The sequence below is a fragment of the Hemitrygon akajei genome, unplaced genomic scaffold (genome assembly GCF_048418815.1).
Source record: "Hemitrygon akajei unplaced genomic scaffold, sHemAka1.3 Scf000057, whole genome shotgun sequence".
Taxonomy (NCBI): domain Eukaryota; kingdom Metazoa; phylum Chordata; class Chondrichthyes; order Myliobatiformes; family Dasyatidae; genus Hemitrygon; species Hemitrygon akajei.
Genome location: NW_027331943.1, coordinates 3,991,014 through 4,135,192, shown reverse-complemented (window position 1 = coordinate 4,135,192; position 144,179 = coordinate 3,991,014). Strand labels below are relative to the sequence as shown.

General features: G+C 45.4%; 4 protein-coding genes across 10 annotated transcripts; 1 reads left to right on the top strand and 3 right to left on the bottom strand.

The window, feature by feature from the left end:
- Positions 1-5,193: 5,193 nt before the first annotated feature.
- On the bottom strand, positions 5,194-16,764 carry LOC140721537 (uncharacterized; the record flags this gene model as incomplete). Its single annotated transcript, XM_073036349.1, has 4 exons — positions 16,623-16,764; positions 11,278-11,443; positions 7,401-8,375; positions 5,194-6,298 (listed from the first exon to the last, which is right to left on the bottom strand). Coding segments are annotated over exons 3-4 (1,671 nt in total), but the record flags the coding sequence as incomplete, so codon positions are not given.
- Positions 16,765-56,908: 40,144 nt separating this feature from the next.
- LOC140721567 (NACHT, LRR and PYD domains-containing protein 3-like) lies at positions 56,909-104,872 on the bottom strand. Of its 6 annotated transcripts, none has more exons than XM_073036395.1 (13): positions 104,714-104,872; positions 94,985-95,153; positions 84,401-84,497; positions 80,398-81,228; positions 79,665-79,831; positions 70,124-70,295; positions 69,961-70,026; positions 60,363-62,100; positions 58,785-58,871; positions 58,459-58,629; positions 58,133-58,303; positions 57,810-57,977; positions 56,909-57,674 (listed from the first exon to the last, which is right to left on the bottom strand). In XM_073036395.1, the coding sequence occupies exons 3-13, from the start codon at positions 84,408-84,410 to the stop codon at positions 57,587-57,589; spliced, it is 3,669 nt and encodes a 1,222-aa protein (XP_072892496.1). In that variant the 5' UTR covers positions 84,411-84,497; positions 94,985-95,153; positions 104,714-104,872; the 3' UTR covers positions 56,909-57,586. The 6 variants fall into 6 exon arrangements, with proteins under 6 accessions (XP_072892496.1, XP_072892497.1, XP_072892499.1 ...); XM_073036396.1 differs by having other exon boundaries at positions 94,985-95,149; XM_073036398.1 differs by lacking the exon at positions 80,398-81,228.
- Positions 104,873-110,913: 6,041 nt separating this feature from the next.
- Positions 110,914-117,017, bottom strand: LOC140721506 (uncharacterized). The gene is made up of 2 exons (XM_073036324.1): positions 116,959-117,017; positions 110,914-114,303 (listed from the first exon to the last, which is right to left on the bottom strand). The coding sequence occupies exon 2, from the start codon at positions 113,889-113,891 to the stop codon at positions 112,560-112,562; it is 1,332 nt and encodes a 443-aa protein (XP_072892425.1). The 5' UTR covers positions 113,892-114,303; positions 116,959-117,017; the 3' UTR covers positions 110,914-112,559.
- A 6,488-nt stretch (positions 117,018-123,505) lies between these two features.
- LOC140721574 (uncharacterized) lies at positions 123,506-132,842 on the top strand. Of its 2 annotated transcripts, none has more exons than XM_073036404.1 (3): positions 123,506-123,629; positions 124,594-124,761; positions 130,651-132,842. In XM_073036404.1, exon 3 carries the CDS (start codon positions 131,054-131,056, stop codon positions 132,446-132,448), a length of 1,395 nt encoding a protein of 464 aa, XP_072892505.1. In that variant the 5' UTR covers positions 123,506-123,629; positions 124,594-124,761; positions 130,651-131,053; the 3' UTR covers positions 132,449-132,842. The 2 variants fall into 2 exon arrangements, with proteins under 2 accessions (XP_072892505.1, XP_072892507.1); XM_073036406.1 differs by having other exon boundaries at positions 123,583-123,629; positions 124,598-124,761.
- The last annotated feature ends 11,337 nt before the right edge of the window (positions 132,843-144,179 follow it).

The following is a 144,179-nucleotide window of genomic DNA, read 5'->3' as shown; positions in this document are numbered from 1 at the left end:
ATAGTCAAAGTAAGAATTATAAAGCTCAATCATTTAATCACATATTGTGTACCGTTTTGTATTTCAGGGTACTGATTTGTTACAGGGGACACAACACACAGCACCCACCCAAACAAGATTTCTTAAGTTTGGCTGGGCTGCGGGTCTATCACCCCCTATATTAAACTGAGAGCCAAAGCGAGAGTTACATAAGGTTAGATTAAAGGACACTGAGGCTGTCTACAAGAAGGGTCAGAGCTGTCTCTATTTCCTGAGGAGACTGAGGTCCTTTAACATCTGCCGGATGATGATGAGGATGTGGTGCCCAGTGCTATCATGTTTGCTGTTGTGTGCTGGGGCAGCAGGCTGAGGGTAGCAGACACCAACAGAAACAACAAACTCATTCGTAAGGCCAGTGATGTTGTGGGGGTGGAACTGGACTCTCTGACGGTGGTGTCTGAAAAGAGGATGCTGTCCAGGTTGCATGCCATCTTGGACAATGTCTCCCATCCACTCCATAAAGTACTGGTTAGGCATAGGAGTACATTCAGCCAGAGACTCATTCCACCGAGATGTAACACTGAGCGTCATAGGAAGTCATTCCTGCCTGTGGCCATCAAACTTTACAACTCCTCCCTCGGAGTGTCAGACACCCTGAGCCAATAGGCTGGTCCTGGACTGGTTTCCACTTACCCCTAGACATTGATAGAGCTTGTTTCTTATTATTGATTATTATTCCTACACTTCTATGTTTATTATTGCTAACCTGTTTTATATATGTATTTGCATGATTGATACTGTTTTGCTTATTTTACTAATAAACACCTTTAGCTAAAGTGATAGATTTCCCTTATCTGATCTGGTTGTGTGAGAAACCAGAAATACAGGCAGCAGAAACGGATGTTGACGAGTTTCTGTTAAATCCGGACCCTGTGGGTTTAAAGAAGGCTAAAAAGACTGAGTTGTGGGAAATGGTGGAGTCCTTGGAATTCAAGGAGGTTAAGAAAGGGATGATGATGGCAGAGATACAACGTAAGATAGCTGAACATTATGTCACGATGCAGATATTCAAGGCGGAGTTGTTAGAACACTTTCCTGTAGGGAAAAAGTGGCCGTGAACCAGAACTGGCCTAGAGATAAGTGGGTGGTGTTGTTACAAAGTGTACTTAAAGGGAAGGCTTAAGGAGTATATGCTGCGTTGTCTGCGGAGGTTGCAGAGGATTATGAGGAAGCAAAACTGGCTATCCTTCGGGCCTATGAGCTGGTACCCGAAGCGTATAGACAAAAGTTCAGGGAGTTAAGGAAGCAGTGGAATCAGACGTTCACAGAGTTTGCCTACGAGAAGTGTGTGTACTTTGACCGCTGGTGCGCTGCAGAAGGGGTTGAGGAGGATTTCTACCGCATACGAAAGTTGATCCTGATCGAAGAATTAAAAGGTTGTGTTCCGGATAATGTCCGGACATACCTGAACGAGAAGAAGAATAAGTCCATATCAGAATCTGCCAAGCTAGCAGATGAATACGCCTTAACCCATAAAATGAAATTTTCCCCAAATAAGTGCTACCACAGGAGTAGTAGGGATGGTAGAGAAAGCCTACCGGGTAATTCTGAGACTAAGCCGGGGTCTACCGGAAAAGACAAGGAGGAAAAGCAGTCTGGCAGGAGGTCTCCTAGTTTTGTGTGTTATAAATGTGGGAAATCTGGCCACATAGCATGTAAGTGCTTTGCTCCGAAGAAGGAGACGGGGAAAGGAAAGGCGGCCGCGCCGACGAGCTGTGTTAAGCCGGTTGAAATGCCGTTAAAAGAGGAGGAGCTAAACCGAGTTCAGGAGGGATGTGAGAAATTCTCTTCAACTGGGTTGGTATCTGTGAGTGAGGGGTCACCCCCAGTACCAATAAGAATCTGGAGAGACACTGGGGCTTTTTAGTCCTTAATCCTAAGCAGAGCATTGGAATTCAGTAGTGAGACAGATACTAGTGACGAGAACGTGATAGAGGGGATTGGAAGGGAACTGAGGCCATACCGTTGCATGAAGTATTTCTGAAAAGTGACCTGATATCTGGACCAGTCACGATAGGGGTACGGTCTGCACTCCTGATACCCGATGTAGATGTCTTACTCGGGAATGACCTGGCCGGGGCGGGGGGGGGGGGGGGGGGGTGTTCTCTGCAGTTCAGCTCATGAGCAAGCCTGCCAGGACTGAGGACCCGCTCATAGTTTCTGAATTTCATCCCGCAGGTGCAGTCACCAGAAGGATGTCGAGGAAAGCTGTTAAGACAACTGCTGATTTAGCTGAGTCCAACCTTGATTTAGCAGAGATGTTTTACCAGCCCTGTACCAGGAGAGGTTGGAGGATGGCAAAACGGAGAATAGTGGGGCTAAGGGAAGTAAGGGTAACAAAGCCGAGTTAGTGTTGTCAAGGAACAGAATTTTGAAATTAGCCCGTAAGATACCCCTGGGTGGACATTTTGGAGTGAGGAGGGAATTTATGGAGGCACAGAGCCAAGATGAGGAACAGATGTGGCAGTTAGAAGGTCCAGGGTTGGACACGGATGATCTGTCTGGCTTGACAGAGCTGGTTGTAGTTGAAGAATTTAAGTGTGTTCCCGATAATGCAAAGGCTTTCCGAGATGAAAAGGATGCCTCTACCTTGAGGGAGTCTGCTGGGTTAGCAGACGAGGTTGTTTTAACCCGCAAGGTTGAGTTTACTCCAGATGGGAGTTGCCCAGAGAGTAACTGGGAGGATCAGGGGAACTTGGAATTTGAAACTGGGACTGGTATTGAAAGCCTAGAAGAGGCAGACGTCCCATTTGCCTGTGTTCGGGTTGTGAAGGTACCTGTGGATTCACAGGGTATTGAACCTTGTGTGGAGACTCAGGAAAGGTCTGAGGTGTCTGATTTGGTTAAAAAGCAATGCAATCCTTTTGGGTCAGATGGACTTGGTTCAGTGAAGAAAGGGTTAAACTTGGCACCAGTAGAAAGTGAGGATTCTCAGTCACTTGTGTTAAAAGTTAGTGATGAGATAAAAGCTGGTGAGATGGATGTTATTGAAGATACTGAGGGAAAAAGTGTTACTGGACTTTTGAATAAAGTAAATGTAAAGTCAGGTTTGGTTCCAGGACTGTTATGCAAAGGGAAGGGACTGTTAACTAAACAATGGTTTGTTAACAAGGTGTTTGTTTTGAAATTTAAGGATAAACAACTTGGTGATGTTGCTCAAGTATGTGATTTGGAGAGGCAGAACTTGAAGTGTTGTTTTGGCCCAGAGAGACCATCTGCTAGTGTCATTAAGGAAACTAATCAAATTAAAGATCCTGAAGATAAAATTAATGACCTGCTTAAAATTAATGAGTGGTGTGGAAGTTCAGAAAATGGGCTTAGTTTAGAAAACATTGGTGATAAGCTTTGTTTTTCTGGATGAAGCTTGTGAAAGTTAAAGATGATATCATAGTAGGTTGACTGAAAGTTAAGTTTAGAAGTAAAATAGAGATTACTATTTGCACAAACTTCTGTAATGTACTACATTATAATCACACATGTATTGGTTCACTCTTTGTGATATACACCTAAGCTAAGAATTAACTCCACTGTAGAAAAAGAATTACTGTCACTTATCCTGGCATTACAGCATTTTGAGGTCTACATTTGTCCAGCACAGAAACCAGTGATAGTTTATACTGATCACAACCCCTTGGTATTTTTGACAAAAATGAAGAATAAAAATAGACGGTTATTAAGTTGGAGTCTGTTGTTACAAGAATTTGATATTAAAATACAACATGTAAAGGGAAATGATAATGTAATTGCTGATTGTTTATCTAGGTGTTAATTTGAAAGTATATCTGTGTTATCCTTGTAGTTAAAAACCACTTCTGTATTAGATTAGACTCTGTAATGTGCTTTACTAGTTAATCTTCACCCCGGTGAAAATTCTTTGAAGGGTGGGGGTGTTCTGTGTGCTGAACAGACCAGATGGAAATGGGGTCCAGAGCTGACCCTTCCCCCCCCCCCACCTTTGAGGACTATGCTGCTAATGAGAGAGAGAGAGAGAGAGAGAGAGAGAGAGAGAGAGAGAGAGAGAGATGAAGAACAGAGGTAGAGACATCTGCTACAGATTAGAGAGAGAGAGACGACTGATTTATGTATTATGGCTTCTTCACTGATGGAAAGGTAAACAAAACCTTTTGCTGCAGGGACACTTCTTTCCTCGTTAACATTCCTGAGGAGACATCAGGAGTGGCCTAGTTTGATGGACATAGACATATTGAGTTGATGGATGGCTGATACCCTGTCAGTGGGGATAAAAGACGGGTCTGGGGAGACACTCCTCAGACACAGCAGTGGTCACTGAAAGAGTGTTGTGCACCCACAGGAGGGTGGGAGCTTAGAGGACCGAATCAGGAGATCGGTCACAAAAGCTCACAGTGTGACGGCAGGGCTGGTGGGGGCTTGTGTGTGTGTCCACTCATGCCAGAGTGACGAGTCCACCACTGAAGAACAGTCCAGCTGAGAACGGAGGGGTCATAATCGAATGACCACAACGGTACAATGGCACAAGAAGACAACAGAAGGTTTGCCTGCTGCAGCTGCCCAATCTCATGCTCGCTCTCGCTCTCTCTCTCCCTCTCCAACAATTGCAGCACAGCAACGGTACCTCAGCATGGACGAACTGAACTGAACTTTATATTCTCTTACGACTATTCATTTACCCCTAGACATTCATAGAGCTTGTTTATTATTATTGATTATTATTCCTAGACTTCTATGTTTATTATTGCTAACCTGTTTTATATGTATATTTGCATTATTGTTACTGTTTTGCTTATTTTACTAACAAACACCTTTAGTTAAAGTACCACCAGACTCCAACGTATCCTTCCATTTCTGCTGGTCTGTTAACCCAGTTACGGGGTACATAACAGCATAATTTACTTAGTATTATTTAATTATTTATGGTTTCATATTGCTATATTTCCTATTCTTGGTTGGTGCGACTGTAATGAAACCCAATTTCCCTCGGGAACAATAAAGTATGTTTGTGTCTGATTACTGAGTGAATTGCTAACCACATTCACAGCAGGTGAACGGACACTCCCCGGTAAGAACTCAATGATGCACACTTGGTTGATTTGGCTGAGAAAATCTTTTCCCGAAGTCTGAGCAGGTGATCAGCTTCAACCCAGTGTGAACTCGCTGATGTACCTTCAGTTTAGATGACTGAGTGAATCCCTTCCCACAGTCTGAGCAGGTGAACGGCCGCTCCTCGGTATGAATTCGCTGGTGTGCCAGTAGGTCGGATGACCGAGTGAATCCCTTCCCACAGTCTGAACAGGTGAATGGCCGCTCCCCGGTGTGAATTCGTTGGTGTGCCAGTAGGTCGGATGACCGAGTGAATCCCTTCCCACAGTCTGAGCAGGTGAATGGCCTCTCTACAGTGTGAATTCTCTGATGTACCTTCAGTTGAGATGATTCAGTGAATCCCTTCCCACAGACTGAGCAGGTGAATAGCCACTCACCAGTGTGAACTGACTGGTGTCTCAGTAACTGAGATGACCGAGTGAATCCCTTCCTACAGACTAAGCAAGTGTACAGCCTCTCCCCAGTGTGAACTGACTGGTGTACCTTCAGCTGGGATGAGCAAATGAATCCCTTCCCACAGTCTGAGCAGATGAAAGGCCTTTCTCCAGTGTGAACTCTCTGATGTACCTTCATTTGGGATGACCAAGTGAATCTCTTCCCACAGTCTGAGCAGGTGAATGGCCTCTCCCCGGTGTGAACTCGCTGATGTACCTTCAGTTGGGGTGAGCAAGTGAATCCCTTCCCACAGTCTGAGCAGGTGAATGGCCGCTCCCCAGTGTGAATTCGCTGGTGTGCCACTAGGTTAGATGACCGAGTGAATCCCTTCCCACAGTCTGAGCAGGTGAATGGCCTCTCCCCGGTGTGAACTCGCTGATGTACCTTCAGTTGGGATGACCGAGTGAATCTCTTCCCACAGTTCGAGCAGGTGAATGGCCGCTCGCCGGTGTGAACTCGCCGGTGTGCCATTAGGGCGGATGACTGAGTGAATCCCTTCTCACAGTCTGAGCAGGTGAATGGCCTTTCGCCAGTGTGAACTGACTGGTGTGTGAGTAGGTCGGATGACTGAGTGAATCCCTTTCCACAGTCTGAGCAAGTGAATGGTCTCTCTCCAGTGTGAACTCTCTGATGTACCTTCAGTTGGGATGACCGAGTGAATCCCTTCCCACAGTCTGAGCAGGTGAATGGCCGTTCCCCGGTGTGAACTCGCTGGTGAGCCATTAGGTTAGATGACAAAATGAATCTTTCCCCACAAATTCAGCAGATGACCAGCTTCTGCCCAGTGTGATCTGACTAGTGTGTCACAGGTGGGAAGACGACTGAATCCCTTCTCACAAACAGAACAGGTTAACGGCCTTGTCCCAGTGTGAACTTGCTGATGTACCTTCAGTTGAAATGACCGAGTGAATCCCTCCCCACAGTCTGAGCAGGAAGGATAATCGAGTGAATCCCTTGCTCCACTTCTTAAATATCAAAAGAGGCAGCAAAACGTGTGTGTTGTGTTAAACATTCCCGTAGACGAATTCCTTGTCATTTTTAAACTGTAAAAAGATTTACAAAATCCATCAATTGGTTTAGAACAACTTTTCAGCTGAGATCACTTGAGTTGTCAAGGTGTGATCTGACATCACACTGTTACAGTGAAGTTCAACCCAATTTGGAGAGAGAAATGACCTTCTAACTGGGCACAGTGCTGGTATCTGGAATGACCATCAAACTCTCTGATGTTCTTCCTGTCTCTATAAGAATGGGGCATTTCTGCCATCTCCAATCTGTGACCTGGCTCAGTTTGACTCTCTCCATTGGTATTATTCCCTGTTCCCACTGAGCTGCATGGGTGCTGGCCCCACAGTAACTGAAACACTCTCACACAAATAGCCGGCAGAGCATTCCAAACACCCACCACTCTCTGTGTGAAAAACTTACCCCTGACATCAACTCGGTATCTATTTCCAAGCACCTTAAAACTATGTCCCCTCGTGTTAGCCATTTCAGCCCTGGGAATAAACCTCTGGCTGTCCACACGATCAATACCCCTCATCATCTTATACACTTAAAAATGCTCTAAACATAAAGAATGAAATTATACATTGCTTTGAGTACTTGTAAGAAGTATACAACATTATAAGGGTAAAGATAGGGTAAATGGAAGGAGGATTTTCCACTGAGGTTGGGTGCAATGATAACCAGAAGTCATAGGTAAGTGGAGAAGGTGAAAATTTAATGGGTGGTGTGCCACTAGGTTAGATGACCGAGTGAATCCCTTCCCACAGTCTGAGCTGGTGAACGGCCTCTCCCCAGTGTGAACTCGCTGATGTACCTTCAGATGAGATGACTGAGTGAACCCCTTCCCACAGTCTGAGCAGGTGAATGGCCTCTCTCCAGTGTGAACTCGCTGATGTACCTTCAGATGAGATGACAGAGTGAACCCCTTCCCACAGACAGAGCAGGTGAACGGCCTCTCCCCGGTGTGAACTCGCTGATGTACCTTCAGTTCAGATGACCGAGTGAATCCCTTCCCACAGTCTGAGCAGGTGAACGGCCTCTCGCCAGTGTGAACTCGCTGATGTACCTTCAGTACAGATGACTGAGTGAATCCCTTCCCACAGTCTGAGCAGGTGAACGGCCTCTCTCCAGTGTGAACTCGCTGATGTTTCTTCAGATTAGATGACTGAGTGAACCCCTTCCCACAGTCTGAGCAGGTGAATGGCCTCTCCCCGGTGTGAACTCGCTGATGTTTCTTCAGATTAGATGACTGAGTGAACCCCTTCCCACAGTCTGAGCAGGTGAACGGCCGCTCCGCGGTGTGAACTCGCTGGTGAGCCATTAGGTGAGATGACTGAGTGAACCCCTTCCCACAGTCTGAGCAGGTGAACGGCCGCTCCACGGTGTGAACTCGCTGGTGAGCCATTAGGTCATATGACCGAGTGAATCCTTCCCCACAAATTCAGCAGATGACCAGCCTCTGCCCAGTGTGAACTGACTGGTGTGTCCACAGGTGGAAAGACCGACTGAATCCCTTCCCACACACAGGATAGGTGAATGGCCTTGCCCCAGTGTCAACTTGGTGATGTCCCTTCAGATGAAATGTCCAACTGTATCTATTCCCACTGTCTGAGCAGATGAATGGGTTCCCCACCTGTTTGAAATGACGGGCGTGCCAGTCGGTCAGATGATCGAGTAAATCCCTCCCCACAGTCTGAGCAGGAAGGATGATTGTGTGAATCTCTTGCTCCTCTTCTTAAGTATCTGGACAGAGACAGCAAAACTGGTGTGTTGTGTTCGGGATTCCCGTAGACAAATTCCTTGTCATTTTTAACCTGTAAAAAGATTTACAAAATCCATCAATGGGTGTAGGACAACATTTCAGATGAGATCACTTGAGTTGTCAAGGTGTGATCTGACATCACACTGTTAAAGTGAGGTTGAACCCAAGTTGGTGAGAGAAATCATCTCCTGACTGGGCACAGTGCTGGTATCTGGAATGATCATCAAACTGTCTGATGTTCTTCCTGTCTCTCTAAGAATGGGGCATTTCTGCCATCGCCAATTTGTGACTTGGCTCAGTTTGACTCTCTCCATTGGTATTATTCCCTGTTCCCACTGAGCTGCCTGGCCCCACAGTAACTGAAACACTCTCACCGAAAAAGCCGGCAGTGCATTCCATGCACCCACCAGTCTCTGTGTAGAAAACTTACCCGACATCCCCTTGGTATCTATTTCCAAGCACCTGAAAACTCTGCTCCCTCGTGTTAGACATTTCAGCCCTGGGAAAAATCCTCTGGCTATCCACACGATCAATACTCCTCATCATCTTATACACCTAAAAAGGTTCTAAACATAAACACGGAAATTATACATTGCTTTGAGAATTTGTCAGACGTATACAAAATGATGAGGGAGAAGATTGGGTAAATAAATACAAGCAGCTTTTTCCACTGAGGTTGGGTGGGATGACAACCAGAGGTCAGGGGTAAGTGGGGAAGGTGAAAATTTAATGGGAACATGTGGAAAAGCTCTTTACTGAAACGGCTGTGAGAGTGTGGAATGAGATGCCAGCTCGGTTTCACCATTTAAAAGAAGTTTGGATGGGAGGCTGGATGGTAGGGGTATGGATGGCGATGGTCTTGGTGCAGGTAGTTGCACATCTTAAATGTTTTTTCAGCATTGACTAGATGGGCCAAATAGCCTCTTTCTGTACTGAACTTCTCCATGTTTCTATGTCAGAGAAGCTGGCCCAACTTGTTTGGAAGGGAAAAGGTAGGAGTGACAATGGAGCAGCAATGGCTGGAGTTTCTGGGAGCAATTCGGAAGCTGAGTGATCGATGCATCCCAAAAAAGTGGAAGCATTGGACAGGCAGGGGGACACAACCGTGGCTGAAATGAGAAGCCAAAGACAACATAAAAGCCAAAGAGAGGGGAAACAAAAGAGCAAACACTATTTTGAAGCTTTTAGAACCTAACAGAAGACAACTAAAAAAAACTCAGATGAACGCAGGACGTGGAATTATGATATTGTAGTCATTAATGAGTCTTGGCAGCACCCAACAGTCTGAGGCATTTAGAGGAACAAAATATCTGGGGCCTCAATATTTCCTGAAAGTCAAGGTTTCTGCACTGGTTACGTTTCAACTGTTACGTTGTTAGGCACATACAAACTCTACACCCTCAAAATTTCACTTTTCAAGGCTTCCCACTTACCAAGTACTCCTTTGCCAGGAAACAGCCTGTCCCAAACCACACTTGTCAGATCCTTCCTGATACCATCAAAATTGACCTTTCTCCAATTTAGAATCTCAACCCATGGTCCAGACCTCTCTTTTTCCATCTTTATTTTGAATTTCATGGCATTATGATCACTAATTTCTGTCACCAGCCCTGATCATTTCCTAACAACTTATTGCACACTTCTACGTCAGGAATTTTACATACTTATTAAGGGCACATTTGAGAAACTCTACCCCATCTACCCCTTTTACACTATTCGAGTCCCAGTCAATACAGGTAGTCCCTGAGTTACAAACGTCTGACTTACGAACAACTTGTACTTACGAACCGAGGAAGGAGAACGCAGTCCGCCATTTTAAGTCATTGCCATTGACACTGTGTTGAGTGTTTAACTTTGTATTGGGCTTAAATTTTTCTTAGTAAGATTTACCCTGACCCCACATCCCCACCTCCCGCCATTCCTGTCAGCTGGTGGCGCAGTCAGCTCAGCACCGGGCTAGAGAACGGAGGTTCCCGAGTTTGTTTTAGTGACAGACTGCTCCCGTGCCGGGTTGATGTCGATCCAGTGACTCCCGTACCCTCCATGCAGGGTTGCTGTTGAGATCGCAACTCGAACTCGTAAAAAAAAACACTGCCACCTCCAGTTTAAATTCCCACACAGAATATTCTGGAGGATCAAATACCCAAACCAGCACAGCCCCCTCTTGTCCCATTTAACCTGTCTCAGTGCGGTGCAGTTTAGGACACGGGGAATTTATTGCTGCAGTTCTTAGGACCCAGTGGAGCTCGGGAGCTGGCGCAGGTCGGCACCCACCGCCTGCAGTGTTTCTGTTCCATTGACAGGAAGCGATCGCATTGGAAAATAAGGTGTGAATAATAAAGCGTTTGGAAAGAGGTGAAATGCCATCCATCATTGGAAAAGTGTTAGGCTACAGTCGGTCAACTATTGTAACAAATCTAAATGATAATGGATAAATTGAGAATAATGGAGCATGTGAAAGTCCCTGCCATGATGAAAGCCACAATTATTACTAAGCAACATGATAGTTTAATTATTGGAATACTTACATTTCTTAAGTGTTTTATATGCATAGAAAAGTAAAATATATACTAAGACAAATGTTTGACTAACTGACGCTAAATAATACCGGATGTACTTGTTCCGAGATACGTACAAATCTGTCTTAAAGACGGACTCAGGAATGGAACTCATATGTAACCCGGGGACTGCCTGTATATGGAAAGTTAAAATCACTTACTGAATCAACTTTTGTTTCTCGGCATGGTCTGCAATCACTCTACAAATTTGTTCCTCTAAATCCCTAAGACTGTTGGGTGTAAACAAGTTCCAATAATGTCTACAATATCATATTTCCACACCCTGAGCTCAACTGGATTTCCTACGATGCTTCTTGCATTGTGACATACACAGCTCAGCACATTCATCGTACCATGCTCAACCATGACTTCAATGTTTGACTAAATTAGACTCACCAAACTTTCTCCTGACTGAGTCAATGGAAATTCTGAGTCAGAAGGGTTCTCTCCAGTTGATGCTCTCAGTCCTCGGGGTGGTTCACTTGTTGCTGTTCCCGTCTTCAGCTGTGGTTTGCTTCCAGTTGGGGTATTTCTTCCAATAAACCTCTCACTGCAGGTCTAACTTTAACCAGAGAGATAATAAAGCACATTAACAATAAAAAGGAGAACCAAACATTTCTGCTTCATGTTACTAAGATCAAAACTCACTGAAAGTTAAAAGTTGAATGCAGATATAATGATCTCAGTAAACAATCTTTTATTGTCCGTCACATGTCACAAAATGATATGGGATAAGGAGCCATCATTCAGTCAGGAACAGAATTAGATGATTCAATCCATCTGGTCTGCCCCACCATTCAACCATGGTTGATTTTTATTCCAACACAATATTCCTGCCTTCCTCCTGTAACCCTGCAGCTACTTAGCAATCTGGAATTTATTAATCTCTGTCATAAATATACCCGAATGGCAGCCTCAACCAACCTCTGCTGCAACAAACTCCACAGATCAGACATCTTTTGGACAACACGTTTTTTCTCAGTTTTAAAGTTTCTCAACTTTATTCTGAGATTGTGCTCTCATATCACAGACTCTCTGTCTAATGGAAACCACCTCTCCATGTCCACTGTAACCAGGCTTTTCAGCATTTGGTAGGTTTACTTAACCATACATCCCTCCACCGTCCCTCTGAACTCCATTGACCATAGGTCCAGAACCATCAAATGCTCCTCACACATAAATTCAATCATTCCTGAGATTATTCATGTGAACCTTGTTAGCAACTATTGTACTGAACACATTTCCAGGAAAAACAGACAAATTGCTACCAGGTTAATTTATAGGGAAAGTTGTGCTTTCTTCACTGTTGTACCAGCACAGAACGAGCCATTTCCATTCCCAGGTTAAATCAGGTCAATTTCAGGAAATATCAACCAGTCCAGGGTGAATGTAATAAAAAGAAGCTGCAATTACCAGAAATGCTCAGCAGGTAAGGAACAGCTGTGGGGAGAGGAACAAACATTACAATTCAGGTTAATAACGTTTCGTCAGAATGACTTCAAACGTTTTCAGTTTTTAGTGCAGATCTCCCGCAACTTGAGATTCTGCTTGACTTGCACTGAGTGGCCAACAGGTGACAGTGAGAGGGGGGATTTCTAAACACAGTTTGAACACCAAACTTGCAGGTTTATTTTTACTGTTGTAAACACAGAAAAGCTCATTTACTCATAGCCACTCCTCAGATTAGTAATCAATGCTTCCAAAGGAACTCCAGAAACAAACATCTGATCCTACAACAGAAGTACTCGCTCAACACCTCATAAGCCCAAGCAGCTCGATTCCTGGGCCCAGTTTACCTGGATCAAAAACTGTGATATCCCAGGACCCAACCTCACATAGTCACACCGCTGAATCTGCTGCTCACCGACCATGAGAGTTTCACACATCATCCCTGAATCTCACACTGGGTAGTGCAATCCGGGATTTCCCCACCACCAATGTGCAGCTGCTCGAAATTTCTGCTTCATTGCAGAAGGACGACCATCCAGCCCCACCCGTAGAAGCACTAACCGCAGTCAAAGCCATCACAGGACTAGAGTCCAAGCACCAACTCTCACAGTACTCTTTGCTGACTGTAATATGATGAAGTGTGTCAGCCCGTCACTGTTCATAAACTAGCACCTCCACACCAATGCACAACAGAACTGGTACCTGATGACCCTCTGCCATTCCAGCTAACAAAAAGTGATTTTGGAAATAACTCAGTGAGGTCAAAGGTGTAAAAGAATAGTTCACAATGAAGACTATGGTTAGAAGGATTGCTGATATATATCACTGAAAAGGTGAGATACAGGGTGGACCAAGGTTGACCCAGATAGTTGATGCATATCACTGAAGCTGGGGGGGGAAGAGACTGGACAGAGGTTGAACAAGATGGGCAGGGAATGAGCAGATGGAACCAGATATCAAGGACAATCACTGATGGTTCTCCAGCAATATGCAGATACTGAATTAATGGTACATACTACTGTATAAAGGATTCTAAAATGACAAAGTTAGAACAAACAGTAAGAACTTTGCCAGATATATTTTGATCCTCACCATATTTTTATCAACAAGCTTTCCATCCGGACACTTCATGCTTTTTATGGTAACTACTCTACCCATGACAGTGAGGATCTGCAGAGACATTTGGATCCAGATCAGCACATCACAGCAACCACTCTACCCCTAGACTTCCCAGTCCCTTGGTAAAGCAGGCAATGAAATCAAAGATCCCCACAACCTGCGACGTTCTCCTTTCTCAGACACCCCAGTCTGGGAGAATACACAACAGCCACAAAGCTCACGGACAAATGTGAGGAGCCTCAGGAAGCGAGGTGACTTGGGGAAAGTTAACGAAACTCAGTGGCCAACATCAGATTTCCCCAACACAACATGTGATCTTGCATCACAAACCGGAGGGCGGGAGAGTTCTGCAGGAAAAAGCCTTATGTGACCTGTCCGTGGGTCACCCATTTCAACTCTGCAGAAATAAGACAGCCTGGGCACCTGGTTTGGATCGTTCAATGCAGATTAAGTGAAGTCGACACATTTCTGACGAGCCCAGATAATCGGAAAATAAATGAGTAATTGGTCCTCAGTTCGGAGCTCACAGCCAACATCGGATCTCCCCTCTCGGGATCGGTCTCAATACTCACCGATGGGAAAGCGATATCATTGGCCCACAGACTGTGATCCAACCCCTGGCTCCCCGACCCAGGAGGCGAGGACACCTTCCCCGATCCCACAGACAATCCACTTCAGCACTGAGCGGAAAGGAAAACACCGCTGAGCATGTGAGCATGAGCGAAGGGATTGTTACATCGGCGGTTAAATGGGAGGGGCAAATGGGATCACGTGACTGGTGGAATCTCCCACCCCAGGCAGAGAGTCCAGCTACCCACCACTTCTGTGGAAAGAGACAACCTTGCCACTTACATCTCCTCTCACCTTAAATGTATTAGACATTTAAACCCCCAGGAAAAATATACCATCTGTCCACTCAGATTCAGTTTTATTATCACTGGCGTGCGTCATGAAATTTGTTAATTTTGCAGCAGCAGTTCAATGCAATACATAATATAGAAGAAAAAAATAAAATAATAAAAATAAATAACTAAATCAATTACAGTATACATATATCTGGGACCATTGCTCGTCGTGATTTTTATAAAATGACCTGGATGAGGAAGTGAAGGGATGTGTTAGTAAATTTGCTGATGACACAAAGCTTGGGGGTGTTGTGGATAGTGTGGAGGGTGTTAGAGGTTACAGCGGGACATTGAAAGAATGCAAAACTGGGCCGAGAGGTCGCAATTGGAGTTCAACCCGGATAAGTTTGAAGTTGTTCATTTTGTTTGGTCAAACATGATGGCAGAATATAGCATTAATGATAAGACTCATGGCAGTGTGGAGGATCAGCGGGATCTTGGGGTCCGAGTCCATAGGACACTCAAAGCTGCTACGCAGGTTGACTCTAATGGTTAAGATGACGTATGGTGCATTGACCTTTATTAATTGTGGGAATGCGTTTAGAAGTGAAAGGTAATGTTGCAGCTATACAGGACCCTGGTCACATGCCACTGTGCTCAATTCTGGTCGCCTTACTACAGGAAGAATGTGGAAACCTTAGAAAGAATGCAGAGGAGGTTTACAAGGATATTGCCTGGATTGGGGAGCATGCCATATGAGAATAGGTGGACTGAACTCGGCCTTTTCTCCTTGGAGTGATGGAGGATAAGAGGTGACCTGATCGAGGTGTATAAGATTATGAGAGGCATAGGTCGTGTTCAAGGTTTCAATGTCCATTTGGAAATCAGATGGCAGAGGGGAAGAATCTGTTTCTGAATCACTGAGTGTGTGCCTTCAGGCTTCTGTACCTCGCTATCTGATGGTAACATTGAGAAAAGGGCAGCCCTGGGTGCCGGAGTTCCTGAACAATGGACGCTGCCTTTTGAGACACTGCTTCTAATCCTCTGGTAATCTTATAAACATCTATCCAGTCTCACCCCAGAGAAAACAACACAAGATTGTCCAGCCTCTCGTTATAGCTCATGCCCTCTAATCCAGGCAGTGTCCTGGTAAACTTCTTCTGCGCCCTTTCCAAAGCCCCGACATCCTTCCGAGAATGGGGGCGACCAGAACTGTATGAAACCCTCCAGATGTGGGCTAACTAGTTTTATAAAGCTGCAACACAATTTCCCGACTTTTGAACTCAATGCTTCAACTGATAAAGACAACCATGCCATTTGCCTTCTTAACCACCCGATCAATCTGTGCAGTCTCTTTCTTGGAACGATGAACTTGGAGTCTAAGATCCCTCAGACAGGATGAAGAGGTCAATACTCCCCAATGCCATTAGGCTTTACAATTCAACCGCCAGGACTTAAGAACTTTTTAAAAAGCTATTATTAAGGCTTTTTGAGATAGTGATTTAGATGCATATCAATTTTTTTACTGAGTTAAGTATTGTATGTAATTAGTTTTGCTACAACAAGTGTATGGGACATTGGAAAAAAAAGTTGAATTTCCCCATGGGGATGAATAAAGTATCTATCTATCTATCTATCTATCTATCATCAACACTGTTCAGGGTTTTGCATTTAACAGTGTACTGTCGCATACATTCGACCTACCGATCTGCCAAGATGATCATCACTAATCAAATCTCACTGAGATTTCTCAGGTCCTGTTGAATTTATTGCCAAGTGCACAAGTACGGGAAGGTACAGGTACAGAGAAACACTGACTTGTGGCAGCATCACAGGCAAGTACATTCAGATAACACACGGAACACAAATTATACATTTCTCTGTCAGTAACAATACAGAACCATGTTTTACTTCATCCTGCTAATAGGACCAGAACAACAGGGGCTGAGCGCCGGCTCATCTCAGACGGTTCGGTGTGAAGGTCTCACAACCCGGACCGACCCCGGCAGATTCTGTGAAGGAAGCGAGGCGAGGCCACCAGTTCGGAAAAGTTCATCCCCTCCCCTTTCAGGTTTCACCGATCACCTTGTGTTTCTCTCTCCCTCCCCACCCCCACCTTTTATTCTCCAGTCCTGCCGAAGGGTTTCGGCCGGTAATATCGACTGTACTCTTTTCCTGGATTCTGCCCGGCCTGCTGAGTTCCTCCAGCATTTTGTGCGCGTTGCTCGCATTTCCAGCATCTGCAGATTTTCTCTTGTTTGAGTTCGGGAAAGTTAACTCACCACCCAACGTCAGACCTCCCCACTCGGGACCGGCTTCAATACTCACCGAAGGGAAATTGTTGCTGCTGCCCCGCAGAGAATAATCCGCCTCCGGCTCCCCGTCCAAGGGGGCGAGAACCCCCTCCCGATCCCGATCTCACCGCCGTCCCGCTTTCACAAAGAACGAAAAAACAACGCTGCTGTTCCCGGGAATGTGAGCATGCGCAATGTGCTTATTGCGTCACGGGCGTTGGGCGGAGCCTCGGAAAATGCTGCCGACCCACCGCCGCATTTCCCAAATTATTTCATTATTTCCCTATATTATTTCCATATTTACACCAGACACGTATTTAGTTTTCCCCTCCATATCTTCCCCGATCCCTTTCCCTCCAGCCCCAGGTCACAGAGTTCTCAGCGTTATAATTTCGATTCCCATCCCATCCCGACACACAATTCAGACCCACACAGGAAATGTGCAGGTTTCAGTTAAATCAGTCTATGTTTATAAACACTTAATTATTAGCCCAGCCGTTAAACCGATAAAGCTCGAGCACAGCAGCACGTCGGTGACGTAACACACCGCGTCCGTCAGGGCAGATCCCGGTGTGGGGAGCCCATATGTGACGTCAGGCGAGTGGGGAGGGGGGAGCTGTGTGACGTCACCTGTGGGGGAGAGCTCATATTTAAAAGCACCTTAATGGATTTTTCGGTGGGACAACAACATTAATCACGGGTTTCATCACTGAATCCAGTGTTGTGAGATGTAAAGTCCCCTGTTATGTGTCCGGCTGTGCCGTGTTGTTGGTGGAGTGGGCAGCGTGGTGTTTGTCTCGATTCGGGTCACAAAACCAGAATTGCCAGCGGGGTCCACACACAGTGCATTAGTCAACAGAAAACCTCTCGTCCCTGCAGTCTTTGTCTCCCTGTAACTCAACACCCTGACAGTGTGGACCACAGATACCCCTTCCTCTCAGAGTCAGGGAATCACTCGGACAGCTGATCGCTGAGAGGAATTATATTTATTGGTCATTAAAGTTCGCACAGATTCGTTTGGACGGATTTGATGTGGAGTTCGGGCTGTCACAGTGAAAGGGCCGGACGGCCGAACTCTCTCCGTTGTCCAAGCATCCTTCCAGGTGAGGCGACACTTCACCTGTGAATCTTCCGGGGTCGCCCGTTGTGTCCGCTGCTCCCGATGCGGCCGCCTCGACACTGGTGACACCGGCTCCTCCACAGTTGTGCGGAGTAGGAGTGTTTTTTTTTGGGGGGGGGCGGTGGATGATATTGTTCCCTTTAGTCGGGGGAGGTGGGAGGTGTGGGTGGGGTTGCTGTTGTGAGAAAGTGGGATAGTCGGACGTTCCGTGACCTGGGTCAAATAAAGTTGTGAACGGGGAGGATCTGCTCCGTTGTATCGGACGCTCGCGTGTCCTTTCAGGAAGCAGCAATTCTCTCTTCAAATGAATTGCTGTTTAATCTTGCTGTTAACATTGTGTTTGTTACAAAGCCCCAGTGTCTGGAAGAGCTGTCACCGTCATGGGCTGTTGGTGCAGATTGGGATGGCGGTGGGGTGTCAGTGACCTCTGTATCAGAGAACAACACGGGTTTCTACCTCCTCCTGTGAGATATAAATGTCCTCACAGTGGATTCGGATCAGCTGGCATAGCTGGAGTTTGCAAAGGGAAAGGGAATAGGGAAGGGGCTGAGGAGAGAGAGTTTTAATCAGCAAACCATCATCCGGGGTGGAGGGGTACAGGAACTGTCTGATAGATCGTTTTAGAGTAATTGTATTTTCATATAATCTCACAGACGGTGACTGAGGAAGAGGCTTGTTGAGGGAGGATACTCGGAGGTGAGCAGGTCAGACACGTTATCAGGAGAGTGACAGTGATGTGATTTCCTGTGTCACGGGTACAGACAGTCGTCTCAAGTGAGGAGTTTGTGTGGAGATGCAGCTTCCCTGGAGGTGGAGGAAAGAGGACACACCAACAGGTGGAACCAGCTGTGGGAAGACATGGTTTGTCAGGTATGACGTCGAGCTGAATGTACCATAACCTTCAGACTGAATCAGAAAACCATTCTGAGGGTATTTGAAATGTCAGAAGCAGAGGAGATGTGATCCCATGTCTCCATCAGACCCTCAGTGAGATGGTTCCAGTTATAACGTGCAGGGATGAAAGCACAGTGTTTGGGGTCTGATTTAATCACTGATTCTGACACAGTGAGAGGGTTAGTTTTGCTGTAAGGCAGCAACATTAATGGAAGAAACTTCATCAATTGCCAATTGTTCAGCAAAAGTGATCAATTTGTATGTTACCTTGACAGAAACTGATGCTCACAGTGGTGACAAAGGGGTGCAGTCTGGTTTATTTCAGGTTGGAGAGGGATGTAGAGATTTAAAATCAATGCCTTGCGGTGTCCCTATCGTTAATTGAGCATGTCCAGAGTGTTTGATCACACAGCACGGAAACAGGCCTTTGGCCGGCCATACCTGTTCTGACCATCCACTCACTGTCTACACTGGTCCCATTTATCAGCACTTGGTTCATAGCCGACTGTATCTCGGCAGTTTCAATGCTCATCCACTTCGTAAATGTTGTGAAGGGACCTGCCTCCACCACCACCTCGGGCAGTGTGTTCCAGATTTCAGCTACCCTCTACGTGAAAAATCTCCTCCTCAGATCCCTCTAAACCTCTTCATCCTCTGCTTAAATCCATGCCCTCTGATCTGTGACACCTCTGTCCCAGGATCGGGGCCGATATGGGCATCAGTGAGGCCTTTGATAAGGTTCACATGGTAAGTTGCTGTGGAAAGTCAGATCACACGGGATCCAGGGAGAGCTGGCTCACTGGATGCACAGTTGTCTTGATGGTAGGAAGCAGAGAACGATGGTGGGAGGCTGTTTATTGGACTCCAGGCCTAGGCCCAGTGAGGTTCCCCAGGGTCACACCCCATTGCTCACATTATTCATTGATGTTTAATGATATTTCCATTTGCACAGTTTGTTGAATTCTATGCTCCACTTGATCTTTCATTGATCCTGTTACTATTCTATAGACTTGCTAAGTGTTCCTGTAGGAAAAACTATCTCAGGGTTGCATGTGGTGACATATCTGTACCCTGCTAATAACATTTACTTTTAATATCAACCATTGCTACTTGTCATCTAGATCAATAATTTGGTTGAGAATGTACAGGGTATGCAGAGTAGGTTTGCCGCAAGTTCAAACAATTACTTTTTCTGAAAGATATTAAGTATAACCTCTCCGCTCTGTTTCACTCTCCGCGCTTGACCACCCCTCCCCATTACTTTCTTCCCTCTCTGCCCCGTCCTCCCTCTCACGCTGACATTGGACATACGTTCAGGGTGAAAGGGAATTATTTTCTGGGAACCTGAAGGGGAATTCTTCACTCATGTTGGTGAGAGTGTGGAATGAGCTGCCAGTGGAAGTGGAGGATGTGGGTTTGATTGAGACACTCAAGAGGAATTTGGGTGAGGACGTGGATGGGAGGTGTATGGAGGCTCTGGTGCAGGTAGCTGGAACCAGGCAGTAACAACAAAAACGGGTCGGCATGGACAAGAAGGGCTGAAAGAATGCAGAAAAAATTACGCGGCTATTGCCTGGACTGAATGTTTTTAATTAAAAAGAAAGGTTACATATGTTAGCACTTTATTCCCGAGCGGGTAGGGACCGAGGGGAGATTTCACAGAGGTGTACAATTCATGGCCCAATGCCATTAGGCTTTACAATTCTACCGCCAGGACTTAAGAACTTTTTAAAAGCTATTATTAATGCTTTTTGAGATAGTGATTTAGATGCATATCATATTTTTTTTACTGAGTTAAGTATTGTATGTAAGTAGTTTTGCTACAACAAGTGTATGGGACATTGGAAAAAAAGTTGAATTTCCCCATGGGGATGAATAAAGTATCTATCTATCTATCTATCTAACACTATGAGGCGGATGGAGAGTGTAAATGCCAGCGGGCTTTCTCCACTGATGTTCGGTGAGAATACAACTGGAGATCATGGGCGAATGGTGAAGCGTGAAAAGTTTAATGGAAACATGAGGTGAAACTTCTTCACCCAGAGGGTGGTCAGAGGGTAGACAGTGTCGCCAACGCAAACAGTGATTGAGATTCCGATGCCAATGTTTACGAAATGATTGGATAAGTACTGGGATATGGATGGCCACGGTCCGGGTTCAGACGATGGCAGTAGGCAGTTTAAGTAATTCCTCAGTGGCCTGACGGGTTGAAGACCCTGTTTCTGTGCAGTGGATCCCTATCGGTGTCTGACTGTATGTCTGGGTTAGAACTTCAGTGTGTCGCAGCACCAACCAATCTATAAAGTCGTTGATACTGTCCTTGAATGGTTATAGCATGAGAAGATGGAAACTTTGGAAATTTTTTATTTTGTATTCCCCAATTGCCTACGATGGTTTTCAAGGAAGACAAGTGTCAGCCCAGATATTTGCTTTGCCTTCGCTGCGTTTTCAGTTTGTGTAGATTTGTATGTTTCATTTATTCTTGATTTCAGAGGGAGACACGGATTCCACACCGGCCATGTGGATTCAGGGTTAAATGGATCGAAATATGAGTGTATCTACACCCGATGCAATAAAACCACGATTCAGAGGTAAATTGGCATTCAGATAAATTGGTGTGTACCTGAATTGGGAATTTGGAATTGACATTTTGGAAGGCTGGTTCTTTTAATAAGCGCCAGAAGCTGCTGCTGAACACTTTGAAATGCTGGTTTTAAGTTCTAGGGCTTCACTGGAAATCAGGTTGTAAAGTCATTGTAGCATTTGCCCTGTAATATGTAAATGACAGGTCAGTTTAGAAAACGCGCAGGTGCAGTCAATCGCTCAGCGATTTGTTTATATCGTCAGCCCTAATTCCATTAATTATCCAGGTGTTGCTGTGTGATCAGATTAAATCGATTATTTCCTCAGCCCTATTTCTTGGAGCACTGTAACTGCGGACTCGCAATAGAGTTGTAAAGTGTACCGAAGTTTCGACTCTCCATGCGGAACACGGCTGTCCTTTGTCTTCCAGCCAGAATTCACTCTGTCTACCACATCATCTGCTTTCGTTTAGGAAGCCAACTCTGAATCAACGCAGTCAGGTTTCCCTCGATCCCATGCCTTCTGACTTTCTGAATGAGTCTACTATGGGGAGCTGATGAAAAGCCTGAGCATAATTAATGCCCCCACATCGACTGTTCTAATTCCTCTATTTGATTTATTTTCACTTTTTCAAATAACTCAATCTGGCTAATAAAGGACAACATGCCATGTTGTTTCTCCTTAACCAGACTACGTTTCTCCAAATACACATAAATTCCTTCTTCAATTATCCTCTCCAGTAGTTTACCCACTACTGCTGTAAGACTGCCTGCTTATAATTAAAAGAAATATCCCTTTTATCTTTCGTCAACAAATGAATAACATTTTCCACTCTCCAATCATCTAGTTCTACTTCCGTGGCCAGCGAAGACACAAATATCCTGTCCAAAAGTGCAGCAATATCTTTGCTCGCCTTCCAAAATTACCTGGACTATATCCCTTTCGGCACGGGGAATCATCTATCATAATGTTTTCCAAGTTTCCGGCGCATCCTCTTTCTCAGCGTCGGCAGGTTCTGGCATTTCTGTATTTTGACGCTGTGTTCACATTGACCTATGTATTCAGTGAGGAGCTTCACCGCCTCCTTGGACTCCAGACACAAGTTTTCCTCTTTTACATCTGATCTGCCCACACTCTCTCTAGTCATCTTTCTGTTCTTCACTTATCTTAGTGCATTTCTACTCCCCTTCTAACTTTGAAGTCCATTGTTAAATTCATTTTCTATCTACATTGTTACTCGCCCTAAGCCAATCTGATCCTTTCTTCCTGAACCTTAAGTATCTTTCTTTCTTCCTCTTGACAAGCTGTTCCAATTTCTTGTCAGCAAGGGTTACTTTCCGCTATCGTCCTTTCCCTGCCTCAATGAGACAAGCTGTTACTGAACCTCATGTAAGTGTTTCCTGAACAATCTCCACATATGTGTTGTGCATTTCCCTGAGTACATCATTTTCCTATTTACCTTCCCAAGTTCCTGCCAGGTAGCCCGATATATCGCAATTAAATAATTCCATGCTCTCTGGTCCGATCCCTGTGCAGGGTGGATGTCGGGGAGTTCTTCCTCTCGTTCTGAAATGCTGACCCGCGGAGAGATCTGTCACCTGATCCGTTTCCTTTTCTAATATCAGATACCGTATGGACTGTTCTCAAGTCCGCCTGTCTTCATATAGTGACATGAATACTTCCAGCACACAACTGAGGATTTCTGTCATAACCAAACCTTTTACCCTGGGGATGTGCCAAAGAATATTAGGGAATTTTGAGTTGCCCTTGCCAATAACATGACACATGTCCACGTTCCGCTTCCCGATCGGTACCTCACTTTTTCAGTCGCCGTTTTTATTTTTGTCCAACCTGTGGGCAGCTGTATAGAATACTCCAAACAGAGAGATCGCGTCCTTCATGTTTCTGTGTTCGTCGCACAGTCTATCAACAAACGAACGCTCCACGATGTCCTCCCTTTCTGCAGCTGCGATACTATCCCTGGTTTCCCATCGCACTCCCTTTACACTCTGTTACCTGACCCTGTCCATTTTGAAACACCTAAAACTCGGAAAGCCCTGAAGCCATCCCTGCCCTGTTGTCACATTTCAGTGGCCATTGACATTGTCAATTTATAATTTCCTGTCAGACACATATCATGTTCAGATGTTCGCGCAACCAGCGTTTATTTAAGTACGCAAAATTAGTCTATGTACATTAGCGAATCTTATGTACCTTTCACAGACAGGCGAGTGTCTGTGATAGATTGTAACATAATTCAACCAATCTAACAATCACGGTAGCAGCATTGAGCGTTTGTATTGCTACCGACCTGAACTGTATCACGTCAGCAATCTTCCGCCAATTCTCCAATTCCCGGATGACCAGGCATATGAATGTTTGAATTTATGACATACTTGCCAAGCCTGTTCATTGTAAAACGGCTTTATTTGCAAACTCCGCTGAATTGCCATTAGACACGGGCGTTATCTACACAGATGGCCATTTAATGTAAACACACACTTCATTCCATTCCTCAGCTCCTCTCTGAATTTCCTCTGTGTCAGTGTATAGATACAAGTATTGGTGCACATGCTGAGAAATTGTAACATGAACCCAAATTGTTGGAGGATAAATACCGGGGAACTCAAATATCTGTCCTCGTAAAAATAGTTTTGCACTTGCCATTTTAGAGAACGGGCTACATGGGGCATCCAAAATAATATGAAATTAGCCGATATAGAAAACAGCAAAATCATCGATTTTCTGCGTTTTTCCACCTCGGCATCTTTCTGATTGTCGCTGCTGTGCCGAAGCTTTCTGCGGACTCTATTTGCCACAACGATATGCCTTCCGGTTAACCCGTTAAACACCAGGATTAAGCCGATTGGTATCAATGGTGTTAAAATACGGTCCAGTAATTCGTATCCTTTCCACACGGGTGAAGTGGCGTATTCATATGTGGTGGTGCACCGCCACGGCGTGTTGTCAATGATGACGTAAGGTTCAAGGGCAAAGTATAACGGGACACTTCTCCAGCAGCTCACTATAACCACCGTCACCATAACCACCGTTGCTGTTCTCTCGGTGCAGTATCGGTCCCGCAGCTTTTCGCAACATATTGCGATGAAGCGATCGAAGGTAAAACTGACCGTAAACCAAACAGAACAGTCCGACATTACAACCCGAAATACAAGTGTCAGTGCGCACACGGGAGTGATGAGCAGGGTTCTGGAATAAATGTAGATATTGTTGGTCTGTTCCATTAAAGCAGCAACGATAACCACCATCAGATCCGCTGTTGCCATTCCAACCAGGTAACGGGTGATGCATTTGGAGAGTCCGCATTTTCCCCGAGAGAGGATCACAATCGCCGTTAAATTAACTGCAAGAAGTTTGAAAAGAGATTAGAGATATGGTCATCTCCCTGCATGCCCCCATTCTACCGCTGGTATGCAGGGTTGGGTCTTGGAAGTGGAAAGCGGGAGTCTGCGTCGCTGCACTCCGGCTGGGCAGGTTCGAGCAAAGAATCTGAGTTCCATGGCTCACGTACCGGTGAACGGACGATCGTCCCAGTAAACAACACCATTTCCATTACTAGAGGTGAAAGAGCTGAAGGGATTGTTTGCAGCCGTGACAAAGTGGAATCAAAAGATACAAAACACAATTTATCATTTACAGACCCGCGTGTCGGAAATAGACTGGACAGTTATTTAAATAAGTTGCCACGTTGTTTTAAGCTCGAAGTGTCTGCACTGATAGAAACTCGGACCTAGAAAAGCAGAGACCAGCATCACTTCAGAAAGCCTAGTGAGGTGAAATTATGAAACAATGTCAATATCGGCATATACGTAACTGCCAAAAGAATAAACACTTCGAACAAAGTACGAAAATGAAAATAAAACAATCAGATGCCTGAATCCTCCATTCCGGAAACACGTTTCAGCCGACTGTAGCATCTGTGCTCAGTAACAGTGCGGATACCGCAGCAGAGTAACGACGGCACCATACATAAAATAACCAGCTCCGGCATCTTACCGGCGACACCAACCGCTACAAGTGTGGGATAGAAAATGGCGGCGATGTAGTAAATCGCCGGATATCCCATATTCCGTCAGTTCTACGGAACGTTTCAGCTGCTCAGATGGACTGGTGATCGGTTTAGCAGACTTTTATTAAGGAGAGAGCAATTCCACTGAGGTAATTAGCGTGGCGATCACGTCAGGGACATTAGTGACAACCAACTACACAAATATTTACGTTAAACTATTTTTACTCTCTCAATCCCCTTGTCATGAATTTGACTCCTCAAGGGATTTTGCAATGTAATTACTTTAAAACAAAATATGATGTGCTTTTTTCCCATGTTATTTTCCATGATACCCGGCTTCAGCTATTTAAATGAAGATATATTTTGTCATTGTTGCTTTTAAATCAGGCATTCAGCTTGAAGTCGATTTATCTGGAATATTTGACGGAGCACATTCGCTTCTGAAATTGAGGGGAGTTTGTTCTGGCGGGTGAAATGGAGAACACTTATTTATTAAAAGGGAAATTCCATAATCTTTTCTTTCCTTCGTTCCAGTCATTCCGGACGGTTTGAGTGATAGAAATGACTGACAGCTGACAAGTGTTACAATAAAATACACTGCACATGTTCCTCCAAACACTTTAAAAGATCCACAGCGATATTCCAGAGACCTGTCGTCAAAAAGGAAGAGTGTCCTCGGGAGAGTAGCGAGGGCTGTGGACAGTTTGAAGAACAATGTTTTCTAGGGCCGTTTGGCAGAAACTTGACCTCTGCCAGTGAAGGACTTGACCGCCCCGCACCCGTGACCTGCGATGCAGTCTGTTTAACTTTAAAGGTATTCTCAGACCTGCTACAGTTCTACCACTATTTCTCCATCCATTCTCTGTTTGAACAAATATAGTAAGCAAAATCTATGATCAATCAGCAGGTTCTCAGACTGTTGTATCATTTGCCACGAAGTTGTATATTTCCCCCTCTGATTTACTGTCAGGTATATTGCCTTTCGAGCGTCACTATGAGTATGTGCAGAACAGCGGAAGTGTTCAAGCTCACCTGTCAATCACACTTCCTTCTGCTCCTGCAGGGCACCGCTCCGTACCGATTTTGGTTCTCGTACTGATGAGCGGCCCTCGGCTTATTGGAGAGAGTCTCATCACTCTCTTTCCATTGTGGAGCTCGTACTAATGTGCGGCCCTCGGTTGACTCGAGAAAGTATCACCTCAGCCTTCAAAGTCATCCTTCCAAAGTGAATCACTCCGTAAAGTTCCGGGTTGAACTCCATCTGTAACTTCCCAGCGCTGCTCTGCGTCCTGTCAGTGTCCTGTTGTAAACTCTGACTACCTTCTATACTATCCCTAATTCCACCAAACTCCACATCATTGCAAATACAATAAACCACCCTTCCACTTATTTATTCACATCATTTTAAAGCACAAATATCCTGGGGTCTCAGAACAGATCTCTGCAGGACACCACTGGCACCAGCATCCAGGGAGAAAACGCTCCATCCACAAATACCCTCTGCCTTATGGGGCGTCAGTCCTGAATCCACAAGCCAACTTTCCCAGGATACCAAACCTTCTGAAAGGTCCTGCCGTGGTTAACCGTAAGTATAACCGTCACATCCTCACAGAATTGAACCAGGCTCGTGAGTCATGATCTGCCCCTCACAAAGCCATACTGACTCTCCCAAATTAGGCAATCGTTCACCAAATTCTCGTAAATCCTGTTTCTAAGAAAGTTCTCTGATAATTTGCCCATCACTGAAGTAGGACTCACCGCTTCCCGCAGTCACTCAGGCTTTCTCCCGACCACACAAGAAGACGTATTTAACCTACTGTACTTTTTTTCAGAAGTTCCAGTACATCCTCTCTCTTAACCTCGGTATGTTGTCGCACATCGGACTGTTTAACATCCTCCTCACAAGTATCCCTCTCACTGGTGAATTCTGAACTAAAGTCTTCATTCAGGACCTTTCTTTCTTCCCGCGACCTCAGCGGCTTGGTTCATCTTCTATCCCCGACCGGTCCTACACTCATTCCAGTCATCTTTTTCTTCACATACACCTAGAATGGCTTGGGGTTTTCCTGAAAGCCACTGCACACCTTCTGTAGACGTTTCTAGTTGTCCTAATTCCATTCTTCAGTTTGTCCTCGGCTACTTTGTAAACCTACAGTCATGCCTGATCCTTGCTTTCTAATCCTGAGGTCAGCTTCCTAAAGCTTCTTTCTTCCTCTTGACCAGCTGTATCACATCTCTTGACAACCATGGTTCCTTCACCCTACAGTCCTTCCCCTGTCTGAATGGGGCAAATCTGTCCAGAACCCCATGTAAGTGCAGACTAAAATACCTTCACATTTCCGTTGTGCATTTTCCAGAACAGGACATGTCCGTTCCCGATTTATGCTTTGATATTTCAGCATAATATAATCAGAATTCCACTTACACAGTTAATTACACTGGGGACTGACACGGGGCTATGGGACGGGAGCGGGTAGAGTCATTAATTTGGTTCCTGACACGAGGAAGTGTGCTGAGAGTGGGGCAATGGGATGGGTATGGGGAATGACACGAGGTTGTGGGGACACAGCGGGGCATTGAGATTACTTGGTGACTGACGCGGGCCTGTGTGATTAGTGTATGTAACCCTTTTACGAAAGGAGGGTGCTGGACCCCTTATGATTTGCCTTCCGACACCACTGATCGACAGACGGCGTAATAGCCCCTGTTCTACACACTGTCCTTACACATCTGGAGAAGAAGGATACTAATGTGAGAAATCTATTCTTGGACGACAGTTCAGTATTCAACACCATAATTCCCTACAGGCTCGACAGGAATCTCAGAGATCTCGTCCTTGACCTTGCCTTTCAGATCGCTAGCAGGTAGAAAGGGTGGGCTCCCTCACTTCCACCCCTCTGACTTTCATCACAGGAGCCCCTCAGGGCCATGTACTGAGTCCCCTCCCTTACTCCCTGTATACCCATGACTGCATCGCCACCCACAGCTCCAATCTGTTAATTAAATTTGCCGACGATACTCTATTAATTAGACTAATCTCAAAAAATACCGAAGTGCCCTACAGGGAATTGGTTATCTCTCTGACACAGTGCCGTCAAGTAAAAAAACCTCACTTAATGTCGCAAAAACAAAGGAGCTGGCTGTTGATTACAGGAGGAATGGAGACGGGATAACTCCTATTGACATCAATGGATCTGAGGTTGAGAGGATAAACAGCTTTAAGTTCCTAGCGTCCACATCACCGAGGATCTCACGTGGTCTGTACATACCAGCCGTGAACTGAAAAAGCACAACAGCTCACTTAGAGATTGTAAGCTGTTTTGGGCCGATGATATTAGGAAAAATGGGCTAACATTTGAGTGAGTTTAACAGAGGTTTATGAAAGTGATTCCAGGATTGAATACCTTATCATATGAAGAGAATATGATGGGTGATACAATTTAAACCTACCGAATGTCCTCGATGGGCTGAATGTGGAGGGGCTATGTCCTATGGTGGGAGAGTCTAGGACCAGAGGAGACAATTTCTGAATAGAGGGTCGCCCATTTGCGACATTGATGAGTTTAGCCGGAGAGTGGTAATCTGTGGAATTCGTTGCCACAGGCAGAGTGGAGGCCGAGAACTTGTGATTATTTAAGACAGAGGGCGATAGATTCTTGATTTGTGAGGACTTGAAGGTATACAGGGAGAAAGCCGGAGATTGGGTCTGAGAGGAAAATTGGACCAGCCATTATGAAATGGCGGAGCAGACTCGATAACCTAACTCTGCTCCCACGTCTTTAGTCTTATGTTTAATATCCATCTCTCAGTTGTATTGTATCTGGCTGATCTGGTTCATACACTACCAGCTCTATTGCAACTTTCATAACTTTGCACTGCACTTATCCTGTCAAAAGTTCATGTTTATATCTTTAGAATATAGTTCTACTATTTAATTCATTCTTCTACCTTTGATGATGAAGGAGCGATCGACTCTCTATTCAGGGTTTGTCAACCTCTAATAATTAATATTATATTTCACTTGTTTCTTAGCTCGAGCTGGTATAACTTGAGGTACAGCGGTCGCGAAGCACACTCATTTCTCAGTTTTCTAAGAAATTGTGTGCTCAAATCGCTGGGATGTCTTCTGTGGACGGACATGAGTGGTTCACTTGATCTTCCATACTGACCATTTCTTCATGTTTCTGGATTGTGCTCTCATTTATGTTTAGTATTGTGTATTTTTTATTAGTTTTACACATGCCGGCATGCAGTGCTCAATTCTGGTTTCGTTAAGAAAAGCATATCCTGAGGAGGTTTTTTAATTAACATCCCTCCCCATCTCCCAGTTTCACAGATGAAGTACCTCCTTGTTATTCTTTCTCCCCTGCCTACTACACTTCTTACTCTGACTTATCATCTTCTTTTTTTTTAAAAAAAGCCAATAATTCAAGAGTATCGTGGACAGATGTGAGTATAGATGCCATTACTAATGAGGAAATGTGCTTTGGAATCTGGAACGGCTGGAGGTAGATAAGACTCCTGGACCAGAAGGTGTACACCCCAAGGTTCAGAAAGAGGTAGCTGAAGAGTTTGTGAAGGTATTAGAGTCATGAAACATTACAACGCAGGAAAATGCCATTGGGCCAGTTCTAGACTGTGCCAAACCCTTAATCTGCCTAGTTCCAGCAACCTCTAACGGGACCACAGGCATCCATTCCCTGTCATCCATATACCCATCCAAACATCTCTGAAATGTTGAAAATCGACCGTGCCACTTGCTCTGGCAGCACATTCCACATTCCCACCGCCTCTGAGAGAAGAAATTCCCCGTCATTTTTCTCTTAAAGAATAAGTGATTATCTTTCAAGAGTGTCTCGATTTTGGAAAGCTTCTGGCGAACTAGGAAGTTGCAAATGTCACCCCACACTTTAAGAAGGAAGGGAGGCAGAAGAAAGGAAATTATAGAACAGTTAGTCAGTGGTTGGATTCCATTAAGGATGATTTTTAGGGGTATTTAGCGCAAGCTAAAGTGGGCCAAATTCAGCATGGTTTTCTTCAGGGTATATATTGTCTGACAACTCTCTTGGAATTCTTTGGCAAAATAACAAGCATAATAGACAAAGGAGAGGCCGTGGATGTTTTTCTCTTGGATTTTCAGATGGTTTTAACGACCTGCTGCACATGAGGCTGCCAAACAAGATCACAGCTCATGGTATTACAGGAAAGATACTGACACGGATCGAAGATTGGTTTACCGGCATGAGGCAAAGAGTTAGAACAATGCGAGCCTATTCTGTTTGCTACCGGTAACCAATGGCGTTCCTCTGGAGTCGGTAATGAGATTGTGTCTGTTCATGTTACAGTCAACGATTTGGATGACAGAATTGGTGGTTTGGTGACCGACTTTGCAGTCGCTACGAAGGTAGGTACCGGATAGGCAGCTTAGAGCAAAGTGGGTGTCTGCAGAAGGGCTCAGACCGGTTTGAAGAACAGACAATGAAGTGGCAGATGAAATACAGTGTAGGGACTGCAGTCTGCAGTGAGGTACTCAGGTTCACTCAGCATAATGTTGCACGATCATTATTAGCAAAACACTCTGACACGATACCGGTTTTATTTTGTTACAGAAAAAAATGCCAGTTTGGTACTGCAAGTAAACTGCATTTCCACATTAGTGGATGTGTGCTGACACCCCTCGCTATCTGTAAAAACTGTGACGAGATGCTAAGGTGTATTCAATATGGACTGTGCCTTTAAAAAGAGGGAGTGGTTGTACACCGATTCAGAGAGATCGAGAGAGAGAGCACCGAACAGCTCGTGAGTCGCCATGGTTACGGAAGGGCGTAGCTATGTAATGGACAGCTGGTGTTCAGCATATTTGGGATGTATACAAGGTCAGCTGGCTTTTCAGACCGATACACAGACACACGGAAGACATGGACAGAAATACAAACGAAATAGGCACTGGATGACATTTCAGTTCCCACGGAAGGGTTTTACTCGCAGTGTGGAAAAGGGGGGACCGGTGGAAGGCTATCGGTGTGTTTAACCCTTGCCTGGGTTGATAGCTTCACCGCGTGAAGACGGTAACCTTTTGTGTGGTCACAGCTGGTAAAATTAACAGGACTTCGGAGGACAACGGAAAGATCGACGGCATCGGCTTACTTGGAAAACAAATCACCTCTCGCTCTCTCTCTCTCCTCAATTCTACTCAACTTAATATCACGAACTGAACTGACGTCATTCCTATACCATCGTAAGACTCTATCATTTACCAACTAAGCTTGAAGAAGTTTGGTGTTTTATATTTACACATTTAAATATGCATAATCGAGTAAAGTAAAGTCGTCAAGTCACTTTTATTGTCATTTCGAGCATAACTGCTGGTACGGTACATAGTAAAAATGAGACAATGTTTTTCAGGACCATGGTGTTACATGACACAGCCCAAAAAGTAGACTGAACTACCTAAAAAAAAAACAGTAACAACAACACAGAGAAACTACACTAGATTACAGACCTACACAGGACTGCATAAAGTGCACCAAATAGTGCCTACATTGCAATAAATAATAAACAGGACAATAGGGCAAGGTGTCAGTCCAGGCTTCGGGTATTGAGGAGCCTGATAGCTTGGGGGAAGAAACTGTTACATAGTCTGGTCGTGAGAGCCCGAATGCTTCGGTGCCTTTTCCCAGACCGCAGGAGGGTGAAGAGATTGTATGAGGGGTGCATGAGGCCCTTCATAATGCTGTTTCCTTTGCGGAATCAGCGTGTGGTGTACGTGTCCGTGATGGCGGGAAGAGAGACCCCGATGATCTTCTCAGATGACCTCAATATCCGCTGCAGGGTCTTGCGATCCGAGATGGTGCAATTTCCGAACCAGGCAGTGATGCAGCTGCTCAGGATGCTCTCAATACAACCCCTGTCGAACGTGATGAGGATGGAGGGGGGAGAGTGGGAGATAGTCTTCCCTCAGCCTTCGCAGAAAGTAGAGACACAGCTGGGCTTTCTTTGCTTGGAGTTGGTGTTGAGGTACCAGGTGAAATTTCCGTCAGGTGAACACCAAGAAATGTCGTGCTTTTTACGATCTCTACAGAGGAACCTTCGATGAAGAGTTTGTGAATTCATTAGAGTCATGGAACATGACAACACAGGAAAATGCCATTGGGCCATTCTAGTCTGTTTCAAGCCATTGATCTGCCTAGTTCCAGCAACCTCTAACGGGACAATAGTCATCCATTCCCTCCCATCCATATACCAATCCAAACCTCTCTGAAATGTTGAAAATCGACCCTGCCACTTGCTCTGGCGGCACATTCTACATTGTCACCGCCTCCGAGTGAAGACGTCCACCCTCATGTTTCTCTTAAAGAATGAGTAATCATCTTTCAAAAGTGTCTCGATTTTGGAATGTTTCTGGTGAACTAGGAAGTTGCAAATGTCACCCCACACTTTAAGAAGGAAGGGAGGCAGAAGAAAGGAAATTATAGAACAGTTAGTCTGACCTCAGTGGTTGGAATCCATTAAGGATGATTTTTCGGGGTACTTGGCGCACCCTAAATTAGGCCAAATTCAGCATGGTTTTCTTCAGGGTATATATTGCCTGACAAATCTCTTGGAATTATTTGACAAAATAACAAGCAGAATAGACAAAGGAGAGAAAGTGGATATTTTTCTCCTGGATTTTCAGATGGTTTTTAACGACCTGCTGCACATGAGGCTGCCAAACAAGATCACAACTCATGGTATTACAGGAAAGATACTGGCACGGTTCGAAGATTGGTTTACCGGCATGAGACAAAGAGCTAGAACAATGCGAGCCTATTCTGTTTGCTACCGGTAACCAATGGCGTTCCTCTGGAGTCGGTAATGAGATTGCGTCTGTTCATGTTAAAATCAACGATGTGGATGACAGAGTTGGTGGCTTGGTGACCGACTTTGCAGTCGCTACGAAGGTAGGTGCCTGATAGGCAGCTTAGAGCAAAGTGGGTGTCTGCAGAAGGGCTCAGACCGGTTTGAAGAACAGACAATGAAGTGGCAGATGCAATACAGTGTAGGGACTGCAGTCTGCAGTGAGGTACTCAGGTTCACTCAGCATAATGTTGCACGATCATTATTAGCAAAACACTCTGACACGATACGGGCTTTATTTTGTTACAGACAAAAATGCCAGTTTGGTACTACAAGTAAACTGCATTTCCACATTAGTGGATGTGTGCTGACACCCCTCGCTATCTGTAAAAACTGTGACGAGATGCTAAGGTGTATTCAATATGGACTGTGCCTTTAAAAAGAGGGAGTGGTTGTACACCGATTCAGAGAGATCGAGAGAGAGAGCACCGAACAGCTCGTGAGTCGCCATGGTTACGGAAGGGCGTAGCTATGTAATGGACAGCTGGTGTTCAGCATATTTGGGATGTATACAAGGTCAGCTGGCTTTTCAGACCGATACACAGACACACGGAAGACATGGACAGAAATACAAACGAAATAGGCACTGGATGACCTTTCAGTTCCCACGGAAGGGTTTTACTCGCAGTGTGGAAAAGGGGGGACCGGTGGAAGGCTATCGGTGTGTTTAACCCTTGCCTGGGTTGATAGCTTCACCGCGTGAAGACGGTAACCTTTTGTGTGGTCACAGCTGGTAAAATTAACAGGACTTCGGAGGACAACGGAAAGATCGACGGCATCGGCTTACTTGGAAAACAAATCACCTCTCGCTCTCTCTCTCTCCTCAATTCTACTCAACTTAATATCACGAACTGAACTGACGTCATTCCTATACCATCGTAAGACTCTATCATTTACCAACTAAGCTTGAAGAAGTTTGGTGTTTTATATTTACACATTTAAATATGCATAATCGAGTAAAGTAAAGTCGTCAAGTCACTTTTATTGTCATTTCGAGCATAACTGCTGGTACGGTACATAGTAAAAATGAGACAATGTTTTTCAGGACCATGGTGTTACATGACACAGCCCAAAAAGTAGACTGAACTACCTAAAAAAAAAACAGTAACAACAACACAGAGAAACTACACTAGATTACAGACCTACACAGGACTGCATAAAGTGCACCAAATAGTGCCTACATTGCAATAAATAATAAACAGGACAATAGGGCAAGGTGTCAGTCCAGGCTTCGGGTATTGAGGAGCCTGATAGCTTGGGGGAAGAAACTGTTACATAGTCTGGTCGTGAGAGCCCGAATGCTTCGGTGCCTTTTCCCAGACCGCAGGAGGGTGAAGAGATTGTATGAGGGGTGCATGAGGCCCTTCATAATGCTGTTTCCTTTGCGGAATCAGCGTGTGGTGTACGTGTCCGTGATGGCGGGAAGAGAGACCCCGATGATCTTCTCAGATGACCTCAATATCCGCTGCAGGGTCTTGCGATCCGAGATGGTGCAATTTCCGAACCAGGCAGTGATGCAGCTGCTCAGGATGCTCTCAATACAACCCCTGTCGAACGTGATGAGGATGGAGGGGGGAGAGTGGGAGATAGTCTTCCCTCAGCCTTCGCAGAAAGTAGAGACACAGCTGGGCTTTCTTTGCTTGGAGTTGGTGTTGAGGTACCAGGTGAAATTTCCGTCAGGTGAACACCAAGAAATGTCGTGCTTTTTACGATCTCTACAGAGGAACCTTCGATGAAGAGTTTGTGAATTCATTAGAGTCATGGAACATGACAACACAGGAAAATGCCATTGGGCCATTCTAGTCTGTTTCAAGCCATTGATCTGCCTAGTTCCAGCAACCTCTAACGGGACAATAGTCATCCATTCCCTCCCATCCATATACCCATCCAAACCTCTCTGAAATGTTGAAAATCGACCCTGCCACTTGCTCTGGCGGCACATTCTACATTGTCACCGCCTCCGAGTGAAGACGTCCACCCTCATGTTTCTCTTAAAGAATGAGTAATCATCTTTCAAAAGTGTCTCGATTTTGGAATGTTTCTGGTGAACTAGGAAGTTGCAAATGTCACCCCACACTTTAAGAAGGAAGGGAGGCAGAAGAAAGGAAATTATAGAACAGTTAGTCTGACCTCAGTGGTTGGAATCCATTAAGGATGATTTTTCGGGGTACTTGGCGCACCCTAAATTAGGCCAAATTCAGCATGGTTTTCTTCAGGGTATATATTGCCTGACAAATCTCTTGGAATTATTTGACAAAATAACAAGCAGAATAGACAAAGGAGAGAAAGTGGATATTTTTCTCCTGGATTTTCAGATGGTTTTTAACGACTTGCTGCACATGAGGCTGCCAAACAAGATCACAACTCATGGTATTACAGGAAAGATACTGGCACGGTTCGAAGATTGGTTTACCGGCATGAGACAAAGAGCTAGAACAATGCGAGCCTATTCTGTTTGCTACCGGTAACCAATGGCGTTCCTCTGGAGTCGGTAATGAGATTGCGTCTGTTCATGCTAAAATCAACAATGTGGATGACAGAGTTGGTGGCTTGGTGACCGACTTTGCAGTCGCTACGAAGGTAGGTGCCTGATAGGCAGCTTAGAGCAAAGTGGGTGTCTGCAGAAGGGCTCAGACCGGTTTGAAGAACAGACAATGAAGTGGCAGATGCAATACAGTGTAGGGACTGCAGTCTGCAGTGAGGTACTCAGGTTCACTCAGCATAATGTTGCACGAACATTATTAGCAAAACACTCTGACACGATACGGGCTTTATTTTGTTACAGACAAAAATGCCAGTTTGGTACTACAAGTAAACTGCATTTCCACATTAGTGGATGTGTGCTGACACCCCTCGCTATCTGTAAAAACTGTGACGAGATGCTAAGGTGTATTCAATATGGACTGTGCCTTTAAAAAGAGGGAGTGGTTGTACACCGATTCAGAGAGATCGAGAGAGAGAGCACCGAACACCTCGTGAGTCGCCATGGTTACGGAAGGGCGTAGCTATGCAATGGACAGCTGGTGTTCAGCATATTTGGGATGTATACAAGGTCAGCTGGCTTTTCAGACCGATACACAGACACACGGAAGACATGGACAGAAATACAAACGAAATAGGCACTGGATGACCTTTCAGTTCCCACGGAAGGGTTTTACTCGCAGTGTGGAAAAGGGGGGACCGGTGGAAGGCTATCGGTGTGTTTAACCCTTGCCTGGGTTGATAGCTTCACCGCGTGAAGACGGTAACCTTTTGTGTGGTCACAGCTGGTAAAATTAACAGGACTTCGGAGGACAACGGAAAGATCGACGGCATCGGCTTACTTGGAAAACAAATCACCTCTCGCTCTCTCTCTCTCCTCAATTCTACTCAACTTAATATCACGAACTGAACTGACGTCATTCCTATACCATCGTAAGACTCTATCATTTACCAACTAAGCTTGAAGAAGTTTGGTGTTTTATATTTACACATTTAAATATGCATAATCGAGTAAAGTAAAGTCGTCAAGTCACTTTTATTGTCATTTCGAGCATAACTGCTGGTACGGTACATAGTAAAAATGAGACAATGTTTTTCAGGACCATGGTGTTACATGACACAGCCCAAAAAGTAGACTGAACTACCTAAAAAAAAAACAGTAACAACAACACAGAGAAACTACACTAGATTACAGACCTACACAGGACTGCATAAAGTGCACCAAATAGTGCCTACATTGCAATAAATAATAAACAGGACAATAGGGCAAGGTGTCAGTCCAGGCTTCGGGTATTGAGGAGCCTGATAGCTTGGGGGAAGAAACTGTTACATAGTCTGGTCGTGAGAGCCCGAATGCTTCGGTGCCTTTTCCCAGACCGCAGGAGGGTGAAGAGATTGTATGAGGGGTGCATGAGGCCCTTCATAATGCTGTTTCCTTTGCGGAATCAGCGTGTGGTGTACGTGTCCGTGATGGCGGGAAGAGAGACCCCGATGATCTTCTCAGATGACCTCAATATCCGCTGCAGGGTCTTGCGATCCGAGATGGTGCAATTTCCGAACCAGGCAGTGATGCAGCTGCTCAGGATGCTCTCAATACAACCCCTGTCGAACGTGATGAGGATGGAGGGGGGAGAGTGGGAGATAGTCTTCCCTCAGCCTTCGCAGAAAGTAGAGACACAGCTGGGCTTTCTTTGCTTGGAGTTGGTGTTGAGGTACCAGGTGAAATTTCCGTCAGGTGAACACCAAGAAATGTCGTGCTTTTTACGATCTCTACAGAGGAACCTTCGATGAAGAGTTTGTGAATTCATTAGAGTCATGGAACATGACAACACAGGAAAATGCCATTGGGCCATTCTAGTCTGTTTCAAGCCATTGATCTGCCTAGTTCCAGCAACCTCTAACGGGACAATAGTCATCCATTCCCTCCCATCCATATACCCATCCAAACCTCTCTGAAATGTTGAAAATCGACCCTGCCACTTGCTCTGGCGGCACATTCTACATTGTCACCGCCTCCGAGTGAAGACGTCCACCCTCATGTTTCTCTTAAAGAATGAGTAATCATCTTTCAAAAGTGTCTCGATTTTGGAATGTTTCTGGTGAACTAGGAAGTTGCAAATGTCACCCCACACTTTAAGAAGGAAGGGAGGCAGAAGAAAGGAAATTATAGAACAGTTAGTCTGACCTCAGTGGTTGGAATCCATTAAGGATGATTTTTCGGGGTACTTGGCGCACCCTAAATTAGGCCAAATTCAGCATGGTTTTCTTCAGGGTATATATTGCCTGACAAATCTCTTGGAATTATTTGACAAAATAACAAGCAGAATAGACAAAGGAGAGAAAGTGGATATTTTTCTCCTGGATTTTCAGATGGTTTTTAACGACTTGCTGCACATGAGGCTGCCAAACAAGATCACAACTCATGGTATTACAGGAAAGATACTGGCACGGTTCGAAGATTGGTTTACCGGCATGAGACAAAGAGCTAGAACAATGCGAGCCTATTCTGTTTGCTACCGGTAACCAATGGCGTTCCTCTGGAGTCGGTAATGAGATTGCGTCTGTTCATGCTAAAATCAACAATGTGGATGACAGAGTTGGTGGCTTGGTGACCGACTTTGCAGTCGCTACGAAGGTAGGTGCCTGATAGGCAGCTTAGAGCAAAGTGGGTGTCTGCAGAAGGGCTCAGACCGGTTTGAAGAACAGACAATGAAGTGGCAGATGCAATACAGTGTAGGGACTGCAGTCTGCAGTGAGGTACTCAGGTTCACTCAGCATAATGTTGCACGAACATTATTAGCAAAACACTCTGACACGATACGGGCTTTATTTTGTTACAGACAAAAATGCCAGTTTGGTACTACAAGTAAACTGCATTTCCACATTAGTGGATGTGTGCTGACACCCCTCGCTATCTGTAAAAACTGTGACGAGATGCTAAGGTGTATTCAATATGGACTGTGCCTTTAAAAAGAGGGAGTGGTTGTACACCGATTCAGAGAGATCGAGAGAGAGAGCACCGAACACCTCGTGAGTCGCCATGGTTACGGAAGGGCGTAGCTATGCAATGGACAGCTGGTGTTCAGCATATTTGGGATGTATACAAGGTCAGCTGGCTTTTCAGACCGATACACAGACACACGGAAGACATGGACAGAAATACAAACGAAATAGGCACTGGATGACCTTTCAGTTCCCACGGAAGGGTTTTACTCGCAGTGTGGAAAAGGGGGGACCGGTGGAAAGCTATCGGTGTGTTTAACCCTTGCCTGGGTTGATAGCTTCACCGCGTGAAGATGGTAACCTTTTGTGTGGTCACAGCTGGTAAAATTAACAGGACTTCGGAGGACAACGGAAAGATCGACGGCATCGGCTTACTTGGAAAACAAATCACCTCTCGCTCTCTCTCTCTCTCCTCAATTCTACTCAACTTAATATCACGAACTGAACTGACGTCATTCCTATACCATCGTAAGACTCTATCATTTACCAACTAAGCTTGAAGAAGTTTGGTGTTTTATATTTACACATTTAAATATGCATAATCAAGTAAAGTAAAGTTAGAGCAAAGTGGACGTCTGCAGAATGACACATACAGGTTTGAAGAAAAGACAATGAAGTGGCAGGTGAAATACAGTGTAGGGACTGCGGTCTGCAGTCAGGTACTCAGGTTCACTCAGCATAATGATGCACGAACATTATTAGCAAAACACTCAGACACAATACGGGGTTCATTTTGTTACAGACAAAAATGCCAGTTGGCATGTCACGTACACTGTGACCGGGTTACCGAACCAGCAGAAATTGAATAATACGTTGGAGTCTGGTATTACTGTAACTAATAGTGTTTATTAGTAAACGAAGTAATACAGTACTATAAAATGCAAATATATGAAACAGGATAGCAATGATATATGCAGAAGTGTGGAAATAGGAATCAAAAACCAAGCTCTTTCAAAGTCTAGGAGTCAATGGATAGTCTTACAATGATGCAGAGTTCAGTTCAGTTTAGTTTAGGTCGAGGTAGTTGCTGGTGTACCGTTGGGGGGGGGAGAGAGAGAGAGAGAGAGAGAGAGAGAGGAGAGAGAGAGAGAGAGAGAGAGAGGAGAGAGAGAGAGAGAGAGAGAGAGAGAGAGAGAGAGAGAGAGAGAGAGAGAGAGAGAGAGAGAGAGAGAGAGAGAGAGAGAGAGAGAGACAGAAAGAGGTGATGCAGTTGCCGCCAAACATTACGCTGTCTTGTTGTCCTGTTGTCGTCACCAAATGTGACCCCTCCATCCTAGGCACGACCGTTCTTCAGTGGTAAGCCTGTCACCCAGGCAAGGGTGGACACACACACAAGCCCTCACCTGTCTGCCTTCACACACTGTCAACCTCTGATCGATTCCCCCGGATGGATCCTCCAAGCCCCCACCTCCACCTTTCAGTGTCCCGTGGTGTGTCAGCTTGTGTCTTCGCAGACCTGCTTTTTATCTCCCCTGACGGGGTACCAGTCATCCATCAGCTGGTACCATCCTTGCTGTCTCAATAGGAATCTTACAAGCAGGCAAATAAAGTGTCCTTGGAGCAAAAGTAAATAATCAGCCATGGATCCATAACTTTAAATCTTTGTCTCTCTCTCTGTTTCTCTCTCACACACATCTGCGCTGGGTGCCTCCCGCTCTTCTTCTCTGTCTCTCATTAGCAGCAGAAACAGTGTCCCAAAGCCAGTCGCATACTCCCGAATTTTTAAAGTGATTGTCCACAGACAATATGAGCCCTAGGGATACCTAACAGGTACTACAAGTAAGCTGCATGTCCACATTGGGGGAGAAGTGTGCTGATACCCCTCGCTGTCTGTAAAAACTGTGACGAGATCCTAAAGTGCATTCAATATGGACTGTGCCTTTAAAAAGAGAGAGAGTAGGTGTACACCAATTCAGAGAGAGAGAGAGAGAGAGAGAGAGAGAGAGAGAGAGAGAGATGAGAGAGAGAGAGAGAGAGAGAGAGAGAGAGAGAGAGAGAGAGAGAGAGAGAGAGAGAGAGAGAGAGAGAGAGAGAGAGAGAGAGAGAGAGAGAGAGAGAGAGAGAGAGAGAGAGCACTGAACAGCTCGTGAGTCTCCATTGTTACGGAAGGGCAGAACTATTTAATGGGCAACTGGCTTTATGCATGTTTGGGATATATACAAGTTCAGCTGGCTTTTCAGACAGACACACAGAAGACACGGACAGAAATACAGAAGAAATAGACACTGGATGAGCTTTCAGTGCCCACGAAAGGGTGGGTTTTGCTCGCAGTGTGGAAAAGAGGGGGGGGGGAGTGTGTGGAAGGCTATCGGTGTGTTTATCCCTTGACTGGGTTGATAGACGGTAACTGTAACAGGACTTCGGAGGGCAACGGAAAGATCGACGGCATCGGCTTACTTGGAAAACAAATCACCTCTCTCTGTCTCTCTTTCCTCAATTCTACTCAATATCACAAACTGAACTGACGTCATTCCTATACCATTTAAGACTGCATCATTTACCACCTAAGCTTGGAGAAGCTTGGGGTTTTATATTTACACACTTATATACGCATGAACTCTGCTAACCTGTTTGATTTATCTAGTTTCATATTACTATATTACGTGGATACTAATAAATAGTGATTTGTTTGTAACAGTTTCAGAGAGACATTGATCGGAAGGAGAAGTGGGCTGAAAAGTGGCAGATCCAGTTCAACCCGGAGAAATGTGAATTGTTACACTTTGGAAGGACAACCAACAAGGCAGAGTACAAAGTAAATGTCAGGAAACTTGGTCGTGTGGGGGAGCACAGGGATCTGGGGGTTCATGTCCACACATCACTCAACGTTGCCTCACAGGTGGATAGGTTAGTTAAGAAAGCTTATGACTGTTAGCTTTCATAAGTCGAGGAATAGAGTTTAAGAGTCGTGAGGTATGATGCAGCTCTACAAAACTCTGGTTAGGCCACACTTAGAGTACTGTGTCCAGTTCTGGTCGCCTCACTATAGGAAGGATGTGGAAGCATTGGAAAGGGTACAGAGGAGATTTACCAGGTTGCTACCTGGTTTAGAGAGGATGCATTATTATCAGAGATTAAGGGAGTTAGGGTTTTACTATTTGCAGAGGATGATGAGAAGACACATAATAGAGGTATACAAGATATTAAGGGGGATAGATAGAGTGGACAGCCAGCGCTTCTTCCCCAGGGCATCGATGCTCAATACAAGAGGACATGGCTTTAACGTAAGGGACGGGAAGTTCAAGGGGAATATTAGAGGAAGGTTTTTAACTCAGAGAGTAGTTGGTGCATGGAATGCACTGCCTAAGTCCGTGGTAAAGACAGATACACTAGTCAAACTTAAGAGACTACTAAAAATGAATATGGAGAAATTTAAGGTGGAAGGCAGGGTTTAAGGGTCGGCACAACATTGTGAGCCGATGGGCCTGTACTGTGATGTACTATTCCATGTTCTATATTCTAAAACAAGACTCCAGTGTGTTCCATTTCTGCTGGTTCTTTTACCCAGTTAAGGGGTACGTCACGAAACCGGGGGCTCGTCCGGGATCAAACAAAACTAAGACGACATTCTAAATTTGTTGGGGGCATAATTGAGTAATTAGTGGTTGATATTATAGGAGAATATCTCTTTAAATTTTCTTGAGTGGAAAATCAGCAACAGTGGAGATTGAGGTTGGTAGGTTTCGGTGGAAACATCCCCTGAAGCATTCGATGATGCTAAGAGGGATGTGCTGTTGGGAATCGCTCATTAGTTAATACTTAAGGTGAACACGAGAATGAGGACGTCGATAATACAGTTGTTAATAGAGAAGTATTATATATCCCAGGGAATGTTTGAAGAGGATGTGTGGGAAATGTTATTAGAAGTAAACCTACTGAGGTTCAGGTACAGCTTCGTTTAGAAAGATTAAAGAGGGAGGATAAGAACGTGGCTGAGACCCTTTCTGGTTCAGCTAATTCAGCGGACGAGTTTGCATTAACCCATGAGGTTAAGTTTTTCCTGAATGAGAGCTTCCAAGAGAGTAGCTGGGATAATCAGGGTGAACTGGAATTTTAAACTGGGGCTAGTAATGAAAGCGTAGGAGAGGCAGCTGGCCCGATTACTTGAGTTCAAGTTGTTGAATCACCTGTGAATTCACAGGGTACTGAACCATTGTGTTGAAACTCAGTTAACGTCTGAGGTGTCTGACTCGGTTCAAAAGGAATGCAGTCCTTTTGTGTCAGATAGACTTGGTTCAGTGAATAATGGGTTAACCTTGGTACCAGTGGAAATTGAGGACTCTCAGTCATTTGAGATAGACAGTGTTCTAAAGGTTGGCGATTAGATGAAAACTGGTGAGGTGAATGTTATTGAAGATATTGAGAAGGATGCTGTCTCTGGACTTTTGAATAAAGTACCTGTGAAGTCTGGATTGGTTTCAAGACCATTGACCATGCTGACAGAAACAGCTCTCTCAGGTGCTGAGACAGTACACGTTGATTTGTTTAACAAAGTTTTTGAATTTAAAGATAGACAACTTGGTGATGTTGTTCAATTTTGTGAATTGGAGAGACAGGGTTCGGAGACTTCTCAAAACAAATGGAAGTGTTGTTTTGACCAAGAGAGGCCATCTGCAGGTGTTCTTATGGAAACATATAGAACTAGAGATCTTGGAGATAGAATTAGTGATTTTTTTTTTGAACAAAGGACTTCTTTGGAAGTTTAGCGAATGGGTTTAGTTTACAAAACATGAGTGAGGAGTTAGCTCCTGTGCAGGATGAAATTCAGGCCGTCCTTGAAAGCCCTGTTGGAGCTGATCACGTGATGGTTAAATATTCTGTGGTGAAGTGAAAATGAGAAAATGGGTGATCAAACTCCATTTTGAAGATAACAAGATTTGGTTTTGTAACAAAGTATGTGAAAAGTAAATACAATAACATGGTGGACTGATTGTCTGGATGTTAAGTTTAAGAATGAATTATAAACTAGTATTTTTGCACGCAGTCTGCTACATGTTAGTCAGATATGTATTGCCTCATATTCTGTAATCTACAGTTAGACAAAAATTTTGCTCCTTCATCATTTTTTCTTCCGAACAGGAGGGAGGTGTGACGAGATTCTCAGCGTTATTCAATATGGAATGTGGCTTGAAAAAGAGCGAGAGAGGGTGTACACTGATTCAGAGAGAGAGAGAGAGAGCACCGAACAACTCGTGTGTCTTCATGGTTACGGAAGGGCGGAGCTATATAATGTGCAACTGGCGTTCAGCATGTTTGGGATATATACAAGGTCGGTTGACTTTTCAGACAGACACACAGACACACGGAAGACACGGACAGAAGTACAGAAGGAATAAGCACTGAATGAGCTTTCAGTGTCCAGGAAAGGGTGGGTTTTGCTCGCAGCGTGGAAAAGGGGTGACCGGTGCAATGATATCGGTGTGTTTAACCCTTGACTGGGTTGATAGCTTCACCGGGTGAAGACGGTACCCTTTTGTGCGGTCACAATTGGTAACTTTAACAGGACTTCGGAGGACAACGGAAAGATCGACGGCATCGGCTTACTTGGAAAACAAATCACCACTCTCTCTCTCCTCAATTCTACTCAACTTAATATCTAGAACTGAACTTACGTCATGCCTATGCCACCGTAAGACTGTATAATTTACCACCTAAGCTTGAAGAAGTTTGGGGTTTTATATTTACACACTTATATATGCATAAACTCTGCTAACTTGTTTGATTTATCTGGTTTTATATTACTATATTACGTAGATACTAATAAATAGTATTCTGTTTGTAGCAATACCAGACTCCAGGTGTGTTCCATTTCCGCTGGTTCTTTTAACCCGTTACGGGGTACGTAACCAAACCGTTCCAACACCTACATCACACCGCATTTCTGTAAACCCCTTCGACCCCTACAGCACTCGGCATCTCCACCGAACCTCCATCATCCACCCTGGTGCATTCAGATGACAGCAGACCCGAGAAAGATACAGTCGTGTCAGATTGAATGGCTCATAAAACACTGTTGGCCAGAAGAAGCTACAGTCTGATCAAGGACAGGGGAAGCAGACAAACCAGTTCTCTCTGTTTTGCCCCATTTTGTGGTCTATGAACTGATTCTTGCATTGGAATAATTTAATTAGAGGAACTGAATGTGAACACAGGGAGCTTCAGGTAATCATCTGCTAAACCTGAGACCATTCTCAAACAAGTCGCCATTTGTCGTGTGAAGGGCGTGGACTCTGAACTGATTCTTGACTCTGGGACAATCTAATCAGAGCAATAAACCTGAGACCATGCTCAGTGGAGCCAGCTACTGGTTATGTAAAATGTCAGACATATCAAAGAAGCAATCTGCAGTCTCGTTAGACTCTGTCTGGGTTGCCTCATTTAACTGGTTTGGACCAGTCAGGGTGTAAAGATACGAATACACAAGGCTGGGGTGGGCAGAGCCAGGTACAATATGTTGGTTGTAGCTCCGTACAATGATCAGTAACCAGGTGACCCAGGTTGGTCAGTTGACCTTGAGCCAATGGTTTGGAGATCCAATGGTTCAATTGATGAGGAACAATATAAGATTCCGGAGCTTCAGATATGCAGGGGTGATAACTCTCCAGCGGCCAGAGACCAATCATTGCCGAAAAGTAGGACCACACGGACACGTGGAGATCGGGAACATGAGGATCGGAAGATGATGAGAGGCATTGATCGTATGGATATTCAGAGGCTTTTTCCCAGGACTGAAATGGTTGCCACAAGTGGACACAGGTTGGCGGCGCTGGAGAGCCGGAACAGAAGAGATGTCGGGGTAAGTTTTTTTTTTACTCAGAAAGTGGTGAGGGCGTGGAATGGGCTGTCAGCAACAGTGGTGGAGGCGGATACGATTGGGTCTTTTTAAGCGACTTTAGGATACGGACAGGGAGCTTAGAAAAATAGAGGGCTACATGTCAGCCGAATCATTTCTAAGATAGGGACATGTTCGGAACAACTTTGTATGCTGTAGGTTTTCTATGTTTTCTATGTTTCTATGGAATGCCTTGCCAGTGTAGACCTTTTTTTTTTCTCCCGGATTATACCTTTTCTCTTCATTGACTGTTCATGGAGCGTCAGGGTTTCCAGTAGGGTGCACATAGGAAGATAGTGTGTAAATCTACGTGTTTTTAGTAGAAATAATAAAAGGTACTAGTTGGTAAATACAGATTCTCTGTATCTCTGTGTTTCATTGTTACAAGGGATGATTCTTGTCACAGTGGCGTCCATCATTAACATTGCCCACTAACTGGACGTACCCTCTACACAGTGTTACCATCGGGAAGGAGATACAGAAGCCTGAAAGCTCAGGCTCAGCGATTCAGGAAAAGTTTTTTTTTCCGCTGCCACCTGTATCTCAGTTTTGTTTTCTCTATATTTATCTATCCTGTATTTCATTGTACTGCTACCGTGAAGTTAACAATTTCGCGACGTATGTCTGTGATATTAAATCTTCTTCTGATTCTTTAAATGTACATTTGAAACCTTTGAGTCCGATTCAGATGCAGGGAGGATGTGTTTGATCGAACTACTCTCAATGCGTCGGATATTAAAAAAAAAGAATTTAAAAAAATATTAGGCCTTAAATATCAATACCGACCGCTGGATGATCTCGATAGCTTTGCTTGGAAGGGACTCGCCAAGTATTATGTAATGATGAATTGTCCTCGGTGTTCAGACTACGCCGGTCATGGGGTATGAAGGGAAGTATCTGGACAAACAGGAACATTAGCGGTAGTCAGAATGGGCCAGTGCGTAGTAGGTCATGTCTAACCAATCTTATAGTTACTCGCAATGCTGTTGAAGAAATTTGTCAAGTTTCCGTGTGGGAGGATGCTCCGGAAGGATCAGTCGCTTGTCTTTCACAATGAGGAAGTAAATTGGATTCGCCATTGGGTACGTTGGGGGAAGCTGGAGTGTGGTAATGGATGATTGTCTCTCTGACTGGGGACCTGTCATGAGTGGAGTGCCCAAGGGATCGTTGCTGTGTCCGTTGTTGTTTGTCATATATATCAATGATCTGGATAATAATGTCGTTAACTGGATCAGAAAATTTGCCGATGATACCAACATTACGGGTGTAATTGACAACGAGAAAGACTACCGAAACATGAATCGGGATCTGGACGCAGCTGGAAAAAATGGGTTGAGAAACGGCAGATCGGATAGGACTGGACCCAGGGTTGAGATTTTTGATTGGAGAAAGTCTAACTTTGAGGAAATGAGAAAGCATTTAGAAGGAGAGGATTGGGACAATTTGTTTTATGGGAAGGATGTAATAGAGAAATGGAGGTCATTTAAAGGTGAAATTTTGAGGGTACAGAATATTTATGTTCCTGTTAGGTTGAAAATAAATGTTAAAAGTTTGAGAGCGCCATGGTTTTCAAGGGAGATTGGAAACTTGGTTCGGAAAAAGTGGGAGGTCTACAATAAATATAGACAGCATGGAGTAAATGAGGTGCTCGAGGAATATAAAGGATCTAAAGTGAATCGTAGAAAGAAATTAGAAAAAGCTAAAAGAAGATACGGGATTGCTTTGGCAATTAAGGTGAAAATAAATCCGAAGGGTTTCTAGAGTTATATTAATAGCAAAAGGAGAGTGAGGGATAAAATTGGTCCTTTGGAGAATCAGAGTGGAAAACTATGTGTGGAGCCGAAAGAGATGGGGGAGTTTTTGATCTATTTATTTTCTTCGGTATTCACTCAAGAGAAGGATATTGAATTGAGTAAGGTAAGGAAAACAGGTCGGGAAGTTATGGAATCTATGACGATTAAAGAGGTTGAACTACTGGCTCTTTTAAGGAATATAAAAGTGGATACATCTTTGGGTCCTGACAGGATATTCCCTAGTACCTTGAGGGAGTTTAGTGTAGAAATAGCTGGGACTCTGACGGAAATATTTCAAATGTCATTAGAAACGGGGATGGTGCCTGAGGATCGGCATATTGCTCAGCTGGTTCCATTGTTTAAAAAGGGGTCTAAGAATAAAGCTAGCAATTATAGGCCTGTCAGTTTGACGTCAGTGGTGGATAAATTAATGGAAAGTATTCTTAGAAATGGTATATATAATTATCTGGATAGATAGGGTTTGATTAGGAATAGTCTGTAATGATTTGTGCGTGGAACGTCATGTATAACAAAACTTATTGAATTTTTGAAGAGGTTACGAGGAAAGTGGACGAGGGTAAAGCAGTGGATGTTGTCTATATGGACTTCAGTAAGGCCGTTGACAAAGTTCCGCACGGAATATTAGGAAGGTTTAATCGTTAAGTATTAACATTGAACTAGTAAAATGGATTCAACAGTGGCTAGATGGGAGATGCCAGAGAGTAGTGGTGGATAACTGTTTGTCAGCTTGGAAGCCGGTGACTAGTGGTGTGCCTCAGGGATCTGTATTGGATCCAATGTTGTTTGTCATATACATTAATGATCTGGATGATGGGGTGGTAAATTGGATTAGTAAGTATGCAGATAATACTAAGATAGGTGGCGTTGTGGATAATGAAGTAGGTTTTCAAAGCTTGCAGAGAGATTTAGGCCAGTTAGAAGAGTGGGCTGAAAGATGGCAGATGGAGTTTAATGCTGATAAGTGTGAGGTGCTACATTTTGGTAGGAATAATCCAAAAAGGACATACATGGTAAATGGTAGGGCATTGAAGAATGCAGTAGAACAGATTGATCTAGGAATAATGGTGCATAGTTCCCTGAAGGTGGAATCTCACGTGGATTGGGTGGTGAAGAAAGCTTTTGGTATGCTGGCCTTTATAAATCAGAGCACTGAGTATAGGAGTTGTGAAGTAATGTTAAAATTGTACAAGGCATTGGTAAGGCCGAATATGGAGTATTGTGTACAGTTCTGGTCACCGAATTATAGGAAAGATGTCAACAAAATAGAGAGAGTACAGAGAAGATTTATTAGGATGTTCCCTGGGTTTCGGCACCTAAGTTACAGGGAAAGGTTGAACAAGTTAGGTCTTTATTATTTGGAGCGTAGAAGATTGAGGGGGGACTTGAGAGAGGTATTTAAAATTATGAGGGAGATAGATAGAGTTGATGTGGATAGGCTTTTTCCATTCAGAATAGGGGAGATTCGAACAAGAGGACATGATTTGAGAGATGGGGCAAAAGTTTAGGGGTAACACGAGGGAGTTGGTTCAGAAACAGAGTCAGTGTGTAGTCAGACTCTGAGTAAAGCGAGGCTCACAATGGGACAAAAAATGCCGTCAACAGGATGCTGCAATGTTAAAGGCGGAGAAAATTGAAAAGGGTGAATGCAGGACTAAAGTTGTAAAACTTGAAAGCGCACAGTATATGGAATAAGGTAGATGAACTTGTAGTAGAGTTACAAATCGGGGTGTAAGAAGTTGTGGGCATCACCGAATCGTGGTTGAAAGGAGATGCTAGCTGGGAGCTTAAGTCCAAGGATCCACATTGTATTATATACAGGTAAATTGGGAAAATGAGGTTGGTGCCAGATCCAAACAGGGGGATTTCCGGGATGGAAAATACATGCCAAGCGGGCAATGTTCCGATCATCATGAGCGATTTCAATATACAGGTAGATTGGGAAAATGAGGTTGGTGCCAGATCCAAACAGGGGGATTTCCGGGATGGAAAATACATGCCAAGCGGGCAATGTTCCGATCATCATGAGCGATTTCAATATACAGGTAGATTGGGAAAATGAGGTTGGTGCCAGATCCAAACAGGGGGATTTCCGGGATGGAAAATACATGCCAAGCGGGCAATGTTCCGATCATCATGAGCGATTTCAATATACAGGTAGATTGGGAAAATGAGGTTGGTGCCAGATCCAAACAGGGGGATTTCCGGGATGGAAAATACATGCCAAGCGGGCAATGTTCCGATCATCATGAGCGATTTCAATATACAGGTAGATTGGGAAAATGAGGTTGGTGCCAGATCCAAACAGGGGGAATTTCTGGAATGGAAAATACATGCCAAGCGGGCAATGTTCCGATCATCATGAGCGATTTCAATATACAGGTAGATTGGGAAAATGAGGTTGGTGCCAGATCCAAACAGGGGGAATTTCCGGAATGCCTCCGAGATGGATTTTCGACCAGCTCTGGTTGAGCCCACTGCGGGATCAGCTGTTGTCGATTCGGTGTTGTGCAATGAACGGAAGTCGATTGTGGAACTTAAGGTAAAGGATCCCTTCGGGATAAGTGATCATAACATGGTAGAATTCATCCTGCAGTTTTGTCTTATGGCCTTATACCCCGATAATTTTCAATGGCGTTTCAATTTTCTCTTTTAAGTCAGCACATTGTCGTTTGTTTTTCATTTTGATTTACGGAAGTTGTGTGTGTCTGGAGTGGCTATAAGTTGTTGTCGCTTCTTTATCCGAACGGGCATCATGTATCGGCCGTGTCTGTAATAATGGACCGGTCTTAATATAACTGTAGGACTCCGACTCTCAAACTGGATCAGGTTTTCTGTGTAGTAACGTGCGCTGCCTTTAATGAGTTGGCATTTTAAAGCAAGAACTTGGTCAATGACGCTTACCACCTGATTTCACCTGTATCAGTAATCAAACTGAGTTAATCTGCTGCAGGATCCTGTGCTGCGCTCGGTTGTTTCTCGTGACATTGTCGGCTTGAATCTGTTGTTCATTCTTCTGTATTTTATATTGGTTCAGAGTTCACCACCTTGTGTTACACCGTTCCTGGGAAAAGGTCTCCAACTCTGAGCCAAACCTTCGACGTTTCCTTGTCGACATCGACTCTGTTCAGATCGTGGGGATGTCCTCCACAGAGTGTCATATTCTTCCATTGGTTAACCCTTTCTTACAAAGTGATAATTTTGTCATTTGTTTCTACATTGTGCTTGCAATTAAGTTTAGTAGTGTGGTCTCCATATCAGAATTCCACATGCTCGCGTTGATTTCTAAATCCTGTCTTCCTTGATGAAAAGTTATCTTTCGAAGTTTCGAAACTTACTACGTCTGTTATTCCTCTTCTGCCTCTGTCCGAGGTACCTGTTCTCAAGTGCATGTAGTGTTTTCTAAAAATTTCATTTCAATTGTTATTTTTCTTTATCAGTTTTCCAGATCTGTTTCGAAAAACAAACATAATGTATTTGCGGCCAAACTGTGTGTTGCCTTTGTAATATTTTCACTGTTGAGCTCTTTCTGGCTCATTTTCTTAAGCCCTGAAGTAATTTATTTCCATTTGTCACACTATGATCCAATTCGCTTGCATTTTGATATCCCAGGTGTTTATCTGTTTCATTTCCATCCATCGGGAGTATCGGACCTTGCTGCTCTACTCGCTCTATTGCACCTTTCATTATGTTTAATGTTCTGCGGTTATCCAGTCCAAATGACATGTTTCTCTAGTGTGGGGCAGAATTGAATGATTTTTGTAGTCAACATAACAACATGAAAGCTTTCAGATATTCATTCGGGCTTGATTTAGAATTACAGAATCTATTATCAGTTATCTGTACATATTTTGACACCCTCACGGCATACTTTCTGCTCTGCTGAAATTATATTGTGATTATCTCAGTGAGTGTCGAATAGCTGTGGGATGCATGATGCTACAATTTTATATCCTGTCTTTAAACAGGTAAATTATTATCAATGGTATTACTGCTGCTGCACGTTTTGTTTTCCTTTTGCTCTCAGCTCCGGCTGCTAAAGACAGACAGACAGACAAACTTTATTGATCCCGAGGGAAATTGGGCTTCCTTACAGTCGCACCAACCAAGAATAGTGTAGAAGTATAGCAATAGTAAACCATAAATAAATAAATAATAATAAGTTAATCATGCCAAGTGGAAATAAGTCCAGGACCAGCCTATTGTCTCAGGGTGTCTGACACTCCGAGGGAGGAGTTTTAAAGTTTGTTGGCCACAGGCAGGAATGACTTCCTATGACACTCAGTGTTACATCTCAGTGGAATGAGTCTCTGGCTGAATGTACTCCTGTGCATAACCAGTACATTATGGAGTGGATGGGAGTCATTGCCCAAGATGGCATGCAACTTGGACAGCATCCTCTTTTCAGACACCACCGTCAGAGAGTCCAGTTCCACCCCCACAACATCACTGGCCTTACAAATGTGTTTGTTGATTCTGTTGGTGTCTGCTCCCCTCAGCCTGCTGCCCAGCACACAACAGCAAACATGATTGCACTGGCCACCACATCAGAAACTCCTTCCCGTCCCATTACATCCCCTCCCTTCCCATTCCATGTTCCCCTCCCTCCACGTCCCATTACTCTCCCTCCCTCCCTGTCCCATCACTCCCATTCCCTCCCTGTCGTTTCACTCCTCCTCACACCGTCTTTATCTTCTCCATGTCGGCCTCCTGCTTGTGACAAGTAATTTCGCCCCTCCCCTCTCCGTCCCTTATTGAGTCAGTGACATCGCCACGCTCACCGTCTGATCAGTCCACTCCTCGTCCCGTCACTCCTCTTCCTCCCAAACCCTCACTCCTCCTCCCCAAAACCCACATGTATATGTGTATGTGTGAATATCTGAGATATATACATTAGTTTATTCAATGACAAAATGATTAGAATTAAATCATATATACAACACCCAAGACGATATAAAACACAAAATGCTGCTATTACAATCAATAATACACTCGATCCCGGGATTGTATCCATGAGCACCGCATGTTCCTTCGGCATAGATTCTGTGTGCGACAGTGGCCATTGTAAGTCAGTGTCTCACTCCATCCCTGGCGGCCACATTAACCAAGGATTCGCCCATTTTAAATCAGCGCGTCCCTCCCCTCTCTTGTGCTCACTTCTACCAAAGCCGCCACTCCCTCCCCAGCGGCCATTTCCAGTGAAGCGTCGGCCATTTGAATTCAACGTGTCCTTCACTCCTTCTCTGCCGCTCACTTTAACCAAGGCGTCGCTCCGTCCTTGGTCCCGTTTCAACCCGGCCGAGCGGGGTCTCCTTCAGTCACCACATCGCTCCCTCCTTGGTCCCATTTCAACCCGGCCGAGCGGGGTCTCCTTCCGGCACCACATCTCTCCCTCCTTGGTCCCGTTTCAACCCGGCCGAACGGGGTCTCCTTCAGTCACCACATCTCTCCCTCCTTGGTCCCGTTTCAACCCGGCCGAACGGGTTCTCGTTCAGTCACCACATCTCTCCCTTTGTCTCAACAGAATTAACGATGGTGACGGCCGTTTTCAATCGGCGTCTAGCTCCCCCCCTTCCAGACGCTCACGTTAAACAAGGTATCACAAACCCTAAACTGTCCCGTCAGACATTTTAAGCGAAGCAGCGGCTATTTTATGTCAGAGCGTCACTCTCTTCCAACAGATCATTTTACATCGACCCATTACCCCCTCTCTCTTCTCAATGTGCCACTGTCTTCATTTCGGCCACTTTACCCTATGCGTCTCTCCCTCCTGTTGGCCACTTGAAGTCTGTCCATCACTCTCTCCCTGCCGGCCATTGTAACCAAGGACTCAGGGAATACTTCAGGTCGGGCCGCCACTCCCTCTAATTTGTCACCTCCTGGCGTCCATTTTCTCTCAGTGTATCCCTCCCTCCCTCGTGATTATTTTCAATGTGCGCGTCACCCCCTCCCTGGTGACAGCATTATGTCGGCGCGTCACTCTCTCCCTAGTTATGATTTATATTCTGGCTTTAATCCAGAATCCTATTTTTAATTATCATGTAACTCCCACCCCGTGACAATTTTCAGTCAGTGCGTCATCCCCACCCTGTCGGTCATTTTAACTCTGCCTGTCACTCCCACTCTCTTGTCAGTGTATCACTCCCTCCCTGCCGGCCATGAGGAACAAAGTGACCACGGCCATCTTAATTCCGTCCATCGCCCCCTCCCTGGCGTCCATTGTCACTCAGCCCATCACTTTCTCCCTGGAGACCATTTCAGTCAACCTTTCACTCCCTCCTCAGTGACCATTCTAAACCCTTCTGTCGTTCCCTCCCTATTCACCATTTTCAATCAGGAGCCCCTCGCAGGACAGACACTCTCGACCACCCTCCACTCGATTGCGCAGACTGTTTATCACAAATAATAATTATATCGCAAACAATAGAGACCGATCCGACATCCTCATCTCCGGATCCTTTGTGTCATCACTCCGAGTGTCGTGGTGAGAGGAGGATACAGACACCAGGAAACGTGTGCGGTAATATTCCCGGTGTCGATACAGAGACCCGACGCCGTGCGCGGTAAAACTCTCTGTGTGGAAACAGTGATCGGGAAGCGTGACTGGCAAAATTCCCAGTTTGGGATATGGAGAGCGGGAACCGTTCCCTGTATAACTTCCTGTGTGTTACGTGGACACCGGGAACCAGGCGCAATAAATCACCCGGCATGGGGACACGGAAACGATAAACCTCTCTCACACGCATCCCCCACCCCCCATCTTCAGAAAGGCGTGTGAAGGTCCTTCCGTCCGATCGTATCCGCCGTTTCCGCCAGGAGATGAGCATCATCAGTGTTACAAAGCCGTCAACATCCACACCACCCTCGACTTTCCGTGTAACTAATAAACCCATCGGCGTTCTCGTTAAATTTCGTAAACCCCGCTCCGAGTTCTGTCAAATACAAAATTCAGGCGTCCCCGCCAATTTCCAGGATCCCATTCGCGTTAGAAATGGAAGGGAGATGGTGAGTGTGAATGGGAAGGGCCAGATCCCACTGGGAGATCGGACGACAGGAGTGAATGAGAAGCGGTGCAGATGGTGGGGTAAATGGGAAGAGGCGGGGCCCATTTGGAGTTTGGACGATGCAAGCGAATGGGTAGGGGTGCATCCCGTTAGGAATGTGGATGGATGGAGTGAATGGGAAGGGGTGGTGTCATTGGGAGTGTGTATCTTGGGAATGAATGGGAAATATTGGCATTGGATTGGGATTGTGGTCCGTGGGAGAGGACAGGAAGGGTGGAGTTCCGCTTTGCAAAATTATCCTCAACTTCGATTTCATCCTGGGCGACTTTTCGACCCCTGAAATCAAATGTGATTGTTAACTGCTATGGTTATGATTCCCAACTGTACTCCCTTGCCCGTTTGTTCCCAATCGCACGCTCTCCTGGTCTGTGTACACTGCATCCCATCTCTGTGACCACTTCTACAAATATTCATCTTGTGTGTGTGTGTGTGTGTGTGTGTGTGTGTGTGTGTGTGTGTGTGTGTGTGTGTGTGTGTGTGTGCGTGCTACAGTTCCAAGGTGATACAGAGTATTCCATTGCTCTGTACTAGACATGCAATATCTATATAGTTCCAAGGAACACAATGAGAGTCTCCTCTATAATCTGATTCAACTCGAGGTCTACAAACCTTTTTGTTCCTGTGTCTTACCCCGGGAGTGTGTGATGGGACGGTGTGGGGGGATATTCACTCTGTGTCTGACCCCGGGAGTGTGTGATGGGACGGTGTGGAGGGAGATTCACTCTGTGTCTGACCCTGGGAGGCTGTGATGGGACGGTGTGGGGGGAGATTCACTCTGTGTCTGAACACAGGAGTGTGTGATGGGACGGTGTGGAGGGAGATTCACTCTGTGTCTGACCCTGGGAGTGTGTGATGGGACGGTGTTGAGGGAGATTCACTCTGTGTCTGACCCCGGGAGTGTGTGATGGGACGGTGTGGAGGGAGATTCACTCTGTGTCTGACCCCGGGAGTGTGTGATGGGACGGTGCGGAGGGAGATTCACTCTGTGTCTGACCCCGGGAGTGTGTGATGGGACGGTGTGGAGGGAGATTCACTCTGTGTCTGACCACGGGAGTGTGTGATGGGCCGGTGTGGAGGGAGATTCACTCTGTGTCTGACGCCGAGAGTGTGTGATGGGACGGTGTGGAGGGAGATTCACTCTGTGTCTGACGCCGAGAGTGTGTGATGGGACGGTGTGGAGGGAGATTCACTCTGTGTCTGACCCCGGGAGTGTGTGTGACGTGACGGTCTGGAGGGGGATTCACTCTGAGTCTGACCCCGGGAGTGTGTGATGGGACAGTGTGGAGGGAGATTCACTCTGTGTCTGACGCCGAGAGTGTGTGATGGGACAGTTTGGAGGGAGATTCACTCTGTGTCTGACGCCGAGAGTGTGTGATGGGACAGTGTGGAGGGAGATTCACTCTGTGTCTGACCCCGGGATTGTGTGATGGGACGGTGTGGAGGGAGATTCACTCTGTGTCTGACCCTGGGAGTGTGTGATGGGACGGTGTGGAGGGAGATTCACTCTGTGTCTGACCCCGGGAGTGTGTGATGGGACGGTGCGGAGGGAGATTCACTCTGTGTCTGACCCCGGGAGTGTGTGATGGGACGGTGTGGAGGGAGATTCACTCTGTGTCTGACCACGGGAGTGTGTGATGGGACGGTGTGGAGGGAGATTCACTCTGTGTCTGACGCCGAGAGTGTGTGATGGGACGGTGTGGAGGGAGATTCACTCTGTGTCTGACGCCGAGAGTGTGTGATGGGACGGTGTGGAGGGAGATTCACTCTGTGTCTGACGCCGAGAGTGTGTGATGGGACAGTGTTGAGGGAGATTCACTCTGTGTCTGACGCCGAGAGTGTGTGATGGGACAGTGTGGAGGGAGATTCACTCTGTGTCTGACGCCGAGAGTGTGTGATGGGACAGTGTGGAGGGAGATTCACTCTGTGTCTGACCCCGGGAGTGTGTGATGGGACGGTGTGGAGGGAGATTCACTCTGTGTCTGACCCTGGGAGTGTGTGATGGGACGGTGTGGAGGGAGATTCACTCTGTGTCTGACCACGGGAGTGTGTGATGGGACGGTGTGGAGGGAGATTCACTCTGTGTCTGACGCCGAGAGTGTGTGATGGGACGGTGTTGAGGGAGATTCACTCTGTGTCTGACGCCGAGAGTGTGTGATGGGACAGTGTGGAGGGAGATTCACTCTGTGTCTGACCCCGGGAGTGTGTGATGGGACGGTGTGGAGGGAGATTCACTCTGTGTCTGACCCTGGGAGGCTGTGATGGGACGGTGTGGAGGGAGCTTCACTCTGTGTCTGACCCTGGGAGTCTGATGGAATGATGTGGCTCAACGCCGGTATTCCTTCCGCATCCCTGTCGTACTCGGGACCCAAGTGAAATCACATCTGACATTAAGGTCGATTTTAACTGTCTGCGCAGGCAGTTAGCCATGATGGGGGTAGGGTGGAGATAAGATCCTGGGCACCCAGACTCTGAGACGCTGCTGTACCAGTGTGAGGAGCTCAGACCCATTGTTGCAGTTTACCGGGGGCGGGGGGTGGGGGGGGGGGGGCAGCAGTAAGCCCAGGTCACTGTTTCTCCTTTAATGAGACTCGAGTCCGACACCAGGACAGGAAGTGACAACGGTTTATTGATTTGATCATGACAAATGGAAATTAAACAATGTGTGAGCTGCTGACGTGCGGGAATAAATAAGCTGCTCCCGACTCTCTCACACACAATTAACTGACCGGCGACAACGAGTGACCGGTTGAATCATCAGTCCCGTTTCTCACCGTCACTCTGCATCGGGGAATCGATGATTATAAAATCACACTTCAGGGCCGTGTCCGGGATCTCTGCAGATCCAGGGTCACTGCCGAGGGATTTGTCCATTTAACATCATTATATCGGCCAGGCTGCTGAATGCACCGTCCTCAGCAAAGAGAGCAAATCGATTTGCTCCCCAGATAAACTCACGCCGGGACGCCGGTGTCCCAGAAATAAAACCGCCGTCCACAGGATCTTCATGTCTGTGTATTTCCCCGGCGTGTAACGTGGGGAGTCTCGAACCCGGAAGCAGCGCTACTGGACATGAGGCCGAAATACGTCACTGCGGGGGCACAAACAACCACACAGAGTGCGAGACAGGAGCCAGTTCCGTTAAAACCGTTGGGAATTACACCTGGAGTGTGGCTACTAAAGGTAAGGGCAGGAGTTAAGGGGGAGGGCGGGAGTTAAAGGGGAGGACGGGGTATCAGCCTAAATGTCCCGATCCCGCGGGCGGGGATGTTCACACATTCAGATGTTCACACGGTCACTGTCAGTCCGGGTCTGGGTTCCTGCAAAGATCTCAGTTCCTTCCCCCCAGTCTCACTGAACCGATTCTCCACCAGCCTGAAACAGATGGAAGAATAAAGATGAAATGAATAGATTACACAACAGTGTCAGTATCAGGGACTGGGGTGAATGATTCAACAACACTCACAGACAAATTATTTTATTACATTCAACATTAGCACAAACACTCACCAGATCCACTCCAGACTCGGGAGGGTCAGTATGAGGCGTCGGAGAGCGGGGACAGATCGGTCTGTCAGCGAGTTTGAGGACAGGTCCAGACACATAAGTGATCTGTTTGTACTGAGAGCGGAGACGAGATCCTCAGCACCAGAATCTGTGAGAACGACATTGACCAGCCTGCAGATGAGAGAGAGTGAGGGTGAAGGACACAGAGAGATAGGAGACGGTACAAATCCCCAGTGTTTATCAGTAACACAATTACTGATCACATTAATGTTTAGAGTCAGACACCCAGTGACTGTAAACACAATCTCCCACAGTCTGGTACTTACCATAGTCTCTGTATTTTACACTCTGGGTTCCTCAGAGCCGCAGACACCAGTTTCACTCCTGAATCTCCCAGTTTATTATTACTCAGGTTCAGTTTTGTCAGTGATGGGTTTGTACTGAGAGCGGAGGCGAGATCCTTGGCACCAGAATCTGTGAGACCGACTCTCTCCAGCCTGGAGATGAGAGAGAGTGAGGGTGAAGGACACAGAGAGAGAGGAGACGGTACAAATCCCCAGTGTTTATCAGTAACACAATCACTGAACACATTAATGTTCAGTGTCAGACACCCAGTGACTGTAAACACAATCTCTCACAGTCTGGTACTTACCAAAGTGTCTGTATTTTACACTCCGGGTTCCTCAGAGCCGCAGACACCAGTTTCACTGCTGAACCTCCCAGTTTATCATTATTCACGTCCAGCTCCGTCAGTGATGTGTTTGTATTGAGAGCGGAGGCGAGATCCTCGGCACCAGAATATGTGAGACCGACATTGTTCAGACTGGAGATGAGAGAGAGTGAGGGTGAAGGACACAGAGAGACAGGAGATGGTACAAATCCCCAGTGTTTATCAGTAACACAATTACTGATCACATTAATGTTCAGTGTCAGACACCCAGTGACTGAAAACACAATCTGCCACAGTCTGGTACTTACCCCAGTTTCTGTATTTTACACTCCGGGTTCCTCAGAGCCGCAGACACCAGTTTCACTCCTGAATCTCCCAGTTTATTCTCCCCAAGTCTAAGCACAAACAGACAAATTTATGAACAAAGTGATTCAAACCGTGGGTCTCGGGGAATTTCTCTCACTCAGATATTTCAGGAAACATTAAACCCTTCAGTAAATCACTGATAGGAGTTCCCATCACTGTCAATGTCCCTCACTGCCCATCTCCAGGGTATTCACCGAATGTCAGTAATTTAGTCTGTCGATGTGACCCTGTAAACTCCACATATTCTGTATCATTCCCTGATGGCTAGACAAAATGTTCCTGATGTGAGAGGGTCGCAAGGAGTAGGGTTGAAGTGGAGGAAGTCCCACAGTGAGACAGAATTGTGAATGGGGAAATGTCGAAGGGAAATGACACCACCGGAGGAAGGGGAATGTGGATTTGAGATCTCGCAACAGGAAGGGGGATGAGGAAGGGAGATCCCACAGGAGGATGGGGACGGGAGATCCCACAGGAGGAAGTGGGATGGTTGAAGAGAGATCCCCAGGGGAAAGGGGGATGGGGAAGCGAGATCCCACAGTAGGAAGTGGGATCGGGAAGAGAGATCCCACAGGAGTAAGGGGGATGGGGAAGAGAGATCCCACAGGAGTAAGGGGGATGGGGAAGAGAGATCCCACAGGAGTAAGGGGGATGGGGAAGAGGGATCCCACAGGAGTAAGGGGGATAGGGAAGAAATATCCCACAGGAGGAACTGCGGTGGAGAAGAGAAATTCCACAGCAGGAAGGGAATGGGGAAGTGAGATCCCACAGGAGGAATGGAATGGGGAAGCGATATCACACAGCAGGAAGGGAATGGGGAAGTGAGATCCCACAGGAGGAAGGGAGTTGGGGAAGAGTGTTGCCATATAAGGAAGGGGGATGTGGAAAAGTTGTCCCACAGAAGGGTCAGAGGGGAAAAGATTATCCCACAAGATAGATTGTACGGGATGCAGTAATAGATTGTATCGAAGGGGAGTTATGAACCTAGGATCATAATCGTGACTGGACATGCAGCCATTGTGTCTAGGTATCTGGCAGTGAGCAAAGTCACACAGGTGGACTGACGGTAATAGCCGCACCAATAGGAAGGGCAGGGGAGGACAATCTCACAATGTTATTTCTCTCCTCACTTGGACAGTCTGCTGATGGTCTGTTGTCCCTCACTAGGCAGGGGGTGTGAATCTCTGACCCACCTGCTGCAGTCAATGTCGGTCTGAGTGTCAGCAACAGTGAGAAGGAACATTGTCAATGGATGTGTCACAGGCAGCGAGAAACACGGCCATTTCTGTGGTTTACTACCATTAAACCAATGGCCGTTGTTCACTGATCGGATATAATTTCCAAAATTCGTTCACAAGAAACAAGAACACTTTCCCTTCCTTGGGGAATTACTGACTGATCCCCTGGGCATTTGTCACAATTCTTCACAATCTGATTTACTACAAATTTACCGAAATTCCTTTACATTGAAACAACGCAATGGAACAGTTTCACAGTTCAGAGTGAGAGATAAATCAAGTTACCTCAACTCCTGGCATTTGTGCAGCCCGGGTCCCAGCCGCCGGATTCCTTCACACCGAATGTGGCAGTTCTCCAGGTCAAGGTGTTTTATTGTATCACAGAGTCCGATGACATGAGACAGGACCGCACAGTCAATCGGGGTCAGAGTCATTCCACTGAATGAAAGTGTTTCCACAGATCCCAGAGCGGCCTCAGCCAGTCCACGATTCTGAGACTCAAACAGGTAGTGCAACGTGTTCAGGAGGCTCCTTTTACCAGCTTCACTCTCTGTGTTTCCACTCTGGCGTTTAACCTCCTCCTTCACCCAGTCAATCACCCGGCAGGTTGTTTGATGACGAAACGGACCCAGAAACTCCTCCAGGCCCCGAGCTGTCATTGGGGAGGAGAGACCAGCAACAAAACGGAGAAATACCTCAAACTGCCCATCTGTCGTGTTGTGGGCTTTAGTGAGGAATTTCAGGATATCCCCGGGAGGTGGATTCAGGAATTGTGCGACTGCAGCTACAAACTCTTGGACGGTGAGGTGTGGGAATGTGTACACAACGCTCCGGGCAGAATCCTCTCTCTCCAGAAGCTCCATCAGGAACCCGGACAGGAACTGGGAAGGCTGCAGATTGAACTTGATCAAATCTCCTTCTGAAAACACAATCTTCTTCTCGGACACTCCTCTGAAGGCCATCTGACCAACCCTGAGTAACTCATCACGGGGGTTCTCAATCTCACGGCCGTGGTTTTTCAGGATGTTGTAAATATAGTAGGAGTACAGTTGGGTGATGGTCTTGGGAACTCGCAGTGGGTCCCTGACTCTTCGTGTGAAGAAGGGGCCCAGTGCCAGAGCGAGGATCCAGCAGTAGGAGGGGTTGTAGCTCATGGTGTACAGGATCTCGTTCTCCTTCACGTGTTTGAAAACAGCTTCTGCCACCGTCTGATCTTCAAAATGCCTGATGAAATATTCCTTCCGTTCCTCACCAACAAATCCCAGGATTTCTGCCCAGACACTGATGTCAGCCTTTTCCAATAAATGTAATGCAGTGGGACGGGTGGTCACCAGCACTGAACACCCTGGGAGCAGCTTGCCCTGGACTAAACTGTACACAATGTCAGACACTTCACACCACCACTCGGGATCTGGGCACTGGAGCTTGGGTTCTGTATCTCTCCGAATGTCAGCAAAATCTATTCTGTGCTTGAATTCATCCAAACCATCGAATATAAACAACAATCCCTCTGGGTTCTTCCAGACCTCTCTCAGGATATTCCCAAAGTAAGGATACTGATCTAGAATCAGTTCCTTCAGGTTTATTCGACAGTTAATAGAGTTTAAATCCCGGAATTTGAAAGTGAAGACAAACTGGAATTGTTGGTATATTTTCCCCGTTGCCCAGTCATATACAATCTTTTGTACCATTGTTGTTTTCCCGATCCCCGGGACTCCGGCCACTGCTGCTGAATTCCTATTTTTGGATTTACTTCGGGAAAAACTGCTCTGGAATAACTGATCAGTCTGGATTTTTTCCAGCTCTCCGCGGAGATGTTTCTGTCTCCACTCCTCGTGGTCTCTGCCTCTTGCCAGCAGCTCATGTTCCACCAGTTTCCGATCTCGAACAGTAGAAATGACCGTGAGCTCAGCGTATCGATCAACCAGCTGGAAAACCTTCACCTTCTCCCTCATCAGGATCGTGTTCATTCTCAGTGTTTCAGTTTGTGCCCGCAGAGTCTCCTTGTGTTTCTGTTGAACATCTTCCATGGGAATAGAGAACATTGTCAAAATGTTAAATGGTTCAATGGACAAAGAAATTCCTAAATGCATTCCAATATTCAGAGTTTGAGATTACATAAATTAATTCAATGCTTCCATTGATATTAGGACAGGAAGTACATTTCTGTTCACAGACAACCGAATTAACAGCAATGAATGTCCCAGAAAAATGTCCAATCCTCATATTCTGGTACTCATTTCTTGTGATGGTAAGCTTTCCTCTGATATCCTATTGCAATCCTGACTGCACCCCTGTTACAACATCATTTCACTATATTTAAAGGATTGCTTGCATCATTAACAGATAACGTTAATACTGATCTTGTGTGGAAATACGGAGAGCAGGACACTCTGCATTTTGGCAAGTCTGCACACTGGGGAGTCACAGGTGTCCACTGCTCTTGCATCAAAACAGGAGCAGAATATGCGGGAAATACTCAAGTCGGGCAGCGTCTGGAGGAGAATCACAGTGAAGTTGCAGATCGATAACCCATCGGAACGACAAGAAAGAAAATGGCTAGTTATCAATCGCAGTGATGGAGGATTGGTGGAAAGATGAAATCTCTGTTAATGGAAGAAATTAGAAGAGTCTGCCTCAATGATGTACATTGTGTTTGTGGCAGAGGGTGGTGAAGTCTTGGCCACTGCTACTTATCAGTCTTGCTGTGGGGGTGTAGGGCGCTGTCTTATGAGGCCTCCGTCTGTCAGAGTCCACCATGGATGTCCTGCCCCTGCAAGCCAGGACACTCCGATAAGGAGAGGAAGCTTTTGCCGATGTAGCAAGCTCCCTCTCTCCGTGCATCTGATGAACACAAAGGATCGGGAGAGACTGACACAGCTCTGCACCAGAGGTGTCGCAGGATATGCCACAGTCTGTGTTGAACAGACTGCTTTAGGGGCTCCAGGTCAAGAATTTTCCCTCTGGGTTTACTCTCAATCTCTTCCCCATGAGGGGTGCAGTTGCAAGGTAGTGGAGTTTTGAGATCAGAGTTTTCTTGCTCCTGGGTGAGCTGCCAATCACGGCCAAGGAGCCCCATCTGCCCAAAGCGACTGGCTGTAAGGCACCAGTAACCCGCCTTTGCCCCTTCTCCTTTCGGAAGAAATGCTTCCACTGTGCTTAGTGGCTAAACCACATGTGAAGGCCGGGGGCTGGACTTGGTTGTCAGAGGCTATTTGAGTCACACGCCACTGGGAGCATTTCATAGGTCGTGGCAGCTTATCCCCACTGCCAAGCTCGGGTAAAACAATCTTAAGCAACCAAGGGGCGCTGTATTATTGAAAACAATAAATCAATAAATTGGTTTATTATTGTCACATGCACCACGGTAAAATGGAAAACTTTTCTGCATGCGATCCAAATAGATCATTACATCACAGCGGTGCAATGAGGTTGTAGAAGGAAAAACGGAACAGAATAGTTCAGGGAAACAGTGTTTCAGTTGCCGAGAAAATGCAGTGCAGGGAGACAATAAGGTAGAAGGCCAAGGATCATTGGCAGGTCAGGGTTTTGCTTTGGAGCTATGCTCATAAACTGTAGAATTCAACACCTAAAACCACAGTACTGTGCAGAAGTCTGAGGTGTATATTACGACTGACAACATTCTGTCTTTTATTTTCAAGTTTGCACTTTATCCCGCGGTGATGCAGTTTGTGTTGTTGTTGTTGTTGTTGTTGTTGTTGTTGTTGTTGTTGTTGTTGTTGTTTTTGTTGTTGTTGTTATCTTAGCCTAAACTGGTAAAACTTGAGGTACAGGCATAGCCAAGCGCATTCCTGATTGAATTGATAGGAAATTTCAGACTATTCTCATGGTGTATAATACTGTGTGTTTTTGAAGATTTATACAATTATTCCCGTGTGGGACTAATTTATTAATACTATTGTTTAAAGCCTTTGGGATGATACCAGTTATCAATATTACGATAGGGATAATGAATACCCTGTTCGTGTTCCATAGTCTTTCATTTTCCCCTTTTAATTCAGCATATTTCTGGTGTTTTTCACTAATTCATTTCTGTAAGCTATGTGTGTTTGGAAAGGCTATATATAGTCAAAAAGTTGTTTTTACTTGTTTATCCTTTAAAAGTACATCCGAACGGTTATCATGGATTATCCTATCTGAAATAATGATCAGTCACGGTATGATATGAAGGACTCTAACTCTAAAAGCGGAGCAGGTTTGTACTTATAGTAAGTTTTGGTTTTTTTCATCAGTTGTAGTTTAAGCAAGATTTTTGGGAATGTTGTCCACCACTTGATAGTGCTTGTGCAAGTAATGAGATTCAGTTAAACTACAGCAAGTTCCTGTAACGCGTTGGATTGTTTCTGGTTTCTCCTGTAATTTTCAGCATTTATCGCCGAGGACCTATTGGTCGTTTATTCTGTATTATTGATAACTACGTGTCTCAACAACCTTGTCCTGCATTGTTTCAATTATCTCTTCTGTTTCTGGGAAAAGGTCTCCAACTTTGAGCCAGGCGCTCGACGCTTCCTTGTCGACATCTAGTCGGCTCAGTCATGTGGATGTCTTCCACGGGGAGCCAGATTCTTCCATTGGTTAACATTTTCTACTGTTATGTTAGTTTCTTCATTTTTATGGGTGGTGCTTTCATTTCCGTTCAGTGATGTGTACCCCTTATCAGAATTGCATATGCTTGTATGGAGTGCTGAATCCTCCTTGTGTTGATGAAAATATATCCTTAGAACTAATTGTGGATTTCAGAGAAGGCAGGATGAGGGAACACAACACACAAGTCCTCATCGAGGGATCTGATGTGGAAAGAGTGAGCAATTTCAAATTCCTTGCTGTCAATATCTCCAAGTGTCTAACCTGGACCAAATATATCCATGCAGCTGCAAAGAAGGCACAACAGTGACTATATTTCATCAGGAGTTTCCAACATCACTCGAATATTTCTACAGGTGTAACTTGGAGAGCATTGTAACTGGCTGCATCACCTTCTGGTTCATGGGAACTACTGTACAGGATCGGAGTAAGGCGCACACTCAACGATTCAGGAGCAACTTCTCCTCTGCCATCCAGTTTCTGAATGGACATTGAACCCATCGATAGTGACTCACTAATTTCTTTTTTTATTTCTATTTTTGCACTACTTATTTAATTTAATATTTCATATAATCACACAGACATGCATAGCTATATATGCTCAACTTCCAAGCCTGAAGCCATTTTGCTGCTCAGACAGCTCCACTGGACAGGACACGTGCCTCGCATGGAGAACTCGTTACCGAAAGCAGTACTCTACGGAGAACTCTCCCAAGATAAGAGAGATGGTGGTGCCCCCGCACAAGAGGTACAAGGACCAAATTAAACAGCAGCTCTCTCAGGCAAATATGGAGGTCAACGACTGGCAGCGGCTGATCTACGGCAAAGACAAGAATTTTGAGGAACCCAGAAGAGCGGCTGCTGAAAAGAAGAGGAGATGCAAGAAGGATCCAACTACCCAAACGCCTGAATCCCAGCTACATCAGTGTCCTACTGCTCCTGGGTCTGTAGATCCAGAATTGGCTCCTACTATCACCAACGATCATGCCGTCATCCAGTACCACACACACACACACACACACACACACACACACACACACACACACACACACACACACACACACACACACACACACACACACACACACACACACACACACACACACACACACAAAGGATTTAGGGTATGCTTTCTGGTCATTAATACTTGATGGAACCCTGGAATGGGCATGTCCTGGACCCCCTACAATTCAACTACCGACACAACCGATCGACAGATGACACAATAGTTACTGCTCTGCATACTGTCTTTAAACATCTGGAGAAGATGGATGCTTATGTCAGAATGCTGTTCTTGGACTAGAGTTGAGCATTCGACACCATCATTTCCCTCCAGGCTCGACAAGAAACTCAGAGACCTCGGCCTTAACCCTGCTGTGTGCAGCTGGATCTTGGAGTTCCTGTCATATTGCCGGCAGGTCGTAAGAGGGGGCTCCCTCACCTCTGCCCCTCTGACACTCAACATAGGTGCCCCTCAGGGTTATGTCCTAAGCTCCCTCCTTTACTCTCTGTATGCCCATGACTGTGTCACCACCCACAGCTCCAATCTGCTAATTAGATTTGCTGATGATTGGCCAAATCTCAATTAATAGCGAGGTAGCCTACATAGAACAGGTCATCACCCTGACACAGTGGTGTCAAGGAAACAACTTCTCCCTCAATGTCGCAAAAACAAAGGAGCTGGTTGCAATGTCGCAAAGACAAGAGGAATGGAGAGAGGATAACCCCCATTGACACCAATGGATCTGGGTTTGAAACAATGAACAGCTTTAAGTTCCTCGGCATCCACATCACTGAGGACCTCACGTGGTCTGTACACACCAGCTGTGTGGTTAAAAAAGGCACAACAGCTCCTCTTTCACCTCAGATGGTTGAGGACGTTTGGTATAGGCCCCCAAATGCTAAAGATTTACTACAGGGACACAATTGGGAGCATCCTGACTAGCTGCATCATGCCCTGGTATGGAAACTGTACCTCCCTTAATTGCAGGATTCTGCAGAGAGTGGTGCGGACAGCCCAGTGCATCTCTAGATGTGAATTTCCTACTATTCAGGACGTTACAGACACGGGGTAAAAAGGGCCCAAAGGATCATTCTGGACCCAAGTCTCACAAAACACAAACTGTTCCATCTGCTACCATCTGGGAAACTGTACCGCAGCATAAAAGCCAGGACCAGCAGGCTCCGGGACAGGTTCTTCCACCAGGCCATCAGACTCATTAATTCAAGCTGATACAATTCTACTTCTACAATTGTATACATATACTACATTTGTGCTGTTGGCGCAGAAAAACACTTTTCACAACTTATCTCCGTGATATTAACTCTGATCCTGAGAATGTTTTTCTTACTGTTGTGCCATTTGTTTTAGATCTGTTATTCATTATATTCATACTGTCCTCGTTCATATCAATCTAAGTGCGCACCAGTGCACATGGTTTTTTCTAGAAATTGTTATTTAAGTTCTTAGTTTTCTTTGCATATTTTCCAGATCCATTTCATACCAGAAGAATACGTCAATATGGGCATAGGGAGAGTTTAGTACCTTTGTTATATTTTTACTGTTCAGCTCTGTTTGGCAGATTTCCTTCAGCCTTGATATAAATTCACCTTTCCTTCAGACTCGCAGTAAATTCAACGTTTCCTCGGCCTTGAAGTAAATTTTGTTGAAAGATTTTCCTTCATCACACGATGACCTATTTTCTTTGCTTATTGATATTCTAAATATATGTTTCATATTCATCCATCAGTTGCCTTGAATCCTGATGCTCTGTTTGATATTCTACCGGCTCTATTGCACCTCTCTTTATGTTTCATGTTCTGTACTTTTCTAGCTTAAATTTCATGTTTACATCTTTGGAGATTAATTCCATTATTTGAATTATTTGTTTTAGTTTTACTGATGCAAGAGTAAATAATTTCAAAACATCAATGTACAGCTGTGTCAAGGTATAATTCGATGTTCTTTTCTGATTTGAAACGTGAGGTTTGTCCGTTTCTGAAAATTAAGAGCGGGTTTAAAGCCAGGCAAAACCATTGTGGGCTTTGTGAGTTACACTGAAAAATCCCTACATTTATTTTTATAACGGTGGTTGTTCCTTTGTGGTTGTTAATAAGGTGATTCTTGTACGCCAATGTTTTATTAGATGTTGTAGAAATTTCACAAGTATTGGATGAATCTTATATATATTTGGAACTTCTCTTAACCCTGCAAGGGAGGGAATCAAATGTCTTTGATACAATATAACATTGAAAGATTTCTGCTTTCCTGAGGGTTTGATATAGAATTACATAATCTATTATCAGTTGTTCCTTAAATCCGTTCATACCCTGATGGTATTCTTTCTGCTCTTCTGTAAGTATTGTGGTTTTCTAAATGAGTGGTTATTATTTATGAGATCCACAATGTTACAAATTTATATATAAAATTGCCTTATTATTATCAGCCAGTAATAAAATAATAGGTGACCAATCAATAGTCTTATAAATGCAGAATTAAAGCTGGCGATACATACCTTCAGTTTTTTTATATTTTCTGCTGCATGGGAGTATGAAAGGGAGAATGTTTGAGGGTTCATCAGCAAGGTTTTGGGTGGGGTTTGCGTCTGGCTAACTTGATTGAGTTCCTCCAGGAGGTGACAAAGGTGGTGGATGAAGTTACAGATTGATATTGTCTACTTGGATATTGGTCGAGTCTTTGACAAGATCCCACATGGGAGGCTCATACAGGATATTAACATGCTTGGGAACTGTGGGGAATTGTCCTGGCTGATGGGGACCCACATTGCGAGAAATTGCTTTCGCTGGTGTGTGATGAATCTGAAATTATTGTCATAGGCAGCTGAGGAAGACCAGTCAATGGGTATACTAAAATGCAGGTCTATGTTCCTGATTCGGAAGAGCGTCAACATTTACAGAAGGCAGGATAATAGGGTTGAAAGGAATTGCGGAGTAAATTCGCAGAGCCGAATAGCTTAATTCTCTTCCTAATTCTGATGGTTTTAGGGACCATCTGGAGATTTGTATTCATTTCCGATGGTCCAGCTCTGGGAAGGATTGGAGAGGGTACAGAACAGGTTCATCAGGATGATGCCTGGATTCGGTGGCATGTGAGACAAGCAGAGGTTTAATAAACTTGGTTTGTTTACTCTGCAGTTAGAATAGAGATCTGACTGAAGTTTATAAGATAAGGTCTGGGTAGAGAGCCTGCATTTTGCTTTCAACTTAGCTCATACTCATACCAGAGGGCATTTGGTTACGGTGAGATGGGGTAAATTTACAGCATGTTTGGGTCGTTTTTTCACAGGGTGGTGGATGCCTGGAATTTACAGCTTGGGTCGTGTTGGAGGCAACTGTGTTAAAGATGCTCCAAGATATACCTGAATGTGCAGGAAATGTGAGGTTATTGTCAATAACACGAGAGAGGATATCAAAGATTTGTTTTTCTTTCCCAGATATATAAAGAGTGGAAAAAAAGGGAGAGGGTTGATATCGGACCGCTGGAAAATGATATTGTAGATTTAGTAACGGGTGAGAAGGACATTCCAGACAAACTCTGTGGAAGTCACTAGATAGATAGATAGATAGATAGATAGATAGATAGATAGATAGATAGATAGATAGATAGATAGATAGATAGATAGATAGATAGATAGATAGATAGATAGATAGATAGATAGATAGATAGATAGATACTTTATTCATCCCCATGGGGAAATTCAACATTTTTTCCAATGTCCCATACACTTATTGTAGCAAAAACTAATTACATACAATAATTAACTCAGTAAAAATATGATATGCATCTAAATCACTCTCTCAAAAAGCATTAATAATAGCTTTTAAAAAGTTCTTAAGTAGTTTACTTAAATACATTAACACTAGCAGAATTCCAAAATGTAAAGGGCATCCGCGGACAGAATTGAGAGTAGCTGCAATTATGAAGGGGAAGGTTGCTTCAGTATCTGAAAGGTCTGAAGATAGAAAAGTCACCTGGACTGGGTCATACAGTGTATCAGGAGCCTGTCTGGGGTGTGTGGGGATTCCCAGAGTATTAGAAACTGGAGTCAAGGGTTCAGCACACCCAACAGATGGAATAACACATTAACAACTGGAAAAATACATTTTAGAATATTCAGGCTGCAAAAAGAGATGATCTGAATTTTAACCTGAAACCAGACTCAAGCGAATGATTAATGGTGAATTTTCATTTCCAGATTCTGCCAAGTCACAGTATAACATTTGAGATGTGGTTTGAACGGTGCATTTCATCACTCACCTATCAGATGAGAGGGCAACTCAGATAACCCTTGGGCAATGTCTATGTATTCCAGTGGATCAGGACCTGTTTAAGTCAAAATAATGTCCATGAAAACAGAGCAAAAATAACTAAAATGTTTATTTCAATATGTCTTTGTGTTCAGTGCATGTTTTTAACATACCGAGTTCCTTTATTTCCCTCAGAATTCTGTCCAACTTGGGTAACTCAGTCCTCCACATCACAAAGGATTCCCACATCACCCTCCGGGCCCGGGAGCCTTTGCCCATCACCAAACTGAGGAAGAGTCCGGAACTCTCTGCCCGTTTTCCCTTCTCTGTCAGCTCAGTGACTTTCTACAAAAGGAAAACAATGAATTTATTGTGGAGCAGACAGACAGACATGGAGAATGTGGAGGAAAGTATCTGTTCATGGCCTCAGTAGCTTCAGAACAGATGCAGTCACTGGGCTGCTGCCTCATCCTCCCTGGGTTCAGTCATTAACAGAGAAACAGTAACTGAAGGAAATTCTAAATCAATGTTGTGAAAGAATAAGGATTTACTGATACCCTGCGGTAGATGCAACGTGATGAATTTACTTGTCCGTCAATGTGCAACATTACATCAAAAAGATGTGACAACAAGAACGGAAGAGAGGGGAGAGCGAGAGAGCAAAAAAAAAAAGATGGTGGGCATCACTGAATCGTGGCTGAAAGAAGATCATATTTAGGTGCTTACTTCCAAGGATACATATTTAATTGAAAGGATAAGCAGGTGGGTGAAAGGGTTGGGTTGACTTTGTTGTCATTAAAAATGAAAGGTCTTGAGAAAGAAGGGATATAACGCTGTAGATGTTAAGAAACTGCATAGGAAACATGACCCTGCTGGAAATTATATACAGGCCCCTTAACAGTAACCAGGATGTGGGTTACAAATTCCAGTGGGACAGAGAAGAGGCATGTAAAAAGGTCAATGTTAAAATAGTCAATGGGGAATTTCAATATGCAGGTAGCTTTGGAAAATCAGGTCAGTGCTGAATCCCTTATGAGGGCATTTATAGAATGCCTTTGAGATGGTTTTTTGAGAGATGCTTATAGTTGGTCCCACTACAAGAAAGGTGGATCTTAATCCTGTGTTACGTATTGCACCAGATTTGATCAGGGAGTTTAAGGAAAATAAACCCTTAAGAGGCAGTGATCATCAAATAGCAGAACTCACACTGCAGTTTGAGAGGGAGAAGGTAAAGTTAGATGTACCTGTATTACAGTGGAATAAAGGAATTACAGAGACACGAGAGAGGAGCTGGGCAAAAATAAATTCAAAAATGACTAACAGGGACAATAGCTGAGCAGGAATGGCTGAAGCTTCCCGAAGCAATTCAGAAGGCGCAGGACAAATGATCACAAAGATGAAGAATTATTCTAAAGGGAGGATGATCAACCGTGGCTGACGAGGTAGTCAAAGCAGCACAAAAGCAAAGCGGAGGGCACAGAATATTACAAAATGTAGTAGAAAGCTGGAGGACTGGGATGCTTATACAAACCAAGCTGGAGGACTGGGATGCTTATACAAACCTTATACAGAAGGCAAATAAAAAGCCGTAAGTAGAAAAAATATGAAATATGAAGGTTGTCTAGCGAATATTGTAAAATAGCTGAACAAAACAAAGGTCTGTCCGATACATGAAGAGTGAAAGAGAGGAAAGTGGATTGTGGGTTGCCGGAAAATAACAGTGGAGTGGTACTCTCAGGGGACAAGGAAATGGCAGAAGGTATTAGTAAGTATTTTCCACAATAGACAATAGACAATATGTGCAGAAGTAGACCATTCGTCCCTTCGAGCCTGCACCGCCATTTTGAGATCATGGATGATCAATTCCTTATCAAAACCCAGTTCCTGCCTTGCCCCATATCCCTTGATTCCCCTATCCATAAGATACCTATCTAGCTCCTTCTTGAAAGTATCCAGAGAATTGGCCTCCACTACCTTCCGAGGCAGTGCATTCCAGACCCCCACAACTCTCTAGGAGAAGAAGTTTTTCCTTAACTCTGTCCTAAATGACCTACCCCTTATTCTCAAACCATGCCCTCTGGTACTGGACTCTCCCAGCATCTGGAACATATTTCCTGCCTCTATCTTGAACAATCCCTTAATAATCTTATATGTTTCAATCAGATCCCCTCTCAATCTCCTTAATTCCAGCGTGTACAAGCCCAGTCTCTCTAACCTCTCTGCGTAAGACAGTCCAGACATCCCAGGAATTAACCTCGTGAATCTACGCTGCACTTCCTCTACAGCCAGGATGTCCTTCCTTAACCCTGGAGACCAAAACTGTACACAATACTCCAGGTGTGGTCTCACCAGGGCTCTGTACAAATGCAAGAGGATTTCCTTGCTCTTGTAATCAATTCCCTTTGTAATAAAAGCCAATATTCCATTAGCCTTCTTCACTGCCTGCTGCACTTGCTCATTCACCTTCAGTGACCGATGAACAAGGACTCCGAGATCTCTGTATTACTCCCTTACCCAACTCTATACCGTTCAGATAATAATCTGCCTTCCTGTTCTTACTCCCAAAGTGGATAACCTCACACTTATTCACATTAAACGCCATCTGCCAAGTATCTGCCCACTCACCCAGCCTATCCAAGTCACCCTGAATTCTCCTAACATCCTCATCATATGTCACACTGCCACCCAGCTTAGTATCATCAGCAAATTTGCTGATGTTATTTTCTATGCCTTCATCCAAATCGTTACGTAAATGGTAAACAGCTGTGGTCCCAATACCGAACCCTGTGGCACCCCACTAGTCACCACCTGCCATTCCGAGAAACACCCATTCACCGCTACCCTTTGCTTTCTATCTGCCAACCAGTTTTCTATCCATGTCAATGCCTTCCCCCCGATGCCCTGAGCTTTGATTTTACCCACAAATCTTCTATGTGGGACCTTATCAAATGCCTTCTGAAAATCGAGGTACACTACATCCACTGGATCTGTCCCGTCTAACTTCCTGGTTACATCCTCGAAAAACTCCAACAGATTAGTCAAGCATGATTTACCCTTGCTAAATCCATGCTGGCTCGGCCCAATCCTATCACTGCTATCTCGATATGCCACTATTTCATCCTTAATAATGGACTCTAGCATCTTTCCCACCACCGATGTCAGGCTGTCAGGTCGATAGTTCTCTGTTTTCTCCCTCCCTCCTTTCTTAAAAAGTGGGATAACATTAGCCATTCTCCAATCCTCAGGAACTGATCCTGAATCTAAGGAACATTGGAAAATGATTACCAATGCATCCGCAATTTCCAGAGCCACCTCCTTTAGTACCCTAGGGTGCAGACCATCTGGACCTGGGGATTTGTCAGCCTTCAATCCCATCAGTCTTCTCATCACCTTTTCCTTCCGAATGTCAATCTGTTTCATTTCCTCTGTTACCCTATGTCCTTGGCCCATCCATACATCTGGTGGCAGGAGAGAGTGTTTTTGCAATTACTGAGGATAAGACGCTCAGGAAGCTGAAAGTTCTGAAGATAGAAGAGTCCAGATCAACTGCACCCGATTGCTTCTGAAAGAGGAGGCTGAAGACATTGTGGATACATTAGTAATGATCGCTCAAGAATCAATAGATTTTGGAATGGTTCCGGAGGACCCACCATTTTAAATTATAGGCCATTTAGTCTGATCAGCGTTTGGGAAGATGTCAGCAGTCGATAACTGAGGACAAGGTTTCGTGGTATTTGGACGCACATGATAAAAAAAAAGGCCAGAGTCCATGGAAGGGATCTTGCCTGATAGAATGTTTTGAGAGAACAGCATGCTGGGTCAACAACGGAGAATCAGAGCAAGTTGTTTACTTGGACATCCCGAGGACCTTTGACCAGGTGTCCCACATGACGCCATTTCACAAGACCAGGGCCGACAGTAGGACAAGAAAGATACTAGCATGGATAGAGGATCCATGTTTTTCTCCAGACAGATTTTGCTGACTGTCAGGAAGCACAGAACGGGAACAAATAGGGCTTTTTATCATTGGATGTTGGTGACCAGAAGGGTTCTGCAGTGGTTGGTTTTGGGACAGTTTCTTTTTCCGTTATGTCAATGATTTGAAGGCTTTATAGCCAAGATTGCGTGCGTTATGAAGATATAGTGAGGAAGAGGAAGCGTTGAGGAAGCAGGGATTTCACGGGAGGATATAGACCGATGAATAAAAGGACTAATCATTGCCATCTGGCATGTAGTATAGGGAGGTACATCGCCATACACTTTGACAGAAATAATGAAGGCCTGGACTGTTTTTGAATCTGGGGGAAAATTCAGAAATCAGAGTTGTAAAGAGTCTCTGGAGACCGAGTGCAGGATTCCTTGCAGGTTGAGTCGGTGTTAGGAAAGGCAAAAACAATATTAGCGTTCATTTCGAGAGGATTAGAATATAAGAACAAGCACTGGCTAGACCACACTTGCATAATGTGAACGCTTTTAGTCCCCTGATCAGAGAAAATATGTGATGGCATTATGGAAAGTCCAGAGAGGAATCTAAACTAACAGAACCAGTGATATTAAACCTGATTTTAATGAGAATGATTCCTGGATGCGCCTGTACTGGCTGGAGTGTGGAACGATGAGGGGGAATCTAATTGTAGCCTGTGGAATATCGAAAGGCATTGAGAAGACGTGGAGATGATGTTTCAAAGTGGGGGAGTCTACAACCAGATGGAACAGCCTTGAAATAGAGGGACGTCCATTTAGAACAGAGATGAGGAGATTCTTTAGCCGAGGCGTAGTGAATCTGTAGAATCCATTGTCACTGACAGCTGCGGTGACAAAGTCATTGGGTATATTTAAAACAGAGGTTGGTACCTTCTTGACTAGTCAGGTCAGCAAGTTTCACTGGGAGAAAGCAGGAGAATGGAGTTGAGAGGGATAGTAAATCGCCCATGATGTAATGGCGGAATAGGATCGATGGGCCTAATGGCCTATTTGTGTTCCGATGCTTTATGGTCTTATGATGTGTAAAGACAACAGAACATTAAGGAATGTCAGTGCGGCTGTCTTATGATGGAGATTGTAACTGCCTGGCACTCATGCTGTAAAATGGTGATCACTTCCTGAATGCAGGCATGAGCTTCCTCATTTACTGAGGAATTATGAATTAAACATTGAACCATCTTCAAGCAACATCTCTCTCTGTCTCTATCTCTGGCTATCCATCCCATAGAATGATGATGGTTCCTTTCAGTCAGTTAGTGGGGTGGTACCCCACTCCTCAGAAAGGAACCGTGTGCTTGAGTGGATTTTAGGTGTGTAGGGCGTTGCACCGTTCCAGGTCCACCCTCTCAACATCCCGTCCCCAATCCAGCAGCCTGGTTGGGTCCAAGACGGCTGGGGGATGTTCTGTTGCAGTGAATGGCCAGACCGAGCTTCGATGCGAGGGATGCCCTTTCCGCTCTTCTTTGCTAGATGACCATTGATCCTACCAGAGGGGTTATCCACCCTTTGGCAGGTCTTGTTTTTCATCCTGCAGGGTGTCTAGCCACCTTCCTCACCAGGCCAGCCTGGTTTGGGAGCTGGTTTAGTCACCGACCATTCGACCATGCAAAAGGCAGTACTGGGTTACATGGTACCGGTAGCACTCAGACGAGTGGTCTGACCAGAACATACACCAATGATGGAATTAAGGTAATCAAGGATGCAACTGAACATGGATGGGCTTAGGACATTGCTCTGAGAAACAAGAGGAATGATGTCCCGGGTTTGAATGATGGATCTCCCAGAACAGTTACCAGTAGGGAATTGGAAAGGTTTTCCATAACACGAATAATGGACAACAATTATGGAATAAGTCAGCATAATTCCCTGATGGTCCACTGCACTGTAAAATAATCCCTCAGTTTCACTGCTAACAGGTCTGAGGAGTTACAGTTGTGAAAGAGATTTAACAAGAGATTTAAGAGAACGATGAGTCAGCTAACAGAGAGGAGGTGCAGCGGCTAACGGACTGGTGCACAGCCAACAACCTGTCTCTGAATGTGAACAAAACAAAACAGATGGTTGTTGACTTCAGGAGGGCATGGAGCGACCATTCCCCGCTGAACATTGACGGCTCCTCGGTAGAGATGGTTAAGAGCACCAAATTTCTTGGGGTTCACCTGGCAGAGAATCTCACCTGTCCCTCCAGCTCCATAGCAAAGAAAGCCCCGTAGTGAACCTACTTTCTGCGAAGGCTGAGGAAAGTCCATCTCCCACCCCCCATCCTCATCACATTCTGCAGGGGTTGTATTGAGAGCATCCAGAGCAGCTGCATCATTGCCTGGTTCGGAAACTGCACCTACTTGTATCGCAAGACCCTGCAGCCATTACGGACATTTACACTACATGCTGCATTAGCAAAGCAAACAGCATTATGAAGGACCCCACGCACCCCTCATACAAACTCTTCTCTCTCCTGCCGTCTGGGAAAAGGCATCGAAGCATTCGGGCTCTCACAACCAGTCTATGTAACTGTTTCTTTCCATCAGGCTCCTCAATACCCAGATCCTGGACTGACACCAGGTTACTGCCCTCTACTGTGCCTATTGTCTGCTTATTATTTATTGTAATGCCTGCACTGTTTTGTGCACTTTATGCTGTCCTGGGTAGGTCTGTAGTCTAGTGTAGTTTTTTTTTTATGGTGTTATTATTACGTAGTTCAGTGTATTTTTGTATTGTTTTATGTAGCACCATGGTCCTGAAAAACGATGTCTCGTTTTTACAGTGTACTGTTCCAGCAGTTATGGTCAAAATGACAATAAAACGTGGCTTGACTTGACTTGACTTAATGGTTTTCCAGTGAAGCAGATGTCTTCAGATGATGAATTTATAGATGAGCATCATATTTACAGATTACTCCTCTTACCTTTGGGTAATGCCTGTCTGATTCATTACAGACAGCGCCAATGAATCCCAAGGAGAACAGAGTCACTCACAGGTGTAACGCAATTGATTTTCTGATACCACTCATGGCTGAGTAGGTCATTTATAGGACAATACAATCACTGTTTGTGAGCTCCAAGAAGAGGGACCTGAAATGGTGTGTCCCTGTCTCTCATTATTTAGATATACAGCAAGTTATCAGATTTTTTTTTTCATTTTTTTTCCCCTTCCCTTTCAGGACAACCTATTGATCTTCTTCCTTTTTAGGACAACCTGTTGATTTCTGAGATCATGAGATATCAGCTGGTCAGCAGATTTATGTTTTGTGCTTTCTTCTTCCCTTTTAGGTCAAACTATTGACTTTTGTGGTCATGAGATATCAGCTTTGTGCGTGATCTTTCACGCCTAACCTACCTTAGAGATTTTTGAGGAAGTTGCCAGGAAATTTGCTGTGGCCAAGGTTGTGGATATTGTCTACATGGACTTCAGCACGGTATTTGACAAGTTCCCTCATAGCAGGTCGGTCAAGAAGTTTCAGTTGCTCAGCATCCGAGATGACGTAGTAAACTGGATTAGACACTGGCTTTTTGGAGGAATACAGAGCGTGACTATAGACTGTTGCATTTCTGATTGGCGCCTGTAGCTCGTGCAGTGTCACGGGGATCGGTGCTGTGCCTGTTGTTGTTTGTCATCTATATCAATGATCTGGATGAAATTATGGTCAACAGAATCAGCAAATTTGCGGATGACACCAGCATTGGGAAGGTACAGTGGACAAAGAGGAAGAGTACAAGAGCTTACAGTGAGATCTAGACAAAATGGAGAATGGGCATAAAACAGGCCGATGCAATATAATACAGACAAATTGCACTTTGGAAGGACCAAGCAGGGTAGATATTACACAGCGACCGGTACGGCACTGAAATGTGTGGTAGAACAGAGTGATCAGGGAATACAGGTCCATAAGTCATTGAAAGTGACGGCAAATGTACTCAAGTTGCAGATCTGAAAGAACGTTTCTTAGCATATTAACCTTCGTAAATGAAAATATTGTGTACAGTAGATGGGATATGATGTTGTATAACAGGTTGCTGAGGCCTAATTTGGATATTATGTGCAGTTCTGCTCACCTACCTACAGGGCAGATGGAAATAAGTTTGAAAGAGTACACACAAAAAAAACAAGGATGTTGTAGGGATTAGAAGAAAAGAGTGACCGGGTTAGGACTTTATTCATTGGAACGTGGAAGATTGAGGGGAGATTTCAGAGAAGTTTACACAATTACAACTAGAAGTACAACGAGATCTAGATCTAGGTCCTCTTGGACATCAGTCAATGAAAGCAAGCATGCAGGTACAACAGGCAGTGAAGAAAGCTAATGGCATACTGGCCTTTATAACAAGGGGAATTGAGTATAGGAGTAAAGAGTTCCTTCTGCAGCTGTACAGGGTCCTGGTGAGACATCATCTGGAGTATTGTGTGCAGTTTTGGTCTCCAAATTTGAGGAAGGACATTCTTGCTATTGAGGGAGTGCAGCGTAGGTTCACAAGGTTAATTCCCGGAATGGCGGGACTGTCATATGTTGAAAGATTGGAGCGACTGAGCTTGTATACACTGGAATTTAGAAGGCTGAGAGGGGATCTGATTGAAACATGTAAGATTATTAAGGGATTGGACACGCTGGAGGCAGGAAGCTTGTTCCCGCTGATGGGTGAGTCCAGAAATAGAGGCCACAGTTTAAGAATAAGGGGTAGGCCATTTAGAACTGAGATGCGGAAAACCTTTTTCACCCAGAGTGGTGGATATGTGGAATGCTCTGTCCCAGAAGGCAGTGGAGGCCAAGTCTCTGGATGCATTCAAGAGAGAGTTAGATAGAGCTTTTATAGATACTGGGGTCAAGGGATATGGGGAGAGGGCAGGAACGGGGTACTGATTTTGTATAATCAGCCATGATCACAGTGAATGGCGGTGCTGGCTAGAAGGGCCAAATAGCCTACTCCTGCACCTATTGTCTATTGTCGATACATGGGGTACAGACAGGATAAATGCAAGCAGGCATTTTGTACTGAGGTAAAGAGGTACTGCAACAAGAGGTTATCAGTAAAGGGTGAAAGGTGAAAAGTTCAGTGGGTTAAAAAGGTGAAACTTGTTGACTCAGAGGGTGCTAAGAGTGTGAAACTAGCTAGCAGCGCAGGCAGTACAAGCGGTTAAGAGAAGTCTGGATAGATGCATGAATGATAAGGTTATAGAGCACCAGGGCCTGGTGAAGGTTGATGGGAATATGTAGTTAAGTGTTCCAGCATGGAAATAGATGGGCCAACAGGCCTGATTCTGTGCTGTACTTTTCTAGGACTATGACAGATCAGCCACACATTGTTTGAGAACTCACGGAGCCAAGACCAGATGTGGTTAGTAGGTTTCCCTCTGTCAAGTACGGCAGTGAATCCGGTTGGCTCAGTTTACAATCCGACGGTTTAATATTCATCCTGGATTAATGAGATGAGGTGAATCTGCCCGACGGTTCAGACAAGATTTGAAATTAGTTTCAAACTCAATGCCTGTTCAAGGTCCAGTTACGCAGCCACTGCTCTGATATCACACTGATAAATGCAGCAGGTGTGAGAGAAAAAAAGTTGAGGCTGACCCTGTAGTTCCCGGTGCTCCCCAATTTAACAGCTGAAACCAGATCTGCTGGAGACAAGTCAGAGATCAAAGTCTCCATTGCCAGGTAGAACGCCAAGAACGTGAAGATTAATTTTGGTCACCATACACTATACAGTTCTGTGACAATACACACACTACACTCACCTCATTCTCTTCTCTACTGAAATGTCCCTCCTTTGTCAACATCCAACCGAGTCTTTCAACCTTTTCTTCAATTGCTTGTTTGAGTCTGTCCCTGTAGAACTTTGTCAGTTGGTATAGTCGATATTCCTCCCCCTCTGCCAGGAGGTCAGAGATTGTGAACTCTGGATCTGTGAATATAAAAAGGAAAATACAGGGTTGAACGCAGATATCCCTCGTCTCCACCGCTCTCACCCAACTCAACAGAAAAAAACATGACTTGAACCTGCTCACAGACACAAAAATGGATTAATTCTCCATCTCCAACACTGACCTTAAAAACGAACCAACAATGTCCTAGCCATTACTTTAATAAAGGACCATATTTAATGCAAACCAGTCCATCCCCCATCCGACCCACTCACATATTTCAATTTTGGATTGGCAATAAATGCTGAGACTGTCAGTAATATTCGCTTCCCAGAGATACTCTCTCCATCCTGGTGAGTACATTTCCCCTGATTCACATCCTGGAAATACTCTCTTATCTGGACAACTGCAAGTCCTCCAATACACATCCTGGAAATCCTCAGAGCAGGTAGTACACTTCCTGTAGTGGGGTAATGGGTACCCCATGACACCACATGTACCACACCCACACATTCCCCCTCTCTCTCACCAACCCTCCAACAAGGAATCGCATTTACCCTCCTCCCTGCCACATTCTGCAAGCAAATCACCCTCATATTTCACCCACACGCTCCTTGTTGGGGACTTGATAATTCAGTGTTTAATGAGCTTCCGGGCTGACAGGCAGTCGCCTCACTTATGCTGGTTCCAGGGTCCTGATCGGTGTCTCTGACGTCACTGTCTCTGATCGGACAGGCAGTCGCCTCACTTGTGCTGGTTCCAGGGTCCTGATCGGTGTCTCTGACGTCACTGTCTCTGAGCTGACAGGCAGTCGCCTCACTTGTGCTGGTTCCAGGGTCCTGATCGGTGTCTCTGACGTCACTGTCTCTGGGCTGACAGGCAGTCGCCTCACTTGTGCTGGTTCCAGGGTCCTGATCGGTGTCTCTGACGTCACTGTCTCTGGGCTGACAGGCAGTCGCCTCACTTGTGCTGGTACCAGGGTCCTGATCAGTGTCTCTGACGTCACTGTCTCTGGGCTGACAGGCAGTCGCCTCACTTGTGCTGGTACCAGGGTCCTGATCGGTGTCTCTGGGCTGACAGGCAGTCGCCTCACTTGTGCCGGTTCCAGGGTCCTGATCAGTGTCTCTGACGTCACTGTCTCTGGGCTGACAGGCAGTCGCCTCACTTGTGCCGGTTCCAGGGTCCTGATCGGTGTCTCTGACGTCACTGTCTCTGGGCTGACAGGCAGTCGCCTCACTTGTGCCGGTTCCAGGGTCCTGACCGGTGTCTCTGGGCTGAATTTTCTCCACTTCCTCTGCGGCCGTACTGCATTCTGGGACATTGCTCTCAATCTGACCCTGTTTTGGTACATTGCCTCCCTTGTCCAGATCATCTTCCTTCGATGATCCGCCTGGTAAAATCCTCTTCAGTACTTTCCCTACTCGTTTCGATTTCCTACCTGAAATAAATGATGAATTGCAGGTAATACGAGTATGACTTAGATCTGAGCAAAACTGATTCAGACTGCAATGAAACCGTGACTCTGGCAGACCAGATTTGGAGTGGAACCGTGCTGGTTTCTGTGAACCGTACATCCTGCTTGGTGACCATCCTGATAAGCCAGTGACTGGACACATTCACTCCCAGTAAAATAACAGGATAGACACAGTAATGCTAAACACTTAATTCACAGCAGTTGAATGATGACCATGGGATCGTAATGCAACGGTGTCCGGTGATACTGGGAAATGAAATAAAGATATGACGTCAAATTTACCGGCCTGTAATTTCTCAGATTACTTTTAGATACTTTTTTAAACAATGGAACAACATGAGCTATCCTTCAATCCTCACCCGTAGATACCGACATTTTAAATTTATCTGCCAGGGCCCCTGCAATTTCAACACTAGTCTCGTTCAAGCTCCGAGGGAACACTCTGTCAGGTCCTGGGGATTTATCTACTCTGATTTGCCTCAAGATAGAAAGCACCTCCTCCTCTTCAATCTGTATAGGTTCCATGACCTCACTACTTGTTTGCCTTATTTCCGTTCACTCCATGCCAGTTTCCTTAATAAATAGAGATGCAAAAAAACATGTTTAAGATCTCCCCCATTTCTTTTGGATCCATACATAGCCGACCACTCTGATCTTCAAGAGGACCTGTTTTATCCCTTACTGTACTTTTGTTCTTAATATACCTGTAGAAGCTCTTTGGATTATCCTTCACCTTGACTGCGAAAGCAACCTCTTGTCTTCTTTTAGCCCTCCTGATTTCTTTCTTAAGTATTTTTGTGCACTTTTTATACTCCTCAAGCACCTTATTTGCTCCTTGTTGCCTATACATGTCATACATCTCTCTCTTCTTCTTTAGCAGAGTTCCAATATCCCTTGAGACCCTTGAGAACCAAGGTTCCTTATTCTTATTCACTTTGCCTTTAATCCTGACAGGAACATAAACAAACTCTGCACTGTCAAAATTTCTCCTTTGAAGGCCTCCCACTTACCAGTCACACCCTTTCTAGAGAACAACCTGTCCCAATCCATGCTTTTTAGACCCATTCTCATTTCTTCAAATTTGGCCTTATTCCAGTTTAGAACCTCAACCTGAGGACCAGATCTATCTTTATCCATGATCAAGTTGAAACTAATGACATTATTATCACTGGAACGAAAGTGTTCCCCTACACACACTTCCGTCACCTGTCCTAACTCATTTCCTAATTGGAGATCTAATATTGCATCCTCTCTAGTTGGTACATCTATATATTGATTTAGAAAACTTTCCTGAACACATTTTACAAACTCTAACCCATCTAGACCTTTAACAGTATGGGAGTCCCAATCAATGTGTGGAAAATTAAAATCCCCTACAATCACAACTTTCTGCCTCCTGCAGTTGTCTGTTATCTCCGTGTAGATTTGCTCCTCCAAATCTCGCTGAATATTGGGCAGTCTATAATACAACCCTAATAATGTGATCATTCCTTTCCTGTTTCTCAGCTCCACCCATATGGCCTCGGTAGACAAGCCCTCGAATCTGTCCTGCCTGAGCACTGCTGTAACATTTTCCCTGACTAGCAATGCTACCTCACCACCCTTCATTCTTCTGCCCCTACCATGTTTGAAATATCAGAACTCTGGAACATTAAGCTGCCGGCCCTGCCCCTCCTGTAGCCAAGTTTCACGAATGGCTATAATGTCGTAATTCCACGTGTCAATCCAGGCCTCAGCTCGTCAGCGTTCGCCACAATACTCCTTGCATTGAAATAGACACACCTCAGAAAATTATTACCACCACCAAAGACGCTTTCTGACTTTGCATGAACTTTTAACATTATTTATTTTCACACCCACTCCACTATCTGCTCTGGAGCTCTGGTTCTATAGAATGGACTTGATTAAACTGGAAAGAGTTTAGTGGAGAATGACCCGTATGTCACTGGACTAGGATGTTGGGTTTTCTGTTATATGGTTCGTCTGGGACCGTTTGCCCTGGATAATTGCTTAAAGGGTGACCTTACACACGTACATAAAAATAATCAGGGGCGTAGATAGGGTCGATGGTCATAGTATTTTTCCCAGGGTAGAGGAGTCTAAGACTTGAGGGCAGAAATTGAAAATGGACCGAAGGGGCATTCGTTCACGTGGCGGGTGATGGGTATAAATTAAATGCAGCCAGAGGAGGCAGTAAACACAAATAAATTTACAAAGTTGAGAGGATGTGGGCGGAGAAAAGGATAAAGAAGTCTATAAGGGAAATTTGGGAAAAGATGTGGGAAAATGGAGGAAGCACAAAAGACATTTGGATCAGCATGAATTAGCTGGGCCGACGGACCTGTGTCCAGGCTGTTATGTCTGTTTTATTCCCCCCGGAATCAGAGTTGAACACAATCACCATGTCTACTAGGGACTGAGACATTTGGTCATTGGCTATACCGGGTTTTCCATCAGAGATCCTGGGAATTTTAAATCCAGGTAACAGATGATCTTAATAGGGAAATATTGAGAACTCACATTCACCATTTGTACATAGCCCAGACATGGATTTGGGTATTAAAACACTGAAGCAAACTGCAGCAATGTTCTCAGCTCGGCTACAGAAAATGGATTTGGGAAACTCCCCTCATCTCCTTTCCGCAGCAGCCAAGAAAACCAGGAAGGAGTTGATAGCTGCCCTTCCAAAACCTGAAATGCTAGGTTATCACACAATCTCTGAATTCCTGGAAATGCTCCTTCCATCTGGTTCTGAATTTTGTAAATGAAAGTTAGATATATCTTACACATCAGGGCCTGTCTAGAGGTGAAGCAGAAACTGACCCTGGATGTTTACATAACCCTCAAGCCCGTTGTTGCACTCCTGTGTTTCACTCACAGCCACCTGATTTAGGAGTCCCTGCTCCTTTCACTCAGGTGAAGCTTTCCATGGTGGGTGGAGTGATTCGACCATTACTGGTGTCAGGTCGCTGCGCTGGAACTGTTGGATTGATCAATTACTCAAGGCTGCTTTGCCAGTAGGATCAATGACCCTGCTTGATGAAACTTTTCTATGCCCTGTTAACATCTGTGTAAGTTTGTACTAGTGTGTGCCAATAGGACAGAAGTTTAGGTAGAATGATCCCAGTGATCATACCTTTGTCCATTCTGTATCTGACTGATGATTGTTGATTGTCGTCGTCTTGTTTACACTTTGGTCCCGGTGCAGGAAAGCGCCACCTGCTGGTGATGCCCTGAATTACACATAAGCAGACAGTGAGTCAGAGAGAGAACGATTACATTGTAAATATGACAGTATCTCCATCCCCTGAATCAGAGCAGCAGCTGACTTAGGGACAAAACATTCCCTGCTAATGTCAACTCGCAAACCATGTCTGTATGTCTGTCCAGTGCATCTGCTGATAGAGTTACAGAGCAACAGAGCACAGATACAGACCGTTCAGCCCAACGAGACAATGCTGACCACAATGTTAACCGAGACGGTCACAATTTCCTGTGATGGGCCCATTCCCCACCCCCCCCCCCCCCCGCCCCCCGGCCTGTTCACTCCATCTGCACATCCCAACTGCTTCTGGAATTATAGAGTTGTGCCTGCCTCATCCACTTCCTCTGGCAATTCCCTCCACATCATCACCAATCTCTGCATGGAAACGTTGCTGCTGGTGTTGGTTTTGCAATCTCCTCTGCCCATTAAGATCCCCAATAAGCTTCGATAATCTTCACCGTGAACACCATCTAATAATTTTGTGTCATCTGCGATCTTATTAGTCAAGCCTTGTACAGTCACATCTAAATGTTTGTAGGACAGTAGCTGTTCTGGAACCTGGTGGTGTGTGTCCGGAGGCAACTGTACCTTCTACCTGATGGCAGCAGCGAGAAAACTGCATGGCCTGGGCGGTGAAGATTGTTGATGATGGATGCTGCCTTTCTACAGCACATTTCATGTAGATGTACTCAATGGTTGAGAGAGCTTTACCTGTGACATACTGGGCCAAATCCACCGCCTTTTGTAGGATTTTCTGCTCAGAGGCATTGGTGTTCCCCGACCAGTCCATAATGCAGCTAGTCAGCAGACTTTCCACCACACATCTACAGAGGTTCGCTGAGGTTTTTGATGACATAGAAAATCTCCACAGACTCCTGAGGTTGTAGAGGCACTGTCATACTTTCTTCACAATTATATTTATATGATGCGTTCAGGACTGGACCACTGAGAGAGTTATACCCAAGAATGCAATGTTACTGCCCCCCTCCAACTCTGATCCTCCAATGATTACTGGCTCAGGCACCACTGTCTTCCCTCTCCTGAATTCTACAATCAGTTTCTTCGTCTTATTGATATCGAGTGAGAGGTTGTTGTTATTACACTACTCAGCCAAGTTTTCATTCTCCCTCCTGTATGCTGATTCACCACCCTTTTTGATAGAGTCCACAACAGAGGTATCATCAGCAAACTTATATATGGTGGTGGAGCTGTACTTAGCCACACAGTCACAGGTGTGAGGAAAGCGAAGAGAGCAGGTGGCTAAATACACACCCCTGTGGTGCTCCTGTGCTGATGGAGATTGTGGAAGAGATGTTTTTGCCAATCTGAACTGAGTGGGGTCTACAAGTGAGGAAATGCAGGATCCAATTGCAGAAGGATGTATTGAAGTCAGGGCTTGGAGTTTAATGATTAGTTTTGCGGGGATGGTGGTTTTAAAGGTACTCTGATAATTTTTATCAGAGTACTTTTGATTCCTCTGATACTCTAATAATCTGATAATTTTTACTTTGAACTTCCTCAACATCCCGTATGAGGCAAACGACATCGAGCTGCAGCTCCAGTTGCTTAACTCATTCTCTGAGGAGTTGCAGCTTGGTGCACCTGGTGCAGATGTGGTCATCTGGGAGGCTGAAGCTCTCCCAGTATTTCCAGTAATTTCTCTTTTTTTATTTTAAACAATGCACAAACATTGACTGATTTCACTATGCTTGTGGCGTCCTGAACAGATTTTACACAAATCTAATGCCCCTATTTATAAGTTTTCTCTTCATTCCAATACAGTCCCTACAGACAATGTTCACAACATCCTCCCCCACCTCCCCACCTCACTGTCAATCTGTTACATCTGCTCCTGAGGTCACTTGTCTCTTCACTGAGGGGCAGTGATCAGAGAATGAAAAAAACACGCAACATTCCTTCTTGGGCTGTTACTGAGTAATGGCTCACCAACAATAACTGAAAAATTAAATAACAAAGCTCTACATCATATATTGTGAGTTTAATTATGACCAAGAGTAACACAGCAACATCCTGTAACAATGAAATTAAAGTTGTAATGGCTCCTTTAACCCTGCCTCATTCTGCATGTAATTCATCCTGTGCTGGTGATGCTTTCCCCAGCTCCCCGCCCCAGGGTCTTCGAGCTCCCCGAGGGTCATCTCTAAATCACGACCCCGCAGACTATCCCAACACAGAATGGAAAGGAAGCCACCAGTGAGCATGCGCAAAGATATTGTTCATATCAGTGCGGGGCTGAAATGAAACCCTCAGATGCTGCAGATCTGCGGTAAAATGAGAGGGGGACACAGGATTCTGTGACAGGTGGAGTGCCTCCCATGACAATAAACCGGATCCTCATTTTAATTATGTGGAATTATCAGATAGACTGGAAATTCTGGAGGGAGGTTTAATTGAAGTGTACACATTTTTGAGTAGCTCAGAAAAGTGAAAAGACTAAATTCTCCCACAAATGGGTAATATACCCAGAAACACAGGCTGCATTTTGGCAGGTTGGAAGAGTGGAATGGAGTCAAGAGAAACATATTCCCCACCTGCAACGAAAGAATGTGACAGATGTAGATCTCACTGCCTTGTCCAAACGGGTGAAAGATGGGTGTGGTCCCAGCACCACCGCCTCATCCCCACCCCTCCCGAGGAGCAGAATAACAAGGGCTGAGCATCAGCTCATCCAAGGCGGTTTGGTATGAAGGTCCCACAACCCGGACTGACCCCGGCAGGTTCCGTCCAGGAAGCGGGGCGAAGGCCGCCAGTTCGATTGAGATAACGGGTCTCACTGCCCTGCATCAGACCTCCTCACTCGGGACTGGTCTCAATACTCACCGATGGGAAAGTTATGTCTTCACCCCGCAGTCAGTGATCCATCCCCCTGCTCCCCGCCCAAGGGACTTTTTCCGACCCCGAAACCTATTCAACAAGGAATGGAAAGGAAAACACCGCCCATCCGGGAATGCGAGCATGCGCATTATGATCAATGCGTCATCAGAGGGGAGGGCCGTCCAGGGTGATCTGCTTTGGGATGGAGTGGCTGCATCCAGTGCAGAGTCTTGTTGCTTAGAAGCTTCATAAACAGCAATTTTATTGATGTTAACTGGAATTGCCAAGAGGGAAAACACATATTGCCTCAGGTAACAGAACACCTCCCGTACACAGTCTTGTCTCCTGGGAAACTAAACACTTTCACAATGTCGACCTTAGGTATCCCTTCCTCTAAAAGTGAGTGAATCATTCAGATCGCTGATCACTGAGAGCAATTATGGTTTACTGGTCATTAAAGTTCACCCTGGGTGGTTTCAATGGAGTTGATGTGGAGTTCGGGGTGTCACAGTGAAGGAACTGGACAGCCAAATGCTCTGGCCTAGTGACCTCCAGCCACGGATGGTGCCGCGGTGAACCTCCTGCAAAGCGCAGGCGCGGTGCCCACCCCAGCCGTCGCCGGCGGTATTCTTGTACGAGCGGCGGTGAGGAAGGGGCTGATCTCGGCTTTGAGTAAATAGAGGGTGATTTGCAGTGGGAAATGTCCGGTTTCGAGCTCTGCCGGACAGCCAGAGGCTCCGGGCTCTCCGGTCTTTCAGTCCCGGTTTTGCGCCTGAGCCGGGATTGTGGGATCAGTTAGATGCGGGTCCCCTTGCTGGGAGGGTGGACCTGCGTGAAGAGGTTCTGTCTATATGTGCGGATGTGGGCTGAATGCTGGGAAAGATTTGGGGCGATTGGCACAGTAGAGGGAGGGTGGGATATTGAGCGTTATCAGATGCAGCGTGACTCGTGGAGGACGGACATGGGGCAAATTAAGTAGTAAACTAGGGAGGATCTGGTCCATTGGATCTGACAGGATATGTCAGGAAGCAACAATTTTCTCTTCATGCATATTAATTACTGTCTAATCTTGCAGTTAACATTGTGTTTGTTACAGAGTCCCAGAACCTGGACAGCTATCACCGTCATGGGCTCCGAGTACAGATTGGGAATGGAGAGGGGGTGTCAGTGACCTCTGCATCAGAGAAGGACATGGGTTCGTACAGCCTCCTGTGAGATATAAATGTTCTCACAGTGGGATCAGACTGGTGGCATATCTGGAGTTAAGAAAATGGGATATTGCCTGACACAATCATCACATGTCTTACCAGCTAACAGGAATAAAATGTTTTTAATATAAAATTGAAATAGAAGTGTTGGAAACTTGGTACATCGATTGGATCTGTGGAAAGAGAAACTATGGAAGACCCAGTATCAGAACTGTCCAAGTTGCTGCCCGATCTGCTGAACTTTTCCAGCATTTTCTCTTTTTACTTTAAATGATGCACAACTATTGACTGATTACAAGATGTTTGTGACGGCCTGAACAAAGTTGTACAAATGTAAAGCCCACATTCATTAGTTTTGTCTGCATTCCAACACAGGGTTAATACAGTCGATACAGTCAATGCTCACAACACCCTCCTCACCCCACTATCAGTCTGTTACATCTACTTCCAAGTTTCCTGACAAAGAATAACACAGTGGACATTTGGTAACATTGAAACTAAAATCGGAATGGCTGTCATTACCCTACCACGTTCTGTATTGAATAAATCCTCTGGTAATCCACGTAACAAACACCGATTTCAGAAATAACTCAGTGAGGCAAAATACTTCACAATGAAGACAGCGACAGAAGAGAGATTGTTGGTATAATCATTGGTGTGATACAGGCTGGACAGAGTCTGAACAAGATGGTTGATATATATCACTGAGGTGGTGAGGTACAGACTGGACAGAGGTTGAACAAGATGGTTGATATATATCATTGAGGTGATGGGATACAGACTGGACAGAGGTTGAACAAGATGGTTGATATATATCATTGAGGCAGTGGGATACAGACTGGACAGAGGTTGAACAAGATGGTTGATATATATCATTGAGGTGGTGGGATACAGACTGGATAGAGGTTGAACAAGATGGTTGATATATATCACTGAGGTGGTGAGATACAGACTGAATAGAGGTTGAATAAGATGGTTGATATATCTCATTGAGGTGGTGGGATATAGACTGGATGGAGGTTGAACAAGATGGTTGATATATATCACTGAGGTGGTGAGATACAGACTGAAAAGAGGTTGAATGAGGTGGGTGGGGATGAGGAGATTGAACTAGATGGGAGAAAGGACAAAGGACAGTCACTGATGATCCTCCAGCAATACAGATACTGAATTAAAAATACATATTACTGTGCCAAGATTCTAGAATGACCGAGATAGAATAACAGGAAATTTGGCATATACCCTTCCTCCTAACCAAATGTCATCAATGCACCATAGAGAGTATTCCACCCAGATATTTGACACCTTCTTTTCGCTACAGCTCTGCCCATGACTGCAAGGAACTGTGGAGAGCTGTGGACACAGAGCAGCACATCACAGAAACCAACTTCCCCTCCATGGACTCTGTCTTCACTTGCCACTGCCTCAGAATAGCTGGCCATGTACTCAAAGATCCCCACAACCTGGGACATTCTCACTTCTCACCCATTCCCCATCGGGGATGAGCTACAAAACCCTGCAACCATGTACCACCAGGCTCAGGGACGATTTCCATTCTGCTGTTCTAAGCAAACTGAATGTCCCCAGTGTGATAAGATGGACAGCTGACCACAGTGTGTGTTACTTGAAGTAACCTTACACTATCTGCACTGAACTTTCTCTGGAACCATAATACTTTGTAATACTTATTGTTTTACCTTGTATCACCTCAGTGTACTGTTTAATGAATTGATGTGTGTGGTTGGTACGCAAGGCAACATTTTCAGTGAACCTCTATACATGACAGTAATAAACAGATTTCCCATTTTAATGTTTGGAAATTTTTAGATAGTCTGGGCTTCCAGGTTGGATCTTCTGCAGGGAGAGTTAAGTGAAGTGTAGAAATTATTTTAGGAACCCAGATACAAGGAAAAAAATGATCGAACCCAGGTATCGATCCAGGTGAAGTTTGGATCCACAGACGCTGCCTGACCCATTGAATTCCTCCGGCAGTTTGTTCTTTGGTCTATATAATCCGTGTTAGTATGGGGAGCAAGATTTTACACCATATTCCAGGTACAATCTCAACAAAGCCCAAACAATTGTTAAAGTCAGTTTCATTCTTCTACCCAGCAACTCTTGCAATAAACACAAAGTACCTTTGACCTCCATCCCTACCCACTGAACCTCAGTCCATCTCCACTTAACCACACTCAGGATTTCGGTTTGTCCTTCAGAAGTGGGTGATCTCACATTTCCCACATTGGGCTCCAGCTGACCTGTTGATCCCACTCACTTATTTTGCCTCCATAACCCCGAAACTTTTCGATAAGAGACACAGAACATAGAACAGTACAACAGGAACAGGCCCTTCGGCCCACAATGTTGTGCTCAAACTAATTAATTAATCAAATCGCCAACTGAACTAATCCCTTCTGCCTACACATTTTTCCCTCACGTTCACGTGTCTATCCAAACATCTCTTAAAAATCCCCAATGTATCTGCCGCTACCATCACACACGGCAGCACATTCCAGCAACCCACCACTCTGTGTGAAAAAAAACACTCGCCCCTTACATCTCCTTTCAAACTACCCCTCTCACTTTAAGTGCATGCATCTTGATCTAGACATTTCTACCCTGGGTAAAAAGTTAATCCCGGTCTACTCTATCTATGCATCTCGTAACCTTATGAACCTCCATCGTCTCTCCCCAGCCTGTGCCGCTCTAGAGAAAACAACACAAGTTTGTCCAGCCTCTCGTTATAGCTCATGCCCTCTAATTCAGGCAGTATCCTGGTAAACCTCTTCTGCGCCCTGTCCAAAGCCCCGACATCCTTCCGAGAATGGGGGCGACCAGAACTGTATGAAATACTTCAGATGTGGCCAAACTCACGGTTCATGAATCTGCAATATAACTTCCTGAATTGTGAATGCAATATATGAATAATAAAGGCAAGCATGTAATTTGCCCTCTTAACCACCCTGTCAATCAGTGTAGTCACTTTGAGGGAGCGATGAACTTGGGACTCTAAAATCCCTCTGCTTATCGACACTGCTAAGGGTCTTGCATTTAGATGTGTTATCTCTTTATAATTGAGCTACAAAGGTGCCAAGATAATCATCACGATTCAAATCTCACTGAGTTTTCTCACGTACTGTTGAGTTTATGCCAAGTGCACAAGTACGGGAAGGTACAGGTACAGAGAAACACTGACTTGTGGCAGCATCACAGGCAAGTACATTCAGATAACACATGGAACATAAATTATACAATTTTGTATCATTATCAATATAGAATACAAGTTTTATGTCATTACCATTATACAAATATATATGTTGTGTCAATAATCATAAATATTGCTTTTGAGTCATTAACAATATGTGTATATTTCTTTCAAGGGCTGACTTGGAAATGTTGATTTGGTCCCTCAGCCAAGTTGTTGACACAGTTTGGGAACAACTGGGCTCCAAGCACTGGTCGCTACAACACCGACTGGGACATCCTGCAGGTCCAAGAAGTCTAGTCTATCCTGTCATTCAATCAGACCCAACATTGTTCCATCCTTGCCCCCCAACACCACTCTATACCACTTTACCCAGACCATTGGCCCCACTTGCAGCTCAACAGTCTACCAGTGATTGACCCGCAAAGTGGTGCACATCTCTGCTCGACACCACTGTGGGCTCAGACGTTTCCATAGACGAGCCCCTCATGTCCCTTCCCCACTGTGATTGGGCTCCTTCCCCCATCCTGCTCCTTGATCCCCCACTGGAATAAACATCCTCTCAGACTCTGTCCACCACCTCTCACACCATCTTTATCCTCTCAGTGAAATCTCTCACCCTCCCCCTTCTGCCGAGATCCCTCCCCGGGGAACCGGCATCAAACCAACGGCACGAGCGGTATCCTCCAACCTCTCAGCGATACATCAGACTCCGGCCGCAGGAGACGCTTCACAAATGCCCCCAACTTCCCTCGGAGGGAAGTGGAAATAAATCAAAAAGCAGGACATTTACTTGAGGTTTGTTCCGCTTTGATGGGGAGTTCGATGCGAGAGCGGGAGATGAAAGCAGCGGAGGTAACGCCCTCTCAGCTGCTCTGCCTCTGCTATTGGGTGTAATCAGTGATTAACATGGCTTCACACCTATGTGAAGAGTGTAACTCCTCTGTTGATTGTAGGGTGGGGTGGCTGGGTCAGGTAATTGTCACCTTAGCCGGTAAAGTTCGGCCATCTCAACGCCAGTGTGACCTAAGGAACTGTACACGTGACATCAAGCATGTGGGGGCGCAGAGTGATGTCAGATCCCGGTGTGGGGAACCCACACGGGTCATCAGGCGTGAGGCGGGGTTATCAAACTTGAACATAAATTGGACAATGATTGTATCATAAACAAAATACATGACAAATATAGATGTTTTCAGTCAATATCAGACTTGTAAATTTTGCATTTTGTCCCTCAGATAAATTACTAATGCAGGCAGGGAGCAAGCATACTCCAAGCATCCGTCCCCACAACACCCACTGGGACAGCCTGCTGGCCTAAGGTGAGGCTGTTTACTCCTTTTTTTATACCCAGACATCTTAAAAATGGAAGCCACCGGGTCCCTTTGTGTCATATGGAAAGATCGTGGTTTGCTCTCAAAATCACTCCCCTCCCCACACCGCACTTGCAGGGCAACACTTTACCAGTGTCTGCAACAGATATACTGAAGCCTTCCTCGTCCTCGCCACTTCAGAGGCGATAAACCTTTTATTCTCCCACTTCAATCCGTCACCCCTGCAGCTCCGCCAACTCCTTGGCGAGGAAGAGTGGCATTAAAAAACGAGCTTGTCGGATCGTTCCTGGGAGTCAGGTTCGGAAACACGTCATGGGGTCTATGGAGGGAACTCCTGAATGACAATGCCCATATCCCCATTGGTTGGTATACTAAATTAGTATTTGCTATCACCAATCAGAGACAGATAAATCTCACGTTACTTCACGACGGATATCGGGCACGCACAGCATGCTTAAGTCATCTCAACCCGGGAGCGCAAGTGTGACGATACTCCGCGGGGGGTGGGGCGACTGGGCCGGTGGGCGGGGAGGTTAGCTGGTGTGCGCGGTAGATGGGGAGACTGTAGAGTTAGTAACAGAGAATGGGGAGAGCGTCCCTCGGTCCCGTACCGCGCTGGCCAGATCACCGAATGAGATATGGTCGATCCGCAATCCGCTGTGGTACAACATTAACGCACAAATCTCGATGTATATACTTAATCAATGTAGTGTTTCTTTTCATTTCCACAATATAATTAATATTCAGAAGTTATATTGGCTTACGCTAATTAAACTGTCAGAATTTTTCTAATCAACACACCAAATGCATAAGTGGACCACTCGGCCCTCCGAGACTGCTGCTGATCTGATTTAAACTTTCGTTACACATTGCCCCATGTTCATTTTGATAACACTTCAACCCCACTCTTTATACAGAAACTGGGATTTGAATGGAATCGCAGGCTTTATTTTCGCTGGTCCGTGAGTAGAAAGAGTTTGTAACTCTCGTGATTAACAGCAGCAAAAAAATGGGAGGCTGAGAGGGGGAGTTCAGGAGGAGGTGTGAAACTGTTGCTGCTTTTCACTGCATGATGCCCTGTCCACAGTCAATCCTTCCACAGTCTCTCTGAACATTGCATCTACCTTAATATCAACGGCTTCACCATCTGACCAAACACGCTGCTTCCCATCCCGAAAGCACTGAGTTTAAACCGATTCCGGCAGCTGTAGCAGTCCTGGCTGCAAGGACAGTCGTTCATCTCAAGTACAGGTATAACCCGTGCCTTTGATCCATGGTCAGATGGGAACATTGCAAAACCTATTTCTGCTTAATCACGGATTCGTAGGTTCTGGCAATTTATTGGTAGAAAAGTACTTGAGGACGACAGTGTATGTAAATGTAAATTATTGGTTGGCATTTGCTAGTTAGGACTGAATGAAATGTGGTGCTGGGATATTTGGCTTCAAGAGGGTTTGCTCTTAGCAGAGGCTTTCACGAAGATATACTCGAGGGCAAGTATATCATTGCAGATTGCAAAAGACAGAGGAGTCAATGACATGTTGCTGTTGTTCAGGGTAATTCCACATTTCAGGAAACAAGTGCGGCGTTTACTAAAGAGAGGAAATTCTCAACGCATTCTGAGATGATTGCGACCTAACACAGACGAGCAAGAAAACATCAGAACTGATAAGAGTTTGAAATGAGCAAACAATGTGAGGGAACGTGCGTTCTGGGATCTGGGATGTTGACAGCAACTAGCAAATCTGGAGTGATTGCAACTGGCATAATTGGCACTTCTAGGTTTATTCAGTCCCGCTCCAGCTATTTCCCACCTTCCTTGGTGCAGAAATCTAATGTCTAAAGGACCAGTGTTTGAATAAATGAGACTCACCAAACTTTCTCCTGAATTAATGAGCGGAAACTCTGAGTCAGAAGCGTCCTCTCCAGTCGGTGCTCTCAGTCCTCGGGCTGGTTCACTTGTTGCTGTTCCCTCGTCTTCAGTTGTGATTTGCTTCCCGTTGTGGGCTTTTCTGCCAATAAATCTCTCACCGCAGGTCTAACTTTAACCAGAGAGACGATGAAGCACGTTAACAATACAAAGGAGAACCGAGCATTAAACTGAAATCTAAATCTTGAACGCATATATAATGACCCGAGTGAAGAAATCTGTAATTTTCCCTCACACTTTACAAAACCTGACATGGGATAATGCTGGAGTAACTCAGCAGACCAGGCAGCATCTGTACGCCGACTCTACTCTCTTCCATAGATGCGGTCTTCCCTGCTGACTTCCTCCAGCATTTTGTGTGTGTTACTTTCCAGCATCTGAAGATTTTCTCTTGTTTGTTATGGGATGCAAAAAAGTCGTTGTTTAGTCATGGTATAAGATACAAGTCATAATATACAGGAGTAGAATTACTTGATATGGTTATTCTAGTCTGCTCCATAATTAATCATGGAGGATTTTATTTTCAAACACCGTATTCTTGCTTCCCTGCTATAACACTCAACCTATTTAGCAATCCAGAACATGAATATACCCAACGATAGCCTCCATCACCATCTGTGGCATCAAATTCCACAGGTCAACCAATATTTTGCTAAAGTAATTGTTTTAATTGCTAAAGCTACCTGCAAGTAATTGTGGATCTGTATTCCCATATCAGTTTGTTATGTCACAGAGAACAGCCGGTACCAATCAGTGTGTAAGTAAAATCCTGCTTTGTCCTGCCAAAGTGCAAACCACACGCTTATCTACATTAAATTAAATCTGATAGTTTTCAACGCAGTTTCCCAGTTCCACACATCGCTGATTCCCGTGAGACTTAACTCAGTTTTAGTACTTTCAAAACAATGTATTAAAAAGTTACAAATGAAATAAACAGTCAACAGATAAGGATCATTTGTGGAAAGATCATTGTTCAGGTCTATGTCGGAATGGCTTTCAACAATTTCTGATTTGTTTTCAGGCCTCCAGCATCTTGAGTGTTTCTTTAATTTCCAGATGCTCATAGACAGGCGACAGTGACTGGGAATTTCCAAACATGAGGAAAATACTGGTGAGTGAGAAATAAAACTCTCAGACGTAAGGAACCACGCACGTGACGTCAGATGGCCAAATGGCCTAACACTGCTCCAATATTTGATGGTTTTATGTGGGGGCGCCGGAGTGACATCACGTGTGGGTGAGAGCTTGTATTCAAAAGCTGGTTAGTGGAGGTCTTAATGATTTCAGGGGAAGAACGAGGGAAACTTAATGGGTTTCATCACTGAATCCAATGCTCTGTGATGTAAAGCCGCTTGCCAGGTGCCCTGCTCTGCCATGTTGTCCGTAGAGTGGGCGGTGTGGTACCTGTCTCGAGTTGGGTCACAAAACCCAGAATGTTTCAGGGAAAGAGTTTCCTGAGTGATCTGATTTGAGATGGCTCAGCCAGTGCAGTGTCTCGTTGTTTAGTATTTTCATAAACGACAGTTTTACTCATGTAAACCTGAATTGCCTTATCAGTTAACAGAAGACTTCTCGTCCCTGCTGTCCTGGTCTCTCAGCAATCTAAACACCCCGACAGTTATGATTGATGACAGGGATTATATCTGTTGGTCGTTAAAGTTCGCCCAGAGTCGGTTGGCTGGAGTTGATGTGAAGATCGGAGGGTGTCACAGTGAATGAACCGACACCCGGGGGAGGTCAAACTTTAACCAGACAGATAATAAAGCACATTAACAATACAAAGGAGAACAAAATGTTTCTTCTTAACGAAGTTTAAATGTTGAACACAAATATAACTATCTCAATGAACAAATCTGAAATTGCCACTCGCACTTCACAAAGCCTGATATGGGATAAGCAGGAGTCATCGTTCGGTTACGGTCAGACACAAGATGTAGGAGGAGCATTAGATGATTCGGTCCATCAATTCTGCTCCACCATTCAAACATGATTTTTATTCCAACTCCATATTCCTGCTTTCATCCTGCAACCCTGAAGCTACTGAGCAATCACGAACATATTTAAATCTACCATAAATATACGGCAAGGGTAGCCTCCACCACACTCTGCGGCAACAATTTCCACACAGCAGCCATCCTTTGGCTGAAGGGATTTTTCTCATCACAATTTTAAATGTAAGCGTCTTTATTCTGAGACTGTGCTGTGGGAGTGTAGACTCTCCATGTCCATTGTATCCAGGCGTTTCAGCATTCGGTAGGTTTACTTAACCATACATCCCCCACCACCCCCACTGTCCCTCTGAACTCCATTGAGCACAGGTCCAGAACCATCAAATGCTCCTCATACATAAAGCCGATCGTTCCTGAAATTATTCTTGTAAACCTCGTTAGCAACAACTGCACTGAACACATTCCCAGGAATAACAGGCAAATTGGTACCAGGATAATTTAGTGGGAAAAGATGCGGTTTCTTCATTGTTCTACTATCACAGAACAAGCCATTTCAGGGTCGTTTAACCCACTCCAGGGTGAATGTAATAAAAGGAAATTGGAATTACCAGGAACACTCAGCATGTAAGGAAGCTGTAGGGAGAGGATCAAATTTAATGACTCAGGTTCACAACTTTCGTCAGCATAACCTCAAATATTTTCAGTTTTTACTGCAGATCTCCAGCATCCCGAGTTTCTGTTGAATTTTCACTGCCAGGCAGGCGTGTGACAGTGAGGGGGAATTTCCAAACGCGGTTTGAACACGGAACCCTCAGACCAGAAATACTCGCTCAACACCTTATAAACCTGGGCAGGTTGATCTCATGTGGTTCCATTGTTTAAAAACGTTTCTAAGAGTAAACATAGCAAATATAGGCCTGTCAGTTTGACGTTAATGGTGGGTAAATTAATGGAAAGTATTCTTAGAGATGGTATATATAATTATCTGGATAGACAGGGTCTGATTAGCAATAGTCAGCATGGATTTGTGCGTGGAAGGTCATGTTTGACAAAACTTATTGAATTTTTTGAAGAGGTTACGAGGAAGGTTGATGAAGGTAAAGCAGTGGATGTTGTCTATATGGACTTCAGTAAGGCCTTTGACAAGGTTCCGCACGGAAGGTTAGTTAGGAAGGTTCAATCATTAGGTATTAATATTGAAGTAGTAAAATGGATTCAACAGTGGCTGGATGGGAGATGCCAGAGAGTAGTGGTGGATAACTGTGTGTCAGGTTGGAGGCCGGTCACTAGTGGTGTGCCTCAGGGATCTGTATTGGGTCCAATGTTGTTTGTCATATACATTAATGATCTTGATGACGGGGTGGTAAATTGGATTAGTAAGTATGCAGATGATACTAAGGCAGATGGCGTTTTGGATACTGAAGTAAGTAGGTTTTCAAAGCTTGCAGAGAGATTTAGGCCAGTTAGAAGAGTGGGCTGAACGATCACAGATTGAGTTTAATGCGGATAAATGTGTGTTGCTACATTTTGGTAGGAATAATCCAAAGAGGACATACATGGTAAATGGTAGGGCATTGAAGAATGCAGTAGAACAGAGTGATCTTGGAATAATGGTGCATAGTTCCCTGAAGGTGGAATCTCATGTGGATAGGGTGGTGAAGAAAGCTTTTGGTATGCTGGGTTTTATAAATCAGAACATTGAGTATAGGAGTTGGGATGTAATGTTAAAATTTACAAGGCATTCATAAGGCCGAATTTGGAGTATTGTGTACAGTTCTAGTCACCGAATTATAGGAAAAATATCAACAAAATAGAGAGAATACAGAGAAGATTTACTAGAATGTTACCTGGGTTTCAGCACCTTCGTTACAGGGAAATCCTGAACAACTTAGGTCTTTATTCTTTGGAGCGTAAAAGGTTGAGGGGGGACTTAATAGAGGTATTGAAAATTATGAGGGGGATAGATCGAGTTGACGTGGATAGGCTTTTTTCAATTTAGAGTAGGGGAGATTCAAAAAAGAGGACATGATTTGAGAGTTGGGGGCAAAAGTTTTAGGGTAACACGAGGGGGAATTTCTTTACCCAGAGAGTGATAGCTGTGTGGAATGAGCTTCCAGTAGAAGTGTTAGAGGCAGGTTCGTTATTGTCATTTAAAGTAAAATTGGATAGGTGTATGGACAGGAAAGGAATGGAGGGTTATGGGCTGTGTGCGGGCCACTGGGACTAGTTGAGTGTAAGCGTCGGCACGGACTAGAAGGGCCGAGATGGCCTGTTTCCATGCTGTAATTGTTAGACGGTTATATGGGTACATTTAACTTGGATCTAAAACTATGATATCCCATGACCCAGCCTCACAGTGTCACACAGCTGAACCTGTCCCTTACCGACGCCAGAAGCCTCGCACATCATCTTCACATCTCATAGCAAGTGATGTATTAAGGCATATATGTCAAACTCAAGGCCCGCGGGTCAAATCCGGCCCGCGGTGGAATTATCTTTGGCCCGCGAGATAATATCTAATTACTATTAAAGCTGGCCCCAGTAATCGAAGCGCCTATGGCGTATGATATGGCTAATGCTGAGTTTATTCAGGTACCAGGTTTTCAGGGTTTTTAGTATTTATTCGGCAGTCTTCTTCATAAGAAACGGAATTTGTAAAGTGAAACACTTTGTAGTTACAGCAGAGACTGAGACACATGAGAGCAGGCTGAAAAAACGGAGGCAACGAAAGCTGCGTTCGCACGCGTCCGACTGATCCGGCCCGCATGAAGCTGCATTTTGCTCAATCCGCCCGTGACCTAAAATGAGTTTGACACCCCTGTATTAAGGGATATACCCACAAAAAATGTCTAGATGCCCGAGACTTCTGAATCACTTGGAAGGAGAAACATCGTGTCCCATCTGTATAAGTACTGACCTTGGCCAAATCCCAAATACTGAGAGCTCCATATGCCTGGAGTTTCCAAGGATTACAGCCCAAACAGTAACTCTTCCAGGACTCCTTGCTACCGATAATATGATGCAGTGTTTCGGCCAATCAGAGTTCAAAAACTAACACTCCATCAACCAACAGCAGAACGGGAACCTGATGATCATCTGACTGGACCAATGATCGGGCTGGAAAACCTGGGTGTGTGATTTCAGATACCAGGGATACGTTTCACATAGTCTCCTGCAGCTAAACTGAACTCAGTTTATCATTATCTTATTGTCTTGCCCAGCACAATTGGCCATTACATTTCCTGTAGGCAACAGAGAAAGTGTCTCTCCAAAAATATAAAAAAACAGACTCACTTTAAATGCTGTCAAGTTTAACACTTCGCCATTTTGTAACGTTGAAACTAAAATTGTTATTATTGATGTGATACAGACTGGCAAAAAATTGACAAGATGGTTGATATATATCATTGAGGTGGTGGATTACAGGCTGGACACTGGTTGAACAAGATGGGCAGGGAATGAGAAGATGGAACCAGATGGAAAAAGGATCATCATTAGTTTCCTCTTCATTCCAACACAGGAATAATTCAGCACGCACAGTCAATGCTCACAACACCCTCCCCACCCCTCTATCTACCTGTTACATCTGCTACTGACGCCATTAACTCTCACTGAGCGACGGTGACCAGAGGACGATAAAAATGTTTACCGCTCCCTGCCAGTCACATGGACTGTTATCCTGGCAATGCAGAAAGCGGCCCTCCAGAAATGACCGAAAAAGTAAACAACGGAGTCAATTTTAAACGCTGTGAGTCTCGTTATGACAAGATTAACATGATTCAATAGTACATGTACTTGTTGAAAAAATCTTCAATAATTGGACTGACACCCCCCCCCCCCCCCCCCGTACAGCAATAACTTCAACCAAATGCTTCCGATAACTGTTGATCTTCCTGCACATCGGCTCGGAAGAAGTTTACGCCACTCCGCCTCACAAAGCTGCTTCAACTCTGGGGTGTTGGTGGGATTCTTTGATGGAACTGCCGCTTCAGGCCATTCCACAACATTACTGTGGGATTAACGATAGGACTTTGACTCGGCCATTCTAATTTTCTTTTGAAATTATTCTCTTAGTGATCTACTCTTGCCTTTCGGATCATTGTGCTGTGTTATCCAACTTCAATTAAACCAGGTGACAGACTGCTACCCTGACATTCTCCCGTAAAGTGTCTTGATATAAAATTAACACACCGTTATTTTATAACGTTGAAACTAAAATTGTAATGTTTGTCTTTTCCTTACCTCAGGCTGCATTCAATAAATACTATGCTATTCTTGGGTAACAAACACTGATAGTGAGGCAAAGTACTTCACAATGAGGAGGCAGTAGTAGTTTCAGGGATTACAGCCTAAACAGCAACTCTCCCAGAACTCCGTGCTACCGGTAATATGATGCAGTGTTTCGGCCAATCAGAGTTCAAAAACTAACACTCCATCAACTTATGGCAGAATGGGAAGCTGATGATCATCTGACTGGACCAATGATCGGGCTGGAAAACCTGGTCGTCGGTCACCAGATACCGGGGATACATTTTACATCCTCTCCAGCAGCTAAACCGAACTCAATTTATCATTATGTTATTGTTGAATGAGGTATTTCCCAGCATAATTGTCAATCACATTTCTTGTAGGCTAACGGGAATAAAATGCATTTAATATAATATTGAAATAGTAGTGCTGGAAACTCATTTCATCAGATTAGATTTGTGGAAAGAGAATCTGTGGTAAACCCAGTATCAGAACTGGGACTGTCCAAGATGCTGCCCAATCTGCTGAACGGTTCCAGCATTTTCTCTTTTTACTTTAAATGATGCACAACTATTGACTGATTACAAGATGTTTGTGACAGCCTGAACAAAGTTGCACAAATGTAATGCCCACATTCATTAGATTTCTCTTCATTCCAACACCGGGCTAATACATTCGATACAGTGAATGTTTACAACATTCTCCCCACCGCACTATCAGTCTGTTACATCTGCTCCCGAGGCCGCTGTCTCTCATTGAGGGACCGTGACTAGAGAGCGATAAAAATGTGCACCACTCCCTGCAAGTCACATGGGCTGTTACCCTGGCAACAGAGAAAGTGGCTCTCCAAAAATGACCAAAAAAAAAGAAATAATAGACTTACTTTGAATGCTGTCAGGATTAACGCTTCGCCAGTACGTAACGTTGAAACTAAAAAAATGTAATTATTGATGCGATACAGACTGGCCAGAAATTGACAAGAATTTTGAGATATATCATTGAGGTGATGGGATACTGAATGGACAGAGGTTGAACAAGATGGTTGATATATATCATTGAGATGGTGGGATACAGGCTGGACAGAGGTTGAACATGATGGTTGATATATATCATTGAGGTGGTAGATACAGACTGGACAGAGGTTGAACAGGATGATTGAGATATATCATTGAGGTGGTGGGATACAGGCTGGACAGAGTTTAAACAAGTTGCATGGGGAATGGGCAGATGGAACCAGATGGAAAAAGGGATCATCATTAGTTTTCTCTTCATTCCAACACAGGAATTATTAAGTACACACAATCAATGCTCACAACTTCCTCCCCACCCCTTTATCAGTCTGTTACATCTGCTCCTGACGCTACTAACTCTCACTGAGCAACGGTGACGAGAGCGCGATAAAAATGTTTACCGCTCCTTGCCGGTCACATGGGCTGTTATCCTGGCAATGCAGAAAGCGGCTCTCCAAAAGTGACCGAAAAATGTAAACAATGGAGTCAATTTCAAACGCACTGAGTCTCGTTATGACAAGATTAACAGGATTCGATATTACATGTACTTGTTAAAAATAAGTCTGTGAACCTTGGTTTTCAATAATTGGTGTGACCCCCCCCCCCCCCCACACTACCCCGTACAGCAATAAATTTAGCCAAATGCTTCCGATAACTGTAGATATTCCAGCACATCGGCTTGGAAGAATTTTAGGCCATTCCGCCTGACAAAACTGTTTCAGATCTGGGATGTTGGTGGGATTCCTTGCCTGAACTGCTGCTGCAGGCCATTCCACAACATTCCCATGGGATTAACGATAGGACCTTGACTCGACCATTCCAAAAAAGTGAAATTTTCTTTTGAAATCACTCTCCTATCGATTTACTCTTGTCTTTCAGATAATTGTCTTGTTGGATTATCCAACTTCAATTAAACTTCAGGTGACAGGCTGCTACCCTGATATTTCTAGGTAACAAACACCGATAATGAGGCAAAATACTTCACAATGAGGAGACAGAAGTAGTTCCAAGGATTACAACTCAAACAGCAACTCTCGGCCAATCAGAGTTCGGATCACTCCATCAACCTGTGGCAGAACGGGAAGCTGATGATCAGCTGACTGAACCAATGATCGGGCAGGAAAACCTGGGCGTGAGTCACCAGATACCGGGGATACGTTTTACATTGTCTCCAGCAGCTAAAGTGAACTCAATTTATCATTATCTAATTATTAAATGAGGTCTTGCCCAGCACAATTGGCCATCACATTTCCTGTAGGCCAGGGGTGTCAAACTCATTTTAGGTCACGGGCCGGATTGAGCAAAATGCAGCTTCATGCGGGCCGGATCAGTCGGACGCGTGCGAACGCAGCTTTCGTTGCCTCCGTTTTTTCAGCCTGCTCTCATGTGTCTCAGTCTCTGCTATAACTACAAAGTGTTTCACTTTACAAATTCCGTTTCTTATGAAGAAGACTGCCGAGCAAGACTGCCGAATAAACACTAAAAACCCTGAAAACCTGGTACCTGAATAAACTCAGCATTAGCCATATCATACGCCATAGGCGCTTCGATTACTGGGGCCAGCTTTAATAGTAATTAGATATTATCTCGCGGGCCAAAGATAATTCCACCGCGGGCCCGATTTGGCCCGCGGGCCTGGAGTTTGACATATATGCTGTAGGCAAACAGGAATAAAAGGCTTTTAATATAAAACTGAAACAATAGTGCTGGAAACTCGTTTCATCAGATTAGATTTGTGGAAAGAAAACTGTGGAAGACCCAGTATCAGAACTGTCCAAGATGCTGCCCGATCTGCTGAACGGTTCCAGCATTTTCTCTTTTTACTTTAAATGATGCACAACTATTGACTGATTACAAGACGTTTGCAACGGCCTGAACAAAGTTGCACAAATTTAAGTCCCACATTCATCAGTTTTCTCTTCATTCCAACACAGGGTTAATACAGTCGATACAGTCAATGCTCACAACATCCTCCCCACCCCACTATCAGTCTGTTCCATCTGCTCCCGAGGCCGCTAACTCTCAATGAGAGGAAGTGACCAGAGAGCGATAAAAATGTTCACCACTCCCTGCAGATCCTGGCTGTTCCTGGCAACAGGGAAACTGCCTCTCCAAACATGACCAAAACAGGAAATAACAGACTCAAGTTTAAACACTGAGAGTCTCCGTCTGACAAAGATTAACACAGCGGCCATTTGATAACTTTGAAACTAAAATTGTGGTGACTGTCTTTATCCTTCCACATTCTGCATTAGATAAATCCTCTGGTAGATCAGGTAACAAACACTGATTTCAGAAATAATTCCATGAGGCAAAATACTTCACCAAATATCTTCGGAGTGAAGATCTCACAACCCGGACCGACCCCGATAGGTTTAGTCCAGGAAGCAGGGTGAGACCGCGAGTTCGGGGAAGTTACCGGGACTCACTGCCCAGCATCGCTCGGGACCGGACTGAGTACTCACCGCATGGATCTTGTCGGTCTCGCTGCGCTGAGAATAATCCGACCCCCCGGCTCCCCGCCCGAGGGGGGCGAGGACCCTCTCCCGATCCGGATCCCGCCGACAATCCACCGCTCCAGACCCGCTTCAGCAAAGACAAAGAATCACCGCCCGTCCCGGGAATGTGAGCATGCGCAGTGTGCATATTGCGTCATCACGGAGGGGGCGGGGCCTAGGAGACAAACACGCAAATGCCGCCAATCCGCGGTAAAACGGGATCACGTGACGGTGGGCGGTCTCCCACGTGACCCGGTGACTGTTCCTCGCCCCTCACACGCCGCATTTCCCACATTATTTCACATTCACAGCTCCCCCATCTCAGACACGTTTCTGCCCGATCCCCATTTCCTCGATCATGGAATTAATTTCCATCTTCTGCCGCCCCGTGTCCAACACTCACCTCCCACCCCCTGATACTATTTCCACCTTCCCACCTCCCCGCTCACCTGGATCCACCTCTCACTCCCCAGCTCTTGCCCCATCCCCACCCCTCACCTCTTTTCTCTGACTATTTCCCGTCCACTCTCAGTCTAGAGGGAGGGTCTCGGCCCGAAATGTTGACGGTCCATTTCCCTCCACAGATGCTGCCCGACCCACTGAGTTCCTCCGGCAGTTTGTCCTTTGGTCTGTATAACCCGTGTTAGTATGGGGAGCGGGATTTTACACCATATTCCAGATACAGTCTCAACAAAGCACAAATAGTTGTCACTTTGCCCGCACCACTGGCCCCGCTTGCAGGGCAACAGTCTGCCGGTGTTTGCCCCCCAACGTGGTGAATCCCTCTGCTCGCCACCACCGTGGGCTCAGACATTTCCACAGATGAGCTCCTCCTGTCCCCACCGGGGCAAACATCCTGTCCACCCCCTCTCTCACCATCTTCATCCTTTCAATAAAATCCCTCGTCTCCCACCCTCCCCGGGGATCCGGCATCAAACCGATCCTTCTACCTCTCAGCGATACATCAGACTCCGGCCGCAGAAGACGCTTCACAAACGCTCCAACTTCCCTCGGAGGGAAATAGAAATAAATCAGAAAGCGGACATTTACTTTGAGGTTTTCTCCGCTCTGAGGAGGCTGTCGGCGCTTGAGCGGGAGACGGACTCAGCAGGGTAACGCCCACTCGGCTTGTCCGCCTCCGCGACTGGTTGTAACCAGTGATTGACATCGCTTCGCACCAATGGGAATAGCGCAGCTCCTGAATCCTCTGTTGACAGCGGTGGAGGGGAGGGGCTGGTCACGTGATTATTAGCACAACCGTTCAACCGATAAAGCTCGAGCACAGCAGCGCGTGAGTGACGTAAGACACCGCGCACGTGAGGGTAGATCCCGGTGTGGGGAGCCCAGGTGTGACGTCAGGCCCGTAGTGGGAGGAGCTGTGTGACGTCACCTGTGGGAGAGCGCTGGCATTTAAAAGCACCTTAATGGATGTTTCATATGATTTCAGTGGGACAATAACATTAATCCCGGGTTTCAGCACTGAATCCAGTGTTGTGGGATGTAAAGTCCCCTGTTATGTGTCCGGCTGTGCCGTGTTGTTGGTGGAGTGGGCAGCGTGGTGTTTGTCTCGATTCGGGTCACAACACCAGAATTGCCAGCGGGGTCCACACACAGTGTATTAGTCAACAGAAAACCTCTCGTCCCTGCAGTCTTTGTCTCCTGGTAAACTCAACACCCTGACAGTGTGGACCATAGATACCCCTTCCTCTCAGAGTCAGGGAATCATTCAGACAGCTGATCGCTGAGAGGAATTATATTTATTGGTCATTAAATTTCGCCCAGATTCGTTTGGACGGATTTGATGTGGAGTTCGGGGTGTCACAGTGAAAGGGCCGGACGGCCGAACTCTCTCCGTTGTCCAAACATCCTTCCAGGTGAGGCGACACTTCACCTGTGAATCTTCCGGGGTCGCCTGTTGTGTCCGCTGCTCCCGATGCGGCCGCCGCTACACTGGTGACACCGGCTCCTCCGCAGTTGTGCGGGGTAGGAGTGTTTTATTTGGGGGGGAGGCGGTCGATGACATTGTTCCCTTTTGTGCGGGAGGGGTGGGTTTTGGGGGTTTGATGATCGGGATGCTGTCTTTTTAATGTGGGGGTTGAGGTGGGAGTTCTATTTTTCTCTCTGAACCACTTTCATGCTCTTTCTTTGTTTCGTGGTTTTCTGGAGAAGAAAAAAAGCTCAAAAATTGTTTACGGATACCTGCTTTGATAATAAATTAACCTTTGAACTATCCGCTCCGAGCGGGACTTCCTGGTGTCCGAACATTTTCATTCCGATTCCCTCTGGGGAATCTATTGATGTTGAAAATGATCATAAACCTCTGATTGCATTGTTTTATGCGGGAGGTGGGGTGGGAGTGTGATTTTTCTCTCTGATAGATGCTACCCGGCCTGCTGAGTTCCGCCAGCGTTTTGCTTGTTGTGCTTTGGATTTCCAGCATCTGCAGACTTTGTCGTGTTTGTGATTTACTTCTCCTTTGTCCCTCCCGCCTCCGGCCACTGGTCCCTCTGTAGGGACCTCCGGCCACGGCTTCTGCAGCCCAGAACCTCCTGCTAAACGCAGGCGCAGTGCCGACCGTAGCTATTATTCTGTTCAGGCGTCGGCGAAGAAGGGTCTGATCTCGGGTTTGTGGAAATCGGGGGCCGGTTGGTGTGGAATCACAACTTTTTGGGCCGAAGGGCCTGTATCGTGCTGTAGGTTTTCTATGTTTCTATGAAAAGTGTCGGGAACGTGCTCTGCCGGACGGCTGGAGGCTCCGGGCTCTCCGGTCCCGCAGCCCCGGTTTTAGCTTTGCGCCCGAGCCCGGGCTGTGGGATCAGTTAGTTGTGGTTCCCAGGCTGGGAGGGGTTTAGGGTGAAGGGAATCTGTCTGTGTGTGGGGGGAGGGATTACGGTGGACTGTGGGTATGGGGTGAGCGGAGGGAAGGGTGTGGAACCGTAGTCGGGGGGAGGAGGTTGCTGTTGTGAGAAAGTGGGATGATCGGACGTTCCGTGACCTGGGTCAAATAAAGTTGTGAACGGGGGAGGATCTGCTCCGTTGTATCGGACGCTCGCGTGTCCTTTTAGGAAGCAGCAATTCTGTCTTCAAATGAATTACTGTCTAATCTTGCTGTTAACATTATGTTTGTTACAAAGCCCCAGTGTCTGGAAGAGCTGTCACCGTCATGGGCTGTTGATGCAGATTGGGATGGCGGTGGGGTGTCAGTGACCTCTGTATCAGAGAACAACACGGGTTTCTACATCCTCCTGTGAGATATAAATGTCCTCACAGTGGATTCGGATCAGCTGGCGTATCTGGAGTTTGCAAAGGGAAAGGGAATAGGGAAGGGGTGAGGAAAGAGAGTTTTAACCAGCAAATCATCGTCCGGGATGGAGGGGTACAGGAGCTGTCTGATAGATCGTTTTACAGTGATTGTGTTTTTATATAATCTCACAGATGGTGACTGAGGAAGCGGCTTGTTGATGGAGGATACCCGGAGGTGAGCAGGTCAGACACGGTATCAGGAGAGTGACAGTGATGTGATTTCTTGTGTCACGGGTACAGACAGTCGTCTCAAGTGAGGAGTCTGTGCGGAGATGCAGCTTCCCTGGAGGTGGAGGAAAGAGGACACACCAACAGGTGGAACCAGCTGTGGGAAGACATGGTTTGTCAGGTCTGACGACGAGCTGAATGTACCATAACCTTCAGACTGAATCAGAAAACTATTCCGAGAGTATTTGAAATGTCAGAAGCAGGGGAGATGTGATCACATGTGCAGAGGGCATGGGTTGTGTCTCCATCAGACCCTCAGTGAGATGCTTCAAGTTACAATGTGCAGGGATGAAAGCACAGTGTCTGGGGTCTGATTTAATCACTGATTCTGACACAGTGAGAGGGTTAGTTTTGCTGTAAGGCAGCAACATTAATGGAAGAAGACACAGGAACTTCATCAATTGCCAGTTTAGCAGAAGTGATCAATTTGTATATTACTTTGACAGAAACAGATATTCGCAATGGTGACAAAGGGGTTCAGTCTGGTTTATTTCAGGTTGGAGAGGGGTGTGGAGTTTTGAAATCAATGCCCTGAATTCCTATCGTTAATTTAGCATGTCCAGAGTGGTGGATCACACAGGACGGAAACCGGCCTTTGGCCGGCCATACCTGTTCTGACCGTCCACTCACTGTCTACACTGGTCCCATTCATCAGCACTTGGCTCGTAGCCGACTCTATCTCGGCAGTTTCAATTCCCATCCATTTCGTAAATGTTGTGAAGGGACCTGCCCCCACCACCACCTCGGGCAGTGTGTTCCAGATTTCAGCTACCCTCTGAGTGAGAAATCTCTTCCTCAGATCCCTCTAAACCTCTTCATCCTCTGCTTAAATCCATGCCCTCTGATCGGTGACACCTCTGTCCCAGGATCGGGGCTGATATGGGCATCAGTGAGGCCTTTGATAAGGTTCACATGGTAAGTTGCTGTGGAAAGTCAGATCACACGGGATCCAGAGAGAGCTGGCTCACTGGATGCACAGTTGTCTTGATGGTAGGAAGCAGAGAGTGATGCTGGGAGGCTGTTTATTGGACTCGAGGCCCGGGCCTATTGAGGTTCCCTAGGGTTACACCCCATTGCTGTCATCAATCATTGATTTTTAATTATATTTGCATTTGCACAGTTTGTTGAATTCTATGCTCCACTTGATCTTTCATTGATCCTGTTACTATTCTCTAGATTTGCTAAGTGTTCCTGTAGGAAAAGCATTCTCAGGGTTGTATGTGGTGACATATATGTACTCTGATAATAACATTTACTTTGAACATCAACCACTGCTACTTGTCATCTGGATCAGTAATTTGGTTAAGAATGTACAGGATATGGGGAGTAGGTTTGCAGCAAGTTCAAACAATGAGTTTTTCTGAAAGATATTAAGTATAACTCTCCACTCTGTTTCCCTCTCCGCACTCGACCACCCCCTCCCCTTACTGTCTTCCCTCTCTGCCCCGTCCTCCCTCTCACCCTGATATTGAACATACGCTCAGGGTGAAAGGTGAATTATTTTAGGGGAATCTGAAGGGGGATTCTTCACTCAGAGGTTGGTGAGAGTGTGGAATGAGCTGCCAGTGGAAGTGGAGGATGTGGTTTTGATTTAGACACTAAAGAGGAATTTGGGTGAGGACGTGGATGGGAGGTGTATGGAGGCTCTGGTGCAGGTAGTTGGAACCAGGCAGTAACAACAAAAACAGGTCGGCATTGACTGGAAGGGCCAAAGGGCCTGTTTCAATGCTGCTGCTCTCTTTGACTCTAGTAGTATAGTGATTTGTAACTTCCACATCAGTACTTTGCTGTTTATGACTGAACCCAGACATTTACCCAAACAAGAATTGTAAGACTCTTGGCTGGCTACAGAAAGCATTTACAATCTGTGTTTCTTGCCAAATGGGTTGTTACTAAATACTGACCATGGAGGGCGCTCAAACTTTTGCTTTGGGCCCTTTTCCTTTTTTATTATTTTGAAACTGTAAAAGATGGAAATTAAAATGTAATCTTGTTTAAAATATTAAAGAAATGTCTCATCTTTGACTTCATGCCTTTTGGAAATCAGGTCATCTTTTACTCGCTGAGCTATTCACAGGAACAGAAATTTTGACCAGGGGTGCCCAAACCTTTGCAAGCCACTGCTGGGCTAAGTGTGTAAATGTAGGACGGGACCACGTTGAAAAATAAATGTGCTTGGTTTTCCAAAATTGACCCCTTCCATCCCGAGGCCACAAATATATCAATCACCCCTCATATATATTTTCATCAAAAATGAACAGCACTCCATGTGTGTATATGCAATCGTGATAAGAAATACAGACCAGAACACGTACATGAGAGGCCAACTCAGAAAAATGAATCACCACTCTGGAAGAAAACATTAACCAGTGGAATGAGTATGACCCTCCATTGGAGACACCCCAACGATCTGAGCAGACGAGATGGTGACAAATGAGCCCTGAATAAGGACGTTCACTCCCAATGTCATTCTTCCTCAGCCAGAGATTTGTGGGGTGAAGACCATCTCAGACAGAACTGCAGTCAGCTCGACTTCTTCAGTCTGCAGGAAATTCAAGGGAAACCTCTTCACCCAGAGTGATGACAATTTGGAACCCATCACCACAGGGAGAGTGAGAGGTGAACAACAGGGGAGGATTTGAAAGATCTGTTGTGGAACAGAATCAGGTGCAGCCGGCCTGAGTTGACTCTCTACTGTACACTAGGTGTGTTATAAATTCACTAAGTACCAGAGACAGTGTTTAAAATAGGACTGATTTATTTGTCACAGATCTAGTCCCATTAAAGGTGAATATGCAGCAGAGGAAACTCCTCCCATGCCCAGTGACCAGGGTGCAGACCTGGGTGTGGTCAGCAGCAGCAATAGTTGCAGAGTTCAACACCTACAGAGTTTAGCACTGACAGTCATTCTCAAAGTTGCATTCAGCAACAGTGATGGACAAATATCCAGCATGCAGCTCATTGAAACTTCCTCCCCAGTGTGAACCTGGTAGTGTGTCACAAGTGTAACGCACTGTAAGGTTTTACTGCTGCTGCAGTGGACTCTCTGCAATGTTTCACTGCTGAGTTAATGGCTTCTCTGCAGCAGCAGTGTTTAGGGTAAGACTAGAGATAACAGGGTTTTGGAGTGTGGGACTATCCAATGACAGAAATGTTCTTTCTTGTGAGTCAGGAAGAGAGATTTTCATGGTCTTTTGCTGGGGAGAGATGAGAAGAAGAGAGAGTGGGCCCTTTTTCTTTCTTTTTGATTACTTCACTAACCATCTAGTCAAAGTAAGAAATATACATCTCAGTCATTTAATCACATATTGTGTACTGTTTGTTATTTCAGGGTACTGATTTGTAACAGGGGACACATAACACAGCATCCACCCAAACAAGATTTCTTAAGTTTGGCCAGGCTGGGGGGTTATCACCCCCTATATTTAGCTGCTAGCCGAAGCAAGAGTTGCATATGGTTAGATTACTGAGTGAATCACTTCTGAAATACACAGCAGGTGAATGGTCTCTCCCCAGTGTGAACTCAGTCATGCACATTAGGTTGATTTCACAGAGAGAATCTCTTCCCAAAGTCTGAGCATCAGATCTGCCTCTCCCCAGTGTGAACTCGCTGGTGTCTCTGTAGTTGAGATGTCCGAGTGAATCCCTTCCCACACACTGAAGCCTGAATTATGCTTCACCGTACGGTCCACATAGCTGCGTATCTGACGCGGCACCCTAGGCCATACCGTACGCCATAGCCTAATGCGCACCTTATGAAAATGTAACTGTGCGTCACAGACCGCGAGAACTGTGATCGGTCTGCTTGGTAGCAGCTCATTTCCTCCTAGGGATTTCCTGTTGCTTCGAAGTTGGAAAATGGACCAAATCGAGGAGAGGTTAAGTGAGGAAGTCAGAAAATATGTACATTTGTACGACTCTTCGTTGGTATACTATAAAGACTTGCAAATTGCATGAAATTCGTGCAAATAAATTTCCACAAACATCGGTTTGGATGTCACGGACTGCACAAAGAAATGAAAAAACTCCTCTCTTTTCTGCGCTGCAGTAATTTCAATAAAAGTAACTCTTGTTCAACATCTAATAGCTCCAACTCCAACAAGATGTACTCAGCAGTCACCATCGTTCCCAACTCCACGAGTCAATTCAACACAGTGCCATAGAACCCCAACACCAACTAGCGTTTTGCCAGAGCAACGCAGACACACGAACTCACAAGTAAAAATGCTCACAACGGCATAGGCCACTTGCGTGGGCTACTGTGTATGCTACACTGTAGCGTCTACACAGAGGGATAATTCAGGCTTGAGTCTGTGAACGGCCTCTCCCCAGTGTGAACTGACCAGTGTGCTTGCAGGTGGTATGACTGAGTGAATCCCTTCCCACAGTCTGAGCAGGTGAATGGCCTCACCCCAGTGTGAACTCGCTGATGTACCTTCAGTTTAGATGACAAAGTGAATCCCTTCCCACAATCTAAGCAGGTGAACGGTCGTTCCCCAGTGTGAACTCTCTGATGTACCTTCACTTGAGATGATTGAGTAAATCTTTTCCCACAGTCTGAACAGCTGAATGGCCTCTCTCCAGTGTGAATTCGCTGATGTACCTTCAGTTGAGATGACCGAGTGAATCCCTTACCACAGTCTGAACAGGTGAATGGCCGCTCCCCTGTGTGAACTCGCTGGTGTGCCAATAGGTGGGATGACTGAGTGAATCCCTTCCCACAGTCTGAGCATGTGAATGGCCGCTCCCCTGTGTGAACTCGCTGGTGTACCATTAGGTGAGATGACCGAGTGAATCCCTTCCCACAGTCTGAGCATCTGAACGGCCGTTCCCCAGTGTGAACTCTGTGATGTACCTTCAGGTCAGGTGAACAAGTGAATCCCTTCCCACAGACAGAGCAGATGAACGGCCTCTCTCCAGTGTGTACTCTCTGATGTACCTTCAGTTTAGATGACAGAGTGAATCCCTTCCCACAGTCCGAGCAGGTGAACGGCCGCTCCCCAGTGTGAACTCGCTGGTGAGCCATTAGGGTGGATGACTGAGTGAATCCCTTCCCACACACTGAGCAGGTGAATGGCCACTCCCCAGTGTGAACTGACTGATGTCTCAGTAGCTGTGATGACAAAGTGAATCCCTCCCCACAGTATGAGCAGGTAAACGGCCTCTCCCCAGTGTGAACTGACCTGTGTGCTTGTAGGTGGGCTGACTGAGTGAATCCCTTCCCACAATCTGAGCAGGTGAACAGCCTCTCTCCAGTGTGAACTCGCTGATGTACCTTCAGTTTAGATGAGCAAGTGAATCCCTTCCCACAGTCTGAGCAGGTGAACGGCCTCTCCCCAGTGTGAACTCGCTGATGTACCTTCAGTTCAGATGAACGAGTGAATCCCTTCCCACAGTCTGAGCAAGTGAACGGCCTTTCTCCAGTGTGAATTCTTTGATGTACTTTCACTTGGTGTGAGCAAGTGAATCCTTTTCCACAGTATGAGCAGGTAAACGGTCTCTCCCCAGTGTGAACTCTCTGATGTAGCTTCAGTTTAGATGACTTAGTGAATCCCTTCCCACAGTCCAAACAAGTGAACAGCCACTCCTCAGTGTGGACTTGCTGGTGAACCATTTGGTCAGATGACCGAGTGAAACCTTCCCTACAAATTCAGCAAATGACCAGCCTCTGCCCCAGTGTGAACTAACTGGTGTGTCCACAGGTGGGAAGACCAACTGAATCCTTTCTCACACACAGAACAGGTGGATGGCCTTGTCCCAGTGTGAACTTATTGATGTCCCTTCAGTTGAAATGTCCATCTGAATCCATTCCCACTGTCTGCGCAGATGACTGGGCACCCCCTACCCGTTTAAAATGACAGGTATGCCAGTCGGTCAGATGATAGAGTGAATCCCTCTCCACAGTCTGAGCAGGAATGCTGATCGAGTGAATCGCTTGCTCCACTTCTTAAATATCTGGACAGAGACAGCAAAACTGGTGTGTTGTGTTTTAGATTTCCGGAGAGAAGTTCCTTGTGATTTGTAACCTGTAAAAAGATTTACAAAATCCATCAGTGGGTGTAGGACAAAATTTCAGATGATATCATTTGAGTTGTCAAGGTGTGATCTGACATCACACAGTTACAGTGAGGTTCAACACAAGTTGGAGAGAGAAATCATCATCTAACTGGGCACAGTGCTGGTATCTGGAATGAGCATCAAACTCTCTGATGCTCTTCCTGTCTCTATAAGAATGGAGCATTTCTGCCATCTCCGATCTGTGACCTGGCTCAGTTTGACTCTCTCCATTGGTATTATCCCTGTTCCCACTGAGCTGCATGGGTTCCTGGCCCCACAGTAACTGAAACACTCTCACTGAAAAAGCCAGCAGTGCATTCCACACACCCACCACTCTCTGTGTAAAAAACTTACCGCTGACATCCCCTCGGTATCTATTTCCAAGCACCTTAAAACTCTGCTCCCTTGTGTTAGACATTACAGCCCTGGGAAAACAAACCTCTGGCTGTGCACACGATCAATGCCCCTCATCATCTTATACACATAAAAAAGGCTCTAAACATAAACAAGGAAATTACACATTGCTTTGAGGATTTCTTGGAAGTATACAAAATGATGAGGGAGAAGATTGGGTAAATAAATACAAGCAGCTTTTTCCACTGAGGTTGGGTGGGATGACAATCAGAGGTCATGGGTAAGTGGGGAAGGTGAAAATTTAATGGGAATATTTGGAAAAGCTCTTTACTGAAATGGTTGTGAAAGTGTGGAATGAGATGCCAGCACAAGTGGTGAATATGAGCTCGGTTTCACCATTTAAAAGCAGTTTGGATGGGAGCCTGGATGGTAGGGGTATGGATGTGTGTAAAAAGGGCCCAAAGGATATCGGGGACCAAATTCACCACAACCACAAACTGTTCCTGCTGCTACCATCCAGGAAACGGTACCACAGCAAAAGGACCAACAGGCTCCGGGACATCAACTTCCACCAGGCCATCAGACTGAATAATTGATTTCTGTTTTCTTGACTGTCCTATATACAAACTAAATATCATAAGTTAATTTAAATTACACATTGCACATTTAGACAGTAACGTAAATAGTTCTACTCCTCATCTATATGAAGGATATTTGTAATAAAGTCAATTCAATTCACCCTCTCCACTATCTGTTCTGTCAATCTAGCTCCCATTCCCCCTACAACTTATTAAAACCACATCAACCCCCACCCCCCCCCCCACACTACCTCTAGCAAGCCTTATCACTAGGATATTAGTTGCCTCTTGGTCTGTTCCCCTAACTAACAAATCTCCTATCACCCCTTTGACTTTCCTCTGTCAGGCAATTACCCCCAACAGTGTCTAAAGTGGTCCACCTGCTGTTGTGCAGGATAGCAACAAAGTACTCTGCGATGGCTATTTAACCTCATTCACCTGCCTGACTCTCACACAGTTTCCTGTGTCCTGCACCTTGGGTGTAACTCACCTCTCTTCATGTCATATCTATCACCCCCTCCAACTCCTGGATGATCTGCAATTCACCCATTTCAAGATCCAACTCCTTAAAGTGCAGGATTACAAGCTGCAGCTGGATGTACATCTTGTAGGTGAGGGCATCAGGGTCACTGGAGGTCTCCCCTCCTTCCCTCCAATATCCCCTCTAATTTGTAATAACTGATGTGCAGATAAATCTTGCACTGTGCATTTTTTTTACCCAGTGACAAGATGTGCACAGTAAATTTTATATAGAGAAGTATTCATTTTCACAGCTAGCAAATCACTGTCAATAGGAACTTTGATCTCCTCTGGGTTTGATCGAGTTCATCTGCACTCTCACACAACCTATGTAGCAGGCCTGGAACGGGTAATGAAGAATTTTCTCACCAAAGCTTTTGCACATTGTCCATATGTGGTTTGCTTGCTAAATTATGCTTTAAAAAGTCAGATTTCCAAATAGCACTCCATTTCTTCCCACTTGCAAATTCTCCAGCAACTTTAGCATCACCACAATGCACACAGGTAACACTAGTTTCTGTACTGTACATAAATATTTCCCCTGAAGTCTCCCCCAAGTGACTAATGGTGGTGAACTCAGTGATGACAATGCCAATGAATATGAAGGGAAGGGCAGTAGTTTGTCTCATTGGAGTCTGGCACATTTGTGAACTGGAAGCTACTTGTTGCCCAGGGCAAGGGTGTTTGATATCATTATGTAGCCAGAGAGAATGGGACAAAACATGTCCTCACCGGTAGAAAAGTCCAGAGCAAGAACACACACAAAATTCTGGAGGAACTCAGCAGACCAGACAGCATCTATGGAAAACTGTACTAAAGCTGAGTTCATCCAGCAATTTGTGTTGCTTGGATTTCCAGCATCTGCAGATGTTCTCTTGTTTGTGATTGGAGATAGAACAAAGGTGATTTTCTCAACTGGTGATATAAAAGATTTTGTTCCCTTTCTCCTAATCCTTGCATTTAGATAGCTGGAGCTCAGCTCTGTCTGAGAGATCTATCGGTTCCCATTCCCTCATCGGCCGGAAGCTCCCCGGGACCCATGTACGGATCGTGGGGCTGAGAGAGAGGGGAGAGAGCAGGAGTGTCCCGGGATTGCGGGTCACGGTGTCCGGATTTCATAGGAATCGTCCCTCAGTCGGTGTTTAAGATAAAAACACAGAGAATCGATCTTACCCGCAGACGGTATTTCCAAGGCCTTCTGTGTACCGTGCGCATGCGTGATACTTGGTGACGTCATCGGCCCTGACGCCTGCGCATCTGTTCGGTGCTTCAGCGCCAGCGAAATTTTAAACGCACCGCCTTATGGGTAATCACGGTGCCATTAAATATTTCTGCAGGCTCTGGTTCAATATTCATACCTCATTTTTTTCGTGTGTGTATAGAAAAATCTGCAGCTGTTTTAACGCAGAAAGCTCCCATAAACAATATACTCAATATCAACGTGTATCCAATGCCAAAGTAAAATGCAGATATAAAACACAGGAGATTCTGCAGTTGCTGGGAATACAGAGACGCACACACTCAAAATGCTACATTTTCGAGTGGATTTACAAACCTCTCCTCTCACTCACTTATTCCGTGGATTACTGAACTTTTCCACTTTACCATCTTACGACTTTAAGCATTGTTTCCCAAGCTTGATAGTTTGGGAGCTATATATATTCACAACACTTTGAACTTCTATTTATTTCGTTTAATCTTTTATATTTGGAGTAGATACAGATAAAGCTAGTGGTTTTCACATCGAAACCAGACTCCATTAATGATCTATTGCTGCTGGTACGTAACAATTGCAACAACCCAGCTGTCTGAGGCACAGTCCTTTAAAATTGGTGAAAATGACCCAAAACGTTGAAAAGAGCGGAGAAGGAGTTTAACCAACTTCGTCCAGAGCCCTGAAGAACGTCACAACCACAGTGAGCTCATCGTCTTATTCAGCCCGGAGAAAATCATGCAGGAAATTCATGCAGGTGTATAAGATGATGAGAGGCATTGGTCGTGTGGATAGCCAGAGGCTTTTCCCCAGGGCTGAAACGGCTAACACGAGGGGGAATAGGTTTAAGCTGCTTGAGAGTAGGTACAGAGGAGATGTCAGAGCTAAGGTTTTTAAGCAAAGAGTGGTATGTGTGTGGAATGCACTGCCAGCGACGGTGGTAGAGGCAGATACAATAGGGTCTTTTAAGAGACTCTTAGATAGGTACATGGAGCTTAGGAAAATAGGTGGCTATGCGGTAGGGTAATTCTAAGCAGTTTCTAGAGTAAGTTACATGGTCGGCACAACATTGTGGGCCAAAGGGTCTGTAATGTGTTGTAGATTTCTATGATTCTATGAAATTCAAGAGAAATCTCCTATCCCACGGAGTGGTGACTAGTTGCAACCTGTCATCTCAGGGAGAGTGATAGGGGAATGGCAGGGATAGATTTTGATATTTGATATGGAACAGGAACATGGGCCAGGACCAGATGGGCCGAGTGGCCTCTCTAGCGTACACAGTGAGTGTGGTAGAGACTGAAAGTACCTGACACACGGGATTTGATACAGACTGCTTTATCTTTCACATATACACAATATTAAGCACTAGTCCAGTTTAAGGCTAACATCAGCAGAACAGACTCCTCCAATGCTCAGTGACCAGGGTTCAGTCCTGGGTGCGATGAGCAGCCGCAAGAACGGCAGAATCTGACAGTAACAGTCCCTCATGAACCTGCAGCTCCCTTCAGTCACCGTGATGGTTAAACATTTAACACGGAGCTGATTTGAACCTCCTCCCTGATGTGAAGTTGCTGATGTTGCAGCAGCTGGGGTGATTGAGTAAAACTCTTTGCTCACTCCGGACAGAAATGTGGCCTCTATTTATTGTGAACTCAGCGGAGCATCACAAGGTGGGTTAACTGAATGAGTCTCTTCGCACACACGGACAGGTGAACGGCCGCTTCCCAGTGCGAAGCTTTTAGTGTATCTGCGATAGCCGATTGAATCCCTTCCAAAATCAGAGCCAGTGAATGACGTCACACTACTATCAACGTCATGGCAGTGTATCCAATCAGATCACGGACATGGACACATGTTCGTGCTCTCCTTGTCGCAAGAGGGACCGTTGTCTTCTCCGCCATCTCCGCCTCCACCTTCAAGGATTGGCGGCATTCAAGCACTGGAGAACTGACAGATACAGCGGAACTAACGTGCTGTTGTGTTTGTGATTCCCATAGACAAATCCTTTGACTTTTCTACACTGTTAAAAGTTTACAAACCACTCAGATTACTTAGCTTCCATGGTGCCTTCTGAGAAAAACACTGTCACAACTCAAAACAATTTGGGGGGACAAGACTTCATCTTCTAACTGGCCACAGTTCCGGCATCAGGCACAATATCAAACTCTCTGCTTCCCTCTCTGTGTCAAAATGGATCATTCCTCCCCTTCATCAGATTGTGACTTGGCTCAGTTTGTCTGTCTCCTTCGCATTCTGAGCATGCGCCACACACCTACTGAGATCACATTTTATTTACACGGCTGTGACTAGAGACTTTCTGATTATTATGTCCCTCCCGGCATTTGACGGTGGTAAACTCAGAGTCAGCAATGGTATTGACCCTCAGGATTAGGTGATTAGGCTTTTTCGTTGGAGGTCGATAAACTGCCGGTAGTGTGTGGCTGGATGAGTGGGTCGTTTTCACACTGGAAGGAGGTAGCGTTTGGAGTACCCCAGAGATCAGTCCCTGACCACAGTTGTTCACAGTTTAATGTCCTGGCGGAGGCAGCGAGATGTGAGATGCCCCAGTCTGCTGGTGACGCAGAAAGAGTGGAGTTGGGGGAGGGGAGGCTATTCACATGCAATTTCGTAGCTTTGCAATCAGTACATAGTGCACGGTGGGGCTGCAGTGGCGGGTTCCAATCTGTTAATTAAATTTGCTGACGGCACTACATTGATCCACCGGATCCCAAATAATAACGAGGCAGCCTACAGAGAAGAAGTCATCACCCGACACAGCGGTGTCAAGAGAACAACCTCTCACTCATTCCGTCAAAAACAAAGGAGCTGGTTGTGGATTAAGGAGGAATGGAGACAGGGACCAAATTCAACATTTCCAAGACTGTTACTCACACAAAACGCACATTTTAATATTGATCATGACACAATGTATTTTATGTATTGTTAATGGTAGAAAACATATTTATAGATTATTACTGACAGAGAATAGTATAATTTCTGTTCCGTGTGTTATCTGAATGTACTTGCCTGTGATGCTGCCACAAGTCAGTGTTTCTCTGTACCTGTACCTTCCCGTACTTGTGCACTTGGCAATAAATTCAACAGGACCTGATATATCTCAGTGAGATTTGATTAGTGATGATCATCTTGGCAGCTCGGTAGGTCGAATGTATGCGACAGTACACTGTTAAATGCAAAACCCTGAACAGTGTTGATGAGCAGAGGGATCTTAGACTCCAAGTTTATCGCTCACTGAGAGGGACTGCACAGATTGATCGGGTGGTTAAGAAGGCAAATGGCATGGTTATCTTTATTAGTTGAAGCATTGAGTTCAAAAGTCGGGAAGTTGTGTTGCGGCTGTTACGAGCCTGCGGTCGTACTGTGACTGTTTCTTTAAGAGCGCCGGCGTGAGGAGGCGGGGCTATGACGTCAGTCACAGAATGACAGCGGTAACTGTTGACTGAACCATAAGAGAGAGAGAGCGATCTAGATAGATACTTTATTCATCCCCATGGGGAAATTCAACATTTTTTTCCAATGTCCCATACACTTGTTGTAGCAAAACTAATTACATACAATACTTAACTCAGTAAAAATATGATATGCATCTAAATCACTCTCTCAAAAAGCATTAATAATAGCTTTTAAAAAGTTCTTAAGTAGTTTACTTAAATACATTGAGTCTTAGCCCGGCACTTTAACATATCTTACTCCTGGCGGTTGAATTGTAAAGCCGAATGGCCTTGGGGAGTATTGATCTCTTCATCCTGTCTGAGGAGCATTGCATCGATAGCAACCTGTCGCTGAAACTGCTTCTCTGTCTCTGGATGGTGCTATGTAGAGGATGTTCAGGGTTTTCCATAATTGACCGTAGCCTACTCAGCGCCCTTCGCTCAGCTACCGATGTTAAACTCTCCAGTACTTTGCCCACGACAGAGCCCGCCTTCCTTACCAGCTTATTAAGACGTGAGGCATCCCTCTTCTTAATGCTGCCTCCCCAACATGCCACCACAAAGAAGAGGGCGCTCTCCACAACTGACCTATAGAACATCTTCAGCATCTCACTACAGACATTGAATGACACCAACCTTCTAAGGAAGTACAGTCGACTCTGTGCCTTCCTGCACAAGGCATCTGTGTTGGCAGTCCAGTCTAGCTTCTCGTCTAACTGTGCTCCCAGATACTTGTAGGTCTTAACCTGCTCCACACATTCTCCATTAATGATCACTGGCTCCATATGAGGCCTAGATCTCCTAAAGTCCACCACCATCTCCTTGGTCTTGGTGATTTTGAGACGCAGGTAGTTTGAGTTGCACCATATCACAAAGTCCTGTATCAGTTTCCTATACTCTTCCTCCTGTCCATTCCTGCCACACCCCACTATGGCCGTGTCATCAGCGAACTTCTGCACATGGCAGGACTCCGAGTTATATTGGAAGTCTGATGTGTACAGGGTGAACAGGACCGGAGAGAGCACGGTCCCCTGCGGCGCTCCTGTGCTGCTGACCACCGTGTCAGACCTACAGTCTCCCAACCGCATATACTGAGGTCTATCTGTCAAGTAGTCCACTATCCAATCCACCATGTGAGAGTCTACTCCCATCTCCGTTAGTTTGTGCCTTAAGATCTTGGGCTGGATGGTGTTAAAGGCACTAGAGAAGTCCAGGAATGTAATCCTCACAGCACCACTGACCCCATCTAGGTGAGAGAGGGATTTGTGCAGCAAATACGTGATAGCATCCTCCACTCCCACCTTCTCCTTATACGCAAACTGAAGAGGATCCCGGGCGTGCCTGGTTTGTGTCCTCAGATTCTGTATTATCAGCCGCTCCATGGTCTTCATCACGTGCGACGTCAAGGCAACAGGTCTGAAGTCATTCAACTCCTTTGGTTGTGGTTTCTTCGGTACCGGGACAATACAGGATGTTTTCCACTGTCTGGGTACTCTTCTCTGCTCCAGGCTCATGTTGAAGATGCGCTGTAGTGGTTCTCCCAGCTCAGTCGCACAGGCCCTCAGTAATCGTGGGGAAACTCCATCCGGTCCAGCCGCCTTGCTGGTACAGATCTTCCTCAGTTGACCTTCCACCTGTGCAGCCGTAATCCTGGGCGTGGGCAAGGTCTCCTATCAGTGGCTATTTTCCTGTGAGGGAAGTAAGAGGGAGGACGAGTAGAAAGACAAGCCTGGTGTGGAGTTCTGCGGTGAGGATGAGATTGTGCTGTCGAACCTATTGAAGAAGTTGTTCAGCTGGTTCGCTTTCTCCACATCTCCACTTATGTTTCCCCCCCGCTTTGCACCGCATCCGGTGATGATCTTCATCCCATCCCACACCTCCTTCATGCTTTTTTTCTGCAGCTTTTGTTCTAGCTTCAGACAGGCAGTCGGACAGTCTAAAGAGAGAGAGAGAGAGAGACTGGAAAAGCTGATAACTTCAGTTAGTCGCAGCTGAGGCTTGGAACTCTCCTATGCCCACAAGAGTGGGTTGATCATCGGTACACGGATCCACAACGAATGTGTGTGGCTGTCACTTCGTATAATCCATAGGAGTGGATTTTGGAATATCTTGTGTTAACCCTTGACTGGGTATGTTGTGTGGTAACCCCTGGAAGACGGTATTCCTGTGACAGGTCATTTTCGCTGATAACTCGTATGTGGACGGATTCAACGGATAAGAACTTCGTCGACGGTTATTTTGATGTAACGACCTTTTCTCTACGTTTCACCCTGGTTTACAAATATCTCTCTCCCATCATTTATTCCGTGGATTACTGAACTTTCCTACTTTACCATCTCAAGATTCTGAGCTTTGTTCCGTCAGGCTCGATAGTCTGGGAGCAATATTTACACAAATATACACTTAACACTGCTAACTTTCCTTTATTTCGTTAAGTTACTATGTTATAAGTAGAGACCAATAAAGAGAGTGGTATTAACATCAAAACCAGACTCCAGTGTGAACTCTATTGCTGCTGGTTCGTTTCTAAAACGTTACAGTTCGTAACACAGTTTTATAAAACTATTTAGACCGCATCTGGAGTGTTTCATACAGTTCTGGTCGCCCCCATTCTCGGAAGGATGTCGGGGCTTTGGAGAGGGCGGGGAAGAGGTTTACCAGGACACTGCCTGGATTAGAGGGCATGAGCTATAACGAGAGGCTGGACAAACTTGTGTTGTTTTCTCCAGAGCGGTGCAGGCTGGGGTGAGACTGGATGGATGTTTTTCAGATTACGAGAGGAGTAGACCGAGTGGACAGACAATATATTTTTCCTGGGGGTTGAAATGTCTGATACATTTAAGGTGAGAGGAGATGTGAGCGGCAAGTTTGCTTCTTTCCACAGAGTGGTGGGTAACTGGACATCTGGCTGGGGGTCACGTGATCCAGTTAACACACACCCCCCCCCCCCCCCCCCATTAAACCGCAGGAGGGCAACATCGCGCAACCGTTTCTGAGGCCCCGCCCTCCTGATGACGTAACACACAATTCGCGCATGCTCACTGTCTCCGGGTGTGTGCTGTTTTCCCTAACGCTCAGTGCTGAAGTCTGCGGGATCGAGAAAGGCTTCCCGTCTCCTATATTGGGGAGCCGGGGATCTGGATTACTGTCTCCAGGCTGAAGATATCACTTTTCTATTTGTGAGTATTGAGACCGATCCCGAGCGGGGAGATCCGATGTTGGCCGTGAGCCCCGAACTGAGGGCCAGTTACTCATTTATTTTCCAGTTAAATGGGCTCGGCATAAATGTGTCGACTTCACTTAATCTGCATTGAACGACTCAAACCAGGAGTCCAGGCTGTCTATTTCCGCAGGGTTGAAATGGGAGACCCACGAACAGGTCACGTAAGGCTGTGTGCCGGAGATCTCCCCCGCCCTCCGCTTTGTGACGCAAGATCACGTGGCGTGTTGATAACAAGGTTGACATGAATAATATCAGGAACGATCGGCTTTATGTATGAGGAGCATTTGATGGCTCCGGACCTGTGCTCGATGGAGTTCAGAGGGACGGTGGGGGGATGTGGGGCGGATGTATGGTTAGGTAAGCCTACCGAATGCTGAAAAGCCTGGATACAGTGGACATGGAGAGGTGTTTCTATTAAACGGAGAGTCTGTGATCTAACAGCATGGTCTCAGAATACAAATGCTTCCTGTTAAAATTCAGTTGAGAAAAATCTTTTGGCCAAAAGGTGTCTGAAGTGTGGAATTTGTTGCCGCAGAGTTTGGTTGAGGCTGCCGTTTGGATATATTTATGACGGAGATTAATACATTCAAGATTGCTAAGTAGCTACAGGGTTACAGGAGGAAGGCAGGAATATGGTGTCGGAATAAAAATCAGCCATGGTTGAATGGTGGAGCAGATCAGATGGATTGAATCATCTGATTCTGTTGCTTATGTCTTACCATGACTGAATGATGGCTCCTTCTTATCCCATATCGTTTTGTGACGTGTGTGGGACAATAAACGATTGTTCATTGAGATCATTACTGTATGTTTGCCTTCAATATTTAAATTTCAGTGAATTTTGTTCTTAATAACATTAAGCAGAAATGTTTGGTTCTCTTTTTTGTTGTTAATTTGCGTCATTATCTTTCAATTTAAAGTTAGACCTGCAGTGAGAGATTTATTGGAAGAAAAACCCCAACTGGAAGCAAACCACGACTGAAGACGAGGGAACAGCAACAAGTGAACCAACCCGTGGATTGTGAGCATCAACTGGAGAGAACTCAACTGGCTTGGAGATTCCAGTGATTCAGTCAGGAGAAAGTTTGGTGAGTCTCATTTACTGTTCTTTAGACATTACATACCTGTACAAAGGAAGGTAGGAAATAGCTGGGGTGAGACTGAACATGCCCAGAAGAACCAGTTATGCCTCTGTCAGACCCAGTTGCAATCACTCCAGGTCTGGTAATGTGCATCCAGCAGCCCAGCCCTTTGAAACCACTCCCATTATGTGGAAGTCGAATCCGGATAAAGTCACTCAGAGACCGTATAAGTACAAACTCTTTATTCCAAGCATCGGGCTTACTCAGTTAGTCGCTCAAAAAGGAACAGTTGATGACTGTTCCCGCCCAATCCACTAACTGACTAACAATTCCCCTTACACCACAGATATATCCGTCCAGATACTCCCCACACAAGACAGGCTGGAGCCAAAGTTATTTACTACATGACAAGCTGGAGCCCCTAAAGACAGATTACAAAACAGTCATAATGGCTTACACACACAGAACAGACCGAAGCTATCCTATCTCTAGATGTGAATGCGCAAGGAGATAAGCATCTTGAAACCCTAGCTAGCTACCCGCAAGAAGAAATATGGCTCAGCATGGCTTAGAACATCTGTTGATTATCAGCAGTTTCTTTCAGAAAAACAGGCTGCTATTTTTTAACAAAGTGTTAACCCTTTTACACATTTTATCATTCCCTCCTTTTGATCATTACATAATCAACAAAGCAGTAATTTTTGCAGGGAAAGCAAACAAGTACTACATTGACTTAACAGTGGGGAAAAAACAGCATACAACAGTATTTATAACAATGTTATGGACAATTATTAGGCCATAATGCAATATCCTGCTCCATGTATTACTGAACTGACCTACAAAGACCACCATTTTAACCCTTCAGTGAACCGGTGTAAATCCTGCCTTACTTTCTAGATGCTGTCAATCTCCTAGGCAGTGTACTTGGAGAGGGATGTAGACTCATCAGGGATATAGGTGCAGCATTCTGTGTCAATAATACCACAGGTTCCCCCTTTCTCAGCTAGGATAAAATCTAAAGCCATACAATTCTGCATGACTGTTTGCCAGATTGCAATCATTTCAGTAGATATTTCTGTTACTTGGGCCTGTGTTTCTGTCAGGGCCCCTGCAGTATTGTGCCCAGCTCCTCAAGTGCTGTAGGTAACTTGGTTATCTCTCGTGAATTCCTGGCTACTCCATAGGAGAGAAAAGCGATTATCCAAAAGCACTCAATCTGTTATTCCTCTCCGCTGCTGGGCACCTTGCAAGTAAGACCAGGATGCATGTTTCCCAGTGTAGGAAGTTCCATTTGATGGGAACTTGAGATACCATCCCTCAAAACACTGACAGTCACAGTCATCTCTGACTGGACCACAGTTACTCACCTCACTTCCCCGAGTGTCGTTTGAGAAAGCCCAGGCTGAGAGTTCCTCACGCTGGTTGAGCGGGATTACTGACATTGGAATCATAGTTTTATCATGCTGTGGAATTGCAGCACAAACCCAGCAGGCCCCTAGTTCTGCCTGTTTGGCATAGGTGTGACAGAGAGACAGAAAGGTGTTAACATGGGAGCCCACGGATGTTGTTTGAGCAATAAGACAAAACACAAAGACCACTATCAACGAATACATTTTCCTTAAGTCCAAGAGAGCCCTTCTACTCAGTTCCTTCTGTAACACATTTTCAGTCTGTTCAATGTATCCATCGAGATTGCCCCTTCGGTTTCACAGCTGTGAGAGTGGTCAGTAACACCTGATATGTTCCTCTCCACTGAGGTCAGAGTTTCCCTCAATCCCAGTTCTGGATTAGGACAAAATTCCCATGTTTTGTGGTGGGATAGTCACTCCTCTCTGTGGGGTAGTTCTCTTCCTTGTAAGCCTGTCGTACCTGTGAATGTAATGCTTGGAAATTTTTGGTTAGTTGGCATACATATTTCCCAATCTCTTCCCTTCGGGTATGCATATCCAATTTTGCTGGTAGACTTTCTGGGAGCAATGGTACACAAGGTCTTAGTCCCCAGGGTGTCTTCATGGGCCGTCCAGAAATGATTTCAGCTGGTGACAACCCTGTTTTCCCCTGTGGGGTAACCCTCATGTGGAATCGGGCCAATGGTCGGACCTTCAACCAAGTGAGTCCAGTCTCCGCTGTTAGTCTGGCCAGTTTACTCTTCAGAATGCCATTGACTCTTTCCACTCTGCCAGCGGCCCGTGGGTGGTGTACACAATGGAATTGTTGCTTGATAGCTAGTTTGTTACGTACCCCTTTGTTTACTTTCACCACAAAGTGTGGGCCATTGTGAGAGCTCAGCTTCTTTGGCAGGCCGTACATGAGAATTATTTCCCATAATAATAACTTCACAACAGACATAGCAGTATTATTTGTAGTTGCAATAGCTTCAATCCATCTACTAAACACATCGATAATAACTAAGCAGTATCTATAGCAATGTACTCTAGGCAATTCAATAAAATCAACTTGTAGACACAAAAAGGGTCCACCTGGCAAGGAGTCTTACCCGGTGTGCAGGGTACAGGTTACCAACTATTCCCTCCTTTCCCAGGTGTGTTAAATCATGTATATGATTGACCAATATTGGTAAAAACTGTGTAGGAACACAAACCTGTCCCGCTGGGTGATCCAAAAAGCTAGGTTGGGTTCTTTCTGGCACCCCATCTGGGACCACAATTTGCGCTCCTCCTCAGAGACGTCCCCCTGAAAAGTACATACCTCCCTCATGTCTGGCAAACCTGTTCTGCATAAGTCACGGAAGGTTGCTTGACAGGAACCCGAGGGGACTACAACTACCGAGGATTGTGCCGCACTTTTCGCTGTCTCATCCACTAAAGAATTGCATTTAGTGACTCAGTCGACATGTGGGTGTGGGCTGCTCATTTAATAATAGCCAAAACTCGAGGAGGCTGTAGAGCGCTGTGTAGGTTGTTTACAAAGGTGGCAGTACTAATGAGGTGGCCAGAAGAAGTCAGGAATCCCCATGTTCCCAGAGAGCCCCGTAGTCATGTACAATTCCAAATGCATAACGGGAGTCTGTGTAAATGTTCCCACTTTAGTCTGTTGCTGGGATACAGGCACGAGTCGGAGCAAACAGCTCAGCCTTCTGGGTGGAGACAGCTGCTTCAAAAGAGGCCTGTTCAATTACTTCACTGTCCGTCACTATCGCATAGTCAGGATATCGTTTTCCTGATGGATCCACAAAAGAGCTTCCATCCTCAAGAAACGTTACCTCAGGCTAGAGTGGGTATTGCGGAATGGATGGGAGAGTCTGTCCTCCTTTCATGGTGATCTGGATGGGGGGCAGTTGGTGCAGTCAACTTCATTGCCTGAAATTGAGCAGAGATTGTGTGCAATGTCTTGGGTTCAATCAATATTAAAAGAGAGTCTTACCAGATGTCCTGTCTTCACCTCAAAGTCCTTCCAGTATCAGAGCTGGCCCGCGGCCAAGTCTTGCCAGTCTCCCTTGGTGCTGGAGGCTTGTTTCGACAGGATGTAGGCAATGAACTCTAGGCTCTTTGACTTGAACCCAGGTCAAACCCTAATGGTGGTATGGGGAGCCGCCAGTCCTGTCTGTCACCAAAGGAAATCCGGAACTTCGGCCCGTAATGCACTGCCCTCTTTTCCTTAATCCTGTCCAATCACCATGACTGGGAACTTCTCTCGCTCGAGGCGTGCATAATATTGGCTTTCCTCAATGAGCACCCCGTAGGGTCATAGCACAGAGTCACATAAGAGTCGGGCACTGGCGGAAGGGGTTCAAACGTGGTGGAGTCCAGATTAAGTGCCCACCACTGGGGGTTCAGAAACTGGGGAAGCTGTCGGTTGTTCACTAGTCCCAGGGTGACACCCTTATCTGTGTCTCCACTCCTCCTGTCCTCCACAATCAGCTCCTTTGTTTTTGTGATAATGAGGGAGAGGTTGTTTTCTTGATACCAGTCAGATATTGTTCAGACCTCAGACAGAGTCAGCAATCAAATGGTTGAGCATGGTGCGATGAATGTGCTGAGCTGTGTATATCACAATGCAAGAAGCATCGTAGGAAATCCAGATGAGCTCAGGACAGGGAATTATGATATTGTAGACATTATTGGGACGTGGTTGCACCCAATAGTCTGAGGGAGTTAGAGGAACAAATTTGTAGATAGATTGCAGACCATGCCAAGGAACAAAAGTTATTCAGTAAGTAATTTTAACTTTCCATATATTGACTGGGACTCCCATACTGTAAAAGGACTAGATGGGGTAGAGTTTGTCAAATGTGCCCTTAATTGGTACGTAAAATTCCCAATGTAGAAGTGTGCAATAAGCTGTTAGGCAATGATCAGGGCTGGTGACAGAAATTAGTGATCATAATGCCATGAAATTCAAAATAAAGATGAAAAAGAGAGGTCTGGACCATGGGTTGAGATTCTATATTGGAGAGAGGTCAATTTTGATGGTATCAGAAAGGATCTGACAAGTGTGGATTGGAACAGGCTGTTTTCTGACAACGGAGTACTTTGTAAGTGGGAGACCTTCAGAAGTGAGATTTTGAGGGTATAGTGTTTGTATGTGCCTAACAATGTAAAAGTTGAAACGTAACTGGTGCAGCGAACCTTGGCTTTCTGGAGATATTGAATCCCCGGATATTTTCTTCCTTTAAAAGCCTCAGACTTTTGGGTGCTACCAAGACTCATTAATCATCATCCATGCCCTGAGCTCATCTGAACATTTTCTTTCATCGTCTTCTGTTGGTTTCTAGCTTCCCAATAGCTTTTGCTGTTTTGTTTGCCCTCTCTTTGGCTTTTATGTTGGCTTAAGCTTCTCAATTCAACCATGGTTGTGTCCTCCTGCCTTTCCAATGCTTTCACTTCTTTGGGATGTGTCAATCACTCAGCTCCCGAATTGCTCCCAGAAACTCCAGCCATTGCTGCTCCGTTGTTACTCCAACTTTTCCCTTCCAAACAAGTTTGTCCAGCTTCTCTGTCATAGAATCATGGAGATGTTCAATATGGAAACAGGCTGTTTGGCCCATCTAGTCAATGCCAAAAAAAAAAACATTTAAGCTGTCTATTGCAACTACCTGCACCGAGACCATCGCCCACCATACACCTCCCATCCAGGCTTCCATCAAAACCTCTTTGAAATGGTGAAACAGAGCTCATATTCACCACTTGTGCTGACATGTCATTCCACACTCTCACGACCATTTCAGTAAAGAGCTTTTCCAAATGTTCCCATTAAATGTTCACCTTCCCCACTTACCCATGACCTCTGGTTGTCATCCCACCCAACCTCAGTGGAAAAAGCTGCTTGCATTTACCCTATCTATACCCTCATAATCTTGTATACTTCTAACAATTTCCCAAAGCAATGTATAATTTCCTTGTTTATGTTTAGAGCCTTTTTTAGGTGTATAGGATGATGAGGGGCATTGATCATGTGGATATCCAGAGGTTTATTCCCAGGGCTGAAATGGCTAACACGAGGGGACATAGTTTTATGGTGCTTGGAAATAGATACCGAGGGGATGTCAGGGGTAAGAATTTTACCCAGAGAGTGGTGGGTGCATGGAATGCACTGCAGGCTATTTGTGTGAGAGTATTTCAGTTACTGTGGGGCCAGGAGCCCGTGCTGCTCAGTGGGAAGAGGGACCAATACCAATGGCGAGAATCAAACTGAGCCAGGTCACAGATTGGAGATGACAGAGATGCCCCATTCTTATAGAGACAGGAAGAGCATCAGAGAGTTTGATGGTCATTCCAGATACCAGCACTGTGCCCAGTTAGATGATTTCTCTCTCCAACTTGGGTTGAACTTCACTGTAACAGTGTGTTGCCAGATCACACCTTGACAACTCAAGTGATCTCATATGAAAAGTTGCCCTACACACATTGATGGATTTTGTAAATCTTCTTACAGGCTAAAAACAAGGAATTTATCTACGGGAATCTCGAGCACAACATGCCAATTTTGCTGTCTCTGTCCAGATATTTAATAAGTGGAGCAAGGGATTCACTCGATCATCCTTCATGCTTAGACGGTGAGGAGGGATTCATTTGGTCATCTGACCGACTGGCACAGTGGTCATTTTACACAGGGGAGAGGCCGTTCATCTGCTCAGACTGTGGGAATGGATTCAGTGGGTCTTCTCAACTGAATGTACATCAGCAAGTTCACACTGGACAAGGCCATTCACCTGTTCTGTGGGTGAGAAGAGATTCAGTCATCTTCCCACCTGTGGACACACCAGTCAGTTCACACTGGGCAGAGACTGGTCATCTGCTGAAGTTGTGGGGCAGGATTCACTCGGTCTTCTGACCTGATGGCTCACCAGCAAGTTCACACTGGGCAGAGGCCGTTCACCTGTTCGGAATGTGGGAAGGGATTCACCTACTCATCCCAACTGAAGATACATCAGCGAGTTCACACTGGGGAGAGGCCATTCACCTGCTCAGACTGTGGGAAGGGATTCACACAATTAGCTGGCCTACAAGCACACCAGTCTGTTCACACTGGGGAGAAGCCGTTCACCTGCTCAGACTGTGGGAAGGGATTCACTTCGTCATCTCAACTGAAGGTACATCAGCGAGTTCACACTGGGGAGAGGCCGTTCAACTGCTCAGACTGTGGGAAAGGATTCACACAGTTAGCTAACCTACAAGCACACCAGTCAGTTCACACTGGAGAGTGGCCGTTCACCTGCTTAGAATGTGGGAAGGGGTTCATTCGGTCATCTCAACTGAAGGTACACCAGTCAGTTCACTCTGGAGAGAGGCCATTCACCTGCTCAAACTGTGGGAAGGGATTCACTTTGTCATCTCAACTGAAGGTACATCAGCGAGTTCACACTGGAGAGAAGCCATTCACCTGCTCAGACTGTGGGAAGGGATTCACACAGTTATCTGGCCTGCAAGCACACCAGTCAGTTCACACTGGGGAGAGGCCGTTCAACTGCTCAGACTGTGGTAAGGGATTCACACAGTTATCTAGCCTGCAAGCACACCAGTCAGTTCACACTGGCGAGAGGCCATTCACCTGCTCAGACTGTGGGAAGGGATTCACACTGTCATCTTCCCTACTGACACACCAGTCAGTTCACACTGGAGAGTGGCCATTCACTTGCTCAGATTGTGGGAAGGGATTCACTCGGTCATCTCAACTGAAGGTACATCAGCGAGTTCACACTGGAGAGAGGCCATTCACCTGCTCAGACTGTGGGAAGGGATTCACTTCGTCATCTCAACTGAAGGTCCATCATCGAGTTCACACTGGGGAGAGGCCATTCACCTGCTCAGACTGTGGGAAGGGATTCACACAGGTAGCTACTCTACAAGCACACCATTTAGTTCACACTGGGGAGAGGCCGTTCAACTGCTCAGACTGTGGGAAGGGATTCACTCGGTCATCTCAATTGAAGGTACATCAGCGAGTTCACACTGGGGAGAGGCCGTTCACCTGCTCAGACTGTGGGAAGGGATTCACACAGTTAGCTGGCCTACAAGCACACCAGTCAGTTCACGCTGGGGAACGACCGTTCACCTGCTTAGACTGTGGGAAGGGATTCACTCAATCATCTCAATTGAAGGTACATGAGCGAATTCACACAGGGGAGAGGCCATTCACCTGCTCAGACTGTGGGAAGGGATTCACTCGGTCATCTCGCCTACTGACACACCAGTCAGTTCACACTGGGGAGAGGCCGTTCTCCTCCTGTTAATGTGGGAATGTATTCACTCAGTCATCTAAACTTATGTAACTCTCACTCCGGCTAGCAGCTTAATATAGGGGGTGATAGCCCCCTGGCTCGGCCAAATGTGGGTGGATGCTGTGCCGTGTCCCCTGTTACAAATCAATACCCCAAAATAACAAACAGTACACAATATGTGATTCATAATTCTTACTTTGACTATAGGGTTAGTAAACTCTCCCCATTCGTGGCTTCTCATCTCTCCCCAGAAAAAGCCCATGAAATTCTCTCATCCAGACTCACAGGAAAGAACATTTCTGTCATTGGATAGCCCAGCACTCCAAAACCCTGTTATCTCTAGTTGTAACCTCGACATTGCTGCTACAGAGAAACCACTACCTCAGCAGTGAAACGTTACAGAGAGGCCATTACATTAGCAGTGAAACGTTACAGTGTGTTACACTTATGACACACTACCGGGTTCACACTGGGGAGAAAGTTTCAATAAGCTGCATGCTGGATATTTGTCCATCACCGTTGCTGAATGCAATTTCGAGAGTGATTGTCGGTGCTGAACTCTGCAATTATTGCTGCTGCTCACCAGGCATGGGAGGAGTTTCTTCTGCTGCATATTCACCTTTAATGGGACTAGATCTGTGACAAATGAATCAGCTCTATTTTAATCACTGTCTCCGGTACTTAGTGAATTTATAACACACCTAGTATACAGTAGAGAGTCAACTCAGGCCGGCTGAACCCTGCCAGTGATTCTGTTACACAACAGATCTTTCAAATCTTACCCTGTTGTTCACCTCTCACTCTCCCTGGGATGAGGTCCAAATAGTCACCACTGTGTGGGCAAAGAGGTTTCCCTTGAATTTTCTGCAGACTGAAGAAGTGGAGCTGACTGCACATCTGTCTGAGATGTTTTTTGCCCCTCTAATCTCTGGGCTGAGGAAGAATGACATTGGGAGTTAACCTCCTTAATCACGACTCATGTCCACATTATGTGTCACTTTCCCCACTTCTAAAGTGTTGTTAGCGAACACCACTGTCCTCTAAAGACTGAAAGCAGAGTGGGAAACCATCAATTGGATTTTCAACGAAGCTGGGTCAGAAACCAGAGGCGAGTCTGCACAGAGCAGAGTTTGGGGCTCTAAACGATGGTCGAGGTAAGAACGTATGATGAGGAGAAGGGATTCAGCAGCGGGGCATGGCAACGAATGACATTTGGAAGCAGATTAACAGAGAAAGTAATTAGGTTATCTGACTGATGACACAAACACTACCTGTGGTGAGGTGCTCCACTGGTTGAGGAACACGTGTGTTGGGAAAGGTTTTATCTATTGGGGGAATTGTTCCTGCTTGTTTATCCTGTAATATAACCAGATGGATTGACCTATCTGAAATAATGTATTGATGATCATATAATTTGTAAGATTTTGACTCTAAAACTGGATCAGGCTTGAATTTATGGTGCCTTCATGAGGTGATGGAGGGCATTCATGAGTTTGTGTTTTAAAGCAAGATTTTGGTGAATGATATTTGCCACTTGATTGTACCTTTGTAAGTAATCAGATTGAGTTAAACTGCTGCAGGATCCTGGAAAGTGTTGGATTGTGTCTGGTTTCACTTGGCCTTTTCTGCACTTACTGCCTTGTTTGTTTATATTTCAAGTATTCTGCATTTTTTTTTCTTTTGTTAACTACTTTGTCCTGTATTTGGACGCTAATTGGCAGACAAAATAATTTGGTTATCTGGCTGACGAACAATGCCTGTGGTGGAGGCACATGTGTGTGTTGAGAATGGTTATACCTATTGAGGGAGTTATTCCTGCTTGTTTATCCTGTAATATTATATCCAAATGGTTATTTGAGATGATCCTATCTGAAATAATGTATTGAATATCATATAAATTGGTGGATTATGTCCTTAACTGAATCAGGCTTGAATTTAGGGTGCCTTAATGAAGTTACCGTGGTCATTCATCCATTTGTATTTTAAAGCAAGATTTTGGTGAATGATATTTGCCACTTGATTGTACCTGCGTAAGTAATCAGATTGAGTTAAACTGCTGCAGGATCCTGGAATGTGTTGGATTGTGTCTGGTTTCTCTTGGCCTTTTCTGCACTTACTGCCTTGTTTGTTTGTATTTCATGAAGTTTCGATTTGTTTTACTTTTGTTACCCACCTCGTCCTGTATTTCTGCAAGGAACTCCTCTGTTTTTGGGAAGAGGTCTCCAACGCTCAGTTAGGTGCTCGATGCTTCCTTGTCACCATCTTATCTGCTCAGATCATTGGGATATCTCCCATGGAGGGTCATACTCATTTCACTGGTTAATGTTTTCTTCCAGAGTGATGATTTATTTTTCTGAGCCAGCTTCTCATTTAAGTTTTCTGGTCTGTATTTCTTATCATAATTGCATATACACACATGGAGTCTGTTCAGTTCCTCCGCCATATCCTTATCTCCATTTACAATTTCTCCAGCATCATTTTCTTTTGGTCCTATATCTACTCTCACCTGTCTTTTACTCTTTATATACTTGAAAAAGCTTTTAGTATCCTTTTTGATATTATTTGCTATCTTTCATTCATAGTTCTTCTTTTCTCTATTAATGACCTTCATACTTTCCTTTCGTAAGTTTTTTAAAAAACTTCCCAATCCTCTGTCTTCACACTAAGTTTTGCTTCCTTGTATGCCCTCTGCTTTTACTTTGGCTTTGACTTCTCTTGTCAGCCACGGTTACATCCTTTTTCCATTCGAAAACTTCTTTTTCTTTGGAATATATCTGTCTTGCACTTTCCTCACTTCTCGCATAAACTCCCGCCACTGCTGCTCTGTCGTCCTTCCTGCTAGTGTCCCTTTCCAGTCAACCTTGGCCAGTTCCTCTCTCATGCCACTGTAATTTCCTTTACTCCACTGAAATACCGACACATCTGATTTCGGCTTCTCTTTCTCAAATTTCACAGTGAACTCAATCATGTTGTCATCACTAAGGGTTCCTTCACTTCCATCTCTCTAATTACCTCTGGTTCATTACACAATACCCAATCCAGTACAGACGATCCCCTAGTGGGCTCAACAACAAGCTGTTCTAAAAAGCCGTCTCGTAGACATTCTAGAAATTCACTCTCTTGAGATCCATTGCCGACCTGATTTTCCCAATCCACTCTTCCAGTAGCGATCTGATTTTCCCAATGATTTTCCTTGATTTTGACCCCTTGTCAAAATTTCTGCTACTGTCAATAGATCAGCGAGTAAAAGACGACCTGATTTCCAAAAGACATAAAGTTAGAGATGACACATTTCTTTAATATTTAAGGAAGATTACATTTTTATTTCAATCTATTACAGTTTGAAAATAACAACAAAAGGAAAAGGGCCAGAAGCAAATGTTTGGGTGCCCTACATGTTCAGTAGCACCCCCTTTGGCAAGTATCACAGCTTGTAGACACTTTTTGTAGCCAGCCAAGAGTCTTTCAATTCTTGTTTGGGCAAATTTCTGGGTTCAGATATTAGTAGCAATGTACTTACTGTGGAAATTACAAATCACAATATTATTAGAATCACAGAGCCAAGCAGCAATGAAACAGGCCTATCAGCCCTTCTAGTCAATGCCGATCAGTTTTTGTTGTTACTGCCCATTTCCAGCTACCTGCACCAGAGCCCCCATACACCTCCCATCCACGTCCTCACCCAAATTCCTCTTGAGTGTCTCAATCAAAGCCACATCCTCCACTTCCACTGGCAGCTCATTCCACCCTCTCACCAACCTCCCAGTGAAGAATTCCCCTTCAGATTCCCTGAAAATAATTCACTTTCACCATGAACTTTTGTCCAATGTTAGGGTGAGAGGGAGGACAGGGCAGAGAGGGAAGACAGTAAAGGGAGGGGTGGTCGAGTGTGGAGAGGGAAACAGAGCAGAGAGATTATACATAATATTTTTGAGAAAAACTAATTGTTTGAACTTGCTGCAAACCTACTCTCCATATCCTGTATATTCTTGACCAGATTATTGATCGAGATGTCAAGTAGCAATGGTTGATGTTCAAAGTAAATTTTATTATCAGAGTACATAAATTTTATATAGTCACATACCACATAAAACCCTGAGATAGTTTTTCCTACAGGAACACTTAGCAAATCTTTAGAATAATAACAGGATCAATGAAAGATCAAGTAGAGCACAGAATTCAACCAACTGTGCAAATGCAAATATAATTAAATATCAATGAATAATGAGAGCAATGGGGTGTAACCCTGGGGAACCTCACTAGGCCCGGGCCTCAAGTCCAATAAACAGCCTTCCACCATCACTCTCTGCTTCCTACCATCAAGACAACTGTGCATCCAGTGAGCCAGCTCTCTCTGGATCCCGTGTGATCTGACTTTCCACAGCAACTTACCATGTGAACCTTATCAAAGGCCTCACTGATGCCCATATCGGCCCCGATCCTGGGACAGAGGTGTCACCGATCAGAGGGCATGGATTTAAGCAGAGGATGAAGAGGTTTAGAGGGATCTGAGGAAGAGATTTCTCACTCAGAGCGTAGCTGAAAACTGGAACACACTGCCCGAGGTGGTGGTGGAGGCAGGTCCCTTCACAACATTTACGAAGAGGATGAGCATTGAAACTGCCGAGTTACAGTCGGCTGTGAACCAAGTTCTGATAAATGGGACCAGTGTAGACAGTGAGTGGATGGTCAGAACAGGTATGGCTGGCCAAAGGCTTGCTTCCGTGCTGTGTGATCCTCCACTCCGGACATGCTATCAAAACTCCACACCTCTCTCCAACCTGAAATAAACCAGACTGTACCCCTTTGTCACCACTGTGAGTATCAGTTTCTGTCAAGGTAACATAGAGATTGGTCACTTCTGCTAAACAACTGGCAATTGATGAAGTTCCTGTGTCTTCTTCCATTAATGTTGCTGCCTTACAGCAAAACTAACCCTCTCACTATGTCAGAATCAGTGATTAAATCAGACCCCAAACACTGTGATTTCATCCCTGCACGTTATAACTGGAACCATCTCACTGAGGGTCTGATGGAGACATGGGATCACATCTCCCCTGCTTCTGACATTTCAAATACTCTCAGAATGGTTTTTTGATTCAGTCTGAAGGTTATGGTACTTTCAGCTCGTCGTCAGACCTGACAAACCATGTCCTCCCACAGCTGGTTCCACCTGTTGGTGTGTCCTCTTTCCTCCACCTCCAGGGAAGCTGCATTTCCACACAAACTCCTCACTTGAGACGACTGTCTGTACCTGTGACACGGAAATCACATCTCTGTCACTCTCCTGATACCGTGTCTGACCTGCTCACCCCCGGGTCTCCTCCCTCAACAAGCCTCTTCCTCAGTCACCGTCTGTGAGATTATATAAAAATACAATCACTGTAAAACGATCTGTCAGACAGCTCCGGTACCCCTCCACCCCGGACGATGGTTTGCTGGTTAAAACTCTCTCTCCTCAGCCCCTTCCCAATTCCCTTTCCCTCTGCAAACTCCAGCTATGCCAGCTGATCCGAATCCACTGTGAGGACATTTATATCTCACAGGAGGATGTGGAAACCCGTGTTGTTCTCTGATACAGAGGTCACTGACACCCCACCGCCATCCCAATCTGCACCAACAGCCCATGACGGTGACAGCTCTTCCAGACACTGGGGCTTTGTAACAAACACAATGTTAACAGCAAGATTAAACAGTAATTCATTTGAAGAGAGAATTGCTGCTCCCTGAAAGGACACGCGAGCGTCCGATACAACGGAGCAGATCCTTCCCTGTTCACAACTTTATTTTACCCGGGTCACGGAACATTCGATCATCCCACTTTCTCACAACAGCAACTCCACCCCCCCCCCCCCCGAATACGGTAACACACCTTCCCTCCACTCACCACACACCCACAGTCCACCGTAACCTCTACCCACACACACAGACAGATCCTCTTCACCCCAAACCTCTCCCAGCCTGGGAACAACAACTAACTGATCCCACAGCCCGGGCTCGGGCGCAAAGCTAAAACCGGGGCTGCGGGACCGGAGAGCCCGGAGCCCCCAGCCGTCCGGCAGAGCTCGTTCCCGGCACTTTTCATAGAAACATAGAAAACCTACAGCACAATACAGGCCCTTCGGCCCACAAAGTTGTGCTTCCACGGCAGCCGGCCCCCGATTTCCACAAACCCGAGATCAGACCCTTCTTCACGGACGCCTGAACAGAAGAACCGCCGGCGACAGCTCCAGTCGGCACTGCGCCTGCGTTTAACAGGAGGTTCTGGGCTGCACCAGCCGTGGCCGGGGGTCCCTACAGAGGGACCAGTGGACGGAGGCGGGAGGGACAACGGAGAGGTAAATCACAAACACGACAAAGTCGGCAGATGCTGGAAATTCAGAGCACCACAAACAAAATGCTGGCGGGACTCAGCCGGCCGGGCAGCATCTATTAGAGAGAAAAATCACACTTCCACCCCACCCCCCGCATAAAACAATGCAATCAGAGGTTTATGATAATTTTCAACATCAATAGATTCCCCAGAGGAAGGAGAAATAGATATTTATGCCATCAAGTTTTTGGTGGGGGTTACGCAGACGGAATATAAGTTGCTGGACACTCAGGGTGGACTCATCTTGGCACAAGATGGGCTGACACGTCGGAACGAGAAAGGGAATCGGAATGAAAATGTTTGGACACCAGGAAGTCCCGCTTGGAGCGGATAGTCCAAAGGTTAATTTATTATCAAAGCAGGTGTCCGTAAACAATTCTTGAGCTTTTTTTCTTCTCCAGAAAACCACGAAACAAAGAAAGAGCATGAAAGTCGTTCACAGAGAAAAATCAAACTCCCACCTCAACCCCCGCATCAAAAAGACAGCATCCCGATCATCAAACCCCCAAAACCCACCCCTCCCGCACAAAGGGAACAATATCATCGACAGCCCCCCCCCCAAAAAAAAAACCCTACCCCGCACAACTGCGGAGGAGCCGGTGTCACCAGTGTGGAGGCGGCCGCATCGGGAGCAGCGGACACAACAGGCGACCCCGGAAGATTCACAGGTGAAGTGTCGCCTCACCTGGAAGGATGTTTGGACAACGGAGAGAGTTCGGCCGTCCACTGTGAAACCCCCGAACTCCGCATCAAATCCGTCCAAACGAATCTGGGTGAACTTTAATGACCAATAAATATAATTCCTCTCAGCGATCAGCTGTCTGAATGATTCCCTGACTCTGAGAGGAAGCGGTATCTATGGTCCACACTGTCAGGGTGTTGAGTTTACCAGGAGACAAAGACTGCAGGGACGGGAGGTTTTCTGTTGACTGTGTGTGGACCCCGCTGGCAATTCTGGTGTTGTGACCCGAATCGAGACAAATACCACGCTGCCCACTCCACTAACAACACGGCACAGCCGGACACATAACAGGGGACTTTACATCCCACAACACTGGATTCAGTGATGAAACCCGTGATTAATGTCGTTGTCCCACTGAAAGGTCCATTAAATGCCAGCGCTCGCACACAGGTGACGTCAGACACAGCTCCCCACGCGCCTGACGTCACACATGGGCTCCCCACACCGGGATCTGCCCTCACGTGCGCGGTGTCTTACGTCACCCACGCGCTGCTGTGCTCGAGCTTTATCGGTTTAACGGCTGGGCTAATAATCACGTGACCAGCCCCTCCCCCACCGCTGTCAACAGGGGATTCAGGAGCTGCGCTATTCCCATTGGTGCGAAGCGATATCAATCACTGGTTACAACCATTCGCGGAGGCGGACAGGCCGAGTGGGCGTTACCCCGCTGAGTCCGTCTCCCGCTCCAGCGCCGACCGCCTCCTCAGTGCGGAGAAAACCTCAAAGTAAATGTCCGCTTTCTGATTTATTTCCATTTCCCTCCGAGGGAAGTTGGGGCGTTTGTGAAGCGTCTCCCGCGGCCGGAGTCTGATGTATCGCTGAGAGGTAGGAGGAGACCGCTCGGCCCGTCGGTTTGATGCCGGTTCCCCGGGGAGGGATTTTATTGAAAGGATGAAGATGGTGAGAGACGGGTCGGACAGGATGTTTGTCCCGGTGGGGACAGGAGGGGCTCATCTGTGGAAATGTCTGAACCCACGTTGGTGTCGAGCAGAGGGATTCACCACATTGGGGGCAAACACCGGCAGACTGTTGCCCTGCAAGCGGGGCCGATGGTCCGGGCAGAGTGACAATTATTTGTGATTTGTTGTGATTGTACCTGGAATATGGTGTAAAATCCCGATCCCCACACTAACACGGGTTATACAGACCAAAGGACAAACTGCCGGAGGAACTCAGTGGGTCGGGCAGCATCTGTGGAGGGAAATGGACCGTCAACATTTCGGGCCGAGACCCTCCCTCTGGACTGAGAGTAGACGGGAAATAGTCAGAGAAAAGAGGTGAGGGGTGGGGATGGGGCAAGAGCTGGGGAGTGAGAGGTGGATCCAGGTGAGAGGGGAGGTGGGAAGGTGGAAATAGTGACGGGGTGGGAGGTGAGTGGTTGGGGCAACACGGGGCTGCAGAAGATGGAAATTAATTCCATAGAGGATGAACAAAGAGGTTAGAGAGTATTTGTTATAGAGAGTGCAATGAAGATACACCAGAATGATCCCTGGAGTGGTGGGGTCATCATATAAAGAAAGATCAAATGTGATAACTCTAAATGTCATTTAGGGAATCGAGGACTGAGAGGTGAACACATTGAAATGCACAACATCATTACCGGCTGAACCAGGGATCCCAGTCTCTGAAACAGGGATGGACTGTCTGGGACTGAAATGAGGGGAAATGTCTCCACTCCAAGGGTGGTGAATGGAAAGAAACATGTGGATAAGAGCAGCCACCATCTTGTTGATGGTTACAGGGGCCGAATGGCCACCTCCTGCTGTTTCTCACTTGATGTTTCAGTGTTCCTGTCCACTGAGTCCGGAGGAATGTGAATAGAAATTAGTGTTTATAAACACAGAACTGATTTAAATGAAACGTGAACATTTCCTGTTTGGGTCTGAATTATGTTTTGGACTGGGATGGGAATTGAGCTGGTGACTCTGTGACCTGGGGGTGGAGGGAAAGGGATCGGGGAAGATATGGTGTGGAAAAATAATCATGTATCTGGTGTAAATATGGAATAATGTGGGGAATGTGGTGGATGGGTCAGGCAGTGTGTGAAGGGTGAGAAACGGAGTCACCGGTTCAGGAGGGAGACCCTCCACCCGTCACCTGATCCCGTTTCCTGTTCATGTTTTTCCGCAGATCTGCAGCATCTGCGGGTCACTGCTCTACGTGTACGTGTAGCTTCACCTTTCCCCGTTCAGACAAGGCAGTGAGATCCGGATCTGTCACATCCTCTCGTTGTGGGTGGACAATGTCTTTTTCTCTGCAATATTTTCTGCATGTTTCATTCCGCTGTTTTGAGGCGCTGAAGTGCAGCCGATGTTTCTGGGTGTATGACTCATTTATGTGAGAATTTAGCCTTTTCTATTTATCTGAGCTTCTCATAAATGTGTAAAGTTCAGTTCAGCTTCACCTCAGAATTTCCAAAGCAACAACCCAGTCAGTCAAATAGTTCCACACAATTAAGATAGTTATTATATCTTTAATTTTTTTTCTATTTTTGTACTATATATGTATATTCTTATTTTAAATCACAATTGTTAAAAACTATTGTCATGAATTAGGTTCTACTACTACTGCAGGGACAACAAATTTCATGACACATGTTGGTGCTATTAAACCTGATTCTGATATTGTTATGGGAGACCCACCACTGGTCAACTGATCCCAGTTACCGCAGATCGTAATGTGAGATTGAAGCATTTTCCATATATTTGCTTTCCACAGAAATGACAACAGTTCAGTTTCCTTCTGAGCTGCCAGAGCAGAAGCTTAGTCTGTCTAATATTTCCACACAGTTAAAGTGGGAAATTTGTTTATTATGATCATGTACTGAGCTACAGTGGAAATCTTGCCTGATGTACCATCCACACAGACAGATACATTACAACAGTACATTGAGCTGATATACAACAAAACAATAACTGTAACAAAGCATTAAGGCTGCAGAGAAAGTGCAGTGCAGATAGACATATGGTGCAGGGTCACGTCGAGTTACATTGTGAGGTTGAGTCCATTTTATCATTCATTTGGCTTATAACTGCAGACAGGAAGCCATCCTTTAGCCTGGTGTTACGCACTTTAAGGCTTTTGTATCTCTTCCCCGATGGGGGAGCGGGTTTGCAGCAAGAATGTCCAGGTAATGGGTAATGGGAATGTCCAGGTAATGGGTAATTTTTCTCACTTGTACTGGAGCTCAAGCTCACTAGGTTTACTTTCAGGAAACACCCCCAACTCCTCCACTTTAAATACACCCTCAGATACATAATGTTCAGCTATTATCCTCTGCATCTGTGCCCTCCTCATTGTCAATTTCACCTTAGCAAGTATTAACGTTTTAGCAATACTCAATCCTTCTTGTGTCCTCTAATGCCTGAGAGGTTCACACTTCCAGATATCTATCAACATCCATTGCTGCTGATTTTCCACACACAAATAAATCAAAAGGGATTTCCCCAATGCAATCGATAATAAATCAATCGTTAAATTTGTTCATATCCCAGATGCAGGCCCCATTTTGTTACAAACCGTAACGCTTTAGAAACGAACCAGCAGCAACAGACTACTCCCAGTGGCCACACATTTTAATTCCACGTCCCATTCCCATTCTGATATGTCTATCCATGGCCTCCTCTACTGTCAAAATTAATCCAAACTCAGGTTGGAGGAACAACACCTTATATACCGGCTGGGTAGCCTCCAACCTGATGGGATGAACATTGACTTCTCTAACTTCCGTTAATGCCCCTCTTCCCCTTCTTACCTCATCACTGACATATTTAATTGTTTGCCTGTTTTCCATGTCTCTCTGGTGCTTCCCCCCCACCTTTCTTTCTCCCGAGGCCTCCTGTCCAATGATCCTTTCCCATCTCCAGCTCTGTATCACTTTCGCCAATCACCTTCCCAGCTCTTAGCTTCATCCCACCCCCTCCGGTCTTCTCCTATCATTTCGCATTTCACCCTCCCCCCACTACTTTCAAATCTCTTAGTATTTTCCCTTTCAGTTAGTCCTGACGAAGGGTCTCAGCCTGAAACGTCGGCAGTTCTTCTCCTTATAGATGCTGCCTGGCCTGCTGTGTTCCACCAGCATTTTGTGTGTGTTGTTTGAATTTCCAGCCTCTGCAGATTTCCTCGTGAGTGTTATGTGTATAAATATAACTCCCAAACTATTGAGCTCGGGGGAAACAAGGCTTGGAGTCTTGAGATGGTAAAGTATGAAAGTTCAGTTCAACCACAGAATAGGTGATGAGAGAGAGATCATTGTAATCCAGGGTAAATGTTGAGAGAAGGCAATTATGTCGTATTCCACAGGTTCCATGGTGGTAAAACGAGACCAACAGTCACTGTAGATTTTATCTGTCATCCTTCCAAATCCACATACTAACTATCACCCGAAGTGACTTGTCATAATTGGTATCGTCTTAATGAACTACCACACCACAGCCAGGCAAGGGTTAACACATAAGTGGTCTCCACAGGATGCGCCAAATCAGATCCACTCCTATGGATCAAATGAGGTGACAACCACACATTCGATGTACGGTGAATCGATAATTAGCCCACCCTTGTGGGCAAAGGAAAGTTCCAAACAGTGACCCTTGGCCACTAGTTCCCTGGTTTCGATTCTCCCATTTTTC

What these genes read in the sequence shown, in the direction of transcription:
- LOC140721567 (XM_073036395.1), bottom strand. An exon ending in GAGGGAAATAAAGGAACTCG is followed by an intron (nt 70,027 to 70,123) that starts GTATGTTAAAAA and finishes TGACTTAAACAG; the next exon opens with GTCCTGATCCACTGGAATAC. An exon ending in TGTAAAATACAGACACTTTG is followed by an intron (nt 58,304 to 58,458) that starts GTAAGTACCAGA and finishes TCTCATCTCCAG; the next exon opens with GCTGGAGAGAGTCGGTCTCA.
- LOC140721506 (XM_073036324.1), bottom strand. Translation starts at nt 113,891, where the DNA reads ATGGTTCACCAGCAAGTCCACACTGAGGAGTGGCTGTTCACTTGTTTG.
- LOC140721574 (XM_073036404.1), top strand. Translation starts at nt 131,054, where the DNA reads ATGGCTCACCAGCAAGTTCACACTGGGCAGAGGCCGTTCACCTGTTCG.